Source organism: Delphinus delphis, chromosome 2, assembly GCF_949987515.2.
Source record: "Delphinus delphis chromosome 2, mDelDel1.2, whole genome shotgun sequence".
Taxonomy (NCBI): domain Eukaryota; kingdom Metazoa; phylum Chordata; class Mammalia; order Artiodactyla; family Delphinidae; genus Delphinus; species Delphinus delphis.
Genome location: NC_082684.1, coordinates 15,379,897 through 15,501,792, shown reverse-complemented (window position 1 = coordinate 15,501,792; position 121,896 = coordinate 15,379,897). Strand labels below are relative to the sequence as shown.

Genomic DNA, 121,896 nt, shown 5'->3' with positions numbered 1-121,896 from the left:
AGTAAGTATAAATATGAGACTTTCACAAGAAGACAAAAATATGTTCCACCTTGCAGTGAGATGTTAACTCTAGCCATTCCTCCTCTTCTCAGGTGCCAGCGGGGGTTCAGGGATGAGTGGTCAGGATGTGAATGAGGTAGGTCTGCTGGGCAGATGACTCTTCTGGATTCCCTTTTCATTGTGTTTCTCTCCTAAACCCATCTAGTAAGAATACTGTAGGGTAGCACTCTGTTATTTCCTCTAACAATGGAGGGAGGGCCAAGGCCAGGCATTGTGAAGAGAATAGAATAAAGGTGCAGAGGTTCTTGAGATGACAGTTTTCTGTTTGGTTTGATGAAGAGGTGTAGGTTTTATGTTCAGTTAAATAATCTACACTACCAAGTCTTAATATTTCTCAAGATACTAATTAATAGTTGGATCTTTAAACTCAAATAGTGATCCAGAACTTGTATTATTAAGTATAATATTATTGGAAAGAAAGCCATTTTCAGCAAGTATTTTTTGAGTACATATTATGTGCCAAACACTATTCTAGGCACTGAAGATGCAGCAGACTTTCTACTCTCGGTGCTTGCATCCTGGGAAAGAGTGGGTAAGGGTAGAGAGAGACAGTAAATATATATACGCATACAAATGAAATATATCAGGTGGCCATAGGTGCTGTGGAGAAAAATGTGGCAGGGAAATGAGTTGGGAATGATTTGCAGGGAGAACCTCTTTAATAAAGTGACATTTCAGTGGGGAACTTTATGAAGTGACAGAGTGAAGCAAGTGGCTACCTGGGGGAAGAGTGTGGCTGTCAGCAAACACTATTCTGCTAAGCCCAGTCAAGGACCAATAAGGAGGCCATTGTCACTTCAGTGGAGTGAGCAAATCAGAACGGGTAAGATATGGCCAGAGAAGTAGGCAGGAGCTAGGACCTGTAGGACCTTTAGACCTTGGTAGGGAGTTTGGATGGTGGTGTTAGAGCATTACAGAACTTAATTTTTTTTAAAGAGCAGTACTCTCGCCAAATCAAAGACATTTAATTACACACTGCCCTCCTGTCATAGGTGTATATAAGTGTCCTTGTGGTAGATCAAAGTATTATAGCAGGCAGGGATGTAAGCATATAATGTATATTGCATTTTAAAAACCAGTACTTTTAGTTTGCATTTTAAATATTTATACCAGGATTCCCTGTATATAAATGCCATATGATAAGTAGATTTTGGTTTGATCACAATGTCATTATTTTAGCTAAAAGAAAATCTAGGTCTATTTTTCTTTTTAAAAATAATTTGAAAAGGATCTGCACGACCACTTACCAATGAATAGAAATAAGGCACTCTTTCGTATCATGTTCAATCGAAAGAGTATGACATGGAGCCAGAAGTGATTGTCACATAAATAGAATTTATATCAGCAGAGTTCTAAGCTTACTTCAATTATTGAAAATTAATTCATTTTCAGACTTCAGCATCCGATTTTCAGAGTACAAGAAGCTTGATGGAAAAAGCAACTGAATGCAATCAGCCTCTCCTTATGTGTTTGGTTTAAAACTGTTTAGGCTGTCGTATGTGATATGAATCAGAGAGACTTGATAAATATTCGTTAGAACACCTAGATGCTCACCTTAGTGGATGTGTAATTGCCTGTGAAATTCAGACTGAAACAAGCAAATTTAGAATAAAACGAAATGTTTAATAATTGTACTTTCACGTTTCTAAGACATTTGCCAAAATAACAAGTGATGACTTCATTGGGAGAGCCGCAAGAAGAAAATGGATCTTGGCAGATGGTCAACAATTTGAGGTTAATGAAACGCAGCTCATGTACAGAAATTGAGAAGCATTTTATTTATTTTTAGGGAAGTCACTAGTTTTACAGTGCTTTTCAATTTGGAAATTACAATGGTAGTAGCAGAGTATTCAGAGAATATTTCCCACCAGGCTAGGAAAAATTATTTCTCAAATATTTGAAACGCCAGGAATATTAGATTGTGACTAACTTCATTGCATAAAGTAGTTTGTCTATGAATAAAGTTTTACATAAGTTTGAAGACTTGAGAAAATGTGAAGATTTGTAAACAGAGCTGTAGTAATTAAAGTTGTGTTATATTTTCATAAATATTGACCTTCATATCAATGGCCTTGTTTAGACAATCCAGAAACAGCATTCATTCTATCCTATAATTTAGCACATAATTAAGGTAGCATTCAAAATCACTGAATCAAAGTGTCTAATAAATTATGGAATACTAAATAAATATTTTTAAAAGCCCAAGAGCTTTCCTGTATAACAAAATTTCCTAGAAAGACAATTATCAGCAATTGGCAAATAATAATTACTTTGGCTTTGCCTTCCAATAGCCAAATGTCTTATTCTGTTCATTGCATTGACTATAATTTTCTGAACAATATTAAATAATAGTAGTGCTAGCATGTCTTATGCCAGATTTTACTGGGGATGCTTGTAAGGTTGTACTGTTGAATGTGGTTTAAGATAGCTATACTTTAACATGCTATAGCTATACTTTAACAAGGACATAAGGAAATGTCCTTATATTCCTAGTTTACCAATAGTTATCACTTTCTCTCCCATCCATAAGAGGAGAGAGATTTTGCTCTAGTCTGTACTGTATCCCCATAGTTTAGAAAGTGCCTGGCACAGGTGAGCACTCAATAAATGCTTGGCAAATGAATAAGAAATTAAGAGGATTGTATCAAGAAAACATATGAAGTGTCAATAAAATTTTCCGAAAATATTTGAGATCTTAATAATTTATCTAACAATATTGGAATTATACATATAGAAAAGTTATATTGCTGGGATTGACACAGACACACTACTATATATAAAATAGATAACTAATAAGAACCTACTGTATAGCACAGGGAACTCTTCTCAATACTCTGTAATGACGTATATGGAAAAATAATCTAAAAAAAGAGTGGATATATGTATATGTATAACTGATTCACTTTGCTGTACAGAAGGAACTAACGCAACATTGTAAATCAACTATACTCCAATAAAGATTTTAAAAAACTAAAAAAAAGAGAAAAGTTATATTAGAAAAATATATCCATTATCTTAAAATAAGAGAAATTTTTCATAGTTTGTACAATAATTAAAGTACCTTAAAATGCACAAAGATCTTTAAACTGGTCATTAAAAAAAATAAAGAACAAAAACCAGTTTGACTGACTTTTACCTCCTTCAAGTGAAAAATAATTTTCAAATTGCTTTAGGTAAACGCTACTTACATAGACTGATCTTCAGAGGCTTTGGCATTTTAAAGAAAAAGTTATATAGCACTAAGTTTTGAAATGGTTAAAATTAGTTCCCTAAACATTTAAATAGATGGCAAAGTGTATATTCAAACATTAAATTATTTATTTAAAAATATAACTGTTAGGGCTTCCCTGGTGGCGCAGTGGTTGAGAGTCTGCCTGCCGATGCAGGGGACACGGGTTTGTGCCCCGGTCTGGGAAGATCCCACATACCGTGCAGCAGCTGGGCCTGTGAGTCATGGCCACTGAGCCTGCGTGTCCAGAGCCTGTGCTCCGCAACGGGAGAGGCCACAACAGTGAGAGGCCCGCGTACCGAAAAAAAAAAAAAAAAATATATATATATATATATATATATATATATATATATATATATATATATATATATAACTGTTAGTTCTGCATTTAGTAGAAAAGTATAGTATTTATTGAACTTTATTCAGCTAGTCATTCAACAAACATCTACGAAATGCCTACTACTATGTACCATGTGCTGGGCTTTTGGAAAAGGGCTAAATGACATTAAAGTCTGCTAGGGAGACAGACATTACAACGTAGCACAATAAGTTTTATAAGAGGGCTACTGAGAGTATCGGTTTTTTTTTTTAATTTTTATTGGAGTACAGTTGCTTTATAATGTTGTGTTAGTTGTTAGTACAGCAAAGCAAATCAGCTATACATATACATATAACCCGTCTTTTTTGGATTTCCTTCCCATTTAGGTCACCACAGAGCACTGAGTAGAGTTTCCTGAGCTATACAATGGGTTCTCATTTAGTTATCTATTTTATACATAGTATCAATAGTGTATATATGTCAATCCCAATCTCCCAATTCATCCCAGCCCCCCTTTCCCCATTGGTATACATATGTTTGTTCTCTATGTCTGTGGCTCTATTTCTGCTTTGTAAATAAGATCGTCTATACCAATCTTTTCAGATTCCACATACATACATTAATATACAATATTTGTTTTTCTCTTTCTGACTTACTTCAGTCTGTATGACAGTCTCTAGGTCCATCCATGTCTCTACAAATGACCCAGTTTCATTCCTTTCTATGGCTGAGTAATATTCCATTGTGTATATGCACTACATCTTCTTTATCCATTCCTCTGTTGATGGACATTTAGGTTGTTTCTATATCCTGGCTATTGTAAATAGTGCTGCAGTGAATATTGGGGTGCACGTGCCCCTTTGAATTATGGTTTTCTCTGGGTATATGTCCAGTAGTGGGATAGCTGGGTCACATGGTAGTTCTATTTTTAGTTTTTTAAGGAACCTCCATACTGTTCTCCATAGTGACTGTATCAATTTACATTCCCACCAGTAGTGTAAGAGGTTTCCCTTTTCTCCACACCCTCTTCAGCATTTATTGTTTGTAGTATTGAGAGTATCTTGCAGACAGGTCTTTGAAGAATTGGAGCTCAAAGTAGAGTTGAAATTTGGCTTGGATCTATACCAACAAGACACAAGGCATGGGGGAAGGAGATAAGGACACTGCAGGTATGGGACAGCATATGCAAAGGCACAAAATCCTGAAAGTACATGAAGTGTACAAAGAATAGGGAGAAATGCAGTGTGACTAGAGTATTTGTACTTTCAAAAGTTCAAGTTGCACATTTGGTTGAGGGTGTAGGATCTTGAGTCAATATGAGTTCAAATTCTGATTCTGCCACTCACTAGCTGGATGACTTTGAGCAGATAACTAAGTCTCAGTTCTTCCCTCTGTAAGATGGAGATAATAACAGTACCAAGGGCTAGTAGGAAGACTACTAACTAGAGTAAGACTCAATAAATGTTAGTCATCTTTACATTGGTATATAGATAAATCGTTAGTGACTCCTTTAAGTAGTATCAAGTAGTGATTTGCTTATGTAGTGCTGAGAATTATTTACTTCGTTTTTTTTTTAACTTAAAAAGCAGAATAATTCTTATGTTAGTGCTAATAATGAGCTCACTTTTCCGTAAAGAACCCAAGAGGAAGTATCACTTCTTCCTGAGCAAAAAGACTGTAAACACGTTACCTCGGATCCTATCCACTTTAGAGAAAAAGTTCCACCCCAGAATCAGCGGTTTATGCAACTGCCAGTAATAGAACTCTATAGCTTTAAAATTCTGAAAGAACATCTACTACGTGGTAAATAGCCAAAAAGCATAACACTTTTATTAATTCACACATAGGCATGTGGCTTTGCAAGTATTTTAAAATCATTTGCACTAGTGTCTGTCCCTTGGAAGAGTAAGCTGTATTTATATGTCTATTTCTTTAGGTCTATTTCTTGCCTCAGCCTATTGCACTCAGATTTCTGTGCCTATTCTCTTTTGACTTCTCTGACAAATATTGTAAATAGATGATTAATGACCAAATCCAGTGATTTTTTTTTTTTAGCTTTTAGTTTCCATCATCTCTTTACAGAATTTAACATGGTTGAAATGCCTCTGCTTTTTTGAAATTCTCTCTGTGCTTTGGCTTCATGAAGCCACACTCACCTGGTTTTCTTACACCTGCTTTATTACATCTCTGACTGTTTCTTCTTGGTATGGTTCATCTTTCCTCTTTTCAGTAGCTGTCCCTGAATGCTGGGGGTCTGCAGGGTTCTTTCTTTGGCTGTCTTCTCATTCCACAAACTCTCCATGGTGTATCTCATCCTCTCCATTGCCTTCAGTGAGCAGACGTATGATTAGATGAGTCTCAAATTTTCTCTCTCTCCCTGACCTCTTTCTATGGCTTCTGACATGTATCTGTCTCCAGTTATCAAGAGAACATCTCCATCTGGCTGTCCTAGAGACACTTAAAATCATTATGTCCCATTTGAATTTAATCCCTTTTTTTCTCAACTTATTCTTTCTCCTTCATTCTGATCTTCGTGACTGGTGCCCCCTCATAACCTGGAAACCTGGGAGCTAGCTTAGATTCCTCTTTTTCCTTAGCCAAATGCCCTCCACATATCCAATCAAGTGTCCAAGTCCTATGGATTCTACCTTAATATTTTTCGGCCTCTTCTGTCCATTCTCCTTACTCCCAGCTTCTCACACCTTGACTCCTGCCATAGTGTCCTAAGCAATCTCCTGTCCTTCACTCTTCATCAGTCAAGTTGCTTTTATTCCCTTATAAAACTTCTCTGGGGGCTTTTCATGCAAACTCCACTGTATCATGTGTCACATTCAGCCCACCTTTGCCTCTTCTTTCCTTCCACACTTTCTTTCCTGGTCACATGGCTCCATGCTGTTGTGAACCTTTTCCTGAGCTGCTGACTGCAAAGCCCTTCACCAACCATGTGTGCAGAAGTAGAATTGCCCAGTCCTGTGTCTTCACTTGTATCCATTACCCGGATAGGTTTTATTGAACTTGTTTACATGCATTATTCATTCTGTATCTCTGGCATCTCATAGTTTGTATTTAAAACCATTTTTTTTGCATCAACATCAATATCAACAGATATTTATCAAGCACTTCCTCAAATGGGAAAATGAGAACTACCTTCAATGTTTTTGACATTGTCTCAAAGTGCTCTATCTCTAGCATGTAATAAATCTTTTCTGACTGAAAATTGATGTGATCCCTGGTTGCACATATTGCTGGTTTCCACTCCAATGAGTCTGTATGTTCTTTTTTTTTTTTTTTAACATCTTTATTGGAGTATAATTGCTTTACAATGGTATGTTAGTTTCAGCTTCACAACAAAATGAATCAGTTATATATATACATATATTCCTATATCTCTTCCCGCTTGCGTCTCCCTCCCTCCCACCCTCTCTATCCCACCCCTCCAGGCGGTCACAAAGCACCGAGCTGATCTCCCTGTGCTATGCGGCTGCTTCCCACTAGCTATCTACCTTACGTTTGGTAGTGTATATATGTCCATGCCTCTTTATCGCTTTGTCACCGTTTACACTTCCCCCTCCCCATAGCCTCAAGTCCATTCTCTAGTAAGGCTGTGTCTTTATTCCTGTTTCACCCCTAGGTTTTTCATGACATTTTTTTTTTAAATTCCATATATATGTGTTAGCATACGGTATTTGTCTCTCTCTTTCTGACTTACTTCACTCTGTATGACAGACTCTAGGTCTATCCACCTCATTACAAATAGCTCAATTTCGTCTCTTTTTATGGCTGAGTAATATTCCATTGTATATATGTGCCACATCTTCTTTATCCATTCATCCGATGATGGACACTTAGGTTGTTTCCATCTCTGGGCTATTGTAAATAGAGCTGCAATGAACATTTTGGTACATGACTCTTTTTGAATTATGGTTTTCTCAGGGTATATGCCCAGTAGTGGGATTGCTGGGTCATATGGTAGTTCTATTCGTAGTTTTTTAAGGAACCTCCATACTGTTCTCCACAGTGGCTGTATCAATTTACATTCCCACCAACAGTGTAAGAGGGTTCCCTTTTCTCCACACCCTCTCCAGCATTTATTGTTTCTAGATTTTTTGATGATAGCCATTCTGACTGGTGTGAGATGATATCTCATTGTAGTTTTGATTTGCATTTCTCTCATAATTAGTGATGTTGAGCATTCTTTCATGTGTTTGTTGGCACTCTGTATATCTTCTTTGGAGAAATGTTTATTTACGTCTTCTGCCCATTTTTGGATTGGGTTGTTTGTTTTTTTGTTATTAAGCTGCATGAGCTGCTTATAAATTTTGGAGATCAATCCTTTGTCAGTTGCTTCATTTGCAAATATTTTCTCCCATTCTGAGGGTTGTCTTTTGGTCTTCTTTATGGTTTCCTTTGCTGCGCAAAAGCTTTTAAGTTTCATTAGGTCCCATTTGTTTACTCTTGTTTTTATTTCCATTACTCTAGGAGGTGGGTCAGAAAGAATCTTGCTGTGATTTATGTCATAGAGTGTTCTGCCTATGTTTTCCTCTAAGAGTTTGATAGTTTCTGGCCTTACATTTAGGTCTTTAATCCATTTTGAGCTTATTTTTGTGTATGGTGTTAGGGAGTGATCTAACTTCATACTTTTACATGTAGCTGTCCAGTTTTCCCAGCACCACTTATTGAATAGGCTGTCCTTTCTCCACGGTACATTTCTGCCTCCTTTGTCAAAGATAAGGTGACCATATGTGCGTGGGTTTATCTCTGGGCTTTCTATCCTGTTCCATTGATCTATATTTCTGTTTTTGTGCCAGTACCATACCGTTTTGATAACTGTAGCTTTGTAGTATAGTCTGAAGTCTGGGAGCCTGATTCCTCCAGTTCCTTCTTTCGTTCTCAAGATTGCTTTGGCTATTCGGGGTCTTTTGTGTTTCCATACAAATTGCAAAATTTTTTGTTCTAGTTCTGTGAAAAATGCCAGTGGTAGTTTGATAGGGATTGCATTGAATCTATGGATTGCTTTGGGTAGTAGAGTCATTTTCACAATGTTGATTCTTCCAATCCAAGAACATGGTATATCTCTCCATCTATTTGTATCATCTTTAATTTCTTTCATCAGTGTCTTATAATTTTCTGCATACAGATCTTTTGTCTCCTTAGGTAGGTTTATTCCTAGATATTTTATTCTTTTTGTTGCAATGGTAAATGGGAGTGTTTTCTTGATTTCACTTTCAGATTTTTCATCATTAGTATATAGGAATGCCAGAGATTTCTGTGCATTAATTTTGTATCCTGCCACTTTACCAAATTCATTGATTAGCTCTAGTAGTTTTCTGGTAGCATCTTTAGGGTTCTCTATGTATAGGATCATGTCATCTGCAAACAGTGACAGCTTTACTTCTTCTTTTCCGATTTGGATTCCTTTTATTTCCTTTTCTTCTCTGATTGCTGTGGCTAAAACTTCCAAAACTATGTTGAATAAGAGTGGTGAGAGTGGGCAACCTTGTCTTGTTCCTGATCTTAGTGGAAATGCTTTCAGTTTTTCACCATTGAGGATGATGTTTGCTGTGGGCTTGTCATATATGGCCTTTATTATGTTGAGGAAAGTTCCCTCTATGCCTACTTTCTGCAGGGTTTTTATCATAAATGGGTGTTGAATTTTGTCAAAAGCTTTCTCTGCATCTATTGAGATGATCATATGGTTTTTCTCCTTCAGTTTGTTAATATGGTTTATCACATTGATAGATTTGCGTATATTGAAGAATCCTTGCATTCCTGGAATAAACCCCACTTGATCATGGTGTATGATCCTTTTAATGTGCTGTTGGATTCTATTTGCTAGTATTTTGTTGAGGATTTTTGCATCTATGTTCATCAGTGATATTGGCCTGTAGTTTTCTTTCTTTGTGACATCCTTGTCTGGTTTTGGTATCAAGGTGATGGTGGCCTCGTAGAAGGAGTTTGGGAGTGTTCCTCCCTCTGCTATATTTTGGAAGAGTTTGAGAAGGATAGGTGTTAGCTCTTCTCTAAATGTTTGATAGAATTCGCCTGTGAAGCCATCTGGTCCTGGGCTTTTCTTTGTTGGAAGAGTTTTAATCACAGTTTCAATTTCAGTGCTTGTGATTGGTCTGTTCATATTTTCTATTTCTTCCTGATTCAGTCTTGGCAGGTTGTGCATTTCTAAGAATTTGTCCATTTCTTCCAGATTGTCCATTTTATTGGCATAGAGTTGCTTGTAGTAATCTCTCATGATCTCTTTTATTTCTGCAGTGTCAGTTGTTACCTCTCCTTTTTCATTTCTAATTCTATTGATTTGAGTCTTCTCCCTTTTTTTCTTAATGAGTCTGGCTAGTGGTTTATCTATTTTGTTTATCTTCTCAAAGAACCAGCTTTTAGTTTTATTGATCTTTGCTATTGTTTCCTTCATTTCTTTTTCATTTATTTCTGATCTGATTTTTATGATTTCTTTCCTTCTGCTAGCTTTGGGGTTTTTTTGTTCTTCTTTCTCTAATTGCTTGAGGTGCAAGGTTAGGTTGTTTATTCGAGATGTTTCCTGCTTCTTAAGGTGGGCTTGTATTGCTATAAACTTCCCCCTTAGAACTGCTTTTGCTGCATCCCACAGGTTTTGGGTCGTTGTGTCTCCATTGTCATTTGTTTCTAGGTATTTTTTGATTTCCTCTTTGATTTCTTCAGTGATCACTTCATTATTAAGTAGTGTATTGTTTAGCCTCCATGTGTTTGTATTTTTTACAGATCTTTTCCTGTAATTGATATCTAGTCTCATGGCGTTGTGGTCAGAAAAGATACTTGATACAATTTCCATTTTCTTAAATTTACCAAGGCTTGATTTGTGACCCAAGATATGATCTATCCTGGAGAATGTTCCATGAGCACTTGAGAAAAATGTGTATTCTGTTGTTTTTGGATGGAATGTCCTATAAATATCAATTAACTCCATCTCGTTTAATGTATCATTTAAAGCTTGTGTTTCCTTATTTATTTTCATTTTGGATGATCTGTCCATTGGTGAAAGTGGGGTGTTAAAGTCCCCTACTATGAATGTGTTACTGTCGATTTCCCCTTTTATGGTTGTCAGTATTTGCCTTATGTATTGAGGTGCACCTATGTTGGGTGCATAAATATTTACAATTGTTATATCTTCCTCTTGGATCGATCCCTTGATCATTATGTAGTGTCCTTCTTTGTCTCTTCTAATAGTCTTTGGTTTAAAGTCTATTTTGTCTGATATGAGAATTGCTACTCCAGCTTTCTTTTGGTTTCCATTTGCATGAAATACCTTTTTCCATCCCCTTACTTTCAGTCTGTATGTGTCTCTAGGTCTGAAGTGGGTCTCTTGTAGACAGCAAATATATGGGTCTTGTTTTTGTATCCATTCAGCCAATCTGTGTCTTTTGGTGGGAGCATTTAGTCCATTTACATTTAAGGTAATTATCGATATGTGTGTTCCTATTCCCATTTTCTTAATTGTTTTGGGTTCGTTATTGTAGGTCCTTTCCTTCTTTTGTGTTTCTTGCCTAGAGAAGTTCCTTTAGCAGTTGTTGTAGAGCTGGTTTGGTGGTGCTGAACTCTCTCAGCTTTTGCTTGTCTGTAAAGGTTTTAATTTCTCCATCAAATCTGAATGAGATCCTTGCTGGGTAGAGTAATCTTGGTTGCAGGTTTTTCTCCTTCAACACTTTCAATATGTCCTGCCACTCCCTTCTGGCTTGCAGAGTTTCTGCTGAAAGATCAGCTGTTAACCTTATGGGGATTCCCTTGTGTGTTATTTGTTGTTTTTCCCTTGCTGCTTTTAATATGTTTTCTTTGTATTTATTTTTTGACAATTTGATTAATATGTGTCTTGGCGTATTTCTCCTTGGATTTATCCTGTATGGGACTCTCTGTGCTTCCTGGACTTGATTAACGATTTCTTTTCCCATATTAGGGAAGTTTTCAACTATAATCTCTTCAAATATTTTCTCAGTCCCTTTCTTTTTCTCTTCCTCTTCTGGAACCCCTATAATTCGAATGTTGGTGCGTTTAATGTTGTCCCAGAGGTCTCTGAGACTGTCCTCATTTCTTTTCATTCTTTTTTCTTTATTCTGCTCTGCAGTAGTTATTTCCACTATTTTATCTTCCAGGTCACTTATCCGTTCTTCTGCCTCAGTTATTCTGCTATTGATCCCATCTAGAGTACTTTTAATTTCATTTATTGTGTTGTTCATCGTTGCTTGCTTCATCTTTAGTTCTTCTAGGTCCTTGTTAACTGATTCTTGCAATTTGTCCATTCTATTGTCCATTCTATCTCCAAGATTTCGGATCAACCTTACTATCATTATTCTGAATTCTTTTTCAGGTAGACTGCCTATTTCCTCTTCATTTGTTAGGTCTGGTGGGTTTTTATCTTGCTCCTTCATCTGCTGTGTGTTTTTCTGTCTTTTCATTTTGCTTATCTTACTGTGTTTGGGGTCTCCTTTTTTGCAGGCTGAAGGTTCGTAGTTCCTGTTGTTTTTTGTGTCTGTCCCCAGTGGCTAAGGTTGGTTCAGTGGGTTGTGTAGGTTTCCTGGTGGAGGGTACTAGTGCCTGTGTTCTGGTGGATGAGGCTGGATCTTGTCTTTCTGGTGGGCAGGTCCACGTCTGGTGGTGTGTTTTGGGGTGTCTGTAGACTTACTATGATGTTGGGCAGCCTCCCTGCTAATGGGTGGGGTTGTGTTCCTGTCTTGCTAGTTGTTTGGCATAGGATGTCCAGCCCTGTGGCTTGCTGGTCGTTGAGTGAAGCTGGCTGCTGGCGTTGAGATGGAGATCTCTCGGAGATTTTTGCTGTTTGATATTATGTGCAGCTGGGAGGCCTCTTGTGGACCAGTGTCCTGAAGTTGGCTCTCCCACCTCAGAGGCACAGCACTGACTCCTGGCTGCAGCACCAAGAGCCTTTCATCCACAGGGCTCCTTAATTTGGAATGATTCGTTGTGTATTCAGGTATTCCACAGATGCAGGGTATATCAAGTTGATTGTGGAGCTTTAATCCGCTGCTTCTGAGGCTGCTGGGAGAGATTTCCCTTTCTCTTCTTTGTTCTGACAGTTCCCAGGGGCTCAGCTTTGGATTTGGCCCCGCCTGTGCGTGTAGGTCGCCGGAGGGCGTCTGTTCTTTGCTCAGACAGGACGAGGTTAAAGGAGCCGCTGATTCGGAGGCTCTGGCTCACCCAGGCCGGGGGGGTAGGGAGGGTCACGGAGTGCGGGGCGGGCCTGCAGTGGCAGAGGCCGGCGTGACGCTGCAGCCTGAGGCGCGCCGTGCGCTCTCCCGGGGAGCCGTCCCTGGATCCCGGGACCCTGGCAGTGGCGGGCTGCACAGGCTCCCCGGAAGGGCGTGTGGCTAGTGACCTGTGTTCGCACACAGGCCTCCTGGCGGCGGCAGCAGCGGCCTTAGCGTCCCATGTCCGTCTCTGGGCTCCGCACTCTTAGCCGCGGCTCGCGCCCGTCCCTGGAGCTCTCTCAAGCAGCGTTCTTAATCCCCTCTCCTCGTGCACCAGGAAACAAAGAGGGACGTAAAAGTCTCTTGCCTCTTCGGCAGGTCCAGACCTCTCCCCGGACTCTCTCCCAGCCAGCCGCGGCGCACCAACGCCCTGCAGGCTGTGTTCACGCCGCCAACCTCAGTCCTCTCCCGGCGCTCCGACAAAAGCCGGAGCCTCAGCTCCCAGTCCCGCCCGCCCCGGCGGGCGAGCAGACAAGCCTCTCGGCTGGTGAGTGCCGGTCGGCCCGATCCTCTGCGCTGGAATCTGTCCGCTTTGCCCTCCGCACCCCTGTTGCTGTGCTCTCCTCCGCGGCTCCCAAGCTCCCCCACTCCGCCTCCCGAAGTCTCCACCCGCGAAGGGGCTTCCTAGTGTGTGGACACTTTTCCTCCTTCACAGCTCTCTCCCGCTGGTGCAGGACCCGTCCCTATCCTTTTGTCTCTGTTTAGTTTTTTCTTTTGCCCTAACCAGGTACGTGGGGGGTTCCTTGCCTTTTGGGAGGTCTGAGGTCTTCTGCCAGCGTTCAGTAGGTGTTCTGTAGGAGTTGTTCCACGCGTAGATGTATTTCTGGTGTATCTGTGGAGAGGAAGGTGATCTCCGCGTCTTACTCTTCTGCCATCTTCCCGGAAGTCCAGGACATTTTTTCGAGTCTGTATGTTCTTTGAAAAGACAATGTAATTATGCCTTACTTGAATTAAATTGACTTGATCTCTACAACCTTCCCATAAAATATTTACTATTATCATCATCATTGTCATCATAACCCTCCTCCTCAGCAGCAGCATCACCCCCATATTATACGTAGTAGGGAAATGCTATGGTGGCCTCTAAGTATACAACCTAGCAGGCTATCCCAGAGGTCCTGGAACTGAAATGCTCATAAACAAAATTAAGATGCTCAAATCATTTTGTTTGTTAAATCTACTTAAAACATACAGTGAGAAGCAAGAGGAAAGAGATTAGGTAGGTTAAGACATTTAGTGAAAGCAGGTAGAATGACCACACTACTTGTGGGTCACTTAAGGCTCCTATATCCTGACCCTTTGCCTCAACTGCCTACACCACAGATTGTGTGGTTATAAGAACGAGTTGAGGGCAAACAAGCAAGTTCAGAGGTGGAAGGTTCATGGTCCCAAAATGCTTGTTCTACTGGAGAGATGAAAAGGCAGGCATGCTTGGCCACAGCTATAGCTCAGTGATGACTTGGTGGGCAGCAGTGCATGCTTTAACCACAGGATAAGTGGGCTAGAATGGGTAGATACCAGTGGGTGGCCAGTTTGAGGTAGGTAAAGCTGAACCATGCTTTGTGAACATTTAAGGTTTTGCTTTCCATCGCTCTCTATCTACAAATTAACACTCTCATTTGTTTCATCAGTTTAATCTACATTTAACACGTAAGTGTCCATTTTTTTTTCTTTTTTTTTCTCATTAAACTTTTTTAATGGGTCTCAAATTCTGTGACAGATTTTTGGTCAAGTTGTTTCCATTAAAAAGTACTGAGTTTAAAAACTAATAACTTAAAACTGCCACACACAAAACAAATGGTCCACAACACATTCTCCTTTCCTTCTGAAGGTTTTACGATGCATTGTTATCATTAACCAGTCTTTTGCTATTAAACTTAAATGGCCAATTGAGACAAACAGTCCTGAGACCATTCTTCCACCACTGATTAAGACTGGGGTAGCAGATATTGGGGATAATATTCATTTAGCCTTCTGAGCTTTCTGGGCAGACTTGGTGACCTTGCCAGCTCCAGCTGCCTTCTTGTCCACTGCTTTGATGACACCCACAGCAACCGTCTGTCTCATGTCACAAACAGCAAAGCGGCCCAGAGGAGGACAGTCAGAGAAGCTCTCAACACCCATGGGTTTGCCAGGAACCGTATCAACGATGGCAGCATCACCAGATTTCAAGAATTTGGGGCCATCTTCCAGGTTTTTCCCAGAATGACGATCAATCTTCTCCTTCAGCTCAGCAAATTTGCAGGCAATGTGAGCTGTGTGACAATCCAGCACAGGTGCACAGCCAGCACTGATTTGGCCTGGATGGTTCAAGATAATCACCTGAGCTGTGAAGCCAGCTGCTTCCATTGGTGGGTCATTTTTGCTCTCACCAGCCACATTGCCACGACGAACATCTTTGACAGACACGTTCTTGACATTGAAGCCCACATTGTCCCCAGGAAGGGCTTCACTCAAAGCTTCATGGTGCATTTCAACAAACTTCACTTCAGTTGTCACATTGACTGGAGCAAAGGTGACCACCAGGCCAGGTTTGAGAACACCTGTCTCCACTCGACCCACAGGGACAGTGCCAATACCACCAATTTTGTAGATGTCCTGGAGGGGCAAACGCAAGGGTTTGTCAGCTGGGCGAGTTGGTGGCAGGATGCAATCCAGAGCTTCAAGCAGTGTGGTTCCACTGGCACTGCCATCCTTATGGGTGACTCTCCATCTCTTGAACCACAGCATGTTAGCACTTGGCTCCAGGATGTTTTCACCACTCCAGCCAGAAACTGGCACAAATGCTGCTGTGTCGGGATTGTAGCCAATTTTCTTAGTGTAGGTGCTGACTTCCTTTACAAGTTCCTCGTATCTCTTCCGGCTGTAGGGTGGCTCGGTGGAATCCATTTTGTTAACTCCAACAATTAGTTGTTTCACACCCAGAGTGTAGGCCAGAAGGGCATGCTCACGGGTCTGCCCATTCTTGGAAATACCTGCTTCAAATTCACCAACACCAGCAGCAACAATCAGGACAGCACAGTCAGCCTGGGATGTGCCTGTAATCATGCTTTTGATGAAGTCTCTGTGTCCTGGGGCATCAATGATGGTCACATAGTACTCGCTGGTCTCGAATTTCCATAGGGATATATCAATGGTGATGCCACGCTCGCGTTCAGCTTTCAGTTTGTCCAAGACCCGGGCATACCTGAAGGAGCCCTTCCCCATCTCGGCAGTCTCCTTCTCGAACTTTTCAATAGTTCTCTTGTCGATCCCACTACATTTGTAGATCAGATGGCCAGTAGTGGTGGACTTCCCGGAATCTACGTGTCCGATGACGACGATGTTGATGTGCGTCTTCTCCTTTCCCATTTTTGCTTAGGTTTAGCGGTGGTTTTCACGACACCTCTATCCTGGCGGCAAACCCGTTGTGAAAAAGCCATAAGTGTCTATTTATTCTATGTATGTTTAAGGTGTCCTATAGGTTAAAGGTGTACTTACTATGTATTCTTAACGTTTCTTATGAATTTCATCCATCCCATTGTTTTTCTTGTTCTTTAAAGCAGAGTCTAAAATTCTTAAAGCAGAATCTAAAATTCTTAAAGCACACAGAAAACACTTATTCTGTTATGGATGAAGCACATTTCTGAGGTACAGGGCCATTAAACCACTTGCCTAAGATCCTCACGTTTAGTGCATGGCAGAGACAGGGTTTCAAATATAGGAAATCTAGCTCTAGAGCCCACTTTTTAATCACCATCGTATCTTGATTCCTAAGTTGCCTGAGAAAACACAGCTAGCAAGTCTAACCGCAAGCCCAATGCTCTTTCCTGTAACTACTCTTCATGTATAAGTACCGTTGGGGCAGATCTGTCTTTTTCTTCTCTGCATTCTTATCACCAAGCATAGGAGCTGTTGATCAAGAGAATACCTCATGTTACATTTCTATTTTTGTTTTGGGTTAAGTTTAAATGGCCTGAGCGATTCCAATTTAACATTTAAGAAAATTTAATTAAAATTAAGAAAATCCGTATCTGATTTTAAACTGAATTAACCTAAAGAGATCCAGTTGCTAGAAAGCAAAAGATAAGGATCCATGAACTGAGATCTAGCTCTGATTGTGAAATTGACCCGTTCAAAGAGATTAAGTTGTTTCTCTATGCTTCATTTTCTCCAGTAGGAAAATAGCCCTAGTAATTCTTATCCATCCCCTTCACCAGGAACTGTTACATCTACTATTTTTCCTATCACTAGCATGTCATTAAAAAAAAAAATGGTTGGGAATTCCCTGGAGGTCCAGTGGTTAGGACTCCACACTCTCACTGCTGAGGTCTCAGGTTCAATCCCTGGTCAGGGAACTAAGATACCACAAGCTGCATGGCATGGCCATAAAAAACAAAAAGGTTTCTGCATTATGGATTAGTATTATAAAATATGTAACAAAATTTATCTATATATTCATAAAATTAACTATACACATATTAACAAGATTAAAAAAACAAATGTTTATAAGCTTTTAAAGTAACATTTTATGCCACATTTGGACATGCTTAACAATCTGCAATGTGCTAAGATTCTACAGTTTTTCTCGTCCACTTGACTTTTCTGAAAGAAAAAAAATTAACAGCCTTCTGGAAGAAGCTAACATGAATTACATGTTCTTAAATATATATATATATATATATATATATATATATATATATATATATATATACACACACACATTTTTTTCTCTAGGAAGTTGACAATAATCACAATGTATACAAAACCATTTAGAACTCAGCACAGAGGTTGTTTAACCCTGGCTGCCCATTAGAATTACATGGGAAACAAAAACAAAACAAAACAAAAAAACCGATGCTCCAGCCCTATATCAAACCATTTAAGTCAGACTCTCTAGGAATGGAATGTGAGCAGTTGTATTTTTAAAAGCTCCACAGACATTCTACTAAATACTTGACCAGCCCTCTTCAAAACTGTCAAGTCATCATAAACAAGAAAAGTCTGAGAAACTGTCACAGACCAGAGGAGGCAAAGGAGACATTGATGACTAAATGTAATATGGTATCCAAAGTGGGATCCTGGAATAGAAAAAGGGTATTAGGGGAAAACTACGGAAATCTGAATAAATTGTGGAGTTAATAGTAATATACCAATGTAGGTTCCTTTGTTGTGACATATGTACTGTAGTAATGTTGTTAACAATGGGAAACTGGGTGAGGAGTAGATGGGAACTCTCTGTACTATCTTTGTAACTTTTCCATAAATCTAAATATATTCTAAAATAGTTTACTTAAAAAAATCTATCTAATATGGAGCCAGGGTTGAGAATCACTTACATAGATTCCACTTACATTTTACCAGAAAACAAAAGGACCCTGTGAAATATCGAGCCCAAGTCCCAGTTCCAGCATGTACGGTCCTAAAGTCCTGACCCCTAGAAACAGTGGGCTGCTGCATTAGACTGGTTACATTTCTAGAGGCACCTCCAGGGAAACACAAATGGACTAATTGTAGTAAACGTAACTGGAATAATCACAATCCTGATAATTAATTGCTTCCAAGATACAAAAATTCAAGAATGACTGCTTAGTAAAGTAGAAAAAACTACTCACAACCTATTTTTTATTTTAGAAAGCTTTCATTTTGATATATATGAGACGTATATATATCTGGATTCAATATAATGTCTTCATTATGGTACCTTAGTGGTTTGAGAAAATTACGAGTGATTTACCTTTACTAAGAGCTGTTAGTTCGCTTCTTATCTGTAAAGGAGATTTAGAACTGATCAGAAAGTTCTTCAATATCGAGTTAACTTTTCCTCTCCCGCCTCTCTCACTGTGGTAGGAATGAGGCAAGGAAACAATATCCCCTAGTCCTCCATAATGAAGTCAACCTGGACTTAGCTTGGTCACACTTCTCTTTTCCTAACCATAAAAGATATTTGTCATCTGTGTAAATCTCTAGAGGAAAGTCAGAATTGTACCTGAAAAAATCACTCTGCACAAGTAAACATTTGACAAACAACAAGTACGTGGAGATGTTGTTTCAAAACCTCCTCAAAGATTTTTTTTTTCGTACATTATTTTGTTTGGCAAAAATGTCACCGATTTATAATCCAGAACCCCTAGGCATCGTGGAATTAACAAATGGTGTTAACAGTTTGTAGTCATCTGGATTACAATCCAGCTCCCTAACTCCACGCCACACTAGGTTAATAATTTCTCTGAGCTCATCTCAGTTTCTTATCTGTAAAACGAACGGTTTGGACTAAGCGATCCTCAATGTACCTTTTCATTCGGACACCGAGATTGGGTGAGAGGGATTTAGAAAAACAGACTGGGAGTTTTAGGATTCAGGTCTTTGGGTTCTGGTGGGCGAGATGGTATTGGAGAAACTGTTCTCATGTTTGTGTTTCTAAAGTCGGAGGGATAAGTGATAGGGGTAAGAATGCCTGAGGAGTAAGAGTATGACAACGACCGGCCGTACGGTCAACTCTCCGGATTTTTCTGGGACTGGCAGAGTACGCGGAGAGTTCGGTTGCCAGGCAACCGGTCCTCCTCTGGGTGGGTGGAGGACCCCAGTTGCAGGTGTCTAAGTCACTGCCTTTAACGTTAGCCACGGTTCCTTCTTCTAGAAAATTAATGAAATATGTAGTCTTTAAAAGTATATGATTTTTAAAGCCAAGGTTTGGCAGTCCTATAGCTGAGTTCTACTCGAGGTGGGTTTTCTTTTTCCTATTCTCAGGCGCGACGCGGGGCGCCTCTCTGGCAAGGCCCCTGCCCCCGCGCGTTGCCGGGCAGGGCTGGACGCCGCCTGCTCCTCGCCCCCCGCCCTCCCTGAGCCGGGCCCTGGTCTTTCTCGGAGCCGCCATGGGCTCGGAGATGGATCCGCTGCTCCTGGCCTGGAGCTATTTTAGGCGCAGGAAGTTCCAGCTCTGCGCCGATCTGTGCACGCAGATGCTGGAGAAGTCCCCTTATGACCAGGTACAGGCCGGACCCCGCCAGCCCTGTGGATCCCGGCAATAAGGCTGAGGGCTCTGGGGGATTCCCAGGTCCCCGGGAGGGGTCTCCAGGGAAGAAGGCGCAGGGCGAGGTTAACCTTGTGGTCAGCACAGGCACCTGGAGCGAGACCCCCTGGAGCCTTGGCCGGTGGGTCCTTGCCCGCGGGACCCACGAGTGCTGTGCCACGACCGCCCCCTCCTCAAACTTCAGCAGACCCTTTCCTTCAAACGTCGCTTAAAGGAACAATTTGGTGACGAACTTTGTTAGTTCCTTTATACTGGCATGTGGATGGGCTCTTAAGCTCGCTGCACGTACGGTATTGATTTCTAAAACCATTATGTATAAACATAAAGATCTGTAACTTCCCACTCCCTGTTGAAATAGCTGCCTTTTTTTCTTTTGATCAAACGTGTAATCCTTCTGGTTCATCTTAAGACTGTTGTCCAAGAGTGGGGAACCCTCGATGCTGGGGCTTGAGTGCAACTTGAGGCAAATAATGCAAATTAGAGGAATGAGAATCTAGGAGAGGATAAGATACATTCATTATTAGGAGGGAGGGATGGGAAAAAAGTTCCTGTAAAAGAAGGAAAGATGGCATTGATTATAGTAGTTTATTTAGGGTTTCTTAAATAAAGTATAATATTAAATAAAGTGAGTGAAAAGGCTTTTATGCTAGGTATAAGAGAGGTACAACTCTGGGGGTCAGGTAGTTCCTGGAAGAGACAAAAAAGGAGAAAAAGGGAGAGCAGAACTCTGGTAGTTTGTGAGTACGTCTATTAAATGCAGAACGTACCCATGTAGTTATAGTTTCCCAGCTTTTCTTCTAGTGGTGTTGCCTTGGAGATGTTAGAAAAAAAAGGAAAATTGAGGGGGAGTTCCGTAAACTGAGGCGTGAAAACTGTCACTAGGCTCTGCCTTAGTGCCCAGCAAATGGATTGAGGATAACCTATTAAAGTGAATCTTTTGGCCTTCAGATAGATAGCACGTCTCCCACAGAGCAATCTGTGTTAGTAGGAATGCTAAACTAGGTTGTGCTTGTGTTAGGTCACATTGGTTAATAGGACTGCATTTCCATAGACAAGCACGCTTCCAGATATGTTTCCTGGCATTGTAGTCCCACAAATGCTGCTTAAAAAAAAAAAAAAAGGATTTCACCCTTAAATATGTTTGGGAACCACGACAAAATATGGACCCCTTTACATTTGTACAACCAAAGTTTGTTACAAACTAGTGATGTACCAGACATTGTTCTATTTTTCCATTGAGTTAGGATAGTTTCTATTCTGTGTTCCAAAGAACAACAGTCCCAAGAGTGCTCAGTGAAAGAAAGTTTCCTCATTAAATGCATTTGGGAAATGTATATTCCCTACTTAGAGATTCATACTAAAGGTTCTGAGGAGTTCTGCAGAAAGAAACTTTGCCTAATTTTGATGAATACAATAGTTCTGAAACTTATTTGATCACTGATTCCTTTTTTGGCAGTGGGCGAGGCTCAGATATCTTTGCTGTTATCATCCTAGGGAGATGTTGTCACATTAGGAAATGTGTTATAGGCAAAGCAGCAGTGTTTTTATTAATGGTTAAGACCTTATAATCTTTTTTAAACCATTTTTAACCATTGAAGTATAGTTAATTTACAATGTTGTATTAGTTTCAGGTGTACAGCGAAGCAATTCAGTTATACATACATATATTCTTTTTCAGGTTTTCTATTATAGGTTATTGCAAGATATTGAATATAGTTCCCTGTGCTATACAGTAGGTCCTTGTTGGTTATCTATTTTATATATAGTAGTGTGTATATGTTAATCCCAAACTGCTAATCTATCCACCACCACCACCCCCCGCACCCTGCTATCCCCTTTGGTAACCATAGTTTGTTTTCCGTGTCTCTAATCTTAATGATGTAATCATAGTGACATTCAGTACTGCAATTCAGGTTTAGTTTGTGCTAGACACTGTGATCAGGACTTTACAGTGTTCAATGACCTTTTATTGAGTGCTTACTACTTGCCAGGGATATATTCTATAAATTATGTGTATTTCTTTGCTTAGAATAACCTTGCAAAGTATGTAACAAAGATAATAGGTAACATTTATTGAGTATTTACTCTGTGTCAGGCTTGATTCAGAGGGTTTTATATGTTATCTCATTTAATCCTCAGCTATTTTAGGAAGTTGGTACTATTTCCCCCATTTTACAGATAGAGCACACTGAGGCACATGGTGAAGTAATTTGTCCAAAGGTACAAAGCTGGTAAGCCCATTCCCTTTGTCTATCCTGTGCTGCTTCTTTGGTGCTTATGTAGCCTAATTTTTCAAAACTGTGTTTCTGAACTTTTTCCAGTACATTTTCCCATGTGCTGTTCCTTTTTCAAGATTTTTAGCTAAATGGGAATTTGACATATCTGTGTACTTGGATTAAAGGCTCTGAGAAGTCCTGAAGGAAGGTAACCTGCCTAATTTTGATTAAGACAGTATTCTGAAACTTACTCGACCGCTGACTGATTCCTTTTTTGGGGGAGAGGTACAAATTTATCCTGGGGAGATGTTGTCACTTTGGGAACTGCATAGGCAAAGCATCAGCGTTTCTATTAATGGTTAAGAAGGAGCTGTCGCGGAGATCTTGACCCCTTTCCTTGTACCTAGGGAGAACAGGGTGAACAAATTAAGAACTTCATTTAAAGTCTCCAAAATTAACAGCTAAACAAGGTAGTAACTTGGATCGTTTTATTTGGCCTCTTATATAGTTCCCTTTAGGCCTTGCTGGCCCTCTTGGAAAATTAAGACTTGTTACAGGGAATGGTTAGTGGATCTGAGAATGAGAATGGTGGTGAAGAATAAAAGATACAGGATCATACTGGGAAATATTGCTGTTGTCATTGGTTAACCATCTGACATGGTTAAGATCATTATGGCAACAGATCTTGTTAAGTCCTGGCCTCTTCCACTATCCTATTTATTGTGGATTTGAAATAATACTTCGTAATGTGATACATAATTAATTTTAATATCCTAGAAATGTTTTTTTTTAATGTAATTCTTTGTTACTGTTTTATTGTTATAAGCAGGCGTTGATATGTTTAGCTCCTACAAGTATCAAAGGCTGCCGAGGAGAATCTACCAGAAGAAATTTATGACATTTTTTCCCTTTTCTAATCCTTTTTCTAATCCTTTTTATTTGTTATGCTGAGATAGTTTATTTAAGGAGGAACTATATATATTGTCAGAATGACGAGTAGCACTTCACCAGGAACATAAGTTTTGGTTTTGTTTTGTTTTGTTTTTTGCGGTACGCGGGCCTCTCACTTTTGTGGCCTCTCCCCTTGCAGAGCACAGGCTCCCGATACGCAGGCTTAGCGGCCATGGCTCATGCGCCCAGCCTCTCTGCGGCATGTGGGATCTTCCCGGACTGAGGCACGAACCCGTGTCCCCTGTATTGGCAGGCGGACTCTCAACCACTGTGCCACCAGGGAAGCCCAGAAGTTTTAACTTGATGTTACCTTACCAAACCGGCCTTTGGATTCCTGGTTAGGGCCTCTGAAAAGTTTACATGGCTCACTCCAATTAGTTATTCTTTGATCCAGCCTTTAAACACTGCGCTTTTTCTCTGTATGCTTCTCTTAGCACCGATTTGTGCATTTTGTATCCAAGTGTTATTTCATTTTGGAAATATTTTCCATTATGATTTCCCCAAGCTTAAAGCAATCCTGCTTTTTTCTTAATTAATTAAAAAGAATTTAAATATTTATGTTAGAGTGCTGATGCATTTAATGAGGAGCTTCAGGAAGCTTTAGGAGGTTCCTTTGATTAAAAGCTTGAAAATTCTCATTCTTTCTTTTAGAATATGAGTCCAGGATGGCAGATCTGTATGGAATGGCACAGAATCTGGCACCCAGGTGCCGTCATTATGTATTTTGCTGAATGAGTGCCTTGATCATATTCATATATGCATCTGGATGGTGTTATTTATGTGTGCCAACTTCCACTCTGTTTATGGAGATCACCCTAATTGCCTGGTGGTCTTTGCTTCTCCCTGCCCCCCATCCTAATTCTCAGCACCATAGGTTCTTATATGTATTCACCTTTTCATACACATGTAATTGCATTATGGACATTCTTAATTCATTTCTTATCTCGAGGGTCAGTTTTTTTTTTTTAAATCAGTTGAGCAAATTCTTCCTGGATCCCTCCAGGAGAGTGTTTCTGATAGTCATTATCATCATTGGTATTTCTTCACAACGCTCTTGTTTCAGTGGAGGAAGTTAAATGGAGAGACTAGCAATCTATGAAAAGCTAACGGTAATGTGATCAGAGCAGAGGCAGATGACTCTCAGCCCCTGCGGTTTCCCTGGTTTATCTTCATGTACCCCTTTAGCCTCATGGGCTTTTTTTTTTGAGGCTTCTACATTTTAAAGTAGAATATTTTTCCTCTGCAGCTTCTTGAATTACCATTCCTGTGCCACGCAACTGATTTGATTACAAATGAGTGACTTTGAAGCAGTGCCTGGACGCATGGAAGAGAAAGGAAATTAAAATATTTCTCCTGAGTGCCAAATGGATTCATTTTTGCTCTCGCTTTTTTTTTTTCTAGAACAAAAATAGCTTTTGTTTTTTATGTTAATATTCACTTTGGGTTTTGCTTATTTTTCTCCTGGATGAGGAGAACCTCTCTAAAGTGATTTGCTGTTTGCTAATCTTTTTATAAGCTGGTCCAGGGAGCTTCAAAAAGACGTTTTGGTGGTGATACATTAACCTTTTGGAATGAAGCCCACCTCTAAGACTATTTCTTCTATGTTTAGTTCTCCTTTAAGAGATACCATTTTGGTATAGTATCATCAAAAATATTTAATTAGTGCCTTGTATTTTCTGTTAGGACATGTGGATTTTATTTGGTTTTGATTCTTGCCAAAGTCAGCATAGTCAGGTTGGCTGGAGAGGTATGATATACTATGGACCAGCTTGTTTCCTTAGCGTTACACAATTTTATTTGGATACGGGAGGACTGAAGGGTAGGTTGAAGGTAATAACATGATGTTTGGGAAGGGTTCCTGAAAAAGATGGATTCTGGACTGCTTTTCCCAGATGCAGAATGGTGTGAAACAGAGGGCAGGGTCTGTAAGCATGAAGGACGTTAAAGTTCTGATCAGTTAAGAATAAAGAAGGATAACTGGTTAATTCGTCATCGTAGTTTCCCCATTTGACAAAAGACAGTAGGAACAATCAATTCATAGAGAAGTGCTATCTTTTTTCAAAGTTTTCTCTAAATCGTGACTAGAAAAGTGGTTAAAAGTTAAAAGACATAAAAGAGAGAAATGCAAAATGGCCTTCCATGCAGCAACATGACCTAGAGGGAATGCTTGCTTTTACGGCTCATGTCGGTCATCCTGATTAGTTGCTTAATCTGATTACTGTTCTTTGTGTTCCATATGTCAGATTCATGGCTTTAAAAGCAGCCCCGATTTTAGCTCCAGTATAATTCAACAGTTCATAAAACATAGAGGTAGTCGTTGATTTTTTTTAAAGTTAATATACTTTTCTTAATGAGGTAGATTGCTGATAGATTTTTAAATTGTTAAAATCTGTGATTCTGGGAGTGGGAGGGTTAGCTGTTTATCAGAATGGGGGTAATTCACATTTTTCTTGCCACCCGCAATCTCTGCTTATAATGAGAGAGAAGGGGGTTATTACTGTCAATAGTTTGAAGGTGGAGAAAAGGCTGAAAGCCACTGGCTTAGATGAAAGGTCGAGAAGCAGGGGTCCCCAATGAGCTGTATGTTAGTAGTTGGTTGAGACAATGATCTGGTGATCCAAGCCAAATAAACATCTTTCTGTATGATTATCTAATTTATTTCCTCATTTGGGCCATGGAGACTTATAACCAGGCATTCTTTTGATTCTGTACTCTGCAGAGCAGTTCACGTTGCTGAATTTTAAAGATTACATTCCCACTTGGCTCCTTGGTCACTAGATTTCCCTAAACCTTCTGAAATCCATTCATTTCTCTGTTCTCTTACATTCTTTTCCTTCCTGTTTTTGCTAAATTCTGAATAATGACTCTGTAGTTTAAGAGCAGAGTTGGGCAGACTCATTAGCCAGAGTAAGTATTGGTGGCAATTTGGAAGTTGCATTCAGAATCATCTGGAGTTTTAATTCCCTAAAGTAATAGCAACAACCTAAGAGAAAGCTATACCCTAGGGAGGAAGGAAGGAAGCAAACTACTGTGAATTGAAGTTTATGCTGGTGAGTTTTTGCTGGTTCTAGGCAGTGCCACTGTACTTTCCCTGTCTTCTTACTTTCACGGAGATTCAAAGGGAAGTTTTAATTTGATGTGCCGTAACTGGGAGTCAGTTCTGAGTTCTGAAAAAGGAAGTAATAGAGAGTTGGGTGCTTTTCTGTTCATTATGTACATGTATTTATAAAGAAATTCTGTGTGGTTAATACTTCTTGTTGAAAGTACTACCACCTTATACTTCATGAACTACTATGGTATAAGAACTCTGAAAATTATGAAATAATCTTCAAGGTTTTATTTTTAAAGCTATCCTATAAAGTAGGCACTATTGCTCTAATTTGAGAGGAGGACTGGGTAATGGAGGTTGTTCAAGGTCATGCAGCTAAGTGGCTCCCTGAGGATCAAGCCCAGGTTTTCTGACTCTAGGCCTGGGCCTGGTGCTTTCTACTCAAACTATGCTGATAATACCCATGGAGATAATTTGCTAGACCAAGTGAACCTAACTTGTGGTTTCCTGTGTATGTGGATTAATTTAAATCATAAAAACTATAATTGAGAGAGACCCAGATGAAGGTCTTAGTGATTTAAAAATTAAATCACTAAATTTGGGCTTCCCTGGTGGCGCAGTGGTTGAGAGTCCGCCTGCCGATGCAGGGGACGCGGGTTCGTGCCCCGGTCCGGGAAGATCCCATATGCCACGGAGCGGCTGGGCCCGTGAGCCATGGCCGCTGAGCCGGCACGTCCGGAGCCTGTGCTCTGCAACGGGAGAGGCCACAACAGTGAGAGGCCCGCGTGCCGCAAAAAAACAAAACAAAACAAAATCACTAAATTTGCCCTGTCTCTAAATTAAAATATCCTGACTCTTTCCTCCATCGTTCTGCTGCTCCTGGTGGATCTCCAGACCAGCCATACCTGGCCTTGGTCTTCCCACACTCTACAGTAGTCTGCGTTCCGGCCTTGCTATGGTCTCATATGTAAAGCAAAGTGCATGCTCTTGACTGAGAGTATCTAGCTTCAAATACTGCCTGCACACTTTGACCTCAGAGTTACCCATAAAATGGCCATGGTAACATACCTACCTCAAAGGGTTGTTGTGAGGGTTAAGTTCATTAACACATGCTAAGTGATCAAAAAAGTGAGCTGCTATTATCTCTAGTTAGCTAGAGATATTTGCAGGTGGGATTCTGTCATATCTTTCTGAAAGGATTGTTGGTAATCTGGAGAGCATCTGTGAGGAGTGTCCAGTGAAATTGATGATAAAATGATGTTGAATATAGTTCATAGATCATTGGTACACAATCATTTCCAGAATAATCTCTCTTTTTACCCTGACTTCCTTATCTCTCATGTTCTGCTTTTCTGTCCTCCATCTAAGTCATCTGTGGTTGGTCCATGCTTGAGTATGGCATTTAACACATTGTACTGTAATTTATTTAATTATGTGCCTTCCCACATAGAATGTTTTCAGTGCCTCTCGGGGTTCCAGGGATGCCAAGAGAATGTTGTGGAATTAATGTATTCTCTGCCGACTCGTGGTTAAGCCTTGCCTCCATCTTCCATCCGTACCACCTCACCGGTCTCTACACCTTTCCATCCTCTCCCTTCTCATTTTCTTCTCATTTCACATCAGGTCCCTAATGTTCTTTACCTGCCTGGTAAGTCGTAAGTGCAATCCTGCGGGGCAGGACGAGACACAGAGAGCATGAAGGCGTTCGTTGGTGAACAGAGCGCTCTGAGGCTGAGCTGCCGGGGTCAGTTTGGGCCACTGGAGGAATCTCCCTGCAGACTAACAAGTGTCCAGCATTTACTTACTTTCCGTGGCTCTGTCTCCTTTCACTGTTTTCCTTTTCAAACGCTGTCTACAATCACCTCTAGTAAACTTTTTAACCTGTTTCTATATGGAACTTATCTTGTATCTCTCCTACACTTTACCCTTCAATCCTGCCTTATGTATCTAACTCATTTTTTTTAATCTCCAAGGTGGACTGGCAAGAAAGAGCTCTGGCTTCTTTGTGTGACCTTGAGCAAATTACATGACATCCCTGAATTTGTTTACTGATCTGTAAAATGGATAATAACACTTACCTGCCTCCCTGAAGTGGTTGTTGTGGGACTCAAATGAGATAATGGGGGGTCATTTAGACACGTATACAAATAAATAGAAGAAAGAATAGAAGGGGTTATTTCTTCTGTCATCTCATTGCCTGTATCAGTGTATTTCTCTAAATATGGATTGTGGGATCTAGGAAATCTATTCTTTTTCCAGCTCTTTCTTCTGCACGCCGGCATTGAAAACCTCCAATTGCTGTGTCTTCTTAGTTGCTGTTTTGTGTTCTGTTCAGCTGATTGCCAAGTATTCTCTAACTCCCACCCGCTAGGACTCTCACTTTCTAGCTTAGTTTAGCCTTTTCCTCTCTTGTTGCTGCTGTGTGTCATGTGAAATTGCTTATCCTTCCTTGGTGACCAGATGGTTTACACATTGCTTGCACACATAATATATTCTTTAAAAAATATTTCGGGTATTCTTTTTGGATTTTAGAGCTGTAGAAAGCAAGGATTTTTTTTTTCTTTCCTTTTTCTGTTTCTTAGTAGCTTTCCCAGTAAAACATGCTGCAGATTGAGTGTTCAGAGGCTGCTGACTGTAGATGTGAAAGTGTAGATCTTTTATAAATAAATTTGTTATAAATCTGTGTTTTTAACCAATGCATTTCTATTTAATTTTGGACAGAAAAAAACCCTAAGTTTATCAGCACCTGACCCTGATATATATTATATAGTCTATTTACAAAAATTTCTCGGAAGACATTGCAGTCAGAATTAATTTCTTATCTTTAGCCACTGATCCCATTATGTTTATGGGGAATCGAAGGGTTTATAGTATGTGGATTTTCCTCCTCCTCCTCAAGGGATTAAAGTCTGAATGCTTTAACCACCATGAACTTGTTTTTGAATATAAAAATAGCTTCCTTGGTATAGTTGTAAAATTATTTTTAATTCCTGAGATACTGTGAATTCATTAAATATGTAAAGATCTCTTCTCTGTGCTCTAAATGAGGTAACAGTAATTAGAATTTTCTGATCATAGAAAATTTAGCACTCTTCAGTGGATAGGGTGTTACTTGTACAGAACTTGTAAGGGCGCTTTTGGGGAAAGATTAAAGTTCATGTTTGGGTTTTTATTGAATGAGTTTGAGTCCACCTACAAATACTTGGTTGGTCATTAAGACTTTTAATTTTAGAAACTGTATTATCCTAAAAATGTTTACAACCTTCTTAATGCTTTCCAGGAACCAGATCCAGAATTGCCAGTGTCTCAGGTAAAGGTTTAGCTGCAACCTTTAGTTTAGAGAATAGTTTAATTACTATTGCTTAGTTGTTGCTATAGATTAGAAAATTTGCTGCCTATCTACTTGTGCTGTTATAAAATTAGCTATATCTACCAGTCATTCTGTAGATATAAACTATTATATTTCTAATACTTTGTGTCTATGGATGTAAAACTAGGGCACTCTACTCATTAAGACTTGTAGCTTAAATAGAAATGACCAATATTGACCTAGAGGATGAGAAAAATAAAGGCGGAGGCAAGGGGAGTCAGAGGCTTAGAAAGGGAGCCAAGATGTCAGGAGTGTCTGTGATGGATTGGATCATAGGTCTTGAGTAAAGAGTAGGCCGACTCCGCTTGGGAAGGTCTTGTTTTTAGAGAGAGGTGCCTGCCACTGTGAGGAAGAAAAGACTTGGCCAGACAGCCACATCTACCAAATGAACTTTGTTAGACATGAGAGGTGGCCAGAGAGACCTGCTAACTGCATGAGACAGTAGATGAGTGGAAAGGGAACCCAGGAAGAGGAGGTCTGGTTAGGGGGCCTCCTGGCCAGTGAAGCTTTTAGCCCAAGAGTGTTTCCAGTAAGTCTGGGAGTAAGGAGAAGGGACGAGAGAGATGTAAATCAGAGAACTTAAATATTGTCAGGGATTTGCCCTGCCAAGCAAGAGTGAATTTTAAGTGTTTTTTAGATAAATAAACAATTTGAACCTCATGGGGTTTACATGTGTAATTATCAGACCTTTTAGAAGAAAGTAGTATGCAAAATACTCTGATGGAGGCCTGTGCAGTTTCAAACAAACATGGTAAATAGGTTAAAATGTAGTACTCTGTTCTTTAAAAGGATGACATTTGTCATTGGAATGTTCATAATCATGATTTCCAAATTGATAGAGGGTGGAAAACTATTTTTTGTATAATACATGTACAAGTCATAAGAAGCACCTAAGGTATAAAGAGAGTAAGTAATGTGCCTTTTGTTTTCAGTAATTTTGGAAGATTTTGATTAAAGTTAAAATTAAATTGAAACATCAATAATTTGCATTGTTGGTATGGTTTGAAAACTTTCAATGGTATTTGAAAGTTTCCGACCAGCACAGGGACTTCATGAAGGACCTGTATTTGACATGTCCTGCTCTGTTACTATAGACTTAATTGGATAGTGATCTAAAAGAATCAGAAGGGAACAAGGCTGACTGGATTCTTTTGAGCTCACTATTCACACTTTTGCCTTTCCTCTTTTGCAGGTTTTTATCACTTCAAAATAAATGAGGCTTTACAATAGCAATTCAACATTTTGTGCCTAAATTTTCATTTTCATAGAGTAGGCAGAGTGTCACATGTTACTGATTCTCATGATGTCTAAATCAGGTTAGACAGACTGTTCTTTTGGTAGCTTTATTCTAAGAATAACTTAGTAAAATTGTTTCTTACCTGTCTTAAAAGGCTTTACATAGCCTTGCATTCTGTATTAAGAGGAACAAAACAGTGTAAACCTGCTTTGCTCAGTCAGTAGAGCTTTAACCTTTTAATTTGTCTATTTTTATCACTAAAATTGGATTACCCTCACAGAAGGTAGTACAGGGAAGTCAGTATTTTCCTGATGTTAGCTGGTAGATAGTTGCCGCAAGAGTAATGTCCTATATATAGACTAACTAAGCAGGTAAATGAGATGGGATTATGTTTCGCAGATAAAAAAGGAAATAATTGATGTGATGATTACTCATTTACATTGGGAGGATCTATGCTTTTCCCTTAAAAAAAATTCCTAAGCATCTATTATTTTTATCGATTTTACAGAACTTCCAATACGTAGGTATTCAAATTTATCTACATAAACTGCATGACCCTGTCATTTATTAACAACTTAAGTACTTCTGATAAAAACCAGTTTATAGTTTTATTCAGATTCAAGTGGCAGTGTAGGGTTACCAATTTGCTTTGTTATGCATTTTATTTTATTTTTAAAAATTTTTATTGGAGTGTAGTTGATTTACAATATTGTATGCATTTTATTTTAATCACTGATTAGTTTTGAACTTAAAAAAAATTTAAACAGGCAGAGGAATTTAGGGCTGTAAAACATGCTTGGCTTGCCTCCAAAATAAAATGTTTTCATTAAAATTCCGAGAATTGTTCCTGTTGCCCAGAGCAGTTCTTTGAATACAATCTGATGTTTAATCAAGCGGTGATACATGATTTTCAAGGTCATTTTTTGTTAGGATAGAAGGAGGAAAGTCAGGAAAATTAATATTCTCAAATACTGATGAAATTTAAAATTAAGTAATGGTGCAAGTAGGTCTTATTGCAGATCTTTAAATATCAGAAATTCACCTCATTATTTCTGCTTCTTAATAATGAGGTTTTAGAAACTGAAACAAATATAGATTTACCTTTTTGAAAAAGTGAATTCTTATGGAATAAAATTAAAAAAAAAAGATCTTCCTATTTGGCTTCTGAAGCATATATTCATTTGGTTGGGAGAGAATAGTGGATTTACATTCCTATGTTTTGCTTAGCCTGATGTAAAATAATTTGCACCTTCTTAATATTTGAGGGGTTAGTAGAAGGACAGAAGTCAAGAAGCATGATGGATTGGACTATGAGATAACAGAATGGGTATGAAAATAGTTTAAAAAATATGTGCATGGATAATTAATATCCAACTGTATAAATGATACTATAATAATAAAAACTTGACTTTTAGAGAGTCAATTTAACTAGGACTCCAAATCATACTCCTGAAGCTTTATTAACTCCTCATCATGGCATACAGCTGGCATACAGGATCCCTCACTGGCCCCTGCCTTTTTCTCCAGCTTCTTCTCAAGCAGCTTCTCCTCAGCTGAACCTGATTCTTCTACCACACTCTTGTTTCTCCATATGAGCCCTCAAGCTGGCCTTCCTTTGCCCTATGCACTCTACCTGGCACGCACTCTCCTGTCTTGGCCGTGGGGCAAACTCTCCTTTACCTTTTCTTCCACCCCAAGGCAGCTGCGTGCCTTTCTTTGTCCTTCTATAGCATGTTCCAGGTTTTCGTTTTTACACTTTCCCCATAACACTGAAATTCTTATGAGCTAGAACTTGGGCTGTGACTTACGCATCTCTGTTCCCAGGACCCGGCATGCAGTAGGTGCTTCCTGGGAATATGGGAATGAACTAGTGAAGCCCACATCCTGTTTTACTGTGTGAACAGAAAATGCTGCCGTCCTTCCTCCTGTCCACCAGAGGTGCTCAGCAAAGAATATGCCCTTTTGAAAAATTAAAGCCATCAGATACTTGCAGGGCAATAGGAACTGTGAGGACTTAAATCAGGATTACTTATTTCCATCTTTAAAGTTAAATTAAACCGTTAGTCCAAGCCAGTGATGAGTGATGACTTCCTTGACCCCTGAGAATAGCTGTATCAATCTGGCAACTTTCCTAGTCTTTGGTGGCTCCCACAGTTAGATGCAGTTCCAGTTGGAACTGACTTTTTAAACAAACAAATTAGTTCTTTGGGTCCATATTCTTCTCATTCAATTGGGTTAAATTTACACATAACGTTTGAAATATTTTATTCTAAGTTATCTGTTAAGAATCCAGTAAACCTCAACCAGAAAAGTATAAGACAAAACCCCAATAATCTAATCAAATGTAATTTCACTTGAGGAACCTAAATATATTGTGAAGACAGCCTTCTTTTTTTTTTTTCCCTGTGGTAGGCTGTCTCTTGTGATGACAAGCTCTGTGGACAGCTGATACTATATATATCTTTTTTTTTCATTTCAACATTATTTTTTTAATTTATTTTTTTATACAGCAGGTTCTTATTAGTTATCCATTTTATACATATTAGTTGTATATATGTCAATCCAAATCTCCCAATTCATCCCACCACCACCCTTCCCCTCCCCCACCTCCCCCCACCACTTCCCCCCCTTGGTGTCCATATGTTTGTTCTCTACATCTGTGTCTCTATTTCTGCCCTGCACATTCAATCCCCTCTTGGCATCTGCTTCTGGGAGGACCTGGACTCACACAGGGGAGATAATACCTCATGGTGAGGACCAAAGGCAACAATGTAATTTCCTTTTGTTCCCATTAAAAGGAAAGCATGAAGACTTTTAAAAATTCTTTTTCTTTAAAAATTTTTAAAAATATACATTCCAATTACTTTAGCCCACAAAAGGATCTCTGCCTTCTAATTCTTGTAAAACCATTTTCCATGTAGCTCATTTGTCACATATCATGCATTGCTTTGCCTTGTTATTTAATCCAGTAGGTGATACGTTCAGGAAAATTAGGATCCATGTCTTTATCTTCTCGCATTTCCTTCTCAGAACCTAGCCCAGTGCTACATAAGTAGGAGGTGCTCAATAAATACACGCTGATGCTTCAGTGCATCTCGATATCCTTATGTGAGGACTCTCTGGTCCTCTTGTAGCCTCCATCTGTTCCTCCCTCAGTCCCTTGCCTTCATGCAGCATGCTTCACAGACAGATTCCTAGTATGATGAGGCCTAACCCCTTTCCAGATTTCCCTTGCTGCTGCTCCCCCTGTAGTATAGAGTCGGTCCTATACTGCTGCCTCAAGGGTTGCCTTCTCCCCAAATCTGCCACAGGACACCAAGCTTTATTGCTCTCTGCTTCTATTGAAGCAGAACGGTAAACTTTTCTGATAAAGCAGTTTTAAATATTTCACAAGGTATTTAATCGTGCACACCTTTACGTCTGATTTCTCAGGGTAAAGCAAAGCTGATGAGATATTTTCTAGGTTCCTTAATTACCTTTCCATTTTTTTCCCCACTTTCTAGCAGGTTTACTAGCTGATCTACTGGCTAGATCACAAAGCAACCAAGATTGTGTTGATTAGTTATTGGGAAGTGGGAAAAATTAATCCTAGTTCAAGTTAACATTTTTGGAATACCTATTGTGTACACAAACCATAGGTGTGATGGAAAATTCAAAAGTGAACAAGGTAAAAAAGCTTGTGTTCTGGGAGAAGGGAGGGCAAACATATGCCCCAATAATTATAGTGTTGGTTGAATATAGTAAGTACATAATAATAGAAGTATAAAAGAAAGTGCTTTCTAAGAAAGACAAGAGGGAAGTAGGTTCAGAGTTAAACTATCAGGGAAGTCTTCACGAAGGACTTGGCCCTGAAGGAGAAAGGCAGAAAGAACACGTGGGTGTAGCTTTACTCATCTGTTTTCAAATTATTATTCTAGTAAAATTTTCTATAAAGATCTTCTTTCACTTATAAAAAGGCATGTTAGAAGACTACTAGGTAATTACCACACTTTTGTTTACTAGGTAATTGATCTATTGATTGTTTCTTGATTAATAATGACCTTGCCTTCTTGTATTAGTTCCTGGACATAGCCCTTTAAATTAGTATCATGCATTAAGTATGGTAAACATGTTTGATAAAAAATTAGATAATAATAAAGGATGGCTGATTTCTATAGGCTATGCACTACTTCTAATGCAATTTAAGATATGCTTTATCTTATCTATGCTTTTTAGGCAGCCTGGATTTTAAAAGCACGAGCACTAACTGAAATGGTGTACATAGATGAAATTGATGTAGATCAGGAAGGAATTGCAGAAATGATACTGGATGAAAATGCTATTGCTCAGGTTCCACGTAAGTACTGGTTTTTCAGTTAAGTAAATGAAAAGCCATTAGGAGGAGGAATACTCTCTATGTGTACTTTTTTATAATAAAAATAAGACACATACATGAAGCACGTGTATGCATGAAAAAATATTACCTCTATTCTGCCTTATAGTACAAAGGCATAATTATATTATCTTAAACTTAAGGTGTGAGATTGATGTATAACTATTTTTCAGTAGAAGCTATATCATGCATTTTAAAATATTTTATAAAAAGGCATTCTATCTGAGCTGCTTATCTAATATATCAAAGATTGTTTATCTGAGAGTCTAAACACAGGAAGCATCCAAACAACAGAAGTGTTCTAAAAAAATGATAATTTGAAAACATCACTTCATTGTAATAATCAATGATTTGCTCTAATGCATGATGTGAGGTGATGGAGTGATTTGCTAGGCAGTGACTGTCCATCAGGATTGTCACAGTGGCCTAGTCCCAGCTTGCAGGTGTGCTGCTGTGAATGGTATTGGATGATTACCATGACATATGGTATCTTGCTGGTAATTTGTTAGTTGTGACAGTTATCAGTCATTTATATATGTTTGGAAGGTAATAGCTGTTTTAATGCTTCAGCGGAAATTGAGAAAAAAATACATATGTTTCATGTTAAGATGTCTTTTTTCCCTATCATTTTGCTCTTTTGGAGTTAAGATATCTAAATTCCAAATATTGGGGGTAACTGATCTTTTATTGGGAGAAGAAGTTTGTATGAAAAATAAACTATGAGTATAGAACTGTCATTTTGATGTGTTGGAGCTTTGGAGCCTGCTTGTCTTGAGTTTGAATGCTGGCTCTACTAATAGGTTGACCTGTTTATTTAAATCTCTAAGCCTTTGCTAAATGGGTTAGTACTACTACCTTGCAGAATTAGTGTGGAGATTAAATGTAATAACAAAAGTAACATGATAGGTACTCAATAAATATTAATCTCAAACACATTTTTCTAGATACATTTCCTGTTACTAATGTCTTTTTCACCAGGCTAGCACATTTGTGAAAATTGCGTTAGTGGACAGTTTTTACAGATCAATAAATAATATACAAATTGAATTTGCCATCTCATCTTATAGGTCCTGGAACATCTCTGAAACTCCCTGGAACTAATCAGACAGGAGGGCCTAGTCCAGCTGTCAGGTATGTTCAGTATACTCCTATTTCATTCCCTTTGCCACTAAATATTGACCGGGCTGCATGAGAATCTTCCTTTATTGATCTTCTTTGTATTTTAACAATTTACAATCTTCACAGGCCGATCACTCAAGCTGGAAGACCCATTACAGGTTTCCTTAGACCCAGCACACAAAGTGGAAGGCCAGGCACTATGGAACAGGCCATCAGAACACCCAGAACTGCCTACACAGCTCGCCCTATTACCAGCTCATCTGGAAGATTTGTCAGGCTGGGAACGGTAAATTCTGTCAGCTTTACCATAACCTTGTATGACCAAAGTAATTTATGTTATGTTAATCATTTTTCACTATTTTTATAGTAGACAATTATATGGAAAATTTTTGAAGGTGATTCTTTTTACTTGTGTTGGCTTTATAATTTTATGCACATTAAACTCAATTTGTGTTTCGAGAAAGTTTCAGATTTCTTGTTCTATCATTTTTCCCCATAGGCTTCCATGCTTACAAGTCCTGATGGACCTTTTATAAATTTATCTAGACTGAATTTAACAAAATATGCCCAGAAACCTAAATTGGCAAAGGTATGTACTTCAAATTATTTTATGTTATGAAGTAATGTTCAAAATGTTATCATAACATTACAGGAAATGGATAAAAATTTGTGAAGAAAAGACCTTGTCTTGATTGAAATGGAAATATTTAATTATTCTAATATCTAAAATTTCTCTTAGTATTGAGTTAAGGAAAGTCAATCAGAAATAAAGCATATATACCATTATAATAGGAAATTCTTTTTCTCCTAATAAAGAACAGCGATTTATAACAAAGAAAGCAGATGTTACCCATTACCCACCATCTTTGGGTAATGAAGTTTAGGAGATCATCTGTGTGTGTGTGTATTTTTCTTTTTCAGCTTGGACTGTTCTCAGAAAAATAATTTTCTATCCTTGTAGGATTTTAGAACTGTCAAAAAGAAGATAAAAAAATGTTCTCTTTCTAATTAGTAATTAATCAGGCATCTCAATAAAGATTACTTGAGCCAGACAGCAGCAAGCCAACTACATTAGTACTTCTAACTATTAAATGCTCCTCTAAATTAAAGAGAAAGTGAGAGCAAGAGAAAAAGTGATAAGAGAGTGAGGAGGGAGAGGGAGAGGGAGAGAAAGGAGGATGTTTGTGACCTTTCCAGTACAGACAAGTTTAGAGGTGAGCATGGAATAATGCAGAGCCAGGAGCAGTTAGCTTCTGGAAATTGGTGTAAGCCTGGCTCAGGTTTTTAGCTGTAATCTCTATGAATTCTGTGCATGAGTGCTGAGCTCATTCCTATTATCAGTTCTACTGGCGTTTAACATATTTAGTAAATATTAAACACTCTAGGGAAAATGAAAAAGGACACTAGCCATACAGACTTGAAATTTAAATCAGGGAAAGGAATGCCAGTTGGCAAACAAGGAATCAGACTATAAGAATGCCAATGATGTTTTTCTTTTTCTTTTTAAAATTTATTTATTTATTTACTTTTGGCTGTGTTGGGTCTTCGTTTCTGTGCGAGGGCTTTCTCTAGTTGTGGTGAGCGGGGGTCACTCTTCATTGCAGTGCGCGGGCCTCTCACTGTCGTGGCCTCTCTTGTTGCGGAGCACAGGCTCCAGACGCGCAGGCTCAGTAGTTGTGGCTCACAGGCCCAGTTGCTCCGCGGCATGTGGGATATTCCCAGACCAGGGCTCGAACCCGTGTCCCCTGCATTGGCAGGCAGATTCTCAACCACTGCGCCACCAGGGAAGCCCCCCAATGATGTTTTTCTTAATTTCTTATTTGATAGCAACCCAGTCAACTTCATTTAGCAAAATCATAAAGTTTTACTTATTTCCCTTTCCTTTATGAGGAATATCTGATTCCTTATCTTTTTAGGCCATTTATTTGAGGTGGCTGAATGGCTACTTAATACCATTGTTGTTTTCTAACCAGGGAGTGTAGTCAGTAGAGGCATTTCCCTCCAATTAGGATGCTTCCAGGACAGACCTGGTCTATGTTACTAGATTTAGACGAACTAGATTTTGCACTTATTTAGTGTGTTGTAGAAATAATGCCAGGTTTCTCTGTCTTTGGTCCCCAACTTGCCTTGACTTATCCGGACTCATTACTAATATTGGCATATTGCTTGGGGTGGCTGGTGACCCCTTGACACTGCCTTGGGTGTTATAACATCCTTTTCATGGCAGTGGTAACACCAACTGCTCTCATAACTTTTTTTTTTTTTAATAAGAGAACAAATGGAGGATTAGGAATAGTTTTCTAAAGAGGGCCTCATCCTGATTTCTTTTTTTCTTTTTTTGGTTGCCTTCAGGTCATCTCTGTTAATAATCTTGATATCTTTCAGGGGTGCTAGCCTCTTTGCAAGTATAAAATAATGGTGTTATGGACAAATGTAGTACCACCAAGAGGTAGTCTGGTAAATGCTTATTTATCCAGATAGATTGGGGGCAGTATTAGAATAATGATTCTCAGCCCTGGCTGCACATAGAGGCATCTGCATATTAAGGAAAAACTCCCTACTTTACAGTTAAACTCTACTTTGTTTCAGAAAGAACTTCCAGATTTTCCCATGTCTAAAGTGTCATTATTAATATCATAATCACTGTATAATACATGCAGTTTTATGACAGTCCTAAAGTTGGTCTTTTCATTTGTCTCTTTCTGATAAAATAGTATGTGTAATATGAAAAAAATTGTTGAATTATTTGAGCTTTCCAGTTCGTATTCTGTGAAAACAGGAATCAGTTATAAGTAGCCTTATTTTAAAATGAATGGTTGTAACAAATGATGGATGGACCCTTTACTTATAAATCCCAGGCACTTTACAGTACTTTGTTATTTTGGTTCAATCTAGCTGCTGTCAAAATGGCCTTTGAGGGCTTCCCTGGTGGCGCAGTGGTTGAGAGTCTGCCTGCCGATGCAGGGGACACGGGTTCATGCCCCGGTCCGGGAAGATCCCACACACTGCGGAGCAGCTGGGCCTGTGAGCCATGGCCGCTGAGCCTGCGCATCCGGAGCCCGTGCTCTGCAATGGGAGAGGCCACAACAGTGAGAGGCCCGCGTACCGCAAAAAAAACAAAAAAAACCAAAAAAAACCCCCCAAAAAATGGCCTTTGAGTTTTGATATGACAATAAAGTACCTTTGTTAAAATAAACTCTAATGTATTTTTTTGCATGTTTTTTCTTCACAGGCTTTGTTCGAGTATATCTTTCATCATGAAAATGATGTTAAGACTGTAAGTTTTGAATTTGCACTATTTTTTAATGTGATTTTTATGACTTTGGGGATTTAGATTCTGAAATGTTCTATTTCTTACCTTATAAACAGATGGAATTATGAAGATTGGAGAATTACTGATACTTTCAAATCCACTGTCAGTTTCAGTAGGAAACTTTGTATAACTATAGAAGTCATAAGACTTGTGCCTGATCTATAGAGTAGTAGATCTACACTAAAGGGCAAGATATAGATAATGGAGAATGCTGCGTAGTATGTTTGTGTTAAAGTTTATTTTTTATACTAATCGTTAGCATTGTTGATCCGTTTTCTTCTTTGGTCCATATAGTGATTATAGGTTTACTAATACATGTATTTCTGGTCTCTTTGTAGTGTTCCCCATCTCCTCCCCTTTAACATTTTATGATAGAAAATTTCAAACATGTGCAAGTGGAGAGTATAATGAGCCTGTATCAACCATCACCCAGCTTCAACAATAATCAATAATCAGTCGTCTTGGTAGCCTTTCAACAGAGAATTTTAAGGTTACATGCTCAGGACTTCTCCATTTGTGTCATTTTTCAACATGCTAATATGCAAATGAGCAGTAACTTCACAAATCTTGTCCAATCAAATGTAGTTAATTCTACAGTGTCTAATGATAGTATTTTCTGTCATTTTCTTATTCAAGGAAAAAACCTTATACATTAAGTATTCAGGAAGACAAAAGCATTTTTCTCAATTGTGTTTTCTATGTGTCAACCATTATGTTATGTACTAGGAAAACTAATAAAAATATGATATTTGTTCCTGCCTCTACAAGCCATGTAATCTAGCTGAGGAAATAAAATTGACATAATGAAACAGTTAAAAAGGTAATTGCCGGAATGTGAAATTGGTACCGAAGATCAAGGGGAAAAATCAGGGGATAATATTAGTAAAAATCCATAAAATCAGTAGGATTTTTTGGAAAGGGTGGGAAAAAATGTAAAAAAAGGGTGAAAACATGAGCAAGGTATGGAAAGAGAAATAAAGAAACCACATTCTCAAAAATGGGGGTGTCAAAGAGACATTTTAGAGAAAGAAGTGACAGAACATGATGCTAGATTTGATATGGGAGCCAAAGGAAAGACACAGCTCAAACTTGCCTCTTAAAGATGCTGGAAGAATGACCGTTTTACTAACAGAAATGGGATTATTAGGGAAGGACGTCAGTTTGTAAAGAAGCTGAATAATTCACTAGAAGGCATTTTTAGTTTGAAATTGTGAAAGGCTATCCAAGTGGAGATGTCACTGCATGTATTGGAAGCTGTGACACTAAAATATAGGGGTCCTGGGCCAGATACACAGAGTATGGGAGTTATCAATAATGAAGTGATAGTGGATGTGGTCACATCGAGAAAAGAGAAAACTAAGGTTGGGACAACTGAGAAACCATGCACATTTCTGTAAATAAAAGTCAGTACATGCCATTTTCACTCAATATAAAGCTGGTCAGAGAGCTGCAGGGTGATATATAAAATCATGTAGTTACACTGTCATTAAAAAGAAACATTCAAATACCATCCCATTTTATAAATGAGTAAATATTTGTAATTACTAGAGTATCATAAAGCTATATCCTGACTTTTTGAAGATTAATTCATTTATTGCAGAGACATTTATTCTTTCATCCAACATATTTTGAGCCACTACAGTGTGCCAGGCACTGTTCTAGGCCCTGAAATTACAGAGTGAAGCAAGCAGACAAAATCTCTGCTCTTTTGGAGATTACGTTCTGGTTGGGCAAGGAATAGAGACAGTTAGCAAACTTAAAAATATATAAAATGTCATGGGATAAGCAGTATAAAAATAAAGCAGGGAAACCAGGTAAGAGAATAGATGACATGGGGGAAGATGTCCTTTTATATGGGCTGGGAGGTGGTCAGTGAAGTCCACTCTGAAAAGACATTTAAACAGAGACCTGTATGAAGGGAGACAAACCATATGGTTAGGTGGAGGAAGAGCACGTAAATCAGAGAGAACTTTAACTGCAAAGGCCCTGAATATTAGCATTCTTGGATTGTTTAAGGAACAGTGAGGAGGCCACTGTGGCTGGAGTGAGGTCTTTGAAGGGGAAGAGTTGTAGGCAATGGGTTCAGAAAGTTGACAGATCATATGCTGTTTATAGGTCATAGTGATGATGTCTTTATTCATCTTGAAGATGTTGTTCTGCATCTTGGCATTTACATAATTTTGTTGAGGAATGTTGTTTTTTCAGCTACATTGAAAAAATAGAATTTGTTCTATGGAAAACTGTATTTCTGCCTTTGAGTTCTTAATAACTTCCTTCCTCTCCCTTCTTGGGGCAGTATTGGCAATGTTGACAAACTGAAGGGACGTGTGGGTTGGTGATTCTGGAATCTTTATTTCCATATGCTCTTTAATTTCATCATGCTGAAGTTGTCGCAACTCTAACAATAGTGAAAGGATGACTGTTTTTTAAACTTTAGAGGTTGGAGCACTATTACTTAGGAAGGTCACTGGGATGCCCAGGTGGATGTATTCACAAACATGTTGTCGAGATCTGCCAAGGTTCCCTAATGGACTTTTATAAACTTACGCCTTTTATTTATGACCTTCTAGGTCTTTATTAATATCTAGATATCAGATTGATTGACTTATTCAAAGATCCTTAAATATAAGTATATAGTAATTTATTTTAAAAAACCGGGGAAGACTTTAAAGAAATATAGCTCTCTGTAACCTCTTTAAAATTTTAAAATGTTAATAGCTTTTAATTATGAATCTTATTACTATGACAGTTTTGTTTGGTTCTTAAGTTATTTTCAACGTAAGTCAGAAGTAAAGAATAGAATTAATTCAGTCAACAAATAATTCTTGAGGGCCTCTTAACTGCACAATGACATTGCAGAACAACAGAGATGTGTTAAGAAGTGGATGCCTGTCCTCGGGGAATTTAGAGTCCATTTGAAATAGTCACAAGTGGTTTTGTCTAGTGCAGCCCCAGTCTTCAAATGAAGAGTGATCATTAATATGTAATTTTTTTGGCCATTTTTATTCTACATCAGTAATCATATCAATTTCCTTAATTGGTTTAGACAAACTTGTGGGTCCTACATAGGAACCATATCTGAAAGCAAAATCAGCAGCCTGTAATCAGCACTAGGTCTAATCTTGGAAAAATTAGAAGGTGTAAAAAAAATTTAGAATGACATTTTTCTGAAAAATAGAAGGCCTGTTATATTAAACATGAAAGTGAATCTGATCTATTCGCTGGAACAGGTCTTTTAAAGGATTAAGTTAAAATGAATATATTCAGATATTTACAATTTACTCCTGAACTGAGCTGATTGAAATATGGTTCTCTGGTATTTCCAGAGATAATGATAATTGAAATTATACTTTTTTTCTTCATTTTTCACTTCCATTTTTACCTCTTGCTTGGGGAAAAAAAGAAAAATAAGCATATGAACATAGTGTGTAGTGTGCTTTTAATTTCCATAGCTTTCAAGTAGAGGTGTTGATTTTTCAAGTCCATTAGAACCTCAGCATGGTGACACCATTCCTTTATAAATAGTTTGCATATTTAGAAGTCTCCCCTGGAGCGAGGGAAGATGGGGAACACAAGGAAAGTTATTTATTTTGCAGTAGGAGATTCAAGGAGCTCTTCTGGCATTCATTTCAGAAAAGCGTTAGTATTAAGAAATGGGCAATAATATGGGATGCATTCTGAGATTATAGAACTGAAAATCTAAGAGTTACTTTAACTGAGCTGTTGGATATCATCATGATGTTAACACTGACTAAAGAATAAAAGGTTTTCAACCTTAAGAGCAAGAATAACAAGTATTATTAAAAAATCGGAATTCTTTTTAAACTAATAACCTGAGTTTTTATTCACCAAATCTTTATATGAGCTTCAGATTTCTGTGAGCTTTGAATTTGTATAAAGATTGATTTACTTTCCTCTTTGTCCAAATGGTTTCCACTTTTTTGGTATAGAATCCTAATTCCTAATGAGATGTCTCTTGTCTGATCTTAAATAATCACTAGAAGGAACAAACTAGAAGATGTTAGAGAGAAAGGGATAAACACATGTAAAATGCAAAAGCAGTTAAGAAGATCTTTTTCAGTCTGCAGCGAAGGAAAGTCTGACCTTTAGAATTACTGGCATGTGAGGTAATGTCAGAATAATGGAATGATGGTTGTTAAAAGACGGCGGTTACCCAAGTACCCCAGCTCCTTTCACTCTTCTTCATGACCCTGTTTTCAAACCTTTCACTATCTGCATACTTGATCTTTCTTTATTTCTCTACACCTGTCGTTAAAGTGGGGCCTGCAGTTGGGCCTGCCTTACGTGGTAAAGGCTTGACTCCCACTGGGTTTGGAGGCATTTTGGTTGGGAGAGGGTAAAAACTGACGGATTTTTAAATACCATTTTCGTACCTTGTATATTAAAATTGTATTCAAATAGACTGTGCATCTGCTTCCCTTTGATCACTGTTTACTTCTCATCTGCTGTCAGTCCTCTGGTCTGGAACTGATTATTTAGGGAAGATTGGTGGGGCCATCTGGAGACATGAGCAGCTTGAGTTTCTGTCTGATTTCTAATGCATGTTTTGATTGATGCTAATTATATAGTTTATTTCATTATTTTTTGTTTCTGTTTATTGTTAGAAAAGAAAATCCTAATCTAAAATGAATTGTTTTTCAAAGGCTTTGGATTTGGCTGCCCTTTCCACAGAGCATTCTCAGTACAAGGACTGGTGGTGGAAAGTGCAGATTGGAAAATGTTACTACAGGTAAAATTTTGATTATTTGGAAAAGGCTTAGAAGCAGCAACATATTTTAGAGTCTCAAATCTGGTAACCTTTTCTGGGGGATAGATTTCCTCACGAAGAAAGGAGAACTGTGTCTTTGGCTTACGTGAGGAAGCATTTACTTAGCAATCACATGATGGCGCCAAGAACTGACACCTTTAGAATAGTAAAATTTTAGAGCTGGGAAGGGGAAACTTTGAGACCATCACATCCAACACTCCTTTTCAGACGAGGAAGCTGAGGCCAGAGAGAGGTTGTGATTTGCATCAGGAACTAGTCAGTAACAGACCTAGGACTAGAATCGAGTCTGTTCGTTCTCACTCCACTCCTCTTGGCTCTCAAGTCTTTCCTCCCTCCCTCCCTCCCTCCTTCCTTCCTTCTTAATTTTTATTGGAGTATAGTTGATTTACAATGTCGTGTTAGTTTCAAGTGTGCAGCAAAGTGAATCAGTTATGCATACACATATATCCACTTGTTTTTTTTTTTAGATTCTTTCCCCATCAAGTTTTTATTTCTACTGATGCCTCACGTCTGTAAACTGCTTTATAGTTGAGATAGCTTGTCCACACATTACATTATCTCACTTAAATCTTATGGCACTTTGGATATAGTTGCTATTATTAGCCCTTTGTCCAGATGTGAGAAACTGAGCCTCAGAAAGATAAAGTGACTTTCCCAAATTCATGTAGCTAGTATGTGACAGAACAAGAATTTGAGCTCAGCTTTCTGATGCCAGTTCTTTTACTATTTGCACAATCCCATGGTGTTTCTCTAGGATCTAAATAGTCTTACACTAATTTACTTAATGTTTAAACACATTTTTAAGCAAATTAATTGAGAGATAAAAAAAGTTGTAATAATTTATGCATATTATATAGCAACTGGTAAATAGGATCTGAAATGATTGCTTGATATTGAAATGCACTAGGAGCATTTGAAAAATAGTGACAAATGAAAAATTATATTTTATAAAGATAAATATGTCTTTTATTATTCAAAAACAAGGTAGACTAGGTACTGTGAGTATCCTTCGATGGTTATTAACTTTAGTTATTAGTTAAACACTGTGAGGAAAAGGAAATATATAAATAGAATAAAAAGGATGCTTATTCTTCTACTATTGAAATTAAGACTATTTTCCATTTAGATATTTCACATAGAACTCTGAAGTATTTTTTCCTACTGTTAGATTGAGGAAGTATTTTCTGCTAAAAGGTAATTTTGGACAATTATAACATTAAACTCTTATGAATATAATTTCTGAAGACAAGCTTGAAATCTTGAGCTTCTAAGCAAAACTCTCAGAAATCTATAATAATGAGAGAAAAGCACAACTTGGATTCCTTCTGCCATCCATATAAGATGGCATTTAAATGAGTATATTTTGTCATATTAATTATTGTTCTCCTCTGTTCCTTAATAGCTTCTTGTCTTATTATGTATTCAGCATTCATTCATTTATTCATTTGCTCAAATGGCTTACATTTGAATGGAGGAGAGAGAACAGGAAACAATTATAAATGTGGTTCCCATTATGATAGAAGCAAGTGCAGGGTGCAGTGGGAGCCCAGAGAAAGATGGCAAGGATGGATTGCCAGAGGATGTAGCCCCATATTGACTTCTGTCTCTTTGCTCCTGATCATTAAGTTCTACTGGTTCTTCCTCTGCAGTATCTCTTACAGTTGCTCCACTGCTACCCATTCCCACTCCAGTGCTTTAATCCTGGCTTTTAGTGTGATTTGTTTGAATTGCTACATTAGGTACTTATCTGGGTTTTCTGCCTCCATTTTCGTGTCCCATCAATCCTTCCTGTATACCCCACTGTCAGAGTAACTGTTGCAAAAAAAAACAGCTCTTGTTGGATTCTTTGGTTAATCTCCATTATCTCTGAAATGAAGTCTGGATTTTAAGTGTGGCACCCATGACTTTGTCCCAGTCTACAGCTTTTCACTTTTCTGTTACTTCTCTCATTCCTTGTTGTGTTTTCCTTTTCAATTAAACCCAACAACTCAGCACTCCCCTGACATGCTGTGTACTTTCCTGCTTGTGTGCTTATGCTGATAGTTTGCTTCCATCAGAGATATTCCCTCACCCCCACCCCATCCTATCTAGCTGTCAAAATCTTGCCTGTTACTTCCCCGCTGAAACTTAGTTTGCTCCTCCGCTGTGCTCTCAAAACACTTTTTTTCTCATTGGCCATAATGCAATTAAATTTATTTTAAAATATGTTTTGTTTCAATCTTTACTGGTGCCTTCAGAACATGGTTGTTATCTTCATTTTTGCAACTCCTTACCATCATTAAATGTGCATGCAGTTGATCCTTGACAATGTTTATTGAATTAAATTGGAGAGAAAAAGTTGGCAGTTGGTGGAGATCATCTCTGGACTCTGATTCTTTGATATTGTCCTGTGTTTGTGAACTTGACTGATGTTTTCATTATTCCTAGACAAGGGTACAGTAATAAAACACATATGACTCATTCTTCTTTCCTTTCTTTGGTTTCCAGGTGATTCAATAGCTCTGATTGCTTGTTTGCTTTTTAATTTGTTTATTCTCCATTTTTTTTATAAATCTATTTCTGTTTTCATATTCTTATTTTACATGTATCTTGTTATTGTAATCCCTTTTAAATCATTTTTCGAAAGAGACAACTTAGTTACAAATATAGACTCTCATGGATAATTAGGTGTTCATGGAATTCAGTGACTGAACTTCAGCCACGTGTTTAAGACTTGAATGTTCAGTTGAAGCTTTGTATATAAATATAAAGCCGTTCTTCAGAACTTCAGAGTTCTCTGATAACATTTTATGAATACTCCTTGTAAAAGTTGTGGGACCTTTGAAGCGGTAGGGGCTTCTACTACATCACACATCCTCTAACTTTAGGCCAGATTTTGGGGTCACTTTTAACCTCATTGTCCCACATTGCCCATTGTCCCACATTGTCCATTGTCCCAAATAGCTGGGTATAGCCATGCCAGTACTTGAGGCTTAGGTTAGGAAAAAAGAACAAAGCTATTCTTTCAAGAATGAAAGTAACATAATGGACCATATTGTATGTTGTTTTGACTTTATTTTACAAAATAAAAGCATTGTCATAAAGTGCTAAGTAGCTCTTAGATGTCTGGGGATGAGTAGTTATGAGAAAGCCCAACAGATCTATTAAAGACAGGCTGAAGTGCGCTTTAATGATTGATTTCATTTCCCTGGGCAGAAGAAGTGCGTGTTGACATCAGAGCAGTTATATTTAGGCAAGGAACAAGTCTGAAGTTCATAGACTAGATACAAAAAAAGGAAAAGAAAATGTTTGTAGAATAATAAAATGGTACAGCTGTTTTACTCGAGTGGCAATTACTATTTACTTCAAAATTGTTTAAAGTTTAAAAATGGGTTTATGCAAAGTCAAAAAATACCTTGAAATAAGTGAAAATGGAAATACAACACACCAAAACTTATGGGATGCAGCAAAAGCGGTCCTAAGAGGGAAGTTCCTAGCAATAAATGCCTACTCAAGAAACAAGAAAATTCTCAGATAAACAACCTAACTTTACTCCTCAAGGAACTAGAAAAAGAAGGACAAATGAAACCCAGAGTTAGTAGAAAGAAGGAAATAACAAAGATCAGAGCAGAAATAAATGAAATAGAGATTAAAAAGACAGTAGAAAAGATCGATGAAACCAAGAACTAGTTCTTTGAAAAGATAAACAAAATTAACAGAACTTTAGCTAGACTCACCAAGAAAATAGAGTACTCAAATAAATACAATCAGAAATGAAAGAGGAGATGTTACCACTGATACCACAGAAATACAGAGGATCATAAGAGACTACTATGAACAATTATAGGCCACCAAATTGGACAGCCTAGAAGAAATGGATGCATTACTAGAAACATAAAATCTTCCAGGACTGAGTCATAGAAATAGAAAATCTGAACAGACCAAGTACTAGTAAGGAGATTGAATCAGTAATATAAAAACTCCCTACAAACAAAAATTCAGGACAAGAGAGCTTCACAGGTAAATTCTGCCATTCAAAGAAGAATTAATACCAATCTTTCTCAAACTGTTTCACAAAATAGAAGAGGAGGGAACACTTTTGAACTTATTTTATGGGGCCAGCATTACCCTGATAATGGTAATGTCCTAAACCAAATAAGGACACCGCAAGAAAAGAAAATTACAGGCCAATATCACTGATGAACATAGATGCAAAAATCCTCAACAAAATATTAGCACATCAAATTCAACATTACACTAAAAGGATCATAATAATGATTAAGTGGGATTTATTCCAGGGATGCAGGGATGGTTCAATATATGCAAATCAACCAATGTGATACACCACATTAACAAAATGAAGGATAAAAATCACATGATCATCTCAGTAGATGCAGAAAAAGCATTTGACAAAATTCAACATCCAGTTATGATAAAAATTCCTAACAAAGCAGGTGTAGAGCAAATGTACCTCAATATAGTAAAGGCCATACATGACAAGCCTGCAGCTAAAGTCATACTCATTGGTGGAAATCTGAAAGATTTTGCTCTAAGATGAGGAATAAGATAAGGATGCCCACTCTCACCATTTTTATTCAACATAGTATTAGAAGTCCTATCCAGAGAAGTTTAGGCAAGAAAAAGAAATAAAAGGCATCCAAATCAGAAAGGAAGAAGTAAAACTGTCTGTTTACAGATGACATGATACTATATATAGAATATCCTAAAGACTCCACCAAAAAACTATTGGAACTAATAAGTGAATTCAGTAAATTTGTAGGATACAAAATGAATATACAGAAATTTGTTGCTTTCTGTACACTAATAACAAACTATCAGAGAAATTAAGAAAACAGTCCCAATTACAATAGCATCAAAAAATAAAATAACTTGGAATAAATTTAGCCAAGGAGTTGAGACACCTGTACACCAAAAACTATAAGATATTGATAAAAAAATTGATGAAGGCATAAGTAAATTGAAAGATATTTCACATTCATGGATTAGAAGAATTATTATTGTTGAAATGTCCATACTACCTGAAGCAATCTACAGATTCAGTGCAATCCCTATCAAAATTACAATGGCATTTTTGAAAGAAATAGAACAAACAATCCTAAAATTTGTATGGAACCACAACAGACCCTGAAGAACTAAAACAACCTTGAGAAAGAAAAACAAAGCTGGAGGCATCACATTCCCTGACTTCAAACCAAATTACAAAGCTATAGGGATTGTATAAAGTAGATAACTAATAAGAACCTGCTGCATAAAAAATAAATTAAATTAAATTAAATTAAAAAGTTATAGGGATCAAAACAGTATGCTGTTGGCATAAAAACAGACACATAGATCAATGGAACAGAATACAGGGCCCAGAAATAAACCCATGCACATGTGGTCAATAAATTTACAAAAGAGGGACTTCCCTGATGGCACAGTGGTTAAGAATCCACCTTCCAATGCAGGGGACACGGGTTCGAGCTCTGGTCTGGGAAGATCCCACATGCCGAAGAGCAACAGTCCTTGCGCCACGACGACTGAGACTGCACTCTAGAGCCCATAAGCCTCAACTACTGAGCCTGAGTGCCACAACTACTGAAGCCCGCATGCCTAGAGCCTGTGCTCTGCAACAAGAGAAGCCACTGCAATGAGAAGCCCAGGCACCACAACGAAGAGTAGCCCCCTTCACTGCAACTAGAGAAAGCCCGCACGCAGCAACGAAGACACAATGCAGCCAAAAACAAATTAATTAATTAATTAATTTAAAAAATTTATAAAAAGTCAAGAATGTACAATGGGGAAAGGACAGTCTCTTCAATAAATTGTGTTGGGAAATAGGACAGCCACATGCAAAAGAATGATGGATCACCATCTTACACCATATACAAAACTAACTCAAAATGGATTAAAGATTGAATATAAGACCTGAAATCATAAAACTCCTAGAAGAAAACATATGCAGTAAGCTCCTTAACAGTGGTCTTGGTGATGAGTTTTTGGATTTGACACCAAAAGCAAAGGCAACAAAAGCAAAAATAAATAAGTGAGACTTTTTCAAACTAAAAAGCTACTGCACAGCAAAGGAAACCATGAACAAAATGAAAAGGCAACCTACCAAATGGGAAAAAATATTTGCAAATCATATATCCAAAAGGGGTTAACATCTAACATATATAAAAAAACTCATGGAAGTCAATAGTAAAAAAAAAAAAATCCGATTAAAAAATGGGCAGAGGCTCTGTATAGATATTTTTCTGAAGAAGACATTACAGATGGCCAACAGGTACACGAAAGGGCGCTCAGCGTCACTAATCATCAGGGAAACTCAAACCAAAACCGCAATGAGATATCACCTTACATTTGTTAGAATGGCTATTATTGAAAAGATGAGAAATAGCAAGTGTTGGTAGTATGTGAAGAAAAGGGAACCCTCATGCACTGTTGGTGGGAATGTAAGTTGGTGCAGCCATATGGGAAACAGTATGGAGCTTCCTCAAAAAATTAAAAATGGAACTACCATATGCTTCAGCAATTCTAGTTGTGGGTATTTATCTGAAGAAAGTGAAAACACTGACTCAAAGAAAAGATATCTACATCACCATGTTCATTGCAGCATTATTTACAATAACCAAGATATGGAAACAATCTAAGTGTCCATCAACAGATGAATGGATAAAGAAATATATATATATATGTATGTGTGTATATATATGTATATATGCAATGGAATATTATTCAGCCATGAAAAAGAATGAAATCTTGCCATTTGTGATGGTATGGATGGACCTTTAGGGCATTATGCTAAGTGAAATAAGTCTCATAGAGAAAGACAAATACTGTATGATCTCACTTATGTGAGGAATCTAAAAAAATAAAATAAAGAACAAAGCTCATAGATACAGAGAACAGATTGGTGGTTGACAGAGCTGGAGGGTAGGGGATGGGCAAGTGGGTGTAGGGAGTCAAAAGGTACAAACATGCTGTTACAAAATAAACAAGTCATGGGAATATCACATACAGCATTGCAGCAATAGTTAATCCTGTATTGCATGTTTGAAAGTTGCTAAGAAAGTAAACCTTAAAAGTTCCCATCACAAGAAAAAATTCTGTAACTATATCTATATTCTGTAACTATATTAACAAAATGAAGTATATATTCTGTAACTATATTAACATATGTATGGTGACGGATGTTAATTAGACTTACTGTGATGATCATTTTGCAATATATGCAAATATCAAATTATTACGTTGTACACCTGAAATTAATATAATGTTGTATGTCATTATACCTCACTTTAAAAAAATGGGCTTTTATCTCAAAGCAGATGTTTTCAAAGAAATGTCATCTTCAGTTCTTCCAATAAAATGGAGGCTCCAAGCATTTATTGAGGTCATGTGACATATGTCAGCTGATCATAAGCTCTTTGGGTGGTGCACTGGTGTGACCTTGCTCCCTGGCGGCTATTAGTCCTGCTGTGACTAGGCTTCAGACAGACGCTTTACATACCATTTAAGCATTAGGCAGTGAATATGGGAAAACAGGAATCTTTTTCCTAAACTATATAAACATACATGTTAATATGTATGTGTGTATAACATCACCTTCTTTGCTACATGCTTGCTCTTACAGATGTAATTTGTCTCTAATTCATATCCTCAAGGTATGAATAAATGCTGTAGTATTTATTTTAAATTGAATGTCTAATTTTTTAAATGGCTGTTCTTAGGTTAGGAATGTATCGTGAAGCAGAAAAACAATTTAAATCAGCCCTGAAGCAGCAGGAAATGGTAGATACATTTCTCTACTTGGCAAAAGTAAGTATTCTTAATTTGAGTAGAATTTGTCTTCTCAGGGTAAATGTTTAAATTCTGACAAGTGCATGGGGAGAGTTACCAGTTTCTTTAGGAATATTTGACAAGTTAATGTGTTCAGACTTAAGTTTGTTGTTGTTGTTTTTCTTTTTTAATAATAAGGGAAAAGGTGAGAACATATGGAGAATACCCATCTCAGGAAAAGTTGATTGCCGTGAAAAATAAGACAACACCTTTGAAATATTGCCCATTAGAACAGAAGAAAATGCCCCAGGCTTACTACCCCCATGGGTAACAAGCCCCAGAGAGGCACTTTTCTGCAGCACACTTGTCTCCCACCTAAGCAGACTATAGAGAGCAGGGATTGTTTTTATATAGGTCCTTCACTTTTTGGCTCTGCCATTATTACAAAAACAATATTTCCCATTTACTGAGCACCTACTCAGTGGTAAGGTATCCTATCGGGTCTGTTCCATATGCGATTTAACCCTCATAGCAATACCACGAGGCAGATTTTAACATTTCCTTTGTATTCTTAAGGAAAGGGAGACCTAAAGAGGGTAACTAAGATTTTCAAGCTCACTTGGCTATTTGCCAGCATTCAAACTCAGGAATTTCTGATTCCAGAGCTGACTCACTGCCCTGTAGTACCATCCACAAACCACAACAGAAGTGAAGGGCCACCTAGAATTTTCAGTATTGGAATAAAGTTACTTCTTTACCCTCACCGGGGCTACTTTAAAGGAACATTTGTTGAAGTGGTGCTTAGGATATCATCTTGCTATATCTTTAAGAATTTTTTAAATTTAAGAAGTGTGGTAAAAAAAAAAAGTGTGGTAAAGGAGGTTGAAAAGAAGATGAGATGTAAAAGGAAGTGCTACTACTTTCTAAATATGGTATTGCACTAATACGTATAAAATGGATAGCTAATAAGAACCTGCTGTATAAAAAAATAAATAAAAGAAAATTCAAAAAATATGGTATTAACGTTTGCATACTAAAAAGAAACAAAATGGAAGTTCTGCCGTATAAACTTACTGTGATAATCTTAGTATGTTTATAGTGGTTTTTCAGAAATATTTGAAGCTATCTGGTTCTAAGTATCTTCTATACATTATATGTTAAAATTCTTAAAGAGTTTTCTAAACATCATAGTAAAATTTTCTGACAGCTTGAAATTATAACTCAGGTCACAGTATTTGACTATTATCTTAATTGATAATCACTTGCCACATGGTTAAAAAATGTACTTTTTAACTATTGTTAAATATGACTAGAGTCATATTTAATAGTTCTAATTTGACTATTTTTTCATAAATTTATTTGTTTAAATCCACTGTTGCCTACATGACTATATAGAGGTACAATTTACTTATTTTCTTTAATATGTGAAGGAATTATTGCTCAGTAATAGAGACCAAGCAGATTTTAGGAACCACATTATTTCTTAAAATTTTAGATTGTTAATTTAAAAATTATTAAATATTTTATATTACATAGTATATGGAATTATATACTTACTATATTTTAAAAAGCAGTTCAGAAGCATGTAAGGTAATAATTGAAAAGTTTTCATCCATACCCTTCCCTCTAATCTCATACTTTAGCAGTAAACACTGCAAGCAGTTTTTTGTGTATCCATTTGGGCCTCTTCAAAGCACAATCTGAATGTTTAGGAAGAAACAGAGGATCCAAGGTCATGAAGAAAAAAATGTCATAATCTTATGTTTCTATACATAAAACTATAATTCTCTTATTTTAGAAATTCCTAATAAGTATATGGTTTATCCACGCTAATGTTCCAGTTGCTAATTAAGCAGAAACTATCAAGTGCCAACCCTCTCAACTCCCTGACCCTGTACCCTACAAATCTGTTTCTCCTCTATTTCCGAGGGTCCTTCTCCCAAACCACCATCTCCAGAGGCTCTCCCCGGCTGCTCCTTCTCAGACCTTCTTCCATGGGTCGTCCCTCTTTCTCCAGCATCTTCAAAATCAGCCTCATAATTGGTCTTTATAGTGCCAGCCTATAGATATACTTATGTCTGTTCCATCCTAGAAAGATTTTCCCTTGATCCTTTCTTTTCTAGTCCTGGCCAGTCTCTGTGACAATAGTAAGTCCACAGTAAGTGTTTGCTGAATGAATAAATGAATGAATGCTTCATATACAACATGTGGATATAAAAGTATAGTATCATTATTGGAAATTAATCCAACAGATTTCTGAAATTTTTATACTGTAATATCTAGGAGATAATTTGTTACTAAGCAATAATTATAAACTTGTCATAACAAATGCTATTATTTTAAGAACCAGTACTTTTATCGAAATGTATCTTGGTTTTAGGTTTACATCTCATTGGATCAACCTGTGACTGCTTTAAATCTTTTCAAACAAGGCTTAGATAAGTTTCCAGGAGAAGTAGCCCTACTTTGTGGAATTGCCAGGATCTATGAGGTAAGGTTCATATCATTCAAAAAGTTATTGTAAAATTGAGGTTGTATGCTACTTAAGTAAGGTCATAGTCCCTTGGGGTCTTATAAAGGATAACAGTTTATAAAATTATGATTGTTGGCCTGTGATTTACCAACAGAATAAGAGATTTTAGTGTATGCATTAGTCAAACTAAGTTTTTATTATGAAGTATTTCAAACATATAGAAGGGTATAGAGAATGGTATGAGATAGGGATTTAAATGTTTCTAATTTCAAATATCTTTTAACATAGAACAGTTCAAATAAAGGTCTTCCTTTCAAATGAATAAACAAAAGGCCCCAAGAAAAATTAAAACCACAACCAAATAAAATTAGCAAGGATAAATCATTTTAAACAAGTTTCTGTACAGAACAAGCAATGAACAATAGGCAGCACAACATGTTCATTTAGAAGAAACAAGACCAAAATGAAAGTGATAAATTTAAAAAAGAGAACATAAAGGGAAAGAATCCCTCCAGAGAAAAGTATGATAGACATGCAGAAATCCCTTAAGGCATATGTTGTGTAGGCTGCAACGCTAAGGAACAAACTTTAGTAATTAACCCTCAATCCATTGTCACATAAGGAGAAAAGGAATACACTGGAAATCTTTGTATGGTAAACTTTATTTGAATTGTTCTATGTTAAAAGGTATTTGGAATGAGAAACATTACCCTAGGAAATATTATTCTTGTGGTCCTTGAACTTTACTGTGAATAGAAGTGACTTTGGGAGTGTTTTGAGAGTGAGGCCCATTTTCTGCCTTCTGAATCAGCTGTCCTGGAAGGTGGGATGTAGATTTTTGTCTGCTTAGCAAGCTCACTAGGTGATTCTGAAGTATAACAGAGTTTGAGGATCATTGCAAAATTCACTTTCTTATTTGCAGTTTTGTTTTAAATAACTAAAAATCTAATTAGAGTTAATATTCTGTGAATTGGTTCAAAAATAACCACTGATAGCTACTATAAAATCACTTAAATGATACCACGGTTGTTTATACACTTGAAGTGACATTTATATGCTTGAAGATATTATTTAAAGGACAAAAATAGAAACTGTGTTTATTCATACATATGAAAATTTATGTGCTAAAGATTGTCTATTAAACCAATTGGATTATTGGATTATTGAATAGTTTAGAAATAGAGCTGGATGAGTAATGATTTCTTATACTAAAAGAACCCATTGCTACCAGGTGCCTCAAAGATTTAAAACCATGAATGTTCCAGAAGAAAATGCAGATGAATTATCTGTATAAACTTGGAATGGGGAAGACCCTCCTGAACATGATACTAAGTCAGAAAGCCATAACAGAAAAAAATTGATAAATTTGAGAACGTAAAAGTTAACTTTTCTATATTGTAAAAACAAAAATACCAATAAAAGCAAACCCAAACAAAAAAAGGTAAAAATATCAAACAGGGCACATACTTGCCATACCTGGGACAGAAAAAAGGGCTTCTTTTCATTTCCTCAGTTTATACATTGCTTAACAATTGCTGGGTTTCAGGTGGTTTCCAATTGATGGAGAATTACACATAGACACATACCTGTGCATACACAAACTTATAAATTCTCATTTTGGTCAAGCATGTAAACACGGAAACTCGGTATTTCCTCAGAGCAGTTGTGGAGGTGAGATCACAGTGTGACCGTTGTTGTCCTTCCAGCCCACACAGTGGCTGCTGACCGTCTCCACGCCAGTAAAGTCCCCCCAGAGATGAGACAACTGCCAAACCCCAGCTGCATTTCAGCTACCCCGCTGCCCTTTCATACCGGCGCCGGTTAACACACATCTGGAACAACTCAACCAAACCATCTGTGCTTCTCCTCTGAAGGGAATGTTTATAAACACAGGGCCTCGCTGGGTTTTGAACTGAATTCAGCATCAGCACAGGCTCATTGCATCCGGAAGGAGAAAACAGTCGGTGTCCAGGGATCCCCGAGCTACAGCTGTGTCTCCAGCTCTCCTGAGCCCAGGAGGGTGGTTTCCCACCCAAGCCCCTCATACGCATAAACAAATAATAAAAGGACAAGAGGCAGGATAAGAAAACTGGCAAAAAACACAAATCCACAATTCACAGAAAAAGAAATGTAAATACCTGGTGTGTTGAATGTCTAACCTCAGTAATGATTAAGGAAGTAAAAATTCAAACAATAGTGTCAGTTTTTACTTAATCAGTTAACAAAAATGAATAAGTTCCGTGGCATTTAAGGTTGTCAAGGGTGTGGAGGAACAGAGGTCACGTATGAACATTGTTGCTGGGAGTGTACATTGGTACAAGCCATTTGGAGGCTATTTGTAATTATGAGATTTTTAAACATGCATTTAAATTTATTTAACATCAGCACGTATTTTATAATAACAAGTTTGAAAAACTGCATGTAAGGTTGTCAAAAACATGTTAGTTTCAGTCTAAAATTCCTAGAGATTACATAAATTAAGTCCATACCCATCAATCAAGTATACAAACATTCTAAGATGTTCTTTTTTTTTCTTTTTTATTGAAGTATAGTTGATTTACAATATTGTCTTACAGGACAATATTGTCTGCTCTGGGGAGCAGACTCACAGACATAGAAGACAGACTTAGGGTTACCAAAGGGGAGAGGGAGTTGGGGAGGGACAAATTAGGAGTATGGGATTAACAGATACAGACTACTAAAGTAATTTTATAGAACTGAAAGCCTTGAAACAATTGACCATTGAGGCTGGAGTCTTCTTTGAATTGGACATTACCACCTGTTTCAGACTGAGTTATGTCCCCTCCCCCCACCTCCCAATTCATATGTTGAAGCCCTAACCCCCAATGTGAGGGTATTTAGAGATAGGGCCTTTGGGAGATAATTAGGATTAGATGAGCTCACGAGGATAGGGCCCTTGTGATGGGATTAGTGCCCTTATAAGATGAGACAACAGAAAGTACTTGAGCCCTCTCTCTCTGTCTCTGTTTCTCTCTCTCTCATGAGAGGACACCGTGAGAAGGTGCAAGCCAGGAAGAGAGTCCTCACTAGAACTCGACCATGCTGACACCATGATCTTGGACTTCTAGCCTCTAGAACTGTGAGAAAATAAACTTCTATTGTTTAAGCCGCTCAGTCTATGGTATTTTGTTATGGCAGCCCAAGCAGACTAATACACCAAGCTTGGCAGCTGTAACGCTGAATGAAGCCTTGTACTGTGGGGTGCTGTTGCCCTGGAAACCAGATAAGTCATGTTCAGGGGGCCCCATGGTTCATGGGGCCATTAAGGCTCACTGGTCAGGTCACATCCTGAGTGTGAAGATTATTCTTTGGAAGGAGAAAGTCTTAGTCTGCTCGGGCTACTATAACAAAATACCATAACCTGGGTGACTTAAACAACAGAAATTTATTTCTCACAGCTCTGGAGGCTAGGAAGTCCAAGATCAAGGTGCTGGCCATTTCAGTTCCTAGTGAGGGATCCTCCTGGTCTGGATACCTTCTTCCTCTATCCTTATATGGTGGAGAGAGAGATCATCTCTCAGATGTCTCTTCTTTAAGGGCACTAATCCCAATTATGAGGACTCCACACTCATGTCTTAATTACTTCCCAAAGGTTCCACTTCTAAATACTATCACATTGGGGATTAGGGCTTCAATATGAATTTTGGGAGGACACAAACAGCCCATGTCAGGGAAGGACTTATTGTATGTATAGGGGTGGGGATTACAGGGTCGTGAGTTAAGATGCTCATTTGTTGTTTCCTTTTAGTTTTACGAGGCTTTTGTTTTACCAAAAAATAGAAAATATACTTCTATTGAAATTATTTTTTATACTTTTCAATGGGTTCTTATGTTGTTAAAATATTAAGAATGTGGAATAGTTGTGTATAAAAGCAGTGTAGAATTCAGGAGAAAATTAACTCAGAGTTAACTAACAAATGTATCAACATCCCTGTGTTTTGAAAACAGTTTAGTTATTTTTCAGCTATAAGCAATGAATGAAAAAGCCTCTTTTCTTTAGGAGCCAAATCTTGGAAGCACTTTGAATAAGAATTTCAAATATAAAGCATGTGAAAAAATATATATAAAGCATGAGTTTGGATCAATCTGTGGATGTTATATCAGGGTTTTATGGGACTAATAAATAACACTCCTGTTTCTCCAATTTGAGAACCAACTGAAAAGTAGATACAAGATTCACACAAATGGAGGATAAACCATTAATTTTATTATTGATAAAAGCAGAATTGGAGCATGTGGCTCTAGATTATGACCAAAAGGACTTAATATTGTTCTATCTCTGAGTTACACAGACTAATCCATCCTGTAGTGTACCCTACCCAGGAGAGCCTGCTCTACACAGCAGGGAAGAGAATGTGGGCATCTTATAGGAAAGTTGACTTCTAAAGAGACCCAGAAGGGGCTGAGACAGCCATACTCATTTGCCTCATGGGAATGAGGGAATGAGTGGGAAGAAAGGCCCCCAAATCATTCTAATTATCAACATTTCTCAAAGTGTGGTTCAGAGATTCCTGGGGAAGTCCTTTCTAGGAGTCTATAGGGTCAAAACCATTTTCATAATACTAATAGTATTGATGAAATTGGTGATAAATTTGATAGATGTAAGTCTTTAATTGAGATATAGTTGATATACAATACTGTATAAGTTATAGGTGTACAACATAATAATTCACAATTTTTAAATGTTATATACTCCATTTATGGTTATAAAATATTGGCTATATTTCCTGTGTTGTACAATATATTCTTGTAGCTTATTTTATACATAATAGTTTGTGTCTCTTAATCCCCTGTCCCTGTCTTGCCCATCCTTCATTCCCTCTCCCCACTGGTAACCACTAGTTTGTTATCTATATCTGTGTCTGTTTCTTTTTTGTTATATTCACTAGTTTGTTGTATTTTTTAGATTACATATATAAGTGACATCATATAGTATTTGTCTTTCTCTGACTTATTTCATTATGCATAATACACTCCAAGTCCATTCATGTTGTTGCAAATGGTAAAATTTCACTCTTTTTTATGGCTGAGTAGTATTCTATTGTGTGTGTGTGTGTGTGTGTGTGTGTGTGTGTGTGTGTGTGTGTGTGTGTGTATATATATAATCACATCTTCTTTATCCATGCATCTATTGATGGACATTTAGGTTATTTCCATATTTTAGCAATTGTATGAACTTTGGGGTGCATGAATCTTTTCGAATTAGTGTTTTTGTTTTTTTCAGATATATACTCAGGAGTGGAATTGCTGGGTCATATGGTAGTTGTATTTTTAGTTTTTTGAGAAACCACCGTACTGTCTTCCACTGTGGCTGCACCAATTTGCATTCTGACCAACAATATACGAGGGTTCCCTTTTCTCCACATCCTTGCCAGCATTTGTTAGTTATGATCTTTTTGATGACAGCCATTCTGACAGGTGTAAGGTGTTATATCATTGTGGCTTTAATTTGCATTTCTTTGATGATTAATGATATTGAGCATCTTTTCATGTGTATGTTGGCCATCTGAATGTCCTCTTTGGAAAAATATCAATTCAGGTCTTCTGCCCATTTTTTAATTGGGTTGTTTATTTTTTGATGTTGAATCGTATGAGCTGTTTATATATTTTGGATACTAACCATTTATCAGTCATATGAGTTGCATATATTTTCTCCCATTCATTAGGCTGTCTTTTCATTCTGTCAGTGGTTTCCTTTGCTGTGCAAAAGCTTTTAAGTCTATTTAGTTCCCATTTGCTTATTTTTTCTTTAATTTCCTTTGCTTTAGGACAGTGGCCCCCAACCTTTTTGGCACCAGGGACCAGTTTCGTGGAAAATAATTTTTCCACAGATGGGGGCGGGGGGGGTGGTTCAGGTGGTAATGCGAGTGATGGGGAGCAATGGGGAGCTGCAGATGAAGCTTTGCTCGCTCGCCCACTGCTCACCTCCTGCTATGTGGAGCAGTTCCTAACAGGCCACGGACCGATACTGGTCCATGGCCTGGGGATTGGGGACCCCTGCTTTAGGAGACAGATCCAAAAAAATATTGCTACGATATATGTCAAAGAGTGTTCTGCCTATGTTTTCTCCTAGGAGTTTTATGGTTTCTGGTGTTACATTTAGGTCTTTAATCCATTTTGAGTTTATTTTTGAATATGGTGTGAAAAAAATGTTCTAATTTCATTCTTTTACATGTAACTGTCCAGTTTTCTCAGCACCACTTATTGAAGAGACTGTCTTTTCTTCATTGTATATTCTTGCCTCCTTTGTGGTAGATTAATTGACCATAAGTACCTGGTTTTATTTCTGGGCTCTCTATTCTGTTCCATTGATCTATATGTCTGTCTGGTTTTATGCCAGCACCATACTGATTTTGTTTGTTTGTTGTTGTTTTTGGCTGCACCGTGCAGCTTGCGGGATTTCCCTGACCAGGGATCCAGGGATTGAACCCGGGCCACCACAGTGAAAGCCCAGAATCCCAATCACTAGGCCACCAGGGAAGTCCACCATACTGTTTTCATTACTGTAGCTTTGTAGTATAGTCTGAAGTATGATTCCTCCAGCTCTGTTCTTTCTTAAGATTGTTTTGGCTATTCAGGGTCTTCTGTGTCTCCATACAAATTTTAAAATTACTTTTTCTAGTTCTGTGAAAAATGCCATTGCTATTTTGATAGGGATTGCATCAAACCTGTAGATTGCCTTGGGTAGTATAGTCATTTTAACAGTATTGATTTTTCCAATCCAAGAACATAGTATATCTTTCCATCTGTTTGTGTCATCTTCAATTTCTTTCATTAGTGTCTTATAGTTTTCCAAGTATAGATCTTTTACCTCCTTTGATAGGTTTATTCCTAGTATTTTATTCTTTTTGTCGCAATGGTAAATGGGATGTTTCTTTAATTTCTCTTTCTGATAGTTTGTCGTTAGTGTATAGAAATACAACAGATTTCTATGTATTAATTTTGTATTCTGTAATGTAACTGAATTCATTGATGAGCTCTAGTAGTTTTCTGGTGGTGTCTTGAGGAATTTCTATGTATAGTCTCATGTCATCTGCAAACAGTGACAGTTTTACTTCTTCCTTTCCAATTTGGATTCCTTTTATTTCTTTTTCTTGTCTGGTTGCTGTGGCTAGGACTTCCAACTCTATGTTGAATAAAAGTGGTGAGAGTGGGCATCCTTGTCTTGTTCCTGATCTTAGAGGAAATGCAGAAATCTTCAACAAAATATTAACAAACCAAATCCAACAATACCTTAAAAGGATCACACCATCATCAAGTGGGATTTATCCCAGGGATGCAAGGATTTTTCAATATTCGCAAATCAATCAATGTGATACACCACATTAACAGCTTGAATACTAAAAACCATATGATCATCTCAATAGATGGCAGAAAAAACTTTTGAGAAAATTCAGCATCCATTTATGATAAAAAACTCTCAAGAAAATGGGCATAGGGCTTCCCTGGTGACGCAGTGGTTGAGAGTCCGCCTGCCGATGCAGGGGACACGGGTTCGTGTCCCGGTCCGGGAAGATCCCACATGCCGCGGAGCGGCTGGGCCCGTGAGCCATGGCCGCTGAGCCTGCGCGTCTGGAGCCTGTGCTCCGCAACGGGAGAGGCCACAACAGTGAGAAGCCCGCGTACGGCAAAAAAAAAAAAAAAGAAAGAAAATGGGCATAGAGGAACATACCTCAACATAATAAAGTCCATATATGACAGACCCACAGCTAACATCATACTCAGTGGTGAAAAACTGAAAGAACTTCCTCTTAGATAGTTGTTCATTTGTTTGTCTTCCTACCAGATGTAACCTCCTTGAGGACAGTACAGCCGTCTTCCCGTATCCAGGGGGGATTGGTTCCAGGACCCCTTGGTTGCCAAAACCCATGGACGCTCAAGGCCCTTATATAAAATGGCATAGGATTTGCATATAACCTACCCACATCCGTCTGTATACTTTAAATCATCTCTAGATTGCTTATAATACCTAATACAATGTAAATGCTATATAACTAGCTATAAATACAATGTAAATGCTATATAAATACTTGCTAGTGCAGCAAATTCAAGTTTTGTTTTTTGGAATTTTCTGGAATTTTTTTCTGAAAATTTTTGATCTGTGGCTTGTTGAAATCGTGGTTACAGAACCTGCAGATACAGAGGGCTGACTGTAATTTTATCTTATTGTTCACATTGTGTCCCCAGGGCCTAGAACAGAGTCTGGCATATGGTAGGCTCTTAATAAATATTTAATTGAATAAAATAATCTAAACCAGTCAGAATAAAAATAATTTCTTGTCCAATATTAATACAGTATTGCTCTTCTGTCTTGATGGAGAATAGGAAATGAACAATATTTCATCAGCCACTGAATACTACAAAGAGGTTTTGAAACAGGACAATACTCATGTGGAAGCCATTGCATGCATTGGAAGCAACCATTTTTACTCTGATCAACCAGAAGTAGCCCTCCGGTTTTACAGGTGCACTTTACATTCAATTTGTAGAACTGCTTTCCTATGAAATAGTGATGCAACAGTAATAAAGATGGGATGAAAATGTAGAGAAATAATGTTTAGGCCATGTCTATATGAGACTAAAAATTCAAGCACCCAGATGTTTTATGAATATTAAAGCTATATCTAATAATTTGGAAATGCACAAGTATTTGGCATCTTGCAGAAACACACCTGGATAATTGCCTGAGTTTTAAACACCTTGTCATTGTATAAATTGGCCGTTTTGTTATCCGCCAATAACAGTTCCTAGAAGCACTTCCACATCACTGCCTCCATTAATACCACTGTACATAATATCAAGACCCTGAAGGTAAAATTGTAATGTGATTTGCAAAGAGCAGTGGGCCCCAGGCCCTAATCCTGACGAGGACCTTAAACAGGATTCCGGTTTTGTGAAGTATTGTCAACTCTTGTCCAAATATTTTTTCAAAATCTAAACAAATTATTCTCACTGGTTCTTTGAACACGTACTTATTTTATCCTATAGATGGTTCCTGAAATTAATTTTTTAATTATGATTTCCTCTTTAGCCCCTGGGTAGTATACAAGGAGATAACTGGCAGCTGACAAGAGTTCTTTCCAAATATATGTTGAAGCATAAAACAGTAAGATGAATGTAGCCTGTGCACGTACAGCTGACTCCACTCGCCTACCCCCACAGTGGCTCATGGGTTCCTTGGGGCAGCTGGGGTGATTTTCATATGCTTATTTGAACTCTCATCCTTTGGGATTAATGACACATAGAAGCAAAATGAGGTTCTTGAGCTGCAGTGTGAAAGCTAAGTGGATAACATGAGGATCCTCTGACAATCTTGTCTTCCTGAGTAGAAGCTCATCGGAGGTCGTTAGATGCAGCTAAACCACACAATACAAATAACCAAAAACAGCATCCAACTCAGCTGAAAACTTGGCGGTAAATGCTAAACACAGGCCTCAAATTGACTAGAAGCTCTTAGAAATTTACCTACAAGCACCAAAGCTGTATGAGGCAAAAATGTGTGGGTTTTACTTTATGTGACTATTTATTGATTATTTTGACTCTCTAACAAAGCTTTTGGGGAAAAAAAAGTGATGTAAGTTATTTCTGACCTTGCCTCTGGATGCATTTCCTATGACTAGTACCATTACAAAAGACATGCTTTTGTATTTGCTCTAAAATATTTTTCATTTACTATAATACTTTATGTTCTTTGGAGGGTATTAAAAATTATAAAGTGAATTCATTTCTAACTTTGTAAAAAATATGTCTTAATATTTATAAAGTTGGTCTGACACCAAACTATGTGTGCTCTTTTTCCAAAAGGCGACTCCTGCAGATGGGTGTCTATAACTGCCAGCTTTTTAACAACCTGGGGCTCTGTTGCTTCTATGCCCAGCAGTATGATATGACTCTGACCTCATTTGAACGTGCCCTTTCTCTGGCTGAAAATGAAGAAGAGATAGCTGACGTCTGGTACAACTTGGGACATGTAGCTGTGGTATGTTGTTTCTGTAATATAATTTCTGTAATAGAGAAGATAGCCACATGTTAGTTTGAAGAAGTTTTCAGATATTGGAAATCCAGGTTTGGTTACAGCCTTTGTAGCAATTTGGAGATTGCTAGGGGTCACTGCAGCTCACTTTATCTTCTTAGGTTAAATCCTCTTATGTACAATTCACACTTGACTCCTGTGTTGGTACTATGTTGTTTATTCTGTGGTGGCCACAAGATTTGTATGAGGAAAGGAGGACGGAGGTGGCAGGGGGAAGTGAATGGATTTGTGTGTACGGGTTTGTGCTTTTCTTTTGTAGGGAATAGGAGATACAAATCTGGCCCATCAGTGCTTCAGGCTGGCTCTGGTCAACAACAATAACCACGCAGAGGCCTACAACAACCTGGCCGTGCTGGAGATGCGGAAGGGCCATGTCGAACAGGTCAGTGAACTACTGGGTTACTGTGGACAGTCTTCTTTCTTCAAAGAAAAGCTGTCACGTGCAGCTCTCTTTACGTTATAATTTTAAAATGAGCTCTGGAGTCTGACTGGCCTGGGTTTGATCCCAGCTCTGTCACGTGTTAGCAGTGTGACCTTGGACAAGTTACTTAACCTTTCAGTATCCAAAATAGAGCACTTGATTTTATTAGGACAAATCTGCACCTCCCCAGGCTTCCCTATCTTCGTGAACTGTTCCACCACTCACACCGCCCCACATCCACCATCCAGCTGCTCAAGCCAAAATCCTAGGACCCACCCTCGAAAGCTGTCTTTTCTGAGTGCCTTCCCTGCCACCCTTTGCCTCCGTGCTGTCCAGTGAGCCCTGTCAGTTCTACCCCCACCTCTTCAGTCCTCCCCTCCCGGCCCCCTTCTCCAAGCTGCTCTCATCTCCTGCCTGGGTGACTACAAGGGTCTCCTAGCTCTTGCTTTTGTTTCCACTTCCATCAGCAAGGAGTAGCACCCTATAATACATCTCCCTCAGAGCAGCCCAGAGCAGGGGTCCCCAACCCCTGGGCTGAAGCCCGTTAGGACCTGGGTGGCACAGCAGGAGGCGAGCGGCGGGCGAGCGAGCAGAAGCTTCATCTGCCGCCCCGCATCGCTCCCCATCGCCATCTGAACCAAGCCCCCCTCCCTCACCCCCGCCCGTTGAAAACCTGTCTTCCACAAAACCGGTCCCTGGTGCCAAAAAGGTTGGGGACCGCTGGCCTAGAGGATATTTTCAAAAAACAAGATTATTTATTACTACATTGCTTAGCATCCTCCAAAGGCTTCTCCCTGCACTTGGAATAAAATTTGAACTTCAAACCTTAGCCTACGGGGCCCCACCTAATCTAGCCTCTGGGTCCCGCCAGACTGTATCTTTTGCCACTACTCCTTCACTACTGACCTCCAGAAACATTAGCTGCTTGCTGCTGGGCAGTAGCACTTACTGTAGTGCCTTTGGAAAATACTTTCAGATCCTGAAATGACTCTTTTCTTTTTATCATTCAGGTCTTAGCTTAATTACCGCCTTTTTAGAAAGACCTGCTTGAACATCAGTCTAAAGGAGCCCTCAGGTGCTATCACATCTCCTACTATTTTTTTCTTCACAATACTTATCATTTTACCAGATATTTTCATCTTTATATGTAAAATGTAGAATGCTAGCTGCATGAAAACAGGGGCCTTCTGTGTCTTCTAACTGCTATATTTTCAGTATCGAAAACATTGCCTGACACTCAGTAGGTGCTTAGTATTGGTGGAATGAGTGGATGATAAATAAAATAGGGTAATAACAGTACTGACCCGAAGGTGTGCTTGTGAAGATGAGCAGATTGTGCATGCAAAGCCCTTGGCGTAGTAAAAGCACATGATAGATGCTTAATAAATTTTATTATTATTACTATTATTATTTACATAACAAGACGTTTAAAATGCTGAATACGCTCATACAATATTAATGGCAATCAACATCGATAGATATTACATCCTCTGTTTTACAGATGAAGAAACAGACTAGAGGAGGGTAAGTAACTACCCAAGGTCACAGACGTAGTGAGCAGCACACCAGGATGTTAACCTCCAGCCTGGTCTCCTAAGCACGTTGATAAACTTAATAAAACAAGCAAAGAAACGTCACTGGATACTGCCTTTGTTTCACAAAATTTTCCCAAAGTAAATAAGATAGATTTGTATTTTTTAAACAAAAACTAACTACTCTAAACTGGGAACTTGTTCTGTCATAGAACTTTGCCTGTGTCCATTTGAAGCAAGTGTTCTTTATGATTTTCTCTGTTTCCATGTTGGTGATTTTCTTTCCCTCCTACTTACTGTAGTTTCTCTAGCATACAATTGATTGGAAATGTTTTGGTGAAAGGTTTCATTATTATTAAAAATTATAGCTCAATTAAAAAAAATAGCAAATCATAAAACAAAATTTAATGTCCACTATCCTATTTAAACTATTATTTATTTTCCATTAAAAAAAGATAAAAGAATTTGTCCTCAGGGTCATACATAGAAGATTGGCTACAAGTTGAAAGGCTGTTCGGCAGCTTGGAATGCTGAGTTTGTGATCTTAACAATGAGTGTACGGGCATCTCGTGTCTCTCAGTGGTCTCTGCAATGTGTGATCCTTTGAGTCTAGAGGGGACAAAAAAATGATGTGAATTTTGTCTTTTGAGTACTTTAGAGAACAGAAAGCTCGTCATTTTCAGTCGCCTTCAGTTGTCATTTTCAGGTCAGCAGTATAATAAATGCTTGCTCAGTGTCATCCAGCACAGAAATTGGGGATTTGAATTTACAGTGGTTTTTTGGTGGTTTTTGTTGTTGCATTAGAGAACAGGTAATTAGAAGCCTACTGAATCAATCAACATCAACAAAAACTAGATTAATAAGACTTTTTAGCATTGAGAGCATTATTTTTCAGTTGTACATCATACTGAAATATAAACTTTGTAAGATCAGTGTTTCTCACATAACTTTTGGATTCCATCATTTTTTCCATATTTTGAAGCATTTTATTATTAATATAATTTTGGCAAGATATAGGTAGTTCCTGGTTATCAGTAAGTTGTATTTCATGAGGAATTCATCTTATTTATTACAGGGTTTTGTTTATTAAAGTCCTATCCTGGGTAAAGTATTCTTTTACCAAAATAAACCAAAAAAATCACAAATACAGTGCTAATATATGCTCATATAGCTTTGGTTTCTCTTTTCTTTCCTTTTTTTTTAACACAGGCAAGAGCACTGTTACAAACTGCTTCATCTTTAGCACCCCACATGTATGAACCGCATTTTAATTTTGCAACAGTTTCTGATAAGGTATTCTCTTTCTTTGTCAATTTATCATCTGACCTGTTTGTTTTTATTTCTTGCTTTTAGAACAATGTGCAGTTAAATAAGGACATTCTACCCATAACTTCCTGAGAGATTATTTTTTTCAACACTTAATTATTATGTACACATATGTCTTCACTTCGAGGGACAGTTTAATACACTTTAAGTATATTTATCACTGAATATTAGCTAAACTTAACACCATTATAGATTGCAGAAGAATTATTTTATGTTTTCAGATATGACATTTAATCATTGAAAAACTATTCATTAACTCCTGGTTTGGGAAGGATTTAGTAATTAGCGTTTGCAGCAAGGAAATCCTGTATATTATTTGTAGGTCATATTGCCATCAAGTCTGGCATGATGCTGTAAAATTAGGGATATTAGTGAAAGCTGTTTTAGCTATGAACAATATGGGGAAAATGCAACCATTGATACTGTGTTACAAGTCAGTTAACATCCAAGAGCTAAAAGGAATCATGTGCCATTTTAACAATAAGAGGAAACAAACAAAAGTCATCTAATAACTTTGACTTGGAAACCTTACTTTAACATGGAAGGTGAGTTTTGAGGATAAGGAAATGGCTAAAAATGTTTGCTGATGTAAAGACTCTTTATAGACCAAAAGACATTATAAAAATCATTTTTCATAGCATGAATGTGAAGTCATTTGCACTTTCATTTCTGTTTTGAAAATAAAATAAGCTGTTATTCATAAGTTGTCATTTTTGAGTGCGTGTTAAGTGCTGGCCACTGTTCCAGGTGCTCTCTGAACCGCTAATTCTCTCAACAACCCTGCGATGTAGGTAACACTTACCTCCCCTACTCATTTTTTCATACAACTGATGTTTCATTTGTTGAGCCTCTGCTACGTACCAGGCACTGTTGTCGGCACAGAGGATGTTAGCAATGAGTAAAACAGAAACCTCTACCTCGTGCAGCTTATATTCTAATGGAACCCAGGGCTTCTGGAACTTAAAAGACTTCCCTGGAGTCCCATGGCAGAATTCATGCCCAGCTCCCAAGGATTCCCACATATTTTCCACTGCACTGTGCTGCCACTTAGTTAAACCACAAAGAAGCCTTGATTACTTTCTTTCAGGACTATTATTACATTTTAATAATATATAATGCAAATGAAATATTTCTTTAAGCCAAAGGCTACATTTCCATAAGAGAAAATTGCATGTTGAAAAGAAATGCTATGATTTAAAAAAGGAAACTTACGTTTTTAATTCATATGCATGTTACCAAAAAACTACCAGAAGTGAATGATCTAGATTTGTTTTGGGTTTTTTTGGTGTGTACACACTAAAAAGCTTTCTCTTTGTAGAAATGTATACATGAATCAAAATACATTCAGATGGATTTGGTTACTGTGTGTGTTTTCCTTGGGGACTGGACTTTAACATAAAGTTTATTGAAAATCAGATATGTTGGGCTTCCCTGGTGGCGCAGTGGTTGAGAGTCCGCCTGCCGATGCAGGGGACACGGGTTCATGCCCCGGTCCAGGAGGATCCCACATGCCGCAGAGTGGCTAAGCCCGTGAGCCATGGCCGCTAAGCCTGCGTGTCCAGAGCCTGTGCTCCGCTATGGGAGAGGCCACAACAGTGAGAGGCCCGTGTACTCCAAAAAAAAAAAAAGAAAAGAAAATCAGATATGTCCTTTATAAACTTTTAAAACCAGGTTATCTGCCCAACATTACTGTGTTAGCAACCATTTAAAAGCTCCCAGAACATGTTATTGTATCTTAAATACAATAGTTTTTACTTGAATTTTCTGTCTAAAAGATAATACCCTAATCAAAATATGTCATTGTCTGTGGTACATTACAAATAGTTTTCTTACCGAGCTGGCTGTTTTAGCATGCAGACATCAGTTTATTTTTATGATAACTATCAGTGACAGGAAAAGAAAACACAGGTTTATGAATTCATAACTAGAAAACTGTAATAGAGCAGAAATTATTTATTAATTGGTTATTTTACTTTTCTCATGTTTTTTCAAGATTGAGTTGTAATCTAGGTGAAAAAAATTTTAAATCAAAGTAGCACAATCAAGCAATTCACCTTGGGTTTCTACATTGTGCAGATACTATGTCTTTTTTTTTTTTTTTTCTGGTTCTCATTCTGTGGTCTTATTCTGGTCTGGTCTTTCTTACAGATGGGAGATCTACAGAGGAGCTACATTGCTGCTCAAAAGTCTGAAGCAGCATTTCCAGATCACGTGGACACTCAACATTTAATTAAGCAGTTAAAGCAGCATTTTGCTATGCTCTGAGTTTTCCTCAGACTAAAGATATTCTTAGGGAGGAACATTATGCAAGGGAAAAAGTAGTGTATATATATGTGTAGTACAGACCTGTGCTTGATATTAGTGAAGGTGACATAAGGAAATCTAAACCAGAATGTTTAAAACTTTATAATAATAACTTTATAAGATAGTGTTATAAAAGACAGGATTTAAGCATTTGTAAGCAGATTATGAAACCTCCCACATTATATGGTAGATGTTTGTTTGTAATGTTTACAAAACATTTTCATGAACTTCCTCAAATTTTTATAAATGCACATTTTTAATGTCCTGGCCATTAGCTATCATGTAGCTTAAGAGGTCTGAAATCTGCCTTTAAAATTGCACTTTTATGACTAAAAGTGTATATACTTATCCTTGGTAGAGACTTTAGAGATTAAAATTTGTACTGAAAGCTATTTTTTATCAAATGCTTTGTGAGACACTCTACTTTTTCTTATATATTATGCTTTAAAATAAATGTGTATAAAACACCATCATTCCGTTATTTTTCAGGAGTTTTTATTTCAGTCATGTCAGTTAAAAAAAGTTTTCCAGAAGTCCAGGAGTCTTAGAAATCAAGTCTTTATTCTAATTTTATTTGAAATGATGTGCGATCAATTTTGCTTTTTCCTGAGAAACTATTTATGGGCTATCATGTTGTCAATATAAGAATATCAGGATTAGAAATGGAGTCATAGGCCAGAAGTCCCCTGTGGTCAGCCCTGAGAAGGCTAGGCTGGACCCAATACTGTGCGTTGTAAAATCCTAGACAGGCTCTCCTCTCCAGTATTTAGTGGAATTCTCATTGAGGTGTTCATACAACAAAATGCGTTAAAGGGCCAAGGCCACTCACATTCATATTTTGGGCTTTGGGCTCTATCTATGTTACTTTACCTTTTTTTAACTTTATGAAAACTATTTTGCAGGTATTTATTTGTTTCTGTTCAGATTATACAAATAGTACTACTTAGCTGACAGAACACAAAAAATGTGAATTCAAGGAACAGACTGTTTGAGGCTGGAAGTAATTTCAGAGACTATGTAGATGAATCTCTCCATGGGACAGGAGGAGGCCACGCCCAGAGTCACACTGCTGGTTGGTAAGGCTGGAAACAAGACCTGCTCCTGCACTTCAGACTTGAACCTCCCCTGGTTCTCCATGATACGCCAGTGCTTGTTCAGCTTGCGAGAATTTCCTCAAGCACTATCAGATTTCCTAACACTGTATGCAATATTTAGGTTCAAATTTTATATTGTGAATTATTTTCTTAGTTAATTTAAAATAAGAACTAATAACAGTGGCTAGCGTTTACTGAGGATGTTGTATGTACCCAGCACTGTTCTGGAGCACTTGATATGGAGTAATTCATTTAATTCCCATTGCAGTCCTATGAAATGCTGTTACTCCCATTTTACTCATGAAAAAAATGAGGCACAGAGCAGTCAAATTACGTGCCCGAATTCTAAAGCTATTAAATGGCGGAGCTGGGATTCAAATGCACATTTAATACAGTGGGTAAGAGCACATACTCGGGAGCCAAATGCACATTATAAAGGAATGGGTATAAGGGTAACAGCAGATTTCTGTGTGGCCCTGGAGTATGTGTTCTTAACTACTATGTCAAATCTCCTCTTAGTGTTTCTCCTGTAAATAAAGCTACTGTTGTTTAAAATGAATGTTACATGCATTAGTAAGGTTGAATTATAAGGGACTATTAACACAGCAAAAAAATTAATGAGCCAGCATTCCTAAGGTGATATGGAGAGATTTTTGTCTTGAATTTATGTTAATTCAATGTGAACACCAATGCAAAGAATGAGTCAGGATGGCTAAGGGCAGAATAATGACATAACACTGCATCAGAAGCTACATATATTTTGTAGCAAAATTATTTCTGGACCGTATAACTTCTGGCTTCTGTGCCAACGTTTCTATATCAGGAAGGTTAACAATTGTCTTCTACCATGATTAAAAAAGTGTTCTATCCATATATAAATTGTTCAGCTGAAACTAACATTATTGAGCTTCCAGCTGATGAAAACGAGATATGGCAAGAAGGCTGCCTACAATGAATAATTGCCAAGGTTAGACGTTCTTCCTTTTCAAAAGGGTCATATCTGAACCAGTTCCCTATGGTACTACTGTTCTGTTACATTTCTGAATGGTATTTCCCTGCATCAGAGCACCCATCAGGATATAATTTATGGCCTAGAAATAGGAAAATTAATAAAGATAACACATTATTATAGTTTCCACCACCAACTCTTTATTAATATGAGGGATTTAAAAATTTTTTTTATTTATTTATTTTTGGCTGCATTGGGTCTTCATTGCTGCGTGCAGGCTTTCTCTTGTTGCGGCAAGTGGGGGCTACTCTTTGTTACGGTGCGCAGGCTTCTCATTGTGGTGGCTTCTATTGTTGTGGAGCACGGGCTCTAGGTGCACGGGCTTCAGTAGTTGTGGCTCGTGGGCTTAGTTGCTCCGCAGCATGTGGGATCTTCCCGGACCGGGGCTTGAACCCGTGTCCCCTGCATTGGCAGGTGGATTCTTAACCACTGCACCACCAGGGAAGACCAATATCAGGGATTTTTATCAAGAGCTTTCAGCTGGAATTGAATTTAAGCATTCAGAAAAGTAACAAAGATTTTAGAACTACCACAGGAGGACTCAGTCTTGGAAAATAATGAACCCAGAAATTAAGTTTTGGTAAAAGGCCATTACTGGATAGTTTTAAATTCTAGGGAATAGGTAAATTGGAATGATCCATGGATATGTTCCAGAGTTCTAAAATGGTTATCTAGGCTCAGATATTAGGGGAAAAAGTTTATCTATTGATTTGAAAATAACCACAGTTTTACATCCTTCCATATTGATGGCCTTAGTCCTATTTTTGGCTGACTAAAAATTTAACATTTTTGAGAGATGCTGTCATTTTACGTCCTCAGTATTAAAGTCCAATTCTGGAGATAAAAGAATAAGGATTACATAAAGATTAAATTCTAATCCTTGGAGACTATATTTCTTGCAATGTGATACTTTCCATTACCTGAATCCTGACTAATAAGGAGTAATTGGTAAAATGTAAATGATGGGAACTCTTGGAGAAAGCCACCACATTATCTTAGGGAAGAAAAGGTCATATTTAGACAGATATTAGGAAGAAATATTTTTTCTGTTTTAAATCAGAGAAGATAGATCTTCTTCCAGTGTTTGAAACTGAAGTTTCCATGGGCTTCAACATTTTCTCTCTACTGGATTTTCTCTATTTTTCCTTTTTAAAACATCACAGTCCCTGTAAACCTTCCCCTTTCTAGAACTCCTTTATCTCCTTTGTCAGAACATCTTGAAAGGGCAGGTGATGTTTGTTGCCTACGTCCTCATCTTCCATTTGTTTCTTGACCCTCTTCAGTCTGGCTTCAACCCCTACCACTACTCAGCTGCTCTCGCTGAGGTCATTAATGACTGTCATTAGCAAATCCAGAGTTTTTGTTGTTGTTTTTAACATAACAGTTTTTAAAGATAATATTCATGTACCACACAATTCTTGCTTTTAAAGTGTACCATTTATGGCTTTTAACATATGCACAGTTAGGCAACCATCACTATAATCAATTTAAAAACACTTTTGCTATGCCCAATAGAAACTTCATACCCATTAACAGAATTTGTTCATTATTATTATTTTTTAACATCTTTATTGGAGTATAATTGCTTTACAATGGTGTGTTAGTTTCTGCTTTATAACAAAGTGAATCAGTTATACATATACATATGTCCCCATATCTCCTCCCTCTCGCATCTCCCTCCCTCCAAGCCTCCCTATCCCACCCCTCTAGGTGGTCACAAAGCACCGAGCTGATCTCCCTGTGCTATGCGGCTGCTTCCCACTAGCTATCTATTTTACATTTGATAGTGTATATATGTCCATGCCACTCTCTCACTACATCCCAGCTTACCCTTCCCCCTCCCCGTGTCCTCAAGTCCATTCTCTAGTAGGTCTGCGTCTTTATTCTCGTCTTGCCCCTAGGTTCTTCATGACCATTTTTTGGTTTTGTTTTTAGATTACATATATATGTGTTAGCCTACGGTATTTGTTTTTCTCTTTCTGACTTACTTCACTCTGTGTGACAGACTCTAGGTCCATCCACCTCACTACAAATAACTCAATTTCATTTCTTTTTATGGCTGAGTAATATTCCATTGTATATATGTGCCACACCTTCTTTATCCATTCATCTGTCGATGGACACTTAGGTTGCTTCCATGTCCTGGCTATTGTAAATAGAGCTGCACTGAACATTTTGGTACATGACTCTTTTTGAATTACGGTTTTCTCAGGGTATATGCCCAGTAGTGGGATTGCTGGGTCGTATGGTAGTTCTATTTTTAGGTTTTTTTTTTTTTTTTGCGGTACGCGGGCCTCTCACTGCTGTGGCCTCCTCCGTTGCGGAGCACAGGCTCCAGACGCGCAGGCCCAGCGGCCATGGCCCACGGGCCCAGCCGCTCCGCGGCACGTGGGATCTTCCCAGACCGGGGCATGAACCCGTGTCCCCTGCATTGGCAGGTGGACTCCCAACCACTGCGCCACCAGGGAAGCCCTGTACATTTTTTGATGATAGGCATTCTGACTGGTGTGAGATGATATCTCATTGTAGTTTTGATTTGCATTTCTCTAATGATAATGATGTTGAGCATTCTTTCATGTGTTTGTTGGCCATCTGTATATCTTCTTTGGAGAAATGTCTATTTAGATCTTCTGCCCATTTTTGGATTGGGTTGTTTGTTTTTTTGATATTGAGCTGCTTGTAAATTTTGGAGATTAATCCTTTGTCAATTGCTTCATTTGCAAATATTTTCTCCCGTTCTGAGGGTTGTCTTTTCGTCTTGTTTATGGTTTCCTTTGCTGTGCAAAAGCTTTTAAGTTTCATTAGGTCCCATTTGTTTATTATTGCTTTTATTTCCATTTCTCTAGGAGGTGGGTCAAAAAGGATCATGCTGTGATTTATGTCATAGAGTGTTCTGCCTATGTTTTCCTAAGAGTTTGATAGTGTCTGGCCTTACATTTAGGTCTTTAATCCATTTTGAGTTTATTTTTGTGTATGGTGTTAGGGAGTGTTCTAATTTCATTCTTCTATATGTAGCTGTCCAGTTTTCCTAGCACCACTTATTGAAGAGGCTGTCTTCTCTCCACTGTATATTCTTGCCTCCTTTATCAAAGATAAGGTGACCATATATGTGTGGGTTTATCTCTGGGCTTTCTATCCTGTTCCATTGATCTATATTTCTGTTTTTGTGCCAGTACCATACTGTCTTGATTACTGTAGCTTTGTAGTATAGTCTGAAGTCAGGGAGCCTGGTTCCTCCAGCTCCGTTTTTCTTTCTCAAGATTGCTTTGGCTGTGTGGGGTCTTTTGTGTTACCATACAAATTGTGAAATTTTTTGTTCTACTTCTGTGAAAAATGCCAGTGGTAGTTTGATAGGGATTGCATTGAATCTGTAGATTGCTTTGGGTAGTATAGTTATTTTCACAATGTTGATTCTTCCAATCCAAGAACATGGTATATCTTTCCATCTGTTTGTATCATCTTTAATTTCTTTCATCAGTGTCTTATACTTTTCTGCATACAGGTCTTTTGTCTCCTTAGGTAAGTTTATTCCTAGATATTTTATTCTTTTTGTTGCAGTGGTAAATGGGAGTGTTTTCTTAATTTCACTTTTAGATTTTTCATCATTAGTGTACAGGAATGCAAGAGATTTCTGTGCATTAATTTTGTATCCTGCTACTTTACCAAATTCATCGATTAACTCTAGTAGTTTTCTGGTAGCATCTTTAGGATTCTCTATGTATAGTATCATGTCATCTGCAAACAGTGACAGCTTTACTTCTTCTTTTCTGATTTGGATTCCTTTTATTTCTTTTTCTTCTCTGATTGCTGTGGCTAAAACTTCCAAAACTATGTTCAATAATAGTAGTGAGAGTGGGCACCCTTGTCTTGTTCCTAATCTTAGTGGGAAAGGTTTCAGTTTTTCATCATTGAAGACGATGTTGGCTGTGGGTTTGTCATATATGGCCTCTATTATGTTGAGGTAAGAGGCATTCCCTCTATGCCTACTTTCTGGAGGGTTTTTATCATAAATCGGTGTTGAATTTTGTTGATAGCTTTCTCTGCATCTATTGAGATGATCATATGGTTTTTATTATTCAATTTCTTAATATGGTGTATCACATTGATTGATTTGCGTATATTGAAGAATCCTTGCATTCCTGGGATAAACCCCACTTGATCATGGTGTATGATCCTTTTAATGTGCTGTTGGATTCTGTTTGCTAGGATTTTGTTGAAGAGTTTTGCATCTCTGTTCATCAGTGATATTGGCCTTTAGTTTTCTTTCTTTGTGACGTCTTTGTCTGGTTTTGCTATCAGGGTGATGGTGGCCTCGTAGAATGAATTTGGGAGTGTTCCTCCCTCTGCTATATTTTGGAAGAGTTTGAGAAGGATAGCTATTAGCTCTTCTCTAAATGTTTGATAGAAGCCATCTGGTCCCGGGCTTTTGTTTGTTGGAAGATTTTTTTTTGGAAGATTTTTAATCACAGTTTCAATTTCAGTGCTTGTGATTGGTCTGTACATATTTTCTATTTCTTCCTGGTTCAGTCTTGGAAGGTTGTGCATTTCTAAGAATTTGTCCATTTCTTCCAGGTTGTCCATTTTATTGGCATAAAGTTTCTTGTAGTAATCTCTCAAGATCCTTTGTATTTCTGCTGTGTCAGTTGTTACCTCTCCTTTTTCATTTCTAATTCTATTGATTTGAGTCTTCTCCCTTTTTTTCTTTGTTTTTAAACAAATTTATTTATTTACTTATTTACTTTTGGCTGTGTTGGGTCTTCGTTTCTGTGTGAGGACTTTCTCTAGTTGCGGCGAGTGGGGGCCACTCTTCATCATGGTGTGCGGGCCTCTCACTATCGCATCCTCTCCTGCTGCGGAGCACAGGCTCCAGATGCGCAGGCTCAGTAGTTGTGGCTCACTGGCCTAGGTGCTGCACGGCATGTGGAATCTTCCCAGACCAGGGCTCAAACCTGTGTCCCCTGCATTGGCAGGCAGATTCTCAACCACTGCACCACCAGGGAAGCCCTCCCTTTTTTTCTTGATGGGTCTGGCTAATGGTTTATCAATTTTGTTTATCTTCTCAAAGAACCAGCTTTTAGTTTTATTGATCTTTGCTATCATTTCCTTCATTTCTTTTTCATTTATTTCGGATCTGATCTTTATGATTTCCTTCCTTCTGCTAACTTTGGGGGTTTTTTTGTTCTTCTTTCTCTAATTGCTTTAGGTGTAAGGTTAGGTTGTTTATTTGAGATGTTTCTTGTTTCTTTTTTTTTTTTGCAGTTGCGGGCCTCTCACTGTTGTGGCCTCTCCTGTTGCGAAGCACAGGCTCCGGACACGCAGTCTCAGCAGCCATGGCCCATGGGCCCAGCCGCTCCGTGGCATGCGGGATCCTCCCGGACTGTGGCATGAACCCATGCCCCCTGCATCGGCAGGCGGACCCCCAACCACTGCACCACCAGGGAAGCCCTCCAGCTGTCTTTTGATTTCCATTTGCATGGAATATCTTTTTCCATCCCCTCGTTTTCAGTCTGTGTGTGTTCCTAGGTCTGAAGTGGGTCTCTTGCAGACAGCATATATATGGGTCTTGTTTTTGTATCCATTCAGCCAGTCTATGTCTTTTGGTTGGAGCATTTAATCATTTACATTTAAGGTAATTATCGATATGTATGTTTCTATTACCATTTTCTTAGTTGTTTTGGATTTGTTATTGTAGGTCTTTTCCTTCTCTTGTGCTTCCTGCCTAGAGAAGTTCCTTTAGCATTTGTTGTAAAGCTGGTTTGATAGTACTGAGTTTCTTAGCTTTTGCTTGTCTGTAAAGTTTTTAACTTCTCCATCAAATCTGAATGAGATCCTTGCTGGGTAGAGTAATCTTGGTTGTAGGTTTTTCCCTTTCATCACTTTAAGTATGTCCTGCCACTCCCTTCTGGCTTGCAGAGTTTCTGCTGAAAGAACTGCTGTTAACCTTCTAGGGATTCCCCTGTGTGTTATTTGTTGTATTTCCCTTGCTGCTTTTAATATTTTTTCTTTGTATTTAATTTTTGATAGTTTGATTAATATGAGGCTTGGCGTGTTTCTCCTTGGATTTATCCTGTATGGGACTCTCTGTGCTTCCTGGACTTGATTAACTATTTCCTTTCCCATATTAGGGAAATTTTCGACTATAATCTCTTCAAATATTTTCTCAGTCCCTTTCTTTTTCTCTTCTTCTTTTGGGACCCCTATAATTTGAATGTTGGTGCATTTAATGTTGTCCCAGAGGTCTCTGTGACTGTCTTCATTTCTTTTCATTCTTTTTTCTTTATTCTGCTCTGCAGTAGTTATTTCCACTATTTTATCTTCCAGGTCACTTATCTGTTCTTCTGCCTCAGTTATTCTGGTATTGATCCCTTCTAGAGAATTTTTAATTTCATTTATTGTGTTGTTCATCACTGTTTGTTTGCTCTTTAGTTCTTCTAGGTCCTTGTTAAATGTTTCTTATATTTTCTCCATTCTATTTCTAAGATTTTGGGTCATCTTTACTATCATTATTCTGAATTCTTTTTCAGGTAGACTGACTATTTCCTCTGCACTTTTTAGGTCTGGTGGGTTTTTACCTTGGTGTTTCATCTGCTGTGTGTTTCTCTGTCTTCTCATTTTGCTTAACTTACTGTGTTTGGGGTCTCCTTTTCCCAGCCTGCAGGTTCGTATTTCCCATTGTTTTTGGTATCTGTCCCCAGTGGCTAAGGTTGGTTCAGTGGGTTGTGTAGGCTTCCTGGTGGGGGGGACTAGTGCCTGTGTTCTGGTGGATGAGGCTGGATCTTGTCTTTCTGGTGGGAAGGTCCACGTCTGGTGCTGTGTTTTGGGGTGTCTGTGGCCTTATTATGATTTTAGGCAGCCTCTCTGCTAATGGGTGGGGCTGTGTTCCTGTCTTGCTAGTTGTTTGGCATAGGGTATCCAGCACTGTAGCTTGCTGGTCATCTAGTGGAGCTGGGTCTTGGCGTTGAGATGGAGATCTCTGGGAGATTTTCGCAGTTTGATATTACGTGGAGTTGGGAGGCCTCTTATGGACCAGTGTCCTGAACTTGGTTCTCACACCTCAGTGGCACAGCCCTGATGCCTGGCTGGAGCACCATGAGCCTGTCATCCACACGGCCAGGTACGTGGGGAGTTTCTTGCCTTTTGGGAGGTCTGAGGTCTTCTGCCAGTGTTCAGTAGGTGTTCTTTAGGAGATGTTCCACATGTAGATGTATTTCTGATGTATTTGTGGGGAGGAGGGTGATCTCCATGTCTTACACTTCCACTATGTTGAAGCTCCTCCCTCAGCAGAATTTGTTGAGCTTGTAGATTGATTTGGGGACTATTGCCATCTTAACAATATTAAGCCATCATTACTCTGATGCAAAAGTCGTCAACAAAATATTAGCAAACCAAAGTCAACAGTATGTTAAAAGGATAATGCACCATGATCAAGTGGACTTATTCCAGGGAGGCAAGAATGGTTTCACATTGGCAAATGAATCAACGTGATACACCACATTAACAAAATGAAGAATAAAAATCATATTATCATCTCAATAGATGCAGAAAAATCATTTGGCAAAATTCAACATCTGTTTGTGATAAAAAAAAAACCTCTCAACAAAGTAAGTATAGAGGGAATGTACTGCAAAATAATGAAGAGCATATATGACAAGCTCACAGTTCACATCATACTCAACAGTGAAAAGGTGAAAAATTATACTCTAAGATGATGAACAAGACAAAGATGCCCACTCTTGCCACTTTTATTCAATATAGTATTGGAAGTCCTAGCCAGAGCAGTTAGGTATGAAAAAGTAATAAAAGGCATCCAAATCGGAAAGGAACAAACAACATTGTTTCTATTTGCAGATAACATAATATTATATAAAGAAAACCCTAAAGACTCCACAAAAAAAAACTGTTTGAACTAAAAAGTGAATTCAGTAAAGTTACAAGATATGAAGTCAATATACAAAAACCGGTTGTGTTTCTACACACTAACAACAAGCTGTCAGAGAGATTAAGAAAACAATCCCATTGACAATTTCATAAAAAGAATAAAATACCTAAGAATAAATTTAACCAAGGAGGTGGAAGACCTGTGTACTGAAAACTGTAAGATATTGATATAAGAAACTGAAAACACAAATAAATGGAAAGATATTCCACACTTATGGATTGGAAGAATTAATATTATTAAAATGTCCATACTATCTAAAGCAGTCTACAGAGTCAATGCAATTCCTATCAAAATTCCAATGAAATTTTTCACAGAAATAGGACAATCCTAAAATTTGTGTGGAACTGCAAAAGACCCTGAAAAGCCAAAGCAATCTTGAGGAAGAAGAACAAAGCTGCAGGCATCACACATCCTGATTTCAAACTATATTACAAAGTTATAGTGGTCAAAATTGTATTGGCATAAAAACAGACACATAGATCAATGAAGCAGAATAGAGAGCACAGAAATAAGCCCACATAAAGATGGTCAATTAATTTATGACAAAGGAGGCAAGTATATACAGTGGGAATGGACAGTTTCTTCAATAAATAGTGCTGGGAAAACTGAACAGCCACATGCAAAAGAATGAACCTGGACGACTATCTTAAACCATACACAAAAATTAACTCAAAACAGGTTAAAGATTTGAATATAAGACCTGAAAACCATAAAACACCTGGAAGGCGGCAAGCTCCTTCACATAGGTCTTGGCAAAGATTTTTTGAATCTGACACCAAAAGCAAAAGCAATGAAAGTAAAAATAAACAAGTGGGACTACATCAAACTAAAACACTTCTGCTCAGCAAAGGAAACCATTGATAAAATGAAAAGACAACTGACTGAATGAGAAAAAGTAATTGCAAACCGTATATCCAAAATATATAAATAATTCGTATAAAAACCCCAACCAAACAATAACAATCTGATTTAAAAATGAGCAGAGGATCTGAACAGACATTTTTCTTAAAAAGACATACAGATAGCCAGTGGTACATGAAAAGGTGCTCAACATCACCAGTCATCAGGGAAATGCAAACCAAAAACCACAGTGATATATCATCTAACACCTGTTATAATGGCTATTATCAAAAAGACAGGAAATAACAAGTGTCGGTGAGATTATGGAGAAAAGCAAACCCTTGTGCACTATTGGTGGGAATGCAAACTGAGGCATCCCCTATGGAAAATAGTATGGTGGTTCCTCAAAACTTAAATATAGAACTATTATATGTCCAGTAATTCCACCTCTGAATATTTATCCAAAGGGAATGAAAACATCAACTCAAAAATATACCTATACCACCATGTTCACCAAAGCATTATGCACAATATCCAAGATTTGGAAACATTAAGTGTCCATCAATGAACAAATGGATAAAGAAAATGTGATATATACAGATATAGATATTAGTCAGCCATAAAGAAGGAAATCCCACCATTTGCAACAACATGGATGGACCTTGAGGGCATTATGCTAAGTGAAGTAAATAGACAGGGAAAGACAAATACCATATTATTCCATTTATGTGTAGAATCTTAAAAACAAACAAACAACAATAGATACAGAGATACAGAGAAAAGATTGATGGTTACCAAAGGAAGATGAGGGGTGGGGTGAAATAAGTGGAGGGTGTCAAAAGGCACAAACTTCCAGTTATAAAATAAATAAATCATCAGAATATAATGTACGGCATGGTGACTATCGTTAATAATACTATATTGTATATTTGAAAGTTGCTAAGAGAATAGATCTTAAAATTTCTCAACACAAGAAAAAATATAACTATGTGTGATGATGGATGTTAACTAGCTTTATTATGTTGCTTATTTTGAAATATATACATATATTGAATTGTTACATTGTACACCTAAAACTAACATAATGTTATATGTCAGTTATATCTCAATTTAAAAAAATTTTTAAATTTAACAGTTGTTTTAGTGTTTCATATTATGAAACTTATAATGAAGACTTTTTGCTTTTTAAAAGGCTATCCTACCAGATCAGAGACTTGCAGACTCCTACTTTTCTTGTGGGAATTGCTTGGTCATTCTCACTAATTTTATATTTCAGAGCTACCTACTATATTATATTTTGACTGACATTATTTTTATTTTCTTATCTAGGGGAAAACATATATAGGTAAAACTCAGGTGCAAGTAATAATTTATGGTGCTAGTGGCAGAGTAAACAAAGGAAAAGTTAGAGAAGTGCATTTTCTTCCCATGAAAAGACTTTCAAAATTATGTGTTGGCTGAGGAGACGCTAGGCAAGTTATTAATTTTGCAAAATTTCAAAAAACCTATATAGTACTTAAATCAAATGGAGTTTGTTATAAATTGAACTGATGTCTCAGGTATTTTCATTCTGCCAGCATTTGGTTCAAACGTACTTTCAGTTCCACCCTTTACGTCATTTCCTTTATGTCACCTTTGTGCCAGCCAAACATAAGTGTTAGTTCTCAGAATATTCAGTGCACCTTTGAGGTTTGGGGTGTGATTTTCTGTCAGCCTTGGATGCTCCTAACCTCAACCTCTGTATGTCCAAATCTTAGGACCCCTTCGGATCCAGCTCCCTCATGAAGTGCTTCCTAATTAGGTGCCACCTATCTCTGAAGTCCCACAACAATGTATCTGCACCTTCCTGTACCTTCAAAATGAAAACCAACGACAAACAAAAAGTCAAAATAAGAAAAGGAAGGCAGAAAAGAGGGAAAAGTAGACAAAGTAGAGATGGCACAAGTTGAAAACAAGTAGTACAGCACATTTAAACCTAGCCACATCAATAATTGTATTATATGGACTTAAACAACAGAATTTTATTTTCTTACAGTTCTGGAGCCTGGAAAGACCAAGATCAAGGTTCCTAATGAGATCTCTCTTCCTGGCTTGTAGGTGACTGCCTTCTTGCCATGTCCTCACATGGCTGAAAGTTCTGGCCTGTCTTCCTCATCTAAGGACACCAGCTGTATTGAATTAAGGCCCCGCTCTTATGACCTCATTTAACCTTAATCACTTCCTTATAGGTCTGTCTCCAAAGATAGCCACATTGGGAGTTAGGGTTTCACATATGAATTTGGCAGGGGTTGGGGGCTGGGGGCACACAATTCAGTCCATAGCGTGGTCTAAATTAAATGTAACTATCCCCAGTACAAGGCAGAGATTTTAAGACTGGATAAAAAAGACCCAGATACATACTACCTACAAAACACACACATTAAATATAAAAACATGAATAGGTTAAAAGTAAAAGTACACGAAAAGATATACCATGCTAATGCAAATGAAAGGAAAGCTGAAATTCTGCATTAATATCAGATAAAGTAGATTTTAGAGCCAAGAATATTACCACGGATAGGAAAAGCTGTTTGATAGTGATAAGGGGGTCAGTTCATCAAAAGGACATAAGCAAAAACAAATGCAAGGAGAAATATACAAGTCCACAAATACAATTGGAAATTTGAATAGACCTCTCTCAGTAATTGGTATATCAAGAAGACAGAATATCAGTAAGAGTATAGCAAGCTTGAACAACCAGTATCAACCTGACATTTATAGAACACTCCACCCAACAACAAGTTTCAAATGCATATTAAACATATTTCTATTGAAATTATAAATCAATACCAGTATAACAGCATCAAGAATTTGAAAGGCCAAGTAGACTGTATTCTGGGTCATCAAGTCAATCTCAACAAACTTAGAAAGATTTAAGTCACACAAAGTGTGCTCTATGACTATAATAGAATTAAATTAGAAATCAATAACAGGAAGATATCTCAACACCCCTCCCCTTAAATATTTGGAAACTAAATAACACACTTTTAAACAATATAGTGTCAAAGAAGAAATTGAAATGGAAATTAGAAATTATTTTGCACTGCATGAAAATGAAAACAAAGCATAAAAATAATTGTGGTAATCTGTTAAAGTAGTACTTGGAAGAAAATTTATGGCATTAAGCTCCTGTATCAGGAATGCAAGGTTGTTAAAATATTCAAAAGTCAATCAATATAAGTCACCATATTAACAAACAAACAAAAAATCATCTTAATAAACTGAGAAAAAGCATTTGACATCCATTTTTTATTTAAAAAACCACTCATCAAACTACAAATAGAAAGGAACTTCCTCAATTTGATAAAAGCACCTACAAAAAGCCTGTAGCTAATATAGTCAATGGTGAGAAACTGATACAGTTGTGCTTTCCCCTATGATCATGAAAAAGGCAAGGTTGCTGGCTCTCACTACCTCTAGTCACATTGTATTAGATGTTCTAACTAGTGCAATAAGGCAAGAAAAAGAAATAAAACAATGTTTAGTTACAGATGACATAATTGTCTATGTTGAAAACTCTATGGAATCTACAAAAAGCTACCAGGACTAAAAAGTGAATTTAGCAAGTTTGCAGGGTAGAATCTCAATATACAGAAATCATTTGTATTTCCATATCTTTGCAATTAACAGTTGGAAATTGAAATTACAAGTCAATACCATTTATAACAGCATCAAAAATATATGTTTAGGGATAAATTTAACAAAATATATACAAGACTTCTAAAAATATTGCCAAGAGAAATTAAAGAAGACCTAAATAAATGGAGAGATATACTATGTTCATTAGTTGGAAGACTCAATATTCTTAATATGTTATTTCCTTCCCAATTCATCTATAGATTCAATACAATCCCATGCCAAATCCCGGCTTTTTTGGGTGGGAATTGACAGGCTGGTTCTAATATTAATATAGAAATGCAAAGAACTAAGAATAGTCAAAACATGTTGACAAAGAACAAATTTGAGACTAACATACTGATTTCAAGGCTTACATTAAAGCTACCATAATTGGTACAAGGTGATATTAGTATCATTACAGACAAATAGATCAATGGAACAGAAAAGCAAGTTAGAAATAGAACCACAGGTATATGGAAAATGATTTTCAACAAAGGTGCAAAGGCAATTCCATGAAGAAAGGATAATCTTTTCAGCATGCTGAAACACTTAAATATCAAATGCAACAAAATAAAACAACAGAAAAAACCCAACTTTGATTCATACCTCTCACTGTATACAAAATTTAACTTAAAATGGATGATAGACCTAAATGCATAGCCTATAAGTATAAAACTTTTAGAAGAAAACACAAGAGAAAATTTTTGTGAGTATGGGTTACACAAAGGTTTCTTAGCTACAGCACCAAAAGCACACTCCAAAAAAGGAAAAATTGAGAAATTAGACATAATGAAAATTATAAACTTTTGCGTTTTGAAAGACATTGTTAAGAGAATGGAAAGACAAACCACAGGCTAGAAGAAAATATTGGCAAACCTTATATCTGATAAAGAATTTGCACCCAGAAAAAGAGCTCTCAAAACTCAACAATAAGAAAACAACACAATTTAAAAATGGGCAAATAATTTGAATGGACACTTCACCAAAGAAGCTATATGGATGGCAAATAAGCACATGAAAAGATGTTCAATATGTTTATTCATTAAAGAAATGCAAATTAAAATTAAATTAGAATGGCTAAAATTAAAAAGAGAGACCATACCAAGTGTTGGTTAGCATGTAGAGCAACTAGAACTATCATATTCTGGCAGTGGAAGTGTAAATTGGTTCAGCCACATTGGAAAACAGTTTTGCAGCTTTCTTACAAAGTTAAACTTACACCTCCCATATGATCTAGGCATCCCTATTCCTTGGTATTTACCAAAGAGAAATGAAAGCATACCTTCGAAAAAAGAGTTGGACATGACTGTTTATAACAACTTTATTTGTAATAGTCCCAAACTGGAAATAATCCAAATGTCCATCAACAGCTGAATGGATAAACTGTGGCATATTCACACATGGAATACTATACAGCAGTGAAAAGGAACGAACTATTTATATATGTGCAACATGGATGAATATCAAAATAACTGCTGAGTAAAAGAGCCAAACAAAAAGAAGCACATGTTATATCATTCCATTTATATAAAATTGTAGAAAATGCAAACTAATCTATATTGACAGAAAGCAGATGAGTGGTTGCCTGGGGAGAGGAGTGGGGTGATACAGGGAGGAGTAGGAGGGATTATGAGGATTACGAAGGAGCATGAGGAAACTTGGGGGGTGATAGATATGTTCATTATCTTTTTTTTTAAATGACGTGTTTTAAAATATATATATTTATTTATTCAGTTGCACCAGCTCTTAGTTACGGCTCATGGACTCCTTAGTTGCGGCACATGTGCTCCTTAGTTGTGGCTTACCGGCTCCTTAGTTGTGGCATGCGGACTCTTAGTTGTGGCATGCGTGTGGGATCTAGTTCCCTGACCGGGGATCGAACCCAGGCCCCTGCATTGGGAGTGCAGAGTCTTAACTCTTCCCTGCTCCATCAGGGAAGTCCCTCATTATCTTAATTGTAGTAAGAGTTTCATCAATGTATGTGTATGTCAGCCTTATCACATTTTACACTTTCAATATTTACAGTTTGTTGTATGTCAGTTATACCTCAATAAAAAGTTTTTTTAAAAGAACAACAAAAAACCTCATAGAATGCTACACCGTTACAAAAAAATCAATTTTACCATATGTAGATTATACTTTAATAGACCTGATTTAAAAAATAAATATATCACAGTTAACTGAAGCGCCATGCTTTTTTTTTCCCCAAATGCTTTAAGGCTGTAAAAGTTTAGGAGCTCTATAAATGGTTTTTAAATAACAAGGATTGAGAGCATAGGGGAGAAATCACTGGATGAAGGATCAGTAGGATTTTGACAACCAGAGAGCAGAGATAGACTATGGAGGGGCATGCCAGGCAGGGCTTTGGGGGCCATTAGAACATGAATTTGGCTGGATGGGAGCTGGGCAGTAGCAGCAGGAGTAGGCTGCTCATGAGAGCTAGATTTGGAGGCTCAGGAAGGACTGGCACAGAGGAGGTTTTGAATCCCAAGTTAAGGAGTTTTTACCTGAGGGTTGAAAAGGAAGCAGGTATTCTGTAAGAATTGACCTGGGGACAATGTTTAGGATTAGTTGGAGAATATAGAGTTGTATATAGATTTTAAATCAAGTTTTCGCGGAAGAGTGTGAAAATGAATATATTTACACTAGATAATAGACAAAAATCTCTCAACTGCATTGCATATGCAGCCAATCAGATAGTTCATGCCACACTTCTGCTTGGTTACACACTTTTCTCTTTCCCATGAGTGCTAAAAAGCATAAAAAATAGCCTAGTCACAGCTTATGCAAAGAACACTGAGTATCACAGATGGTGCTTCATTAATTACGGTTTGCAACAAATAGTTTTCTTAAGATTTCTGTCTTTTCACAAAAGTGAGTCTATGAGTTATGTGATATTTTAACATTTCACGAAACAGGAATTTGGGGGAAGGAAAAACATTAATACTTACTACAGTTTCCTCCATTACAATATTTGTTACAACTAGTGTCTGGGGGTAGGCTGTGGGGATTCTGATGTGCCCTAAATTTTGAGAACCACTTTGCTACATGGTTTCTAAGAGCACTTTCACCTCTAAATTCCTCAGAAGACACAAACTACAGAAGATCCCTCAAGATGAAATAGATAACCTAAATAGCCCTATATCTATTAAAGAGTCTACCTATTAATACAATTCAAATGGGAGAGATCCAGTACAGTATCAACGAGAGGTGTCCCAGACTCCTTGAGAGAGGGTTTTAAACTGAAGGATCTAGGCCATCTTTTGAGACCCTCATGAAATACTTGTGAACAGAGGTGCGGAGAAAGGACAACAAAATAATAAGTAATTATTATGTATCAGGGCTGCTGCTTGTAATCTTTACAATTCTACACATTAACTATTATGACTCCCATTTTCCTGGTGAAAACCTCAGAGAAGTTACATAACTTGCCCAAGGATACCTAGACAGTAAAAGGCAGAGCTGGAAATCTCAGCATCCTGGCATGCTATCTTCTGTCAACCAGTTAAGAACAGATAAACTAGCAAAAGTAGAAGACGAATTGGTAGCTCCTCACAAATTTGAGAAATGAGGTGTGACAGGGAACAGATGGTCCACAAACAATGAGATGTCTCCCATCAGAATGGGCTCCACAAATTCTACGGGTCACACAGTGCTTTCAGGATCTTCTCTGATCCTCTCAGCAACCCTGCGGGGCTAGCAACCCAGCGGTTCATATCCCCATCCTCCAGATGAGAAAACAAAATTCAGAGAGATACAATGATCCACCTAAAGTCACATAGCTGGTAAGAGACAGATTAGGGACTTAACAACAGGTCTTCTATTCCCTTCTACACCATTCATTTCCACTTTCCCAACCACGCAGACTGTTAATAACACAGAGATGAACTGAAAAGCAAAGCTGCATGCATTAAACTTTCCAGGCAAAGGAGACCTGTGTTTAGAAACACGGTTACCTCAAATGGGTCTGAGTACATCTTTAGATAACATCACACTGAGTAAGCGTGGAGGATGTTCATTGATTCCAAAGGAAGAAACAGAAGACCCCAAATGGCTCTGACAGAAACGGGCTGTGTTTCAAACCCTGCATTCTGACCTGTGCAAGCTTACGGCGGGCTTACTTTGGTTTTATAGTCCCTGATAGGATTTCAGTTAGAAAAAAATGTCTCAAGAACTTTGATTGAAAAGAACCTGTGTTCTTAGTACTGAGCTATGCTCTGATACGGCTTCCCAGCACAAGGCTTCTTAGTTTCACATTCATGAAGCTCATCAGCTTTTCCAGGTGTTACAGTGACACTCAGTAGCAAGAGGAAGGGAGGTGACTGAACTGAGAAAATCTGAGTCCAGGTCCCCACCCAAGAGGTCCACCGTAAGCAGGACATTTGAAGTTGGAGCTTCCTGGGTTTTTCTCTTTAAAATAGTGGACATAGAGATTATCATACTAAGTGTAGTAAATCAGACAGAGAAAGAGAAATATCATATGATATTACGTACATGTGGAATCTAAAAAAGATGCAAATGAACTTATTTACAGAAATAGACTCACAGACATAGAAAACAAACTCATGGTTACCAAAAGGGAAAGCGGAGGGGAAGGGATAAATTAGGAGTTTGGGATTAACAAATACACACTACCACATACAAAACATATAAACGGGCTGAGTGGCCAGCAGCAAGGTTGTCTGTGGAATTCAGAAGGGGATTCCAAGGAACGTGGCTCAGCATGTATTACATAGTGCAAATTATCAAGTCTGTGCAATAGGAACCAGTTCTCAAGTGTGGGGACTGGAGTTTGAATGATGTGCGTTGAAAGACGTTCCTCAGCCTACCATCAAAGAGCGTCACATCCTCAACTCTTTCCACCTTTGGGTAATAGTTTGGATTGTTGTGCTATATATATAAGGAAAGGGATGCTGAAAATGAGGGAGGCTGTGTACATCTGGGGACAGGAGGGATATGGGAAATCTCTGTACTACCTTTCTCTCAATTTTGCTGTAAGAGAAATAAACAACAGGGACCTCCTGTATAGCACAGGGAAAAATATTCAATATCTTGTCATAACCTATAATGGAAAAGAACCTGAAAAAAAACATACACACACACACACACACACACACACACACTTGTGTATATAGATAGATAACTGAATCACTTTGCTGTATACCTGAAACATTGTAAATCAACTATACTTCAATTAAAAAATAGTCACCTGGATTTTGCAATTATCCCCAAAGCAAATCTATATTTGTTTTAATATAAAAATAATATATTTCTCACATCTTCACATAAAGCAGCTGTTCCAGGGCAAAGGTCTATAATTTGACCTGTGGTTTCCCCAGCAGTACCCACGCTCTATCCTTCTTATTTCTAGTTCTATGTAGAAGAATGAAGTGGGTGAGGTTTGCCTTTTTTAGCACCTTCCTGTCCCCACCTCCCCCTCTGGCTCACACAGCCTCCTTTCCCCCATGCTCAGGGCTCAGGATTCTATCCTGTCCTGTTCGGCAGCGTCTCCTGTTCGGGACCTTTATGTCCTTTTACCCAAATCTGCCAGTTCTGCATCTTCTTCCAAGATTATGCCATATTCTGTCTAATGTGTACAACTTCGTGTGTTTCTCCCTCCTAAGTAAAATACCTGTAGTTTCACGTGGGATTTCAGACATCATGGCAGACTTACATGAGACTTACTTGGGGCCCAGGAGAGCTCCACGGCAGCGGTCCCCAACCCTTTTGGCATCAGGGACCAGTTTCATGGAAGACAATTTTTCTACGGATGGGGGCGGTGGGGCGGGATGGTTCAGGTGATGCAAGCGATGGGGAGTGGTAGATGAAGCTTTGCTTGCTGTGCAAACCAAAGTTGGGGGTTTGGGGACCCCTGCTCCATGGCATCCCTGAGCTCACACCCTGAAAGCTGCTGTAACAGTTGAAGAACAAACCTGACTCCATAATGGATCTGTTTCTTTTACTTTTACCTTTGTATTCTGTTGCTTTTGTTGCACTAAAGGAACGTTGCCTATAACTTAAAGTACACACAATGGCCCAACTCTGGGAACTCTGCCTCCCATGCCTGAGCCTTAAGCTAAAATACCTTTGTTTAGCTCACAGAAAACCTCCCGACTAGGGTGTTTAAATGGCTGTGAATGGCTGTAGGAAAGAAGAAATGAACACATCCCCTCTGGACTCTGGCCTGAACGAGGAAATATTTGCACAGCTTATTGCCTTTTCACTTTACAGCCTTACTTCCCCCTCTTTGCCCTAAAAAGACACTAGCGTCCAAATCTGGGCAAGACGGTTCTTTGGGACAGTCGTCTACCATCTTCTGTGTCTGCTCGCTATTCCCTGTCCCAGCAACTTGTCTACTTATTGACCTGTCATGCGGTGAGCAGCACGAACCTGGACAACCAAGCACAACCATCCCGGGAGGGACACCGCTCTTGCAAATCCCAAAGCCATGAGAGTGGCTGGCGAAGTTAGAGCAGAAAGCCAGAAGGTTTTAGGTCCTGGTCATTTAAATAGACTTTTGGGGTTTTCACCATGGTATTGCTTAGAGCTGTACTCGGCGGGGTTTAATTTACCAATCTGATGGAGGGATATGACGACAATGACAGCGGGATTTAAAGAAGGGTTGGCCTACGCCCATGCTGGTCTCCAGATTCCCAGAAGACCAGGAAATGGTGGCTGCACTTGGTTTATCCTTCTGGTAAACCTTTGCTCATTGAGATTTGAATCGGTTTCTAGTATGTCCTGTTAAAATTCTCAGGACCTACTCTCCCATGAGTAAAAGTGTTAATTACAGTTTCAAAGCTGTAAATGCAACACAATGTTTTTGGAAGGCAGTGGGAGGATGAATAAGTGTTTGGAGACACTTTCTGTGCTGGCTCCGCTCACACATCCATTTCTGCCCACATGGTGCCACACAGATTACACCTTCAGGGTTCTGTAGGGTGGTTTCTTTGTGCATTCGTGTGTGTATGTGTATGTGTGTGTGTGTAGGTGTATGTATAGTGGAGGACATCATATTCTTTTTTTTTTTTTTTTTTTTTTTGCAAGTTAATCTCATCCTGAGAGTTGTGGTGTAGGTGCCTCTTGGGAAATCAAAATCTTCTGTTTGCTTTTAATACAGAGACAATCTTTATAGTCATGGGGGCTCACATTAGCAGCATCACTCAACCATATGCAATAGGCATATTGTTAAGGTCCATGATCTCTCTGGGAAGAATCTGCTCCGTAACCACAGACACTGTTTAAAGGGCATGACACTACCCCCACCCCTCCTGCCTCAGCTGCAGGGATGGGGAGTAGCAAATCCATTGGCTGGCTTGCTCTCACTGTGGTGTGAACTGAAAGGCAGAGATGAGTTAAAGTTGCCCTTGAGGAGAGTCAGAGAATATTCCGCTTAGCTTCTCTCTACTGATCTGGAAGTTTCAGAATCACTTTCTGTGTCTTTAGCAATTGTTCTTAATATTAAGAGACATACTCAATTTAAGCCTATTTTAAATTTAATATTTCCACCCTTTCCCTGCATACTTCAAAATCCTCCAGTTTTACGTGGTAACATGTTACAAGTACTTTAATCTCACCTTGTATCTCTATCTCTCAAAAAAGTCATTTGTTACTACTGTTGCTAATGCTTGCTTAGATATACCTATGTGATGACCAGTTTCTTTGTTCACAGTTCTTCTTGTGACTTGTGGCATCTGGTTATAAATTCTCAGGGAGACTTACCTTACATCTGATATGTGTTCATGGACATAAAAATGTCTATTCTCTACATAAGAGATATCAGATTTTTTTCTCTTTCTCTAATGTACAAATATTTTTTTCTATTTAATTTATTTTATTATGCAGTATACATATGTCCTTACTGCCTTTTTAATCTATTAAATTTATCTGATTCTTGAAAGCATAGTAAATTGATAAACTATCTCACAGGGTTTGGATTTGGGTAGTAAATAAGATTATGTGTGTTTACGTCCTAAATATCTAGCTCAGTGCTTTTCTGTTGAGCCAGTGTGTGCTCGATCTCTTTCCTTCTCTTTCTCCTCCTTTCACAATGGTCCCAGCTTTTGATGGCCAGTGGTGTCATGGTACAGCAGAACAATATTGTCTTACCTTAATATAATTTTATTTGGGGAATCCTACAGTGTTGGAGCTAGAAGTCCAAAATCAAGTTCTCAGCAGGGCTATGCTCCCTCTGAAGGCCTCTTCCCAGGTGGCCATCAATCCTCAGCATCCCTTGGCTTGTACCTGCCTCATTCTAGTCACTGCCTTTATTGTCACATGGCCTCCTTCCCTATGTGTCTGTATGTGTCCTCTCCTCTTCTTATAAGGACACCAGTTACTGGATTGAGGAGCCACTCTACTAGTTATGACCTCATCTTAACTAATTACCTCTGCAAAGACCCTATTTCCAAATTTCTGAGGTTCCAGGTAGACATGAATTTTTGGAGGACACCATTTAACCCACCATAGGGGATGATGTGTAAGGGTATAGTGAATGGTCTAAGCCTCTGAATGAAGTCTGTTACTTCCCATCACCTTACTGGGGCCAGTCCTCTCTGAAAGAGAATTTTAAGGTACTTTTAGGAGCAAAAGTCTTGGTAGATTGTATAGGACAGAATGGTGCTTTGGGCACATTGGGCCATGACAGGAAAGGTATTCTAATAAAAGAGAGATTGATGTTCCCTTCTGCAAATTGGAAAAGCACTGGCTGCACACCCTACAGGGTCTGGAAAAATGAACCTCTTCCTTACTCTCTTTTTTATATTCTTGATGAAAAGCTCTGACTCAAAGGAAGAATACACTGCCAGCCAAGGGCCATGTTCATGGTGAAGTCCACATGGCAGAAATACAAGCCTGCTGGGAGGAATAAGGGCTATTAGAGGTATGACAGAATCAGTGTAAAATTGGGGCCCGCCTCTTTGTGTGTGGTGAACACATGGGCTCAAAGTTCTGGGGCAGGAATGGCCAGCAAGTGAAGGGATGTTTGCAGGCAGTGGGGAAAGAGAGATCTTGGTAAGAATATTTAGAATCCAGTTATTTATTCGTTCAACAAACCTTTCTTGAAGGCTCACTCTATGCCAGGCACCGTATTATATTGTGTATCTCTTCTTCAGCATAACTCAAATACCAATTATAGGCATATTTTCTTACAGTTATTTACCCAAAAAATGTGGGAAAGCTCATCTGAGGATGATATAGTGTTGTTTCAAGCACTGAGTTAACTAAAGCATGGAGTGTTGATGGTAAATATCTAGGTAAATGTCAGGGTTTGTAAGAGGCTCAGAGAGTCAGACAAGACCAGCATGAAATACAGGGAAGATGATGCTCAGATCTGCCAGCCGAAGATGATTCCTAAACGAGGTCACATTAGATGTGTGGGAAGGTCAAGAGAAAAGAAACAGTGAGCTTTATCAAATATTCAGGAAAATGTGTTGTTTTTTGGATTTATGTAAAAAAGCAATTGCTAAAAGGAAAGAAGTGGAAACATCTTCCACCAAAACAATTTTGTACGTCTACCTCAACAGTTGTGCTTCTCAACTGGATGATTTCTTTTATCTCAAAATTGTGACTTTTGATAAAGGATCTGGGAAGCTCCTAGAGGCCAGAGGATTTCTTTTTCTCCATAGGCACGCAATCCATGTATTCATTCATTTGGTCACATTTTGGAGGGCTTACCAGGAGCTAGACACTAGCTGATCATGGAGTCATAGCATTTGGAAGCCAGAGAACTTATAGAGTGTTCAATCCTTCCCTTTTGTGTCTCAGATAAGGTAATTGTCCAAAATGTTGAAAGGCCTGGCTTGAGATCATCAATGGCCAGGGAAGGTGATACCCAGATCTGCCAGCTGAAGATGATTCCTAAGCCAGGTCGCATTAGATGTTGTGGGAAGGTCAAGAGAAAAGAAACAGTATGCTCAGGTCTTCTGAGCCACATCAAAGGCTCTTTCTACAAGGCCGTTGTTATGGACAGAATGTTTATGCTCCCCCTAAATTCATACATTGATGCCCGAACTTCCAATATGATGGTATTTGTACATAGGGCCTTTGGGAGGTAATTAAATTTAGATGAGATCGTGAGGATGGAGCCCCCACTATGGGACTGGTAAGAAGAGAAAGAGAGACCAGAGATCTCTCTCTCTCTGCCATGTGAGGACACAGTGAGAAGGCAGCCTATGCAAGCCAGGAAGACGGCCCTCACCAGTAATGGAATCTTCTGGCACGTTGATCTCGGTCTTCTCAACTTCAAGCACTATGAGAAATAAATGTCTGTTCCTTAAGCCACCCAGTCTATGGTGTTTTATTATAGCAGCCCAAGGTGACTAAGACAGCCTTATTATCCCTTAAAAATTGTTTTTCTTTCTTTTTTCCACAGTCCTGGTATCAGCTTGTTTTTCTATTATTCCAAACAACTTGCTTCATCTGACTCCATTCTCTAAAGCAAAACAAAACAAAAAACCCCAAATGGAGTTTGAAAAATAGAAGTCAAATCCAAATACTAAAAAGCAAAGAAATTACAAACAAATAAATAAAACCTGAATGGCAAAGATATTTGAATACTAGGGAAGCCTATTTCATTATAATCAGCAAGATAAAACTCTAGTACAATATAATTTGGGTAGTTCTGAGTATCCGTGAATGTAAATAATGGAATAGAGGATCTCTTAGGTCTTTTTCAACCTAAAATTCCATGATTCTTTTTTTTTTCTGTTTGAAACCCATAATTTTCTCTATAAGTTATAACTGACCTATAAGGTTGTTCTTTTTCAAGGGATAATTAGCGACAGATTTAGCTCAGTTCCGACAATTAATTCAATTCCATCCATTTCTCTGCAGCCCAATATAACCATATATGTAATGATTTTACATCTTCCACACCAAAATGTATATGTATATCCCCTTAAGGCAAAGTAATAAAAGTTTTCATAAAATCTATATTACTTCTTATTACACCTGCCCTGGAGACTCAGAGATATAAAAACACATTTCTTATGCAATCTCAACATCAAGTTAGGAGACTGAACTTTCCTTTCACTTGAGAAAAATCATTATTGCAACGTTTCTGAAAAAATAATGTCTATTTTCATACAAACCAGACTAGAATTAACTTTTTTTTTTTGCCTGCCCGTGTATACGTTTGATATTCAGAGGTTAGTGATTTTGTATTAGCTATTCATTCATAAGTAGTCCAAGTATCCCTGCATAAAGGAAATATAGATGAGTAAACTGAGGTCATAACTAGTCCAAGGGCACATACTTAAGTAGCAGACCCTACTGGAGCCATGCTCTTCTGCCTCCAAATCAGCTGGTACCCGCTGGCATGTCACCACACCTGTACTGGTGGAGACTAACCTTACTCACAGGGGCAGCTTTTGGAAGTATTGTTTCTCATAGTGTGTTCTGAAGACCATACGAAAAAAAACCCACTAGGGGAGAAGGTGTTTTTTGAAAACACAAATTCCTGGGCCCTATATCTATCTCTTCTGAAAAAGATACTGGGGAATAAAGGGTCCTAGGAATAAACATTTTAGACGTGCTCTGTAGTCGATTCTTAGGCTTATGAAGGTGGTAGAACTGTTTTTAGAAGGGACATTGACTCATAGCTGAGTTATCACCATAGCAACGGAAGAACCCATCACCTGAACCATATTTCACATGATTTCGTGTTTACTGCCTTCTACTTTAAATGATAGATCAGAGAGAAAAAACCCCACAAAAATCTGGTCGACAAGTCATCATTTATTCGTTAACACCACCTCAAGTCCAGAAACTGCCTGACATGACAACTTTTCTATCTTGGTTATGGTCCCCTCCAGACAGTAGAGTGACAGGGTCATGGATCCCCTTCAACAGACCGAGATGTGCTCGCCCCAGTGTGACCTCTTCAGAGACACACCGTCATTCTGCCAGCCTTGCCAACATGTGACACGGGGGGTCACACCCAAGGAACTGCCGTGTGCTAAATCTATCCCAATCCCTCACCTCATCAAGCACGAACATTCATGAATCAGACGGCACATCAAAGACAGAAATAAAAGGCACTGAGAATAATTTAGGAGGAGAAGGGATGGGCCACTTTTAGAACTCCAGTATCAAAACACAAGAAAGGAGGAAAAAAAGAGAGAGTGAGAATATGAATATCCATCTTTCATTTTCTGAGATTGTCTGCAGTTCACTCCTGATAAAGCAGTTTGGAATAAAGCTCAGGTGATGGGCCTCTGGTTGCCATGGCAATTACTCAGCTGCGTGCAGTGTTTAACGCTTCTCTGATTTCCCTACAGAAGTGCACACAAGGTCAGCAGAGGATGAAGCCGAGTGCCTGTCCCAGACTCCTGGGGACAAAATTGGTCTCTGCCTGGCACATGATCAAAATGTCTTTAAAATTCATTCCATGCCTTAAAATATTAGTGCTTGTTTTGACATAAAATAAAATGAGGCAGGTTAGAGCTTTGGCATGCAGAAATAGAGTTTTATTTTTACACAACTTAACTTAGTTATGGTTTCTACTTTTATCCCAATGGGATGGTGGGAAAATTTAATGTCTTTTGGGATCGCTTCCCTTTCTTAGGGTTATATGAAGGCTTTGCGGAGGGATTGGTTACATACTGTCAGGTTTGGGGAGGGGACATCTGGGGACACAGGTTGTCACTGAGACCTCCCTCCTTTCTGTCCACGTGGCAATCTTTGGTCCTGTACCTCTCTCTGCTGCTCTGCTCGCTCGTGGGTGTGTGCTTCTCTGAGATGCTGTTTTGGTCCTTTCTACATGGATGCAGCACCCAGGCATCCTCCTCAGGGGTCTGAGGCCTGAGTCCATAAGGCAAGACATAGGTTTCACTCTCCAGAACTCACCAAACTCTCTGCTTTCATCACTCTTTTTCAATCCCCTCAAATACTGTTCTAATAAGTGAGCAGGGAGGAATCCTTCTCCCTTTCAAGTTTCTTCCAAATGTTTTGTCTACACCCTACCCTTCCTATTGCTCAGTGGCTTAGAGTTTTAAAAACTGAGGAAGACTGTCTCTATTCTCTGCCTGGTTGTGTATCTCCCCTGAGACATTCATTCATTTTTTGAGCATCCTCTAAATGCTAAATACTGTTCTAAGCTATGGGGATACAGTAGAGGAAAAAATACACAAAATTCTTGTCAACGTGGCACTTATTGGGTTCAAGAAGAGAAGACGGACAATAATAAATCAATGTAACAATAAGTAAAGTATATAGTGTATTAGGAGAGGACACATATGAGGGAAAAATAGAACGTGAGAAAGGGGTCAGGAGTGTGCAGGGGAGCAGAAAGTTGCGATTTTATTTATTTTTATTTTTTGGCCATGCCACGCAGCATGTGGGATATTAGTTCCCCGACCAGAGATCGAACCTATGCCCCCTGTATTGGAAGCGTAGAGTCCTAACCACTGAACCACGAGGGAAGTCCACAAGTTGCAATTTTAAATAGAGAGGATGGGGTAGGGCTGGTGAGGAAGATAACATTTGAGCACAGACTTAAGGAAGGTTGACGGAAGAAGTTAAGTGGGTATCTTGGGGAAGAGGGTTCCAGGCAGAGGGAACAACTCAGGCTTGGTGTTATTCAAGAAGCAATAAGAAGATCAGTACAGCTGGAGGTGAGTAAGGGGGAGAGCAGCACAAGGTGAGGTCAGAGGTGTGTGTGTGTGTGGGTGGGTGGGTGGGTGGGTGTGGGGGTGTGTGTAGGGAGATATTGACAGATCATTAGGGTCTTCTAAGCCATTGTAAGGACTTTGCTTTTTTTTCTGAGTGAGGTGGGAAATCATTGGAGGGTTTGATTAGAATCATAAAGGTTTTAAAAGGATCACTCTGGCTGCTGTGATGAGAATAGACATAAAGGATAAGAGCACAAACAAGGAGACATTAGAAAACCATTGCAGAAACCCAGGTGTGAGATGGACCAGGAGATGATGACAAGTGGTCACCTTCACCTGCTTTTTTGTTATGTTCACTAAGTTTCTTCTTTTCCCCACTGCTAGAGGGGACCGTCAAACCCATATTTTATATATAACATGTGATAGGTTTTCCAGGAGCTTTGCTTCCTGACCAGCAGAACCCCCTTCAGGGATAATTCAGGGAATCATTTGTGCTACAGCCCTTCCTGGTAACATGAGTCATTTTGAAAAACGCTGTCTAGTAACTTGATGTTGCAAATGGCCTCACAATTTGATTCACATAATCTAAACTTCATTAAATCCTGGAAGAAGTGTCCCATCATATACTGCACCAGTTAAGTACCTTCCCTCCCCCACCTTTTTTTTTTTTTTTAAGAATTTAACTTCTATGTTCTGGAGCAATTTATCTCTCCTGGCTGCCATATAACAGCCCAGCTTTTATCTCTGGGGGCCTGCTATGACTTTTGGCTTACATCTCAGCTCTTTCCTAGGCATGTATCTCTATCCATTCCATACAGTGACTTGGATATTATTGCTCTGGTTTAAACCACAGGAATATAAGGAGTATTGGAGCAGGATGGGCTGGCATCTTACTATTATTCCAGCTGCTGCTTTTTGTGAACATTCCTTCTGAATACAGGGATTTCTGCCAGGGAAGCTTTTAAAGTATAGGTGCAACTACTATATGCTTGGAAGAAAGTTTCTCTCTTTCTTTTCACAACTTCAAGTTCTTCAGGTAACAATCAAATATCTTGGGTTTTGTTTCTTTTTGTTTTTTGACTTATTTTATAAGTCTCTTTATTAGGTGCTGGGATAGTCAGGGTTCCTGGCTGCAAATAATAGAAATAAGTCTGGTTAACTTGAGTGGAAAGTGAATGTATCTGAAGGATGTGAGATAGACCACAGAAATGGAGGGATGGCTGGAGAACCGGGCTCCAAGGACAGGCAGGAGGAGCCAGGGGAGAAAAGGGAGGGTCAGGGCCAATGCCATGGACTGAAATTTTGTGTCCCCCCAAATTCATATGTTGAAACCCTAGTCCCAGTGTGATGGTATTTGGGGGTGGGGTCTTTGGGGGGTAATTAATTCATGAGGATGGAGCCCTCGTGAATTGGATGAGCTCCCTTGTAAAAGAGACCCCAGAGAGCTCTCCAGCCCCCTTTCTGCCAGGGAATGTTACAAACAGAAGTCAGCAGTCTGCAGTCCGGAAAAGGGGTCTCACCAGAACCCAGTCATTTTCTTTGACTCCAATAGCCAATCTGTTACCAGATCCTCTTGGTTCTTTAAAGTGTCTCGTGGCTCCTTATTTCTCATTGTAAATTACACCATCTTTGTTTAGACCCTAGTGACATGTTGTTTGGGATATGTGCATCTCCTAATTAGTCTCCTTGATTCTAGCTTCTCTCTACCCCAATGCGTCTTACACAGTGTCTGCCAAGCCCATATAACGACCTGGCTTTTTAAGAGTGCCTGTAACAGATGCAATCCAAGGTCTTCAGCCTGACGTTAAGTACCTTCTCCTTCCATTGTCTTTATCTCTGCAGATTGGTGTCATTTCAGTGTATTTCCTCTCACCTTTGGTTAGAACCTACCAATGGCTCCTCACTCCCCGCAGGAATGAGTTCCCATCCTTCAGCACGGCACACGGGACTCTCCTGACCTCTGCCTACCTACATTTCGCCTATTCCTCGAAGTGTCGAGCTGTTTTATTCATTAGTGCTAATTACACACACTCTTCTGTTCTCTCAGATTAGAATGCCTGTCCCTATTTTCCTTCTTTACAAACTTTTACTTATCCTTTAAGGTTTAAATCATTCATTCAGTCCATACCTATTAAGCACCTAATGTATGCCATCAATTGTCCTGGGTGCAGGGAGCTGGTCAGACAAGATTCCTGCTCACGGCTCTTATGTTCCAAAAGGAGAAGACCAACAATTAACTGGAAACAAATAAATGAAGTAACTGCCCATCATAACAGTATGTACTCTTAAAGAAATAAAACAAGCTGTGAGTCTAGCCCTCCAGGAATTTCCTTAAGTGACCTTGTATCATTTAATACACTCCTTTCTCTGTGTAAACTGCTAGAATGTCTTCTATTTTTCTCAGCTGAGAACTGACTGATGCAGGTAGGTTAGAGGAGGCAGAGACACTTTCAGTGAAGTGTTAGGGTTGAAAACGAATGAGGAATTAGAAACAAAACCTCTGCAAGTTATAATTTAAGCCAGTGGGGGGATGATAGCTGATTTATAAAAATCCAATTTTCTCACAACCTCTTGGAGAGCAAAACTATTGAAATAACATTACCGTTAAGCAGAAGGCAGGTATTTGGCAACTAGAAACCTGTACAGACATTTGGACTGTAAAATACCCCAGGGGGACGCTGCGTAAGCATGTCAAATAAGGCTACTTCTCACTTACACGCATACTGGCACACCGCTTGATGGTATGATATCCATTCCCAATATGAGCTGTTTTCCTTTCAACTTCACACCCCCAAGCATGTATAATGCCTCGGGAGTGTTTCTACGTTGAATTCCTGGCAACTGAAGGGGAGGTTTTGAACTACTTGGCAGAGCTGGTGTTCTTATATTGTAAACAATTAAGGTTTCTTTTTTTCCCCTTGGGCTGTTTTCATACCCTCTTCTTCATTTTAATGTAATCATACTACGAGGTATGATCTAATCCTGTCAGTTGGGTTTCAGGGATAAATCTAACATCAACCCTGGGCTAAACCCTGAGCCAGAATTAATTGTTACTTAATTCTATCAATAACCCTATAAAGGAGGTATTATTTCTCCCATTTTACAGATGATGAAACTGAGACTCAGGAAATGGATGTTACTTTTCCCAAGTACTTGGGTTTTGAAATCTATGTAGTAGATTGCTGTCTTAGTCCGTTCAGACTGCTAAAACAAATTAAGATAGACTGGGTGGCTTAAACAACAGAAATTTATTTCTCACAGTTCTGGAGGCTGGAAATCCGAGCTCAGGTTGCCAGCATGTTTGGATTCTGGTGAGAACCTTCTTCGGGGTTGCAGACCACCGACTTCTCTCTGTGTCCTCATATGGTAGAGAGACAGTGAGTGAGAGAGCTCTCTGGGGTCTCTTTTATAACCCCATTCATGAGGGCTCCATCTACATGACCTAGTTACCTCCAAAGGTCCCACCTCCAAATACCATCACATTGGGGGTTAAGATTTCAACATATGAATTTGGAGGGGAACACACACGTTCAGTACATAATAATTACCAGGAGCGTTTTAAAAATAAATAGAATAAATAGAAAAAAATCAGAGTACATTGTGATTCTTAAGCATCTTATTTCATGAAACGATAATTTTAGTTTTTTATATACATGCAGATGTAAGTATTGGGTAGTGATATAAAATATTTTTCTTTTCGTGAGTTGCAATAAAAACTGTTTGAAGGCTAATGATTTTAGCCCAATTGCTTCATGTGGAAAGGAAACTGAGGCATAGAAAGATTAAGTAAGTGGGCCATAATCACTCAGCTGTTCAGAAGAAAAGACAGGACCTGCAATGAGGTTCCTGCTAGTCTCTCTCTTTTTCTATCCGCCACATAAAAATGGTCACCATGATCCCTGTCCTTGCAACCTTACAGAATTGTTATAGAATTTAAATAAGATAATTAAAAGATTTAAAAACACTATAAACCATTAAACAAATGGATGATACATATTTTTATCAGTCAGGGTTATCAGTCAGAAGACAGAAACCCCTCTAGGATATTAGGTGGAGAGAAATTTAACGTAGGAATTAGGTCACAAAATGCTTGGGAGGTGCTGTGGGAGCAGAAAGCAGCGAGGCGTGATGTTCCCTAGAGTCCAGACAGTGCAGAACTCTGCTGCTGCCCCAGAAGGGGCCCGTGGTCCTTGCCTTCCCCCTGGTTAACCACTAACAGGACCAGCAAAGAAACGGCATCCACTCTCCTCCCCGCTCCTAGCCTTGGTGCGCGCTTCTTGTCAGCAGAACCTAATGGAATTTTTCTGCTTTGCTGAGAGCACATGAAGGTGGTTATGGACCACAGACAATGTTTCATCCAAGCACGACGTTTAATCCCAGTGTTCTCCTCTGTACCAGGGCTCTGTTAACAAAACCAGCGTTCCTCTGGCTCTTGCCCCCTGCACAGTTACGGGGTCTTCAGCTCTCTCTAAGATACCCTCCTGATATTCCCGTGGGCCTTCTGGAGTATTTCCGAGTGCTGCTATCCATAAACGCACTACTCTTGGGTATCATCTGTCAACTGATGGGATCTTCTTTGGGGCTCTGTTTGGTGGTATATGCCCCGGGGATTTTTTTTTTTTTTTTTTTTTCGGTACGCGGGCCTCTCACCGTTGTGGCCTCTCACCGTTGTGGCCTCTCTCGCTGCGGAGCACAGGTTCCGGACGCGCAGGCTCAGCGGCCATGGCTCACGTGCCCAGCCGCTCCGCGGCATGTGGGATCCTCCCGGACCGGGGCAAGAACCCGTGTCCCCTGCATCGGCAGGCGGACTCTCAACCTCTGCGCCACCAGGGAAGCCCTGCCCTGGGGAGTTTTGAGGCTGGTGCTCCTGTGGCTTTCCCATTGGCTCTGCCACTAAAGGGTCTGGCACCCACTAAAGCTCAGGTGCTGCCGTGCATGGTTGCACCTGCCGTCCAGGGTGCTGCTGCCATCATCCACAGGAGCTATTGGCTCCCATGATGTGCCAGCTGAAGGCGACGGCCTTAGCTGTTAAAGCTGTCTGAGCCCCAGCTCTGCCCTTGCAGAAAGGCCTGCCACTGCCATCTAATGAGTCAGAATGCTCTCCTGGTGCTAGGTCACCACCCAGCCCTGCCGCTGCTGTTGCTTCCATCCCCAGGCTCTGCGGATGTCACAAAAGCAACCTTGTACCCATACCACACCCCGCTACTTTATTCTGGAGATGGCTGTGTTCGTTGCCCCAAACTTATTGCCACATATGACCCTGCTCCCCTATGACACAGAATTTTTGATTGAAAAAAGTGCCCCTTTTGGCATTCTTTGTTTCTTTTAAGTTTACTACTCATCTTTCCCTAAGGACTGGACCATGGCACAGAACACTACGCCCATTCGTTCGCTCATTCCTTTGGGCAGCAACTATTTATTGAGACCTGGTATTGCCAGCCCCATTTAGAGGCTCTGGAGATAAAGCAGCAAACAAGCAAGATGTTGGCCCTTGTGGAGCTCATAGTCAGGTTGGAGGTTCACAATAAAGGAAGACCCCAAACAAACAACTTTATAATGTCTCAGGGGGTGATGAATATCATAGCAGAATAGGGAAGACAGTGATCTGTGTTTGTGTGTGCGTGTGATATTTTAGCAGTGGTTAGGGAAGGCCTGCACGATAAGGTGACTTCTGACTCTGCCTTTGCTATGGACTGAATGTCTGTGCCCCAGGCTCCCACCTAGTTCATACATTGAAGCCCTAATCTCCAATGTGGTGGTATTTGGAGGTGGGATCCTTGGGAAGTGATTAGGTCATGAACATGGAGCCCTCACGAGTGGGATTAGTGCCCTTGCAAAAGAGATACAAGAGAGATAATCTCTTTCTCTCAGCCGTAAGAGGACACAGCAAAAAAGGCAGCTGTCTGAAAACCAGGAAGGGATTACAGCAGACACTGAGTCTGCATCTTGATCTTGGACTTCCCAGCCTCTGGAACTGTGAGAAACAAATGTTTGTCGTTTAAGCCACCCAGTCAATGGTAGTTTTATCATAGCCTCCTGAGCTGCCTAAAATAGCTGTCTATCTACTGACTGTAACCATCGATGCTGTTTCTGTCCACATCCAGTCATCTCAGCGACCTTCCAGTCCTCAAGGATGCTGCTGGCACCATACTCTACTGGTCAAATAGAATATAAGACAAGCACAAAAACTGCAATCACAGCTCCAACAGTTAACATATTTTGAGCATCTCCTATGTGCCAGACACTGTTCTAAGTGCTCTGCATATGTGATCTCATTTAAACCTTATCTTAGTTCTATGTGGAAAGTACTGTTATTTCTATTTCATGATAGGAAAATGGAGACATAGAGAGATGGAGTTCCTTGTTGACATGCTATGTCTGGATCTACCTTTAAGAGGGCCACCTTATAAAGACATTTCCCCCCCCCCCCCCGCCCCGTAGCACTAATACATTCTTACAAGCATGCTGATTCACCTGAGTTGTCTGTTAATTAGGCTATTAAAAACCAAACTACACTGTGAAAAAGTGCAGCCTCAATTTAGGTGCCAACTCATTGAAAACTTGGCATTTATAGACTGTAATCAGAAGAGAAAGAGCCCACAACTGATCCAAATGGAATAAAGGAGCAGATGAGTGAATTGAGGGCCAAGGCGACAGGGAAGTGTCGTCCATGGATCCTACCCTTCTCAGTGGTGCTTCTTTTCCTTCTCTCCCTATCATCTCAGCCAGAGGCAGACCCCGCTCCTCAGGAGCTGCCTCCATCCTTGTGGCCCCTCCACTGAAGCCTCAGGGTGCAGGGGGTTAGGGAAGAACCTAACATCCAGTGCTGTTGTGAGGGCGTGAACCTGGGGCCCTGCTGAAACTATAGGGTAAAGCATAGTGGAAACCTCCCTACTCTCTCCCTCTCCACTTCCAGGACTTTGAACCAAAGCAAAAGAGGCTTCACTGAACGTCAAAGTCAGCCTTCAGAAGAAACTGAACAGGGAAGTGCAGAAGAACAGGCATAGATGTAGGAATCTCTCATGAGGCACTTTCCACTGCAATCCGGTAGAGCTGGCTCTAGCCTCAGTCCCTGGCGTACTTTCTCTAAAGGAAAGAAAACAGAGCTGAAGAGGCTATGCCCAGGGGCTGCCACACCCAGAGCTTCTGTCAGTCTCCCAAATAACTTTCACATCATTGTGTTCAATTCCTCACCACCAACCCCAGTTCTGCGCAGAGGTGACTATCACCTAGTTCTTGGTGTTCCCTACTTCCAGAGTGTTCTTATGACGGTTATGGCCCGCTGAGGACAGTTGTGAGATATGAAAAGTAAGCCCAGTTTTCCCTTATCACCTCTGCACATTTTCGGTTTTCAGTTTAATATTCACAGGAGAAATGAGTTCAACTGGCTTGACCACCAAACCCAAGGAAGCACACCTGCAGACAGGTAAGAGGTGCAGCCTATCAGGAGTGGGGTGTGTGTGGGGTGTTGGTTCATTATCTCCCTGGTATCTTTTCTGGCACTGGAGATCACACTGTCTTAAGCCATGGAATGGTGACTGAACCATTTGGTGCCATTTGAACCAAGCAATGTTTGGCTGCTTCTCCTGTATCTTGTCAGGAAGGGTTCCCGTCAGAGAAGTGAGGCAGGTTTCCCAGGTCAGACCCCATAGCAGAAAACAAAGAGAAAGAAGCATCTGGGACTGCAAAATAAGAGTCCTCCAAGTAATTCTAAATTACATTGGGTACCATGTCATCTCCCCACAATTTCTGCGCCCAGTGGTGTGCTAGTAAATGTTTAACAACTGGCTCTCTGGGGTGGGGGAAATCAGGGAGCCCTGACTTATTGCATGTGCCAATTGCTGTGGTGTAAATACCTCCACCATGGACAACTGCAAGCTTTCCAATGTGAGGTCACTGAATGCAGAGTTGGGAGGAGATATTCACTACTGGCTCCTGTGAGCTGCTCTGAGCTGGCCCCAGCACACCATCAGTGTTCTATTGTCAACAATGTGAGGGCAGGCGGACTTCAGCTCTTGCTCTAATTAAAGCCGTGGTGGGACCCAGAGAAGTAAGAGGTATAGGGATGCACACCTTGAGGAGGTGGGCAGAGATCATAAAAAAAGAGATATATTGCGGGAGATCTCCGTAGTGGGTGGCCAGGAAGAGAAAGACTTAGGAAGAAATATATGGGATATTTTGGGGGGGTTAGGAGTGGGAAGCAGGTAAAATCCTATTTGTCATTTACCACCTGTGTAATTGAAAAATGAAAAAGAAAATTAATAGTAAAAGTGCTCTCTGTTATGTAATATAAACTTCCCCTTACCATCTTTTAAGAAATCTTCAGGGCTTCCCTGGTGGCGCAGTGGTTGAGAGTCTGCCTGCTGATGCAGGGGACATGGGTTCGTGCCCCAGTCCAGGAAGATTCCACATGCTGCGGAGTGGCTGGGCCCATGAGCCATGGCCGCTGAGCCTGCGCTTCCGGAGCCTGTGCTCCACAACGGGAGAGGCCACAACAGTGAGAGGCCCGCGTACTGCAAAAAAAAAAAACAAAGAAATCTTCAGTAAAATCTTCAGATTAATTCTTCACTTATGGTTATCTGAGTGGCTGTGCTCTGGGGAGATATAACGGAATGTTGAGTTCCACTGTAAGGCTGTCATAAAATAAAGTTAGAGTCTATTTATGGGACAGCAGCCATGTCTACGTCCATCTAATAATGATCTCTTATGTTTTCAAATCAATAATCACTAAAAGGTAAGCTCCGTGAGAGCAAGAATTTTAGCTATTTTGCTCATTGCTATTTCACAGGGGCCTAGAAAATTTTCTGGCTCATGGAACGTGCTCAGTACATACAGTCTGAGTGCTGTCGAACGGCTCTCTAACATCTCTGTGATGCTCTAACACAGTAAAGGTCAGTAGGACTTCCTGTAATGATGGAAATGTTCTAGATCTGTGCTGTTCAATATGGGAGCCACTAGCCACCGACGGTTATTGAACATTTGAAATGTCCTCACTGCAATTAACAAACTGGATTTTAAATGAATTTAAATTTAAATTAATTTATGTCTAAGTGGCCACAAATGGCCAGTGGCTACCATAATGCACAGCACAGAAAACACCCTATGACTCAAGTTATGGTCTACGGACCAGCAGCTTTGGTGTGACTGGAGAGATTGTGAGACATTCAGAACCTCAGGCTCCAGCCCCGACCTAGAGAATGAGCCTGTTTTCCATTCCCATGTATTGGTACACAAATCCATGTCTTAGAAGCTCTGCTCTAACAAACACGAGCACTTTCACATACTTTATTTCACTCGATCCTCATAAAAACATCTGCACTGAGGATATCGCTCTCCCTATTTTACAGATGAGGTAATCAAGCCTCTGAAAGGTTATGTGATTTGCTCAAAACCACAAAATGGAAAGGAGAGACTGGGTCTCCAAGCCCGGCATTTCTTCTATTATGTTCTCCGTACTGTTGGGATGGAAGCAGCAGGTGAGTTCCAAGCAGTTTTAGGACCACTGTTTCTTCCAGTACCGTTTTTAAGTGGAGTAAGATTGTAGCACTTTACTGTGGAAATCTATCATTTCTGCAGATAATGAGCTAGAGATGCAGGCGATCGTGGAGAAGGGCTATGGAGAAAGATGGAAACGGAAGGGTGGGTAGAGAATTAGCTCTTAGCTTCTAGTCTCTTCCTCAAGCACAGCTGATTAAGGAAGAACTAAGTCATGGCCAGATGCAATGTCAGGCTGGCTTATAATCAGAAAAAGTAGTCCTTTTGTTGTTTAGGATTTATTTCTATACATAATGCCAAATGCAGCTATTTAGTTTTCTTTTGTTTGTTATTTCATCATGTGAAAAGGTTGGAGAGATTTTTTTTTTTAACAATTTGGAGATTAAATATTGATTGGCTTGTTTAAAAATTTCCTTTGGGAAGTCCTAGGAGTAAGGGCAGAGGGACTCCCTCAAGACTGGCTGAAAGTGAGATAAAACGACAGAGAGAGATGAACAGTGGTTTCAAATATGAAACCCAAATCAAAAGGTCACAAGGACTGAGACTCTAAATTATAAGACTTGTTTTGCTGTCTAGCAGGCTCTCATGGAAGCATCTCTCTGTAAGAAGCTCCAGGTTCATATCAAATAAACAAATGCATGTATTTAGTTATGGTAAAGCAATGTCCTAAGCAAAGTTAAGAAGTCTGCAGTATGTATGTGCTGGTCAGTCATTGAATTGTCACTGTGGTCATTTTCTTCTTCAGAGCAACTCACTCCTGACCAGACTACAGTATTTCATTGGCCTTATCTTTGCAGAAATCACAGCCTCAAGTGAAGGGCCTTGTTATAAAAAACAACAGTTAAAGTTAGATGTATGTACCCCTGGTTTGTAAGCTAGTAGTAGGAAAGAATAAGCAAAGGAACAAATAAGTAAACAAATGAACAGGGAAAAAAGTAAAATCATAATGATTCAGAGTTATCAACCAAGCCTTGCGATGACAGGCATCACCTCCTCCTGGCCCACCCACCCGATGGCCTGATTCTCCTCTGTTTCTTGGGGTGGAGAATGGTTACTCCTTCACCCAGACACCTGAGCCGGGAGCCCTGCCATCACCATGGATTCATCTCTGGAGGCATTCTTGCCTCACCTCTCTCTCACTCTTCACATGCAATTGATCATCAAGTCTCGTGACCTCTAGCTTTTAAGTAACTCCATGATATCATTTCTTTTTTAAAAAATTAATTAATTAATTAATTAATTTTTGGCTACATTGGGTCTTCCTTGCTGTGCACGGGCTTTCTATAGTTGTGACGAGCAGGGACTACTCTTCGTTACGGTGCACAGGCTTCTCATTGCAGTGGCTTCTCTTGTTGCGGAGCATGGGCTCTAGGTACTCAGGTTTCAGTAGTTGCAGCACGCAGTCTCAGTAGTTGAGGCTCGCGGGCTCTAGAGTGCAGGCTTAGGAGTTGTGGTGCACGGGCTTAGTTGCTCTGTGGCATGTGGGATCTTCCCAGACCAGGGCTTGAACCCGTGTTCCCTGCATTGGCAGGGGGATTCTTAACCACTGCACCACCAGGGAAGTCCCCATGATATCATTTCTATGCTTAGTCATGGTTCAGGTCTTTATCATTTTGCCTGGAATTCTACCTCCTAATCGCCCCCTCCCAACTCCATCTTTAATGTCTTCCCAGATCAATCTATCATTTCTGCAAAAGTAGAAAATGAAGTCCCAAGGATAATTAAACAATCATCCCTATTTCCGTCATCCAGAACTGTCATATTTGCATCCAGTCTTTTCTAAAATTATGCCACAGTTCTAGATAACAACCCCTCTATTCACTAACTCCTTTTTTCATTCTTCCTGCTCTTCCAGGGGCAATTGCCCTCAGAAGTTTGATGTGTAGAGTAGTCCGTGTTATTTTCCCACAGTAATTTGTTACCTCCTCATCCTCTTGTTCTTCCTAGAGGCAGGACATAGCTCATCACAGTACAACAGAGCCTGGCAAAGTTGAGCAGAGCCATGGCCGACCTGCAGCCTCCAAGTAATGTGAGTAAAAATAAACATTGTTATTGTAAGCCCCTAAGATGCTGGGGTTATTTGTTATACAGCAGAAAAACAAAACAAACAAAAAAACCTAATTCAAAATATTTATGCATGTGAAAATTTACAAAATGAACACAAATGTGTCTATTGTGTTCATTTTGTATATCTTGATACACACACACACACACACACACACACACACACACATATATATCCACATATGTGGATATCCAAGCAATATATGGCTGTGTTTGGTATGTGTTCCAAGGTTTACACAAATGGTTACATTCTAGATATATTTTTCTACATTCTGAGTTTTACCCTCAAGATTTGTTTTGGATAGTTCTCTGTGTGGATGTGTACAGATCTAGATTATTCTTTTTTTTTTTTTTTTTTTTTGCGGTACGCGGGCCTCTCACTGTCGTGGCCTCTCCCGTTGTGGAGCACAGGCTCCGGACGCGCAGGCTCAGCAGCCATGGCTCACGGGCCCAGCCGCTCCGCAGCATGTGGGATCTTCCCGGACCGGGGCACGAACCCACGTCCCCTGCATCGGCAGGCGGACTCTCAACCACTGCGCCACCAGGGAAGCCCCAGATTACTCTTTTTAACAGCTGTCAGAGAAATGTCTCTAAATCGCAGATTTGGTGCTGCCACTTCTTTGTCCCGAAGGGCTGACAGCTAAAGGCAGTCACCAACAACACTCCCAGAAGATGGACCACAAGCCGTTCCCGAAAGGGGACATAGGTGATGCATCACAGCAACTACCCTGTGTAGTGAGATCCACGCTTCATGTACTTTCTGGAAGCAGCTCCTTCCACAGCTCAGGGGGCCTCTTTCCAGGGGGAAGCTTAGAAGAGGAAGGCTAGGAAGACAAGCTAGAGTCCCTGCTGTTGCATCTCGTCTTAGAATCATGACTGCTATTCATCATCATCTCTCTACCATCCATTCCAGCTTCCTCTCACCCTCAGCCAGCACCTCTGCTTCTTGGATGGCTTGCCTGGTGGTCTGACTAAGATTTGCATCCCTGAGGGATTTGTGCCCCTGTTGCCCTTCTCAGGTTGGGCTTGCTGCACTCATATACTTACTGTCAAAATGGTGCAGGTACCAAGAGGTGTTCCAATGAGTCACCTGGGTGCCAAACCCACTACTCCTCACCCCCGTTGCATGGCAGCAACCCAAGTTGGTTCTGCACAGAAAAAGCAAGTGAAACCCAGGAGGCTAATACTAAACCATTTCCTGACTCCACCCTCAGATAACCAGCCCATTAATTTGATTTCCTTTCCATTGGTCAAACTAGGCTTATTTTATGTGTATAAAAGGGTATGTGTTTACATGTATATGTGTAACTATATATATCAGCGTCTATAGAAAAATATAAGGGATATCATAAAAATCACCCAGAATACCACCATCCAGAGAGAAATATTGCTAGCTTTTTATATCTTTCTTTGCAGTGTCTTTCTCTATATATTTCTTTGATTTTTCTAAAATGAAAACTACGTGTATGTATATATAAATTATTACCCTGCCTCTTTAAAAAGATGTAACAGTATATCGTGACTACTTCCCAACCCCTCTGCCTTTACATTGTATTCAAAAAAGGGCAAAAGAATCAGACTGATTGTGATTACTTCTCAATAGCATTCTCAGAGTAATTTTTATGATAAGAACTGGATGATTTTGAAGAATTAAAACGATTCCTCTATAGAAGGCAAAAAGCAGCATACATAACACAGAGCATAGGTGACAGCGACCACCAGCATAATAAAGGTATTATCTTACTTAACTCAACAGTCATGTTATGAGCTCAGTGTATATTATGACTGTTAACACAGATGAGAAAATTGCGATGCAGAGAGATGAAATCGCTTGCAGGGATCACACAACTAGAACCTTGAACCAAATTTCAAATCTAGATATCCTGACCCCAAATCCTACACTCATAACTACTAAAAGTGGTTAAGACAAGTTTGCTGCGGTGATGAAAGCCCGGGAGCCACAGCCATGAGGGATGGAAGGAAGTCTGGCAGAGCAGGAGGATCATGGCATCTAGTGAAGACAGGGACAGGCCAGAGTGTCGGTCAGGGCTGGGAGTCTGCCCTCAGAGGGCTCACCTGAGGTCCCAGGAACTCTGACCTGCAGGGGAGTGAAAGAGGTCGTGGCAGCACCTCTGCACAGGAGCTGGAGCTCCAGGGAGGAGCTGCAGGAAAGCACGTCATCAGGAAGGCGGCCACCGGCTGGGGTAGGACAGAACCCCAAGTATGAGGGATGGGGTGGGGAAGAAGGGAGGTGGAGACTGGAAGTCAGGCAGTCAGGGTCCCCCTTTCCTTCTTCCTTCTACCCTCCACCCACTCTGGGCTACCCTGCCTCACTGCGACAAATGGAGGGAGGCTTGTTAGAAAAAGGGGGAGCTAAAACAACCGTACCCACAAGATAGATTACACGCATTCACCAAAAGACATATATCAGAAGGTTCCTAGCAGCCCTATTCAAGACAGCCCCAAACTGGAAACTCCACAAATGTCCATGCACTAGGATGCATGAATAAATTGTGGTATAATCACGCTGCGGAACACTATGCAGCAGTGAGAGTGAACAAACCACAGCTACACGTAACAATCAAGTGGTCAAATCTTGCAAACCCAATGTGGAGTGAAAAAAGACACAGGACCATACATTGTGTAAGATTCCAATCATGTAAAGTATCAAAACAGTCCAAACTCTTCTGTGCCCTTAGAAATACGGTGGGGGAGTAGCGACTAGAAGGGGTCATGATGAGGCTTCGAGGGGCTTGTAATATATATATTTTTAAATTGGGGTGCAGGTTGCATTTGCGCATTCTCACTATTTTATCTAAAACTCAAACAGGTTTATTAGATTAAAAAAATAAGAAAAGAAGTAGGAGAAAGAAATGAACAAGAGCAGCGATGACAACAGGATAACCCAAATCATTATGATGAAAACATTTAATTTCAACTCACCTTCAATCTGTAGTTAGAAAATAGCACACTTTGGGCATTTATTTCTATACAGTTACCCCCCAAATTGTCCTAGCCCGGTGATCATAAGAGAATCGGCAAAGGAGAAGTTTCATGCTCTCAAATAATTTACGATTATCCCAATCCACTTTGGAAGATTCAGAGCTATGGGCTGCAGGGCATGGTTCCAACTAGCTTTGAAGTCCTATTGCATTATTTCTATGTAATGCAAATTGACAAGGTCTCTAAATTAGGCAACTAACTAGGAAATGAGGTCTGAAAGCCAGCTTTATTAGCAGCCAGGAATCTAGTCTGAAAGATTTATCTGTTTGTGGTCAGGACATGAGCGGGGAGTACATTTTCCACTCAGGGAATCCGGATGATAGGAGGAATGGGGAGGGAGAGCAAATGGAGAAGCCAGGGAATAGATCTGGGGGTTACAAATTTTTCTGGACTTTATTTAACATATTCATAGAGCACTTTCTATATGCCAAGAGCTCTCCGAGTAAAGACTCGTTTAATCCTTATGACAAACCTATGAGGTGGGTGCTGTTTTCACCATCCTCATTTTAAAGTTGAAAAGCACAGAGAGGTTAAATGATAAGTGGAAGACCACACAGCTGCTAAGTGGCAGAGCCAGAATCCAAATCCAGTTAGTTGGGTTCCCGTGTCCTTGCTCTTAACCCTAAGCTATGATGCTTATCACCAAAATGGTGGCATGACTTACGGATAAGGACCTTGTTTTTCCTTGCTGACTTCCCCATTGGCAGAATGGTGGTGGACCTAGCATCTGCCTGTGTGCTGTGATTCAAAGATTGCTGAGAAGTCACAATCCTTTCTTCTGCCCCCTTCCCCAGCACGTCTTCCACATTATGCTATCATTAGTGCCTGAACTTCCATCATCGGCGTTTATTCTTTTGGGTAAGCGCTCTGTTTTCCCCAGTGTATATGAAACTGCAGATACCCATGCAAGATATCGGTGAACAGAGATCTGAGTGTAAAACTTTACCTAATTTTCTGGGAAGGGGTGAATGAGAGCACTGAGGGTCTAGGGGGGTAGGAAGATACCCAAACCAGGTACCCAGGTGGAGCCTGAAGACCAATTTCACTAACCTCACTGTTCTGTCTCAACACAGTGGGTCAATGGCTGTCCAGGGCACATCTCTTCATCCATCCCTTCATTCCCTACGTTTGATCCTTAATAGATGCGAGATCTTGTGCTACGTGGTGTGTGGGGTATAATGGCTTCATAATCCTCATTATCTCTTAAGTGCTATTCACGTTTTATTTCACAGAACTCTTCTCACATGATCCTCCAGGGTCACTATTATTATTCCCAAGTACCCATGAAGAAAGTTAGGCTCAGGAAGCTTTTGTGAGCTTCACAGTGTCTTTGGGTTTATGAATAGCAGTTCTGGTATCAGGACCAGAGCTTCAGTGCATCTCAGTGGAGTAGCTGAGGAAACAAAGAGGAATTACTCAACAAGTGCTTTTTTCCTTTTTGTTTGTTTTTATTGTGGTAAAATAAACATAACATAAAATTTACCATCTTAATCATTTTTAAGTGTCCAGTTCAGCAGTGTGAGATATATTGACACAGTTGTGTAACCAATCTCCGGAACTCCTTTTATCTTGAAAAATGGAAACTCTGTACCCGTTAAACAATAGCTCCCCATTCTCTTCCTCCCCCAGCGACTGGAAAGCCCCATTGTGTTTTCTGTCTCTGTGAATTTGACTACCCTAGTACTTCATATAAGTGGAATCGTACTGTATTTGTCTTTTTGTGACTGGCTCATTTCACTTAGCGCAATGTCCTTAAGGCTCATCCATTTTGTAACATGTGACAGGATTTCCTTCCTTCTTAAGGCTGAATGATCTTCTGCTGTATGTATGTATCCCATTTTGTTTCTCCTTTCATCTGTTGGTGAATACTTGGGTTGCTTTACCTGTTGAGAATTTTGAATAAGGGTGCTATGAACACAGGTGTACAAATACCTGAGCCCCACTTTGCATTCTTTTGGGTCAACGAGTGTTTTTAAGATCAAGTATTAACATGAAGATTAGTAAGCCTACGATGAGACCTTAGAGAAAGTGCTGTGAAAGGCAAGCCGTAGCTGATGCGTGTGTGATCGCACCTTTAGGGATCAGGCTATGAGATGCAGGGGGAAGCGGTCAGAGCGCGGTGCATTCCTCCTTTCTGCGCTGGTGACCCCACCCTCCCACAGGGCAAGGTCCCAGCCCTGGACTTTCTCCTCCTCATGGTTGGATTGCCCAGTGCCACTACCACAGTTCAGTGCCCTCTGCGGTGAGCAACTTGTCCATCTGAAGATATAGTCAGGACCCCAGTTGCTGCCCTGGACATCTTGGCTTCTGTCTAGTCCAGAGAAGCAATCCTCAATCATCTGTTTTGAGTCCCAAGTGGCTGACCCATCATGTCCAGCCTGGCCCCAAGCCATGGTACACAGTCGGGTGTGACATTTACTGAGGTGACATTCCCTCAGCAAAGACACCACAGAGCTCAGGCTCCAGATTAGCTGTGCCAAAGGACCATCATCCGAGTGAACAACACTACAGTAGGACAGAATGCTGGACAGGACTAGCCCTTGAAATTGCAAGAGGAAGAGAAAGAAAGTAATGTTTTCACCCTGTATTATCTGTAATGGGCAAGCTTTCAGACTCTCATTAGACCCATTGTGCCCCAAACACAAACTGTTTATGGTGTAAGTGAGTCAGAGTCACACTTCCCATTTCTGCCTTGGCCACTTAGCTTGGCAGCATGAAACACACCTTTTTCACCGTCACAGACTTGACAGAGAGGCTTGGAGTCAAGGAGCAGGCTGGCCATGGTAGAGATGCAGAGGCAGGAGTGTGGATGGCTCGCCAACTGTGGAGAAAACTCCGAGCACACATCCTCCCGAGAGCCACAGACGCCTCCGTGACTTTCTGAAATCTTCTGCTCATTTGCTTGGACACGTGAATGTGGCCTTGTTTGGGTGTGGACTCACAGAAGGCAGGAATCCCAGCCATGTGTCTTTTTTGTCTTGGGCAGATTTTTTCATCTTATCTCATGACAATACCCAAGCTTTGTAGCATCTCTGTAGCATCTCAGCATGGCAAATGGCCCCAAAAAGGACAGTCTATAGAGTGTTTCCCTTTCGGTGCAGAAGTTCCAAGCAATCACTTTTCAGGGGCGTTTTGATCAAGGCCTGGTCTTTGATGTACAAAGGCTGCAGAATTTAGGCTGATGTTCAACATTTCCTTCCCCTGCAGCTCTTCTAATGGTTCAGAAGTGGACCCTCAAGACCCCTCTGCAGGCAAAGGAAAGCCTGCAACGAGGGCAAGGAACCAAGGAGAGAGAACTCTCTGGTTACGGATCAAAGGAGTGAGTGTCCAAGGCTCCATCCACCATCAGATGTTTGGGCTTTGGGTCCTCAGCCCATCTCTTTGTCTGAATATTCTTTTATGTAGTAGAAATACTGTTCTTTGGAAGCAGCAGACATAATAACGGACTGGAGAAACACTGTTCCAAGTGGTATCTGCACTATAAGAAGGTGACCATGACCCCCTCTATGAAATCAGTGGGGTTGTTTTAAAACCACCCTCCAACCCGGCCGGTGTCTGTAGCTCTCATTAGTCTTCTAATGAAACACTTGGAGATAGCTGATAGTCATGCCCAGAATGTGTGTTATCACCATCTCTTCTTGAGCAAAACAAAAATAGCTTTCAGGTCAAAGGGAAACAGAACCTCTGCAAAAAGTGAAATTTAAATAAAAATCGGTAATAGATACTTTGAGAAAGGGCACTTTATTTTTAGAAAAGAAAGGGAATTAGGGGAAGACAGGTTGCCATGGCGATGGCTGAGCACTGCATATATTCTATAAGCCTGGCTTTAAACATGATATGGGGAACAAAACGGATTCCCTGGTGACTTTCTGAGAAAATAAGGACAGAAATAAAAAGGCTGCCCAGAAACAATACCTTACATTAGTCCAACTGCCATTTCACTGCCATTTTATGTGCTCTTTACTCCACAGCCCTGTATTAACGTAAAAACCCATTTTTAAAGTTTGACACAAAATCCATGTTAAATGAGAGTCTCTGTTTCTTTTCCATTTCTAATTGTGCTTTAAAAATTGAACTGAAAGTAGCAGACCCAGGAGCATGGCTTGGAAACCTGTGATTCTTCATTTAAACAGGCAGCACCTGCAAGCCTTTGAATCAAACTTGAAGGACAAAACGAATTTGTTGCTAACATTTAAACATCTGGGGATTGCACATAAAAATTCAGATTTCTGTCTTCTCTTACAAATTTAGAAAAACTGACCATCCTGGATCTCCCTTTTCACATGGTAAAAATCAGCCACAGTTCACTCCCATCTCCACCACACTCCCTTCTGCCTACTACCCTTTCTATTACCACCTGTCTCTATGGGCATTGGGTTTGGAATCCCCACCTTGTTACAGCCAAAGTCCTACTTCTAGATCGATGCTACTCAAACTTTAGTACACAGCAGAATTACCTGGAGGCCTTGTTAAAATGAAAGATGCCGGATCCTATCCCCAGAGTTTCTGTTTCCAAGGGTTTGGGGCGGGGCCAAGAATTTGCATTTCTAACAAGTTCCCAGGTGATGCCCTTCCTCCTAGTCTAGGGACCACACTTTGAGAACCACTGGCCTAGATTAACAATTCCTATATTTCTGTTTGCAAAGACCCCTTTTCTTTTCTTTCTTTTTTTTTAATTGAAGTATAATCGATTTACAATGTTGTGTTAGTTTCAGGTGTATAGCAAAGTGGTTCAGTTATATATATAAAATATATTCTTTTTCAGATTCTTTTCCATTTAGGTTATTACATGATATTGAATATAGTTCCCTGTGCTATACAGTAGGTACTTGTTGGTTATTTGTTTTACATATAGTAGTGTGAATCTCTTAATCCTGAACTCCTAATTTATCCTTCCCCCCCATTCCCCTTTGGTAATCATAAGATTGTTTTCTATGTCTGTGAGCCTATTTCTGTTTTGTAAATAATTTCATTTGTGTCATTTTTTTTAGGTTTCACAAATAAGTGATATCATATGATATTTGTCTTTGACTTACTTCACTTAATATGATAATCTCTAGGTCCATTCATGTTGCTGCAAATGGCATTATTTCATTCTTTTTTATGGCTGAGTAATATTCCATTGCATATAGGTATCACATCTTCTTTATCCATTCATCTGTCGATGTACATTTAGGTTGCTTCCATGTCTTGACTATTGTGAATAGCGCTTCTATGAACATTGGGGTGCATGTATCTTTTCGAATTAGACTGTTCCTGGATATATGCCTGGGAGTGGGATTGCTGGATCATATGGTAACTCTATTTTTAGTTTTTTAAGGAACCTTCATAGTGGCTGCACCAATTTACATTCCCACCGACAGTGTAGGAGGGTTCGCTTTTCTCCACACCCTCTCCAGTGGGTATCATTTGTAGATTTTTGATAATGGCAATTCTGACTGGTGTGCAGTGATTCCTCACTGTAGTTTTGATTTTCTAATAATTAGTGATGTAGAGTAGCTTTTCATGTGCTTCTTGGCCATCTGTATGTCTTCTTTGGAGAAATGTCTATTTAGGACTTCTGCCCAGTTTTTTATTTCAAAGACCCCTTTTCTTGATGATTTTCCTCAAAGAAATTTATATTAAGCTTAATTAAGTGGGAAAACTTTTTATTTCTTGCCATTCATTGGAGGAAGAGAGCCATATTTGGAGGGAGAAAGAAGTTATGCTCTAGCTACAAAGGATGTGGCTAGACTTCCTGGCTGAGACTAGGTGAGAAATGAGAAAGGAATGGAGGCAAGAGGGAGACAGAAAAGAAAGGGGGTTTTAGTGTGAAGTCAGCAGGAGGAGGGGTCCTTGCCCGTGACCCCCATCATTGTGACCCCCAAACCTTAGCGAGGTCAACTAAACTCACGAAATCCACGCATGTTGTGAGTGGACAGTGTATGTGTGTGTAAATGGCGATTTAGCCCCAGATTGAAATGGAGTCAAAGAGGAGGCAGCACGGGAGACAGAGAGTGAGGTCATCATGGGAACCAAAGCCCCAGAGATCTGCAGACACCTCAGCAATGGCCTTGGACTTTCTCACACTATGGAACTGAGAGACTTGAGCCAGGTTTCCCCAGATCTCAGAGGAGCAGGGAGGCCCCAGCTGACCTCTGGCTCCCATAAGAAAAATTTCATCTGTGCTGTGGCCAGAAGGTTTGTATCCCCCAAAATTCATATGCTGAAAGCCTATCCCCTAAGGTGATGGTATGAGAAGGTGGGGCCTTTGGGAGGTGATGAGGTCATGAAGGCAGAATGGAATGGAATTAGTGCCCTTATAAAAGAGCCCTAGAGAGATCGCTTGCCCCTTCTCATGTGAGATTACAGAAGAAAGATAGCTGCCTAGGGAGCGGGCTCTCACCAGCCTCAGAGATCTGTCAGCATCATGATCTTGGACTTCCCAGCCTCCAGAACTGTGAGAAATACATGTCTGTTACTTATAAGCCACCCAGTCTATGGTATTTTGTTATGTCACCTGAATGTACTAAGACAATCTGAGAAAAAATGTATAATTCACTTTGCTTATCTTTAATCATCAAAGACATGAACATGTCTGGCGAAGAATCTGAGGTCCTGCTCAGCATGAGTTAACACCTGGACTGTCTTAATTCCAGACAGAAGCAATAACACTTGACCTTTTAGATAGTCTGTGCAGATTTATACAAGGCAAAGCCTTTGTTGGCCTTTTCTTGAAATACCAACGATAGCTCCTGAGACCTCATTATTTCCTTTGAAGGCCTTTGGGGACCTGGAGACTCTTGCGAATGCCTCCTGGGCTGGCATGAGGTCTCACATGGAAGAAGGTCCTGTGACAATGGGCCTTTGGAGCATCATGTAGGAGGCCTGGTGGAGGAATATTCAAAATGACCATTTTACTTGATGTTTCCAATACGTTTTGTTATTATCGAGTGTATACAATTACACATATGAAAGCATTATGTAGATGGTAAGGTGTTGTTTAAATATCTTGTTTTATTGAGTACCTACTATGTGTCCAATGCTTTATGGGCACTTTTTAGTTTAGTATTCTCAACAACCCTGAAAGATAAGCATTTTATCCCTATTTTACAGAAAGAAACTTGGCTCAGAGAGGTTTAATAAATTTCCAAAGGTCATTCAGCTGATAAATGGTAGAGCTGGGATGTGAACCCAGATCTGTCCAACTCCGAATTCCCTGTTATTTTCTTACAGCCACCCCACTGCTCCCTGCTTTTCAGATAAAAGGGAGTGCCTTTCGTATTATTTCTACAGCATTTGAGTGTAATAAGCAATATTCTGGTTTGCTTATACTTGTTTGATGTTTAAAACCTATTCCCCAGCCCCCCTCAGAAAGCACAAAAAAGAATTTGTACTCCACTCCTTTGAATGTTACACTGAATTCCTGAGCTTGAACCCGGAAAGAGGTCTTCTCTGACACGGTGGTATTTGCAAATGGCTGTTTGCCCCCAGGCCTCTGTGATTTTTTCAGCGATGAGTTGCAACGTCTCTTTGAAACTAAGAAAGCTCCATTTGACTCTCAGTGAATTTAATCTCTCAATTTTCCTCTGTTGTTTGGACACGCTAGAATGAAATTCAGATCAGATGTTATGATAATAACCCTTCTTTCGCTTGCCTCGCTCACAGCTGGTCTTCATTCGTGTGCCATAAACCAGCTCCTCACGGGCACATGGGAGTGACTAGGAGCTAGGAAACTGGGCTAGACCCCAAAGAGCAGCCAGACCCTCCCGGTTCTGCTGTGCTCTGCTCCGGTTGCTATTTTGTTTGAAGAAAAGGGGGGAAAAGTCCATGTCGCGGGCAGCTGTTCATTTTGCCTCCGTGTAAAACGCTGTGAGGAAGGGCTGAGGAGCATGCTGTCATTCTGCTGTGCGGATTCTGTCGAGAAAGCCCTCTGGCATCGGGCATCCTGTTAACCAGAGCTCCCAACTCGTCAGCACGCCCATCTGTCTAGAACAAGCTGTTTATAGATGCTTAGAATGTTGATCCTGGGGAAGATTTGGGTCTTCTAATGGCCACTCACCTGGTTCCTTGCCAACAGTCTCCTCCCTACACACTCTCCACTTCAGGGTCATTCTCCACGCCCACCAGAGGGATCTTTCTAAAATATGAATCTGAGCAAGTAACGTCCTGGCTGTAAGGTCTTTAATGACCATATACCCCTGCTGACTTTTCCCGTCATGTACCAACATGTCTTCCTGCTTCCACGTGCTTCAGAGAGCCTAAATTGGGTCATGTCACTCCCCTGCTCAGACTCTGCACCCCCTTGTCCCCCCACGGAGTCCCAGTGTATGCAGGCTGAAATCCCAGGCCCTTACCTTGGTTGGTCCTGGAGAGTCTCTGTGATTAGCCCCTTGATGTTTCTCTAATGTCATCCCTTACCGTTTCTCTCTCTCTCATTCTACCAGCCATTCTGGCTTCTGCACTGTTCCATAGCCCACCTCAGGGCCTTTGCACTTCTTAGTCCCTCGACCTGGAGCCCTCTTCCCCGGATGTCCACATGGCTCCCTCCTTCAGCTCCTTCAGGTTATGGACCAAATGTCAGAGAGGCCTTCCTGGACCTCTCTTCATGAAAATAGCAACTCTTGTCACGCTTATCTTTTTACCTTGATTTCGTGTGTTTTTTTTCATTACACCTGAAATCACATGTTTGTTGGTTATTTTTCTTATTGCTGTCTCCTGCACGAAAATGCAGTGTCCATGAGGGCAGGAGCCCTTGAGTCCAGACTGCTAGTGCCCCATAGTAGGCACCACACCTGGCACTCGTTAAATGAATGAATCTCCTCCCATACTGTCCTCGGCACCACACATTCTAATAAGTCCAGAGCACTTATAATCCCCAAACTTGTCAGGTGGTTTCACACCTCTGGACTTAAAAAATGCTTTTTAGATTGAGGTGTCCCTTCAAGTAAAGCGCATAGATATTAATTGTACAGCTTGATACGTGTTTACACACACATATGCATACATGTGTATCCATCCAGATTGAGATATAGGCCTTTTCTATCATTTCTGAAG

The 121,896-nt window shown here is 39.3% G+C and overlaps 1 protein-coding gene and 1 pseudogene across 1 annotated transcript; one reads left to right on the top strand and one right to left on the bottom strand.

The window, feature by feature from the left end:
- Window positions 1-14,511: 14,511 nt before the first annotated feature.
- Window positions 14,512-16,201, bottom strand: LOC132420062 (elongation factor 1-alpha 1 pseudogene; annotated as a pseudogene).
- Window positions 16,202-19,704: 3,503 nt separating this feature from the next.
- On the top strand, window positions 19,705-71,791 carry TTC8 (tetratricopeptide repeat domain 8). Its single transcript, XM_060003354.1, has 14 exons — window positions 19,705-19,818; window positions 34,901-35,021; window positions 36,125-36,188; window positions 36,303-36,462; window positions 36,676-36,765; window positions 39,409-39,453; window positions 44,154-44,239; window positions 51,991-52,078; window positions 54,420-54,530; window positions 62,859-62,998; window positions 64,338-64,512; window positions 64,826-64,948; window positions 67,729-67,812; window positions 69,994-71,791. The coding sequence occupies exons 1-14, from the start codon at window positions 19,705-19,707 to the stop codon at window positions 70,108-70,110; spliced, it is 1,518 nt and encodes a 505-aa protein (XP_059859337.1). The 3' UTR covers window positions 70,111-71,791.
- Window positions 71,792-121,896: the final 50,105 nt, after the last annotated feature.

Excerpts from the sequence above, each read along its gene's own strand:
- TTC8 (XM_060003354.1), top strand. The coding sequence starts at position 19,705 with ATGGGCTCGGAGATGGATCCGCTGCTCCTGGCCTGGAGCTATTTTAGG. Across the intron at positions 35,022-36,124 it reads TGCTATTGCTCAGGTTCCAC|GTCCTGGAACATCTCTGAAA; the intron begins GTAAGTACTGGT and ends CTCATCTTATAG. Across the intron at positions 36,189-36,302 it reads GGGCCTAGTCCAGCTGTCAG|GCCGATCACTCAAGCTGGAA; the intron begins GTATGTTCAGTA and ends CAATCTTCACAG.